The sequence below is a fragment of the Necator americanus genome, chromosome I (genome assembly GCF_031761385.1).
Source record: "Necator americanus strain Aroian chromosome I, whole genome shotgun sequence".
In the NCBI taxonomy this organism is placed as follows: domain Eukaryota; kingdom Metazoa; phylum Nematoda; class Chromadorea; order Rhabditida; family Ancylostomatidae; genus Necator; species Necator americanus.
In genome coordinates, this window is record NC_087371.1 from 23,539,342 (window position 1) to 23,661,237 (window position 121,896).

Genomic DNA, 121,896 nt, shown 5'->3' on the forward strand with positions numbered 1-121,896 from the left:
ATTTCTGTCGATGTTGCACAACACTTGGATCTTTTCCTTCAAATTACATCACCAAACTTTCCTTGCTTGTTGAGCTACTAAATACGCTCACCGGTGACCAAGGACTGATTTTCAGATGTTCATGCTAGTAATAATGGGTCTCACCTATTACGCGCTCGAAAAGCACGGCTACTTTGTGAATGTGGACGCTTTTCGTCCTGTGGTCGCGTGTATTGGGACACTTTATGCCGGCGGAGTGATTTGTGCGGTAATCGTTTTCAGCTGTTCATTCTCTTTCTATTTTAATTTTCTTTCGTATCCATTCTCTTATTTGGCTCAGTTACTTTGGGCTCATGTCAGCCGGTGAAAGCGGCAACGGGTTTTCACCTACGAAGCTCGCTTCTCCAGAGAGGCTTACCTGACGACAGCCTCTTTTTTGTCTCACATAGCTTTTCTTTCTGTTGCAATCGTACATCTGATTCGAACCAAAAATTCCCAAATAGTGTTCCACCGATATTCTACGATGGTCGAAATTTTTCGCTCATACCTTACCCATTTAATTCCAGCGCTAGGTTCATTACTACTGAAACATTTGTTTCCTCTTCAAAGCAGCCGGACTTAACACCCAAAGTGGTGTTAAAAGGCAGCATACCACAAAATTGTTGATGTTGGGATCTCTCCAGGAAAAGATAGGGCTATGGATGTAGATCACGAGTATGAACACGACCACTCTCAATTTCTCTAAATGCGTCGTGAAAAACTGCGTGGCAAAAGGTCGTCGCCTGGAATTTTCCTACGGGGCACCCTATGACGCGTCACCCCTGTGCACGTGCCGCATCCGCGAGCGAGCGAACGATAATCATCTAGGCTTTCTCAGCGTCCTATTCATGATAAACTAATGGATAGGCTGTTGAGCGATTAGACACGCGTACAAAGCGGCATTATAAGATGCCTCGTATTAATAATATTAATAATAAAACTACGTAATAAAACGACACTAACAGTATAGTTGCAACAGCGGCCACGCTAGAACAGCGCGGTTTTTGACCGCTCGCAGGTTGCCGGCGGACGGTCTGCTTGGCAATTTACTAAATTCTGTCAAATGACGTCACCCGGATCGCAATTTTCTGTTTATTTTTGTTTATTTTTTGCTTTTCTTTCTGATTTTTTCGCCTTTCATTGCTTTTTTTTTCGTATTTTTGTTATGCTTGCTGTATTTGCTTTTGCTATAGAAATCTATATTGTATCTGTATTGTTCTTAAATTATTGTATTGCTTTTGTTCACGTTTTCCTTTTGAAATTTGGTCCAAATTATACTTATATCTATGTTAATGTTTTTTTTTTCGTTCCCTACTCTTCCATTCTTACAAAGAAACAGAGAACATTTACGTGAAAATAAATTCAGGAACAAAAACAATACAATAAGTTAAGAACAATACATATACGGTAGAGATCTCCATAACGAAAGCAAATGCTTCATACATAACAAAAGTACGAAAAAGAAACATAAAAGAGGAAAAGTCTGAAAGAAAAGCAAAAATAAAAATAAAAACAAACAAAGCGTTGCGGCCAATTTCGATTCGGGTGACGTCACTTGGCAAAATTTGGCAAATTGTCAAGAAGACCGCTCGCCGGCAGCCTGCGAGCGGTCAAAAACCGCGCTGCTCTAGCGCGACCGCTCGTGCAACTACACCGTGCTTCATATCGTTTTGACCCGACTATACGTTTTGTGGTATGCTATCTTTAAGTTATGCTGCGTGGGGAACAAACTGAAAACGTCTTTTTTTCTGTGGATTAATGGACGTAAGAAACCCAAGAAGTATCTATGGAAACGGATATGAAGTTCAATTTTGAAGAAATACAGATGTCTGTTCAACTTGTTGGTGCCAAAATTTTTTCATTTCATTCATTTGTCGTGACTTTGTACCCCAAGGACTGGAACTTTAATTTTAAAAAGTTGGTTTTCTTTAACTTGCCAGATATTCTAGGGTTTTTGACGATTCAAGATGTTGCCAAGAATGAATCATTACTGTAATTTCCTTCAGTTATTTCAGATTGTTGGAGTTAGTAGGGAAAGAAAAACTCTTGTAAATGCTCATATCACAATTGTCACAGCTCTGATGGTGTTCACTGACATTATTGCGATCTCGGTGGTGTTAATTATGGCAATCGGTAAGTACATAGTTCACTTGGGTATGTTTCTCCAAATACAGAAAAAAAATACAAAGTTTGTTCGAGGTAACCGAAGCAAATTCACACACAGTCTTCCTGGGCATTTCGTCGATGAGCGCAAATTTTACGCCGTGTTGGGACCTTTCTGGATGTATCTAGGAGCAATCACCCTACATATTAATGTAGCCGTCAATATGTGTTTCCTGCAGGTGTTGAACACCTTCATTTCGTTTCTCGATGTAAGTCCCCGTATCTTTTGTTTGTTTGTTTGTTTGTTTGTTTGTTGTACTAGATCATATCTTCAACGGTAATACACTTGTTTCAAGGATAAAATGACTCCAACAGGCTCTTCGCTTGATCTTAAGCGGGCTGAAGCTAGGATAAAGTCAGAGGAAAATGCGAAGAAGTGAGATTACAAATGAACTTCGACTAACATTTATCCGTGCATGTATTTATTTATCTGTAAATAAAATATACTATTGTATGTAGTATGGACAATGTAGAAACGCCTAAAAGTGGTGACAGATTTCCTTCTAAAGTGTTTTATGCGTACATTTAATTACTTACTGATCCATTTAGGGCGGGTGCAGCGCAGGTTTGGCTGCGCGACGATTCGAAACCGCCCTTGTGGCAACTAACCTTTCATCCCTCCGAGTTCTATAAACTCGGGCCGAACTTGCGTACAGTACCGTAAAAACACTGACCCGGCACATCGGCTATCCCTCGGAAGGCAGGACACCCATTTATAACTCTCAATCATTTCCGAACTAAATTTGAGTGCATTGGCGCATTCGAAATGAATTGATACCCCTGACATTTTTTTTGGTTACTATTAATATTTTACTAACTCACCGACTTCAATTCAGCTCGAACTGGTGTAGTCAACTAAGTTCACTTGGTGCACTTCGAGCTTTGTGCTCGGAACTGAGGTCCTTTTAACTCAGCTGTGACACTGCTACAGACGGAGTAGGGAACAAAAAGAAGGAGAAGTAAAAAAAGTCTCAATAGTATCAGCTACTAGGACACTGGTCTAGGAATTTTTTGAATCTTAAGGTAATGCAATAAATTCTAGAGCTCCTTGAGCTTATGACATGTTCTGCATATAAAAAAGGCCTAAACTTATGTAAGGGTAACTTAAGAAGAGATTTGTTGACTACACAACAAAGTGACTTAACTTGAATTAATCGGCGGGCGAGCTTTACGGCCTAACGCAGCTACCCAGCATCTTCGCCGGAGTGTGTCGTCCTCAAACTTATCCGAGTCTATCCGAGAAAGTTCGCATAGAATCTATCCATGCGTCGCTATTCCATAAACGGCAGAACTTTACATCTCGAATGAAATGCTTGTCAACGCCAAGTGCCCTCAGATCTTCCTTTGCCACCTCCGTCCAGAGTTCTCTTTTACGACCAAGCCTTTCACAGTTTGAGTATGAGAGCATCCTCAGGAACATGGACAAGACGATCTCCTCATAATCTGACCAAAGAAGCGGAGACGGTTTTCACCGACTACTTAGGAAGGCCGAACAAGCTGTTGATGTTTCCCACGCGTCATTGTGGTACGGTACACCATATCCGCTTTAGAGTAGCACACTATCGACCATAATTACCCTAAGAGTCGTCTAAACAGCTTTCTCTCCATTCAGTCACGTTTCTCCATCACCGTCGACGGCGCTGTCCAAGACTCCGATCCGTACACCGTAATAGAGCGAACTGGGGTTGGTGAATGAGTTGAATGCCGAATTAGCTTTGGCGCATTCTTGTTGAATATCTCTCTCGTAGCTGCCATCGTTTTCAGCATATAGCCCAAATAACAGAACTCATACACGAGTTCAATAGGTTGAATGTCTACCCTGATTCCTGTTGGGGGTCTCCAGGAGACCCTCATCTGCCTGTATTCATCCGGGCGGAGCCGCACTAGGCTGCAGCTAATTTCGATATAGGTTGGCGACACATTGTAACTTCGCGCTGCTATTGTGCCATCGTTTGCAAATTTGAGATCCACCAAAGGACGCACAGACGGTGCTAAAACGGCATCGGCGGAACACTGCTCAACTGTTCTTCGCACGATATCATCGACTGCAAAGCCGAACAGAAAGCACACAGCCACAGCCACCCACCACAGCCCCTTTTCTCACTCCAGTTTCCACTTCGAAAAGTGTGGTACATCCAGCTGGTATTCAAACAGCAGCTGTTATTCTTCTATTCATGTCGTTAGTTAAGCGTACGAGTTTTCCAGGAACTAAATTGGTCTGAAGTGTGTTGAGAAGACGACCTCGCTAAGGAGAATCGAAAAGGCGTTCGAAGTTCGAAAAAGCTACTTATAGAGTCTTTAAATACCACACCCACATTTCAATCACTCTCGTTACAATAAACACCTGATCAATCGTTGATCGACCAGGCCGAAAGGTGGTTTGTTTGTCGTGGTCTACTCCCAGCTGGACAATTGCGGTAAAGCACCTTATGGTCCCATGAAGCTACTCAAAGTGAGCTACAGTCCAGTGTCTGACACTTTCTCATTTTCTGTGAATCTGACTACCAATGTCAAAGTAAAACGAGACGCTATCCGAAATCATCTTTCAATATATGATTTCGGTGCTCCTCGTCTAATCAAACAAAGAAAAGGTCTACTCAGATCCATCTTTGAGACAACAAAGGAGTGGATTGATCCAAAGTTAGCGGGTGAATGGACCACCGTCAGCAAAAGGATTGACTATGCTCATATTGAGGTCCCTAGGATGATTTTTCCATATACGTCTGACACGCTTAGTATCAGCAAGCCTTGCACATTACGATTCGGACCTGTCGTAGGATTTTACTCCCGCATTCACAGGAGCCGGACCTCTATTTCCTGTTTTTCATCCCCCCCATCATGGACCACGATTCAATTCAAAGAACGTATTTTCTTAATAGAATGCGACCCTCAGAACACAACTACAAGAATGCGCCTAGCGACCAATAGTGCAACGATAGAGTCCGAATGTTACGCTATGTGAAGTCTGTGGGTGAAACTTGAAGGCATTGTGTTCTATCACCTCTACGTAGACAGCTTTACGATAATCGACATGATGGACGACAGATAGGTGCACAAAAAACCAACACAACCCAGATTTTGCGATGGAAACTTTTTTTGCGAATGACGAGTGTGCCGTCACTCATCTTTCATACGTGGCTCCTTTTCTTGGTCTCTTGCAGAGCAATCGCTTGCGATTTAATACGCTCTGTAGTTCCGAGAAAAGCATGAAGGTCAGCGTCTGTGGATACTATTCTCGTGTTGCAAGAAAAAAGTCTGATACAGTCCCCATAGCAAGTCCTGAACGTATCACTTTGGTCTAGAATCAAACGCGTCCTGCGCAACTTTGGATCTGATCGCCTCTCACTTGATTTTGATCGACATCAGGGCACAGTGTTCAGGATATTGAGCAGTATGCGTGCTAGAGCGGTAATAATTTACTTAATAGCAATACTTTTCCTTACACTAAGGAATCCTGCTATGGCGAGCTCAGCTTTCACCACAGGTCGTCGCCAATCTATATGGATTAGGGAGCCGCCTTGAAACATTTTGCCAAGACGGTGGTGAATTGTAGCAGTGGTTTACTCTTAGCTAGGCTTCTTATTGCGAAAAGTCAGGACATAGGAGGTGTCAAAATCCTTCTTAGTTTGGAAGACCTTGCCAGAGGACGTACCTCCGCTGTACACCACAGTTGTACTTGATGTTGCTGTGCTCCGCTCTTGACAACTGAAAAACTACGTTCTGGATTCGTATTGTTGACACTATCGACAACTACACTCACGATAGCCTATAAAGACAGGGAGAGTCATGTCCATGTAGCTTTTTGACATGGAATTAATTACATGCTTCGCATCCTCAGCTAATCCGAAGTCTTGAGTATTTTTTGAAACCAATTCGTAGAAATCGAAAAAATCATATGTGTCTCGAAGCATTGAAACCAACTGTTTTTACTGAGACATTGTAAGATATGTAGAGATAGAGTGGCGTATTATTTCTCTTTTCCCAATTTGGAATATTGCAATACCGCTGGAGATTCATCAGTACATGACGTAAACGTAGAACTGACTGCTTTCTTGATTGATGTAAATGGAGTGGGGGAGATCTGCGAAGAAAGACAGCGTCTGAATTGATGTAGCATGCTAATCCAGTCTAGAAATCACGCGCACCCGCAAGTTTAATTATGCCTTTGATGATTCCAATTTCTAAAGCTGATATGTCTCTTGCTTGAAGTTGGTGATTTCTCCTGTTTTTGCAATGCGTCCATAACTGTTCTACGACTTTTTCGTAAAAACCACGCACTCTCAGCGTAACGGGGGAAGTCTGATAACCTCATACACTCGTTCTAAGTAGAGCATTTGCAGTCGTTCTAAATCGGAATCCGGCGCGGCTTGGAGATGGTACACTAAATCTTGGTCGTTGTAAAAAATGTCCGATGTTGAAAACACTAGTTGTGCTTCGTGAAGTGGTTCGAGACAACCTCTTCCAACACACAACAGTCTTTCGTCAGAAGATGTTCTCCTTCTTTCCGTTGTCTGCTCTTCATGATCTGCTCAATTTCGAAACCCTTCTTCTGGATTGTAATCGTGACGTTCATCCTCGCTGCAGAGGGAGTATCCCACGACATCAATCTCTGGGCGGGCATCTATTTGCCCGTCTGTCACTGCCTTACCGTCGATTCTTAGAAGCTGCAAATCTCTGCAAGAAGTGGATTGTTGATCATTATCGCGATGGAGGTGACATCTCTCTTCCTGAGCTGTAAATCTTTGAGTTCCAATCTCTGCTTTTTGGAACTGAGTCCTTTCCATCAACTCGACCATCATAATTTTCGAGAGGTTCGTCGTATGTCGACACTCAAAAGTCATGAGTTATCTGTGGGTCGCAGGATAGTTGCTGCTTATAGAGAGTTGTCAGCACTAATTCGAGCAATTTTTGCATGTTGTTTCCAATTCTACACTACTAATCATAGGTGTTATCTCGAAAAAATCTGTAAGTCCGCGTTGTCGTCAAAGTCGTCACCAAGGGGAAATCAGGAGGAATTGCTGAAATCCCGGAACGTTTTCTTCTGCTTAGCTAAACTCTGTTAAAGGCATCACTCCACGAATCTGAGGTGGTACGTATTTCAGGTGGAGTATTCGTATACGGAACTGTAGATTATGGAGAGGATGGTGATTTCGTCCATTTCTTCCTAATTACGTAAAAAACGGCCCGGAAGATACGCCTCCGAGCGCTCCGGTGCGCTGTTTTCTGCAATGAGTTCGATTGGAGCACGCCAGCCGTGCATGCGCCGCGTCTTCCGGGCCGTTTTTTACGGCAATTAGGAAGAAATGGACGGAATCACCCCTCGACCCCGTATAGGAACTCTCCACCTAAAACCCGCACCACCCCAGATTCATGGGGTGATGCTTTAATGCAGTTTTTCAAGGTATTGTAATAGGATCTCCCATTGCTTTAAATATACGCCAAAGCCTTCGCCGTCGTATTCGCTGTCAAACCCACGAGTGCTCCCTGTATTGGGGTCCAATTTTTTGCTCCTACTTCCCCTGTAGTGTTTTTCTGCTGCACGGATTTTAAAGTTGAGTTCATAACTTGAATTATATAGCTTTTATTTCCCCCTATACTTCTTCAAACATAATATACGAATAAAATCGTGCTGCCAGCTCTTCTACCTTCACCTAACAGTACTTGTGTTAGAAGTTGAGGACAGAATATTGAAGAGCACTTCTGACAATGATGCTCGCAGAGAACGCCTTTCCTTCCCGACCGCTGCTCCTCCCACGGTTTTTATACAGTACTAACAATAAGATGATGGTGAGATAAGGCTGAGGGGCACGACTTCTCAAACATAGCTCTAAGCTTTAACGAGTTGAAGTAATGATGATTGGACATGCGCTTGAGCCGTATTTTAACAATGAACTTTGCATCGGGGACTGAACACAGCGCTCGATGATGAGCATCTTGTAGAATCTTCAGCGATTGTTGCTCGCCGTTTGTCACAGTGCCATCGAACTTCCAATGTCCTGGTCTGCAGTCTGCGAGAAAGTGCGGACAGATGCCTTTGCCCGAGAATGCGATCTAACTCGATGGTTTTTGGAGAGGGATCTAAATAGTGTTTTTCGATTCTACATACTTGAATTGTTGTGCTCTTCCTTTTGAAAAATCTAAGACATTTCTATACGGAAAGTTGCCCAGAGTCTATTCGTACTCGCATACATGTTGGCGCAGATTTGTGGGTCTAACCTCTCGTTGCAGACCCATGTTCTCATCACGAACTTGTTTGCGGTGCTCTTATTTTTCGTTTCCTATATTCTTCCTTTGCTGTTTATCAGGTTCTTGAACCTCCAGGATCTGCGCGTTTTGGACCTCCACCATGTCTCCTCCTTCACTTTGAACTTCATCGGCCATATTGTCAAAGCAGTCCTCAACGAGCACGTGCTCGACGCTGACTTGCTTATGTATTGCCTCAGGCTACAGCGTTAGATCATTCTCATAGCCCCTTGCAGTCTGCTTGGTGACCTGCAGATACTTGAGCAGGTAGCCAAAGCCCTCTCCAACGGGATTTGCGCTGTGCTGGATGACAGCACCTTTTTGCAATATCTGTGTGACATCCACCACACAAGTGTACAAATTATATAACTCGTACGCTGAGAACGTGTACGCGTATGCCTTATTTCGTTTACTGCAGCTAGGGACACCAGGTAGCAGTCAAACTCGCATATGCGGCTTTATGTAAGCAACTACTGAATAGGTTTTGGTACCAAAATGTTGGATATTCTTGATCTGGTGAAATGCTGAAGTATAGTACAATAAATAAGACACGAATGTGCACAAGGACACCATCGACTTGTCCTGATTTAGTTTCTTTGTGTCTTAGCAAAGGCAACAACGTCAAAAAAACAAACGGTAGCCAATGCTAACATAGAGAAATACAGTCGGGTCAAAACGACACGAAGCACGGTGCACTTGTGTACGCGCTCGAAACGGCGCAGTGAAGGCAGCGGTTGGAACCGAGGTGGGACCATCGCTGAATGCAGCGATGGGTGGTGGCAACAAGGGTTCCAGTGCGCTCTTAACCACCGGCTCCACCGCACCGCCTCGAGAGAAGCCGCGTACGCAATTGCATGTCGTTTTGATCTTACCATACATATCTTTTCTCCCGGTAAAAATACGGGTTCTTCCCAACCACCACCGCTACCCCTACACATTATCGAGTTAATTAACAATTTTGATTTCAAGCAAACTATTCCACTTATTACAGATTGATCGAACAGAATTCGTTGAATTTTGTGGACAGCATAGCAATTGCGTACTTACTATGTAAAGGGTGCGCCAAAATGATAGTGAAATCGTATGCACAGACAATTTGACCTGCTGTTCGGAGCTTCTGCTTTTCTTATTTCTATTGTGTTAATTTACTCATGCTTATCTCATTCAAGCGGTAAAGTAAGCCGTTTTTAGGATGGCCAAGCGCTCTTGCCACCGCTTTTCGATAAATTCGTAGCAGAGGTTTTTCGGCATGCGAGATTCACCAGCGTCTTGGAGTACATCAAAGTATTACCTATAGATCTATTAGACGCTACAAGCCACCTACGAACGGGAGATGATCGACCTGGACGAGGAAGACTTGTATCTGTGACCACTACGAGAAATTTCAGAGAGGTTGAGACAAAAGAATTCGCAGAAACCCGGTGCTCTCGGTCCGCTATCTGGTCCCTACCTGGACCTTTTGAGGGACAGATTGATACCCTGCGCTAGTGTTCATTTTGAAAACCGCCCTTGGACCTACCAGTAGGACGGAGCCACGTTCACAGCGTAAGGATGGTGCAGAACTGATGTAAGGCCAACTTTCCCGATCCATCATCTTTGAAAAAAGCCCGGACAATTCTGCAGTTTTTAATCCGATGGACAACAGCGTCTGGTCGATTTTGGAAGCAAAAGAAGGCTCGAAACCTCTCCGTTCTGTGGATTCTTGGAAGAAAGCCCTTCAAAACGCGTGGGATGAGCTCGACGCGAAACCTTTTGCGTGCCACAGTCGATGCCCCCGAAGCACCTCAAGGCCAGTATCCATGCCAACAGAGGTATTTTTGAAGTTTAATGTTATTTTTCGTTTACAATAGACCGATAAATATAGCTACATCGTTGTTTTCCCAAAATTGTTTCATTTTCGCTCTACGCGATTTGAATACCTTTTCGCTCTAATTATGGCGCACCCTGCAGTTTCTCTACTTTACTACAAGGAAGATTGCTGAGTCTTCGCTCAAGTACTCATAGTTTGATTAGTCGCGTATGGTCTGTACTGTATATAAGTGCATAATAACAAAACTTTTCCCTATTCCTGCGCTCAGTGATTACGTATTCGAATTTTAAAATGAAATTCGAAAAAGTAATCGCTAAGCGAAATCAGCGAAAAATGTTATGTCCAATGTTGACAACACAAAAAAGCATAGTTTTTATTTGGCAATAACGAAGAGACAAGACTTTTGACAGTTCATGGAAGCGACAAGCCGTAGGAGTATCACAGTGATAAGGCAAGATTCAGAACTCGAACATATAAAAAGCTATCTAGCTCCCGCAATATACAAATTAGAAGTGAGGCTCAGAGCAACTCGAACATATCCAAAATACTCAAAACACGAATGAATCCTCAAAATCATGGTGGAACATCAAATCACGACCACAATTTTATGTACAACGTCAGGAAAAAGGGTCTTCAATTGTTCGTTTGTAGGTGTCCGACACATGTTGAACGGAACTTCTCGCAACACATCGTTGGAACGTGTTTCACTTCCGACAGTAGCTTACATGCCTGGAAATAATTGTTGGAATTCTGATGCGATGGAAAATGGATAGAGACGCGGGCTGCATGAAGGCCACAGTCCAACCAAAATCACTTGGGAAAAATGTAGTTGGATAAGGGAGGGAGATGAAAGCACTTAATAGCGTTCTTCTTTCCGGAAGATCCATCTTCCCTTTTCCTCTTAGCAGCTTTAGCCTACATGTCCCAGATCCTCTAAGATTAGTGCTTAGGTTTAGGGCGCCGATTGACGTAGCTACTCACTTTTAGGAATAAAAATAAAAGTAGAAGATTTCGATAAACACTAGTTTTTCATTTTTTTTTCTACTCGATGAAGAATTCCATGGTCCTGGTTCTGAGCTACAAAACATATTTTGCACTCATTTTTTCTGCTGATTTCGCAAATGATACAAACTTTACTGCGCCCAAGAAATCCTAGCAGGAAGGTGGGAGTGCAGGGATCTATTGAGTTTTTTTTTTTTTGAGATTCTATAGCAGCCAATTTTAAAATCACTTTATTAAACGTATTTATCTCATTGTTCAAATGCATTTCAGTAGAGCGAAACATTACATTTCTGATATTCTAATTATCTGGTTTTCCTCTCCGTAGTTAAGAGTAATTATAGGTTTCCTCTTGAAATTCCCATACGATTCCAAACAAGCAAAGAAATTGTAAGCTGGACGTTTTCGATTATGACTAAGACATTAACTTCAGCTGTGTCTTTTAGCTGCCGCCAAGTACAGAAAGCATTTTTTTCCTTTTTCCTGCAACTCGATCCACATCTTCCAAGACGAAGGTGATATTAAAGTTTGTTAAAGGCATCACCCCACGAATCTGGGGTGGTACGGATTTCAGGTAGAGTATTCTTATAAGGGATAGTAGATTATGCAAAGAAGGGTGATTTTGTCCATTTCTTCCTAATTGCCGTAAAAAGCGTCCCGGAAGATACGACTTCGAGCGTTCCGGCGCGCTGTTTTCTACAACGCGTTCGATTGGAGCGCGCCAGCCTTGTGCGGCGCCAAATCTTTCGGGTCGTTTTTTACGGCAATTAAGAAGAAATGGACGGAATCCTCCTCCATAATCTATTATCCCTTATAAGAATACTCCACCTGAAATCCGCACCACCTCACATTCGTAGGGTAATGCCTTTAAAGAAATTTACCGCAATCCTCCAACTTACCTTCCACATCTGTTGACCGAAGACTTGGTTATGTCTGTCAGCCCATTCCTTAACCTTCCCAAGGTAATCAGCGAAATAACTCTCACATACTCGCAGATCCGTGTGACCATCTGAGCACCCTGAAAATTAGGACCTATATTTTTTTTCTGGTTAACTATCAAATAAGACCATCTCAAACCATCTCTCAATATGTTCGCCACAGCAGGTGATACTGTTTTAGACAGTACTAACGGTCTTCCCATCGTTATTGTTACATTTGATAGTGTGGTTGGTGTTGTTTGCATTTCATCAACAGGATTTGAAACAGAGGAAATAGATGGATGAGCAATTCCTGAGGCACCCTGGTTTTGTGAAGGAACGCGAACGGCTTCAGCAGCAGAAGGCACTAAAAATGTTTTATTAGAAAAATTAAAGTGAGTAAAAGTAAAGTCGTCATCGAATCTGTTCAATCGGGCACTTTCTCACTGATAGCCACACGCCCTTCTTTCTCTGTTCTACCGCTCCCAATCGAAGGGACAACACACCCACTCGGTTGAACACGTCCGATGCCAACCAAAGATGTGGTGACTCACATGGTGTCGTCACTGGGAAGTTACTAATTTGTCCACTCTCGGCCGGTAAACCAGAATTTCCCGTTTGTGACGCCAGCAATTCTGGAGAGGGTGAAGTTCCCCGAGCTGCCTCACCATCGACTGTTCCCATCTTTGGAACAGACTCTCCATCGGTGTTCTGAACAATTTAGTATTTATTTTTTCAAGCAGAAACCATAACAATTTCACTTACGCGAGCATCTTCTCCAGCAACGGAATTTGGTACGGTAGTGAGCTGAAACGTTTTGCTATCACAAGAGTTTACGTAAATTTACTTTTTTAGCACTCACGATTTCGTCATCTTGTGAAGCTATAACCTTTGAGATCTCCCCTTCGGCACTTGCTTCGCTTCCGGATCCTGAACGTCAACAATTAACTGTTATTTTCGAGCTCACATTACCACAAAGAAAGAAAAAGAGTTATTTTAACTACCGAGGAAAGTTCTCAGATAAAAGTGGATGAAGGATAGGCACTGATCACTCCTCGTGGAGAAGCACCATCGCGCTCGACTTCATTTCAGAACCGTTTGGTGTTTATGAAAGTGTGTACAGCCTTACAACTGGCAAGACTTGCAGGGACCAGCTGATGAACCAAGTGTTTTTTTTTCTTCCAAAACAAGTCTGGTACTAATGTGTCGACCCGAGAGGAATGAAAGGTTCAGTTGGCATTATCAATTAATCAATGGATCGTCTGGTTACAGTCGAACCTCTTACCGACTGCGCTACACCCTCTTACCGACCGCCCTCACACAACTAGGAAGTGCTAAAATCGTCCGCGAAAATTGCTTTAAACTTGCAGCATAAATTCTGGCTGATTGAATGCATAGCCTTTGCTGAATATGTTCAAACCGGGATTCCCCGGCGCATCCGTGGCGAATTCGATCCACCGAGGCTGTGAGGAGCCTAGGAGCGAGGAGTGCAGCTGAACTGGCGGCTGCGCCTGAGCAGTGCAGTCCCAACCTTCATTGTCGATGCTACTGAAGGTGCTCGGCAACGACATCGCTCTTGAGGCGGCATTTTGGATTGTAAGCTGCTCCATGGGTAGAAAACTTCTACATAGATTACAAGCCATCATTTCGCCTTGCAGTACTATGAAAATGCATTGTATACAGCCAACTAAGTCGGCCCTCTGGGTTGTGGAACAGACAGATTTTACTTTCGGTGCAGTCATCAGGAATAAGCTTGGCTTGAATTCTTTCGTCAGTTTGCAATTTAGCTCAAGCCTACAATGATCGCGAACCTATGCGATATACCAGGATATGTATTATCCAGTAATCAGAGGCATACTGAGGAGTAATACAGACCAACCTTCAGGAAGAGCGTCAACAGCACGTCCCGCAGAAGCGAAAACCGATGTCTCGTTGGCCGGCTCAGTTCCACTCGAATCAACCTCGTTCAGTAGCCTTGAGACAACAGGTCCACGTTCTGAATGGTACAAAATGCACAAACGAATTCAGCGATGAAGTTTTTACCTGGCTCTATGCACGCAGAATAACACACAAACCGTTAATATCCTCTTTAACATCTTCCCCAGTAGATCCTTCTGATTCTTCTTTATTAAGTGCAACATTATGCTGCTCATCCACATTTTTCTGTCTTGATTCCTCCTCTCCAGAACTTTCTGGTCTTTGCGTTAGCTCAAGATTTGGTTGTTGAACAGTTGTTGGTTGGGATTGCTGATTTCCTACAGTAGGGGAGTCCCGGCACTGATCGATTCCACACACAAGAACGGCTTCGGGAGTTTTCTGGAAAGCAATCTCCCGTATTTTCCAGCAATGTTCTGTTCGACAGCCGATCACGGCTAACGTGCGCTCACGTCGTGCTTCCTGATTGTATAATCGCCAAACCATTCGCCAGCCAATGTAGCAATTTGGAGAGTTACGCAACCGCTATCGTCCTAAATTTTGGAGGTTGATCTTGACTATAAAGAACTCAGTAAAGTCATGGTTATTCTGAGTATATTTGAGCAGGTGAGAGTTTTTGGACGGGTTCTTTACCTTTATTTCTGTTCAGCAGAGAGCTCGGAACCTTTACATTAAACTTCTCTCCACAAGACTCAAACTCAAACATAGTTTTTCAGGCTTGTTAGAAAAACACGAAGATTTTGGAAAATTGAAGAATCCACATGAAAATGTTGGAAAATTCTCAAAGTACAGCATAAAAACCACCAAGATCAAGCGGTAGTACCTGCTTTCATGTCATTCCTTTTCGTTAGCAAATCTCTACTCAAATTCATTTTATCGGTATATTCATAAAGTTTTTCTGGATGAGTGCAAAAATAAAATGTGTGAATAAGGGATCTAAATCAAAGAAAAAACCGCAAATTCCCAATTAAAACTCGTTTATTGACAGGTCTCTCAAGGATATAAACTCCAGGATTTCTCGTGTTTATTTATGTCTCCTGAAAGAAACTGAGATCAAGTGCGGCTGTTACTTAGTGCTAAGCAGATAATAACTAAGCGGAAGTAATCTCAATACTGGTGATTTATGAAAATGATTGAAATTTGAAAGGCCATAAAATAATGGATGTCCTTAGACACTTCTGACACTCCATGTACAAAACTATGTGACCACTCAAATACTTTACCTCAGAAGAACACCTCAAACTAATAAAATGAGCTCATGATTTGAGCTTTTGGTATAAGTTGAAGCACTCTCACACTTCTTTCTTGCCAAGTTTTCTTGTACTCTTCAAAAAAAACTCTTTAAATACAGAACAAGCGCTGTTTTCACGTGACACCACTACCATAAGGTCTGCGCGGTTCCGCTCCACTTGTCATTTCATCAAGAATGAGTGCGAGAACAACAATGAACCCACCATGTTCTCGTTGAATATTTCCATAGGAAGAGAAAATTGCACGAACGACCTCTCATTGCTGACCTTCGTGCCCTAAAATGAACGTCACGATCTCAGCACTAAATTACGATGTTTTCAACCTCACAAACCATTTCGTTTAGTCTGGGCGTCACACTGAGATCACGTCTAGGCATACCGTAACCTTGAGTCCGATATCCTCCCAAGGATCTAAGCATGCCATCTTCTAGAAATGCGATCGCCATCGTCAGATTCTGAAGTCGAGATCGATTACTTCTGATTATTTCCACAGAGTAATTGGAAACAATTCTAGAAGTGATTCGAAGGAGGATGCTTATAAGTCCTACTGTAGAAATTTTGCTTTAACTTTAAATATATATTGTGCAATGTTAGTGGTCATAACTGGGTTTTTAACAGGAACAGGTCGCTCCTGTGTATAGGAAGGAAGTTCAGTACAGTTGTGAGACAGGAATTTTTTCAATTGATTTTGGCTGTCCACTGATTTCTACCTCATCGCCTCAATATGATTTGCAATAATTATTCTTTATAAGATCTTCTGGAGTTGACGAAGATGTCTCTTCACATATTCCTTTAACGTGTGATGAATAGTACGATCGTTACTGAATCATACAGTGACATACAGGGTTTCACCGTCGCGGGCGTTTCTTTGATGTCTTTCGACGTCAGCAATGACCTCGAAGAAGCAGAGGATTCTCTCAATTGTCAACACAACCGTATAGCATGGATAGAAATTGCTAATGGTGCATTTTCAGCGGACGGCATTGAACGAGTTTCGCAAGGCTCGGATTAATGGAGCATGCGGTACGCAGCATTCGTTTGCCCTATATTATGTACCTTTGTTCGATGGCGATGTCGCCTCATAGACCAGTTGAGCTAAGCTGATAGAACTCACGAGCATGCCTGGTCCTATTCCAACCGATGACCACCACTTCCCGGCTTCGACACTTTGTCCAATCGAGAACATCACATCATTACCGACCGTCTTCCATCTTACGGTACTCTTCCCTTGTGTGTGCTCACAGACAGATGCGTCGGATCGTTTCACTAGACCTAGAAAACCGTCAAATTTGTTCATATCCAACAAGAATCAACGTCTTCGCGTCGTTCAAAACGCAATGATTCGAAACGAATGAGCAAAGCACTTTTTTCAGCTGCTTTGCAACACTTCACCGAACAGCGAGACAAACATCTCAGAAATGTGTCCGCGGTTTTACTCCACGTTATAAAACTGGATTAAACCCTTTTTCCTGACCGCGGGAAATCAGCAAGACATTCAGAAAAAGTACGTAGAAGCTGAATAAGAGGAAAATAGGACAAAATTGGGGAACTAGAAAAGCTTTACGTGTACAGTGGTATTGAAACACCTGCTCTACTGTTTGGCATATGTTGAGCCGGACTTAGAAGTTGCGCAAATATTCCAATAATTCGAGAGCGGTAGAATCTCGATATTCTCAATGCGTTAAAAAATTTGGACGAAAAAATTACTACTTGAACATTTGAGCATTCAAAAAGAAATGAGCGGATGATCTTTCTCATCAGAAAATGTGTTCAACCTAGGAATAAATAAATAAGTCCACCGTACTGCCAGCTGTCCAACTTTTTTTTTCGTCAGGAAGTTCCGAACAATGACCTTAACCCTCAAGTAGCCTAGCTATTATGTCAGGCCGCGGCAAGAAAATCTCTACAGTTTCTTTTTGCAATCGTCCGCTAAAACTGCATGTCCGGCATTCCTTAGTGAGGACCACGGAGTCACTTAAGAAAATTTTGCGTTAATGAAAGTGCAAACCGCAGCGAATTCCAGAGGTTGTGCCGGAATTTAGAATAATCGTAATTTAAAAAAAAACTCGCCTATTGGAAGATTAGACTATGCTGACTTTTAAAAGCAAATAATCGCCAGCATCAAAACATGTCATCAGCCCAAAAAACAAGAAACAAGAATAGAAGTATAAGAAAAGAGCTAGAGCACAGAGAAATCAAGTGACCAAAATTCGTTGAAGAATGGATAATTCTAAATTCCTGCATAACCTGAACAGAAATTGTCAGTCACCTTTCGAGCATCTAAGAATTCTCTGGATACCGGAATCCCTACGTATTTTATAGACGTGAAAAATCTGAATGATATGTTGTCGGACATTCCTACAACAATGCTACAGTGACCACCTACCTTACGTTAATCTTCAAAGGAGGTTAGGTTAGGTTCTTCGAAAAAAAATTCGCTATCATATGCATGAAAGAAAAGCACGAATCTGCTAAGGCAAAAGAAAAAATCAATAACAAGTCAGTGCGCTCCCAATTCGATTTAACGTCAAATCGTTGGGAAACGGGTAAAGATGCAGTAACGCATGTCGCTTTACATCACTCAAATCTGTTTTAATTTCTGCAAAAAAAAAGAAAAAAATCAGCATGCACGTATGTGACTAAAATTTTCAGCTTTCTGAGAAGAGTTCTGAGATAAAAATGAGATAAAATTGGTTCAACCATAATACTAATTTTAAATCCTTCATCATTTGTGTACGGTGCGATTTCACATCTGACAAAGGTCGTTGAAACAAAATTGCCGAAAATGACTGGTTGCCGAGCAACCATCGTTTCGGTTGCACGTAATCAACACCCAGTTCGATGAAAGTGTAGGTCACATATACGTGGGAAAATCAGAAATGTGAACTCCTGTACTTATTTATTTCATACACTGAATGGTGTGTTCTCCTCAAAAGAAAACAGCTGAACATTAAAAGACACGAGTCTGACTACTCTTATTTCCAAGCATTTTTCAAAAAAATCCATTAAAATATTTCAAGATGACAGGTAATTTTGCATATTTATAGTCTAATATGTATATGAAGCTGAATTGTTTTTTTCAAAAATATCCGGCCTAATTCCGGAAATTTTTTTCAGAATCCAAAAATTCCAAAAAGATTAAGATATCTTTGACTTCCCCTTGTTGCAACTAAATATTATGATTATAATGAGCTGCAAATAGATTACTCTTTTCTATGTTTTCAAATAAACATGTACGTAATTCCAGAACCGAAATAGGGTATCAGAAATATGTATGTCCAAAAAGAAGAAGTTAAATTAACGACAATTGGTAACGATTGTAAATATTAACATCATCTCTAATCTAAATATACATATTGCAAACCGCTCCTCCTTACAGTACTAAAATCCAGCGACTTTCAATGGATTTATTTTTTTACTCGCTTTCAATGAATGTCTCGTTCTCTGACTCGACATCTAGACATTGACTCGAAACATTTCCTACTGAATGCGAACCTTTTCAAGATGTTTCGAGATTATCCGTGATACGCAGTGGGATTCGGCTATTCCTAAATATACAATGACGGCCTGGAACTGCCTGCTCTCTCCACGAACGACTAATAAGTGTTATTCGTGAAGAAGTAAACACAAAAAAATTAAAAGAAACTCTTTTCAGATTGAAAATATTCCGTGCTTTTCGCTGTCTGTATTATTCGTCTCATGAAAGAAATCGCACATTGTAGTATACATGTAGTATACAATCGAACAACATTTAAGTGTATTTTAATAAATAATTCTTTTTTTTAAATTCCAACATTACTACTAAATTTATAGAAAAAAACTTTAGTTGCTTACTTAATCACTTAGAATTCCTAGAGCTTTCTTTCTGAAAGAGAGGGCTTCCTGGAAAGGGAATGTCATCAACAGTAAAACCCTAGTAGGTTTAACTAGAACCTCGATGGGAGCTAAAAAAGCGAAAACGGGGTTTAAGCTCCGAGAGAATAGCGCTGATTTCGGACTGATCTGCAAAAAGTGACTCTTCAACACCTTCTGCAACACAACGAAGATGCAATTTAGCTGTTTTCACTCGAAATGTGCGCAATTATAGAGTGAATTGGAAACTTCTCTGCAGCGTTTCAAATTTAAACATCCGTTCGCATTTTCACTGCCGAACAGTCCCCTCCTTCTTTTTTTTACGTGTTTTAGAGCCCATCGCAACTGCTTAGGAGATTGAAAATGCTGCACGAAAGCAGCAAAGTTATTTTTAACGTGATTGAGAAAAACTTGGCTGCTTTCGTGCGTTAGTTTTTTTCATTCTTCAATCACTTTACTTGATGACGCCGACTGCTGAAATGGGGCACTTCCTCTCACAGAGAAAGTCTCTTTTTTTGGGTAATCATTATACTGCCTTTCTGATAATTGCCCACGTTTTTTTCCAGAAAGGAATTAGAAAACGATCCTACAATTGCAAGGAAATCATAATCCTGTTCTTAACGAGCATGCAAATAAAAAGTGATGAGGTAAAAAAAAGTTGCAAATTTTCTGTATTTTTCCACAACAGCCAACGTTCTTCTCTCAAAAATTCAATTCCATTGAGGAATTGGTGAAAGTCTTGAGTGTCTATGCCGTTGGTCTCGATAGGTGTTAGACATGGGCTTTGCAAAGAGTTTTATCCGAATTCCCAACTTCAAATGCTAAAAATCATTTCTATGACTCTCTGGAATTGCTGGTCATAAACAATTATTCAATTATCATACTCTACTGGTCCTTCTTCTCGGTGAAAGTGCGAATGCAATAAACTTCTTCGATGCGATCGTGCCTCAAATTAGATGATGAGACAACTATTCCAGAATTCCCAACGCCTGTTTCTGGTGTATTTTAGATAACAACTAAATTTAACTAGAATCCAATCGCATGTAGCAAAAATCCTCTAAATCAGCTTATCGAGAACAGAAATTAGTCTCATAGCTAATAGTTAATTGTAGAATCCAAGCAACAAAGAAGAGTAATGGAAGCTCTTCTGGTAACTGGCTACTCGTAGGAGAACATCTTTAAGTAACCAGAAATGTTACGCAAGTCTGAGCTGACAGGGTGAAGATTAGAAAATTGCTCCACGCCGCATTCCGTCATCTCCGTCCGCACTTCGACAAGGAGACGGAGGAAAATCCAACACCGATTATTACTAGTTGTGTTCGGTTGAGCACGATCTTGTTCGGAAAATGTGCGTTCACGTTCCGGAAAAGAGCGAGGAGTGAGAAAACTTGCCTGAGGATCGATCTCTGTTGCTGCATTTTGTCGGAAGATCACATATACGTTTTCGGTGTAGCTCATTCGGTACAGGCAATTCACCATCTGAATCCATCTCCAACACTTCATTTGGGAAGAACAACGTCTGCAAATGGAACTGTCGCTTACAATTCTTTTTCTTTATACTCTACTTGGAAAATGCAAACGAATCATTGCTCAGCATAAATATTTGATGAGAAAATCATTAAAAATTAAAAACCAATCTATATAGATCATAGACATCATAGGTCACATTAATACGCTCGAAATTTCAGATCTACTGGTCTTCGAATCACTACTGAAAAAGTTCACAAAGAAGAATTACGGTTGTAAAAATTCACGTAATGAGCCGCCATCGCTGCAGAAAAAAAACAGCGACACGGTTTTTAAAAACGTTTAGCCCACATTTTCTTTTCCCTTCAATTTTTCACGACCTATGCATTCCTTCAATCCTAGCAGATCCTGTTCCTGAAACTCCCAACTTTGAAGAAAACATCATCATTGTTCTTCACACCTTCATTCTGATTTTTCCCTACTTTTGCTGCAACTGCACAGTGAAGGCAGCGTTGCTTTCCTTATTTTTATAGAAAGCATTTAAAAGTTTGTACCACAAAGAAGCTTCGGACATGAATAATTAGTTTGACGAAATTTGTTGCAACAGCTCTACTGAAATATTTTAAAGAGACATTTTGATGAAAAGTAACTTCCGTTCAGATCTTTCGTGAACATTTAAATCAGTTAGTTGATAATGAATAATGATGCATTCATTCATAAAGTGTATAACGTCCTGGCACAAAGAAGCAAGGAAACCGGTCAGTCAGAAAGTGAGACTAGCGGGATTAATTACATCAACAGCACTAACTGGAACTGCCCTCGAGTAATAATACGAAAGGTTCAAGCAACCAAGTTAATGTTAAGACTTGGTCACACTTCCTCGGCACAATGACCCAATGGAATTTCCACGAACGAATAATGGGATGAATAGTTACTGGTTGAGAAAAAAACATCAATGTGGTGTCGCACTATTTATAGGTGGAGTTATGTGTTGAAGTAATTTCAAGGAAATCAGAGAGGAAAAGTAGCGCAGGTTTAGGATGGGATGAAACTTCAACACCTGCATCAAGGACATCTGCAGTCATGTATTCATAACCTTACACGTAACTAGATTCGAATGATGCTCGGAAAAGGCAATGAAAGGCACTTTTTTCGGAAGGTGAAACAAGACTGGTATGTTTGCCCAACGAACGTTAAGATAGAAATTATATAAGAAGGCAATCTCCGTCGCCTAATTAGGGAGCGCCTTCTGGCTCTGTGAACCACCAAAAACAACGGCGAGAATGTGAATACAAGCACTATGATTAAACTGCAGAATGTACCTTCTTATTAACACCTGCACTTTTAAGTTGTGTCTGGAATTCTTTTAAGGACGCAGAAAGACGACCCTGATGAACTTTTTTGTATATGAAACACCTGGAGCCCATTTCATAAATAAATGCATAAATAAGAACAAATTTTTTTAAGGTGCTGCTTTAAGTCGCAAATACAAACTTTTACACTTCATATATGTTTTAGCTTCATATCTACCTATTCCATTACTCCGCTGACGAATTCAGATAAAAGCTAAGCTAAAAATTATTTCTGTTTATGGTTTATGAAAACTAAGCTACAAAAACCTATTCTTTTTGTACACATTCAAAAAATTCATTATTTCCGCTCTTCACTCAAGCACCTCTTCTTCTGAATTCGTATTCGGTTTCAAAGGTTATCATTTCCCACTCCACCATCTTTTGCATTGTTTCTGCAACAACTGCAAATTGAAGACGGTTTTTTCACAAAAGGAGGCAAAATTTAAACTCGCGACTTCGAATGCATTGTAAGAAAGCATCCTTTGAGTCGTATTTTAATCAGCAGACAATTCTCTATCTGACGCATTTTAGAGAACACTTCGAACTTTTGGTGCATGAAAATTTTCAAGAAAAAATACTTTGGATACTTTTTTAAATAACGAGTTAAAGTGAGAAGTTTTTGGTGTTTCTACGTCATCATTGTTTTATCTTCGACTTTCCTTGAACAACTCAGCGATAGCCCCGAACTGGTAGCTGCATTATGCCACGCTTCTGCCTTTTCCTGACCCCTAGCAACGGCATAAACTGCCCGATCCATCACCGCTCTACGAAACTAGTTACTGTTTGTATAACGACGACAGTATGCCGTGATAACACGTTATAATCAACGAAACGGATCTAAAGAAACGACTGAAATAAGAACAACAAAGGTAACTGCACTTGAAATTGAACACAAAAGGAAGGGGGAGAATCTTCAAAGAGCACAAAACCCACTATGCATTCGGTGAGATCAGCGTCTGTGGGATCGTTTGAGGAGATTGGCCGAGCGAATTCTGCCGTCAAAGTATCATCTTGTAGATCAAATAGAAGAGCTTGAACGTTTGTGATATTATCCAAATGTATATCGCTTCCATTCGTGTGAGCATCCATTAAACCAATCTGTCCGTTTCGAACGAAAGCTCCGATTGAATCTTCCTGAAAAGAAAGATCGGGAATTACCGCTAGTTTGAATATGTCCCTCAAATCTCATTCCAGAGAGTTCCTCTTCATTCGTTGACCTTCTATGACTAGTATTTTTCGCGAGTATTTTCGCGCTTCTCAGGGACACGGAAATTTGCTCCGACTGAAGGTCGAGTGCATAAAATTAGTTTCACGCGTTCGTCTTCTTACCGGTTGATCGTCTCCCATGAAGAAGCCGGCCCAGAAGTTCTTCATTTTGGATCGAGCCACTATCTTAAAGACCATATCCGAGCTGGGATCATCGTATGTCCATGATAACGAGTAATTCTCCGTCTCGAAAGAACACGTATTATCCTAAACGAAAATCGTTTGGTTTTGTTCTAATCATACGGAGTTTAAATCATCGTTCCAGCTGAACCGGATGGATTAGTAGCACGATTCGACAATATTCGGCTCTGCCATTTAGATATAACGACAAAGCGGGTGCGCGGATGGATTATGACCCTATGTCAGCGCATTCTTGCCATAGTTTTTCTTTGGATAGCATCCATAAAAAGGAGTACCTTTGTGTCGGTTGTGGCCAGCGCCTTCCCGTCAACCAGAATTGGCAAAATGGCGAACAGACAGAGCCACATACCCATAGTGATAGATTCCGAGACTGACGAGTGCAACAAGGCCGACGCTGAGGCAGTGCCCGCCCACAAACTGAACCCCGCCCATGGCGACCGGGTTCAGCATGAACACTTCTGTCACGGCGAGAAGCTACTGTAACCCGAAAAATCCACACCAATCAAAATTGCCTTCTTGTTATCAGCGATGATACAGAGATCGACTAGAGTGATACTTCCGGGTGAAGAGACGACGAAGATGAACATTTCAGAAATGGCAGACTTGAAGTCATTTGAGAATAGACAGTAGAAGATGTACTAGTATTCTAAAAATACACCAAAACGTTTCTTCAGATGAACCTCGCCTTGATGAAAGATTGAAAACATAAACAAACGACTTCTTTCATTTCCACCAATTTTTTTAATCAACCGTACTGTACTAGTAGGTACTCTATTTATACATCTTAGAGCGGTCATTTTTCGTCCAATTGTTTTTCCGCCTCTCGTATTTGTCCTATGACGACCGGGACAGATTACTAGAGTTCACACTCATCTGTGGAACTTTATTGGTGATAGTGACACTCGTACACAAATTTCTCACATCGATTTTCTACAAATATTTCAACATGTGTTGGACACAATTCCCGAAATATAAGTTAAATGACGGAAGAAAGCTAAATGACTTGTAGTCCTTATTCTGAATGTTGTGCACATAAAGTATACATATCCCATTAGCATAAGGTCCCAAATATCCGGTCAAATTTACGTGCTACAACTCATTACTTGGAATTCCGCTTCATTACAAAGGACTCTGAATCATTACTGACTCATAGAATAACAGGAGAGCGATTACCTACCACTGTTCTTAATTAATTACTGAACATTAAAACATCGCATTGGTTGGTGCATTTTTTGGGGTCCCACTGAAGCCCCATTGCTGTCTGTTATAAAATTCTCGAATAGGGTTTTCTTTTTCAACAGATAGTTAGACCTCCAAATTCATGTGACCAAAATCCTTCTTTGATTCACGACCTATCTGTCATCCGACGTCAAATCACCGGTTGCTGTTTTTTTGACTGAAATTTACAGGCAATAGCACAAATTTCACTTTTGAGCGTGTCCGTGCATATGGGTAATCGAGCGTAATATTGAAGAATATGTGTGTTCGTTTGAAATACGATCAGACTTTTAAGACTTGCATAAGGACAGCAGAAACAAATTTTGCAACTTATAGCCATGTAATGTAATTTATGCTCACGTAAATGTGAAAATTTGATGTACTTTTTTATTTCTTCAATTTTATTTCTATCTATTTATTTCTTATTTTGATGAGTTTTTATGCAAGCCGTTTAACTGTGAATTCTTTCATGTTGCCATGTGGTTGGTGATCAAAACAACATGAAGCACGGTGCAGTTGCGTAAGTGGCTGCGGTCGCAGCGGCGATACTCTGCGGATCGAGGGAAGACCCTTGCCATGGCACCATTCTTCGCTACAGTTCGCCGAAGGTCCAACCTCGAATCCTGGCGCTTTTTCCTCCGCACCGGGCTTCATATCGTCTCGACCCCCCTATACGTGAGAACGCCATCATTCTTCCTAATTTTTGAAATAATCATAGCTATATTCAACGCGAGCTTATAAAATATAGTACAGTATTATTGAGTTACAGTACAAATTACGGTGCAATACCAGCAGAGCACATGCTAAACCTCCAAAAAAATTTAGTGAACAACACAACTTTCTGCAGAATTATCCGGGTCAGAACTTAACAAACGCTCTTTTCCTACCAAGAATCAAAAAATCTATATTTCACCTTTTTTTTTAGTAAATAAATCTCTGCGGTCGACACTTACACACCTTGTAAAATGGAATCGTTTAAAGAATAGTTGACTCAGAATTACACCACAGCAGCTTCTTCAAAAAAGTTACAATCGCAGATAAGAAATCGCCACTGACCGAGATCCTGCAATCCGTATGTTGCCGTGCTCTGAGAGACAATGAATCGCTAATCATCAAGTTAATTGTTGCTAATGTTTGCACCTGGAACTTCGCTTAAACGATGCGGAAGACATCATCAATCACTTTTATGTTATTATTCCAGCCATCTGAGACTGCTAACTACCAACGATAAGTTCACCTTCAAGCGACCAACTCCACGATAAACTTGTTTTCGCAGTGATCGTCTGTAAGAACGCGTGATATCGGCCTAAACAAAGGCTCCGAGTTTGTTAAACAACGATGCTTGTATAATTTAAGCGCCACCGGAAAAGCTGTTCTTACCTGAATTACGGTAGTTATTCATATTTTCTGAGTAACATGAGAAGTGGTCACAAAAAGATGTTCTTTGCCTGACTTCGGTATAGATAAATAGGGAACCTTGTAATGAAGGTATGGCCTTAATATGCAGCGGAAATATTTAAAAATTAAGGCCATACCTCCAAGACATCATACCACGAATTTGAGGAAGGAAGGGATCTCTTCACGATATGGTAGGGTTAGCGGAGGAGATGATGAGCGTGACGGCGACAATGCTCAATTTCCCCTCATTGTCTTGAGAAACAGCGTGGAAAATGACCTTGGCGATCGGATTCCCCTACGAGGCACCTGGTGGCGTGCCAGGTCTGCGAGAGCACCGATGCGCGCAGCATCTGCTAGTAAGTGCACGATGAAAGGGCTACCGAAGCTATCTCTCCTGTTGCTCCTAGTGACGCGCCACATTTGCAAGCGCAGCGCCTATGCCTGCGTTTGCAGACGTGCTACGCTCCAAGCTGCCTCGTAGGAGAATTTCATCGTCAAGGCCGTTTCTCACGCCTTTTTTCAGGACAAGTAAGGTGGATTGGAGCGTGGTCGCGCTCGTGATCTACATCTCTAGTCCTATATTATCGTGGAAAGATCCAAACACCGTAAATTTCTTGGCATGCTGCCTTCAAATGAAATTTATGGTTCAAAAATTCACTCATTTTAATTTCAATTATCTACTTTACTTACTTTTATCTAAAACAGGCACTTTTCTGACAATTTTGTTCATAATTTGGGATGTTTAATAATAGCTTTCTTTGTCGTAATTGTCCAGAGACTCTTAGCTACGAATGCTGCTTGCTATCAAAATAATTCTGAGTTCAATTGTATGAGTGTGCAGTTCGATGACATGGTTTAACATTTTCATCTTCAATGATTTCTAGGCGTAGCAGAGCTTTCTAACAAAGTCGTTTTCAAATAATAAGTTCTTCTCCGACCTCTAAAACCTCTGCTCTGATTATTGCTTTCGAATAAATGGAAGAATGAACTAATAAACACAACTGTCCAATTTCCTCTAGCAAATTCAAGCCCGGAAGTTCAATCGACATTCCTAATTACATTGTGTCTTAATTTTCTTCCTCTCAACTCCTGAAACTTGTAGTGCATTCGCAAAAGGTTGACAACGTACATAAAACATTGTAATATTGAGTGTAGTGCATTAAGACACCAAAGATATTTGAAAAAAAAACATCTTGTTCTCTTTTGCGGAGTATTTGTTTGAATTTCTAAGAAGCATCGGCTTCTAAAAACACTGGTTGCAACACATTAAATTGTCTCAAAAAATGACAGGTACTCGGCTAATCGAGAGGTGGAAAGTCGATTTAAGCTGAGAATCGGCGAAGACCGCAGTTGACACGACATGAGTTGTTCTGGAGAGGTATTTGATGTATTTACGCCCAAGCATGAAAGAAGGGAAAGAGATGTATGGAATTGGCACTGTGCGATCCTTGGTGTGCGCGAATATCGCCGTACGATACACGGTTCATACTCATTATTTGCCGCAGCACGAAACTTTGCACTCTTTCCAGAAGCTCGAGAACTTTAGGAAATAACATCAATATACAACAAATACGCGTAGTCATTAACGCTTTATTATCATCCTTCTGAAGATATCAATTTTGGACGCTAACACCACAAATCTCAAGGGACCGTTTTTTTCTCGCATAAAGAAATCTACGGACAGAATTCAAAGCAATAGACATTGTCTGACTTCCCGTCACAGTAGTAACAGCTACAGTACAGACATAAAGGAGATTCCTGTCACGGTAACTCAGTGTAAGGTGTAATTAAGCAGAGATACAGAACATATCGTGTTTCGATTTCTTTTTCTTCTTCAAAATTGGTTTCCTCAAGACGAAACGTGTCGGAAGGTGATGGAAACACAGTAGTGTGGTCTGAGTTATTCGCAGATATCACGGGGTGCATGCATACATCTTCTAAGGACACTAGATCCCAATGTTCTGCTTCCGTTGCCAAAGGAAGGGGTCCCACCTAGCAAGAACTGCTGCGTTATATGTTTAACACATATAGTCGCCTCTGAATATGTTTAAAGGCATCACCCCACGAAACTGAGGTGGTACGGATTTCAGGTCGAGTATCCGTATACGGGATCGTAGATCACGGAGATAAGGACGATTTCTTCCCAATTGCCGTAAAAAAAACGGCGCGGAAGATACGGCTTCGAGCGTTCCGGCGCGCTATTTTCTACAAGGAGTTCGACTGGAGCGCGCCAGCCTTGTGCACACCCCGCATTTTCCGGACCGTTTTTTACGGCAATTAAGAAGAAATGGTCCGTACCACCTCAGATTCGTGGGGTGATGCCTTTAATCGGATGACCCCGAGGTGTCGGACGCGACGCACCTCCCTTGTGGGTGAGACAACTTCTGCTTTCGAGAACAGTATTACCCGCGTTCCATCGCGTTATAAGTCGCAGAGTTGGGAGGTCGTTTCACGCCTTTTCTGGATTACTAGGGGGAACTGAGAGTGATTTCCTCATGAACCACAACCCTACTTCCATCTAATCCTGCAGAGATCCCAGCATTGAAAATATCGCGATAAGATGTCTGTAAATCACTTCTCATTTTGACATGAAGAATGATTTGATAATCATTTTTTCGTCCTCACCATAAACTTAACTTTCACTTCACGCACACCTTAGTCTTAAGCGCCGACTACGCTACGCAAATAATACTTCGAGCGGTCATTGCGAAGCTTCCGAATCTTGTGTGGGTTTTTAATAGCAAGCATAAACAGGTAAGGCAGAATAATACAATGTGAAGGAATTCTATCAAATTTTGATGAGTAACCTGGTTTGCAACTCTTTTTGGAGATTGCATATTGGCTCAATTTCTGATCCATATGTTCGTCCATAGAAAAAAAACCATCTTCTAAACATAAATTCACGCGATGAGAATAGTGTGCACTGATCAATTCCTACCCGTGGTTTAGGAACATAATTTAGCAGCAGCATCGCGTGCATGCTGCTCGAAACAGTGTACAGTAGCAACTGTGTTATTAGTATTGCACATTGTTCATTAGCGCAACGGTATTTTGTGAATTTCTTCAACAGAACGGTTTTTTTTGTTGGACGTCAGCCTAAACGATATCATTAAGCGCGATGGTCTCACTTCCTGAGAGAAATTGTTCTCAATAAAATGTAGTCATTCTCGATGATGGGTTCTTCCTACAAGCAGGTGTTGTTCGGAATGCGGTTCCCAAGAATGGCATCAGAAAATAGCAGAAGCGAAGTAACCCTCACAAATAAAGGAACCAAAGGTGTCATGAGCTTCTGCTTATACAGTGAAGTAACTTTTTACATCAACGCAGAATGAAAGCTTGAAGAGTTGGTGTAATTGTGAAATTATAAAGCGAAGCAACTCTTCACCATCTTATGCCCTTTCAGTTCGTTTGCACGGATGTAAAGAGTTACCTTATAAAAGGAGGCCTTCGCTTCTTTCCCTGTTGAGGGTGTTTTTTCGCTGTCATCCTTGAAAACTCGGTGCTAACGTAATTAGGGAAAGGGGCAGTAGGCAGGACCCGATGATGAAGTAACGAGACCTGTTTTGGAGTAATTTCAAATGCGGGGCACGAATAACACCAACGAAAAAAAATTGTAAAAAAATTAAAATTTAAATCTGAAAGCACTTTTCGTAGAACAAATGTTTAGATTAGCCAAGGGAAGCAATTTTCGCTTATATCGACTCCTTCCGAGTGCTCGCTGTGTGAAATAAACCCAGAATTAGTCCCTAACGGCTCGAAAACTAAAAAAATGAGAACTCATAAAAGACCCTTCCAACTAATGTTGCACCACTAGAACCACCTACTACTGAAAAGAAGGTTGTGGTTTTTTTTTTACAGAGTGCGATACTGTGGTCGAGTGCAGTGGCATTCAGTTCTTAATCCCTCTACTTCGATGGTCATCAAAACAGTAAATCGTTGATAAAACTGAGTCATAACTAGTACAGCTTAGTACAAGCAAAATTGCGGAAGACGAACCAAAATGTTTTAAGAGAACTCCTCACAGAACGTCGATCCTCTACTAACACGTCGTTCTACTCCAGATACTCTCTCGCTGTTTTTAACGCTGTCTTTCACACCTTTTTGCGACGATTAGGGGAATATGAGCGGAGTAACCTTCGCATCGACAAGTTCCATGGTTTTGCAAGTTTCATAGTTTTCTCACGGGTTTCTGTACCACGTCAATTTCGTGATACGCTGCCTTTCACATCTCCAGCGTTGCATAATATCTCTAAGACGATAGGTGTAGGTGATATCTAAGGTGAATTAAACGTGATAAATTTCAGTTAATCTACGTGACAGTTGGTCGGAAAGCTTCGAATTACTTTTCTTCGAAATCACAAGAAAAATCCACGAATGATTCTGTTATAGCAATTTACATTTACTCTGAACACGTTTATAAAGCCTGGAATAAAACATAACTCTTTGAAGATTGAAATCTCAAATGTGTGTTCGATCTCCAAGCCTCCATGCTCAGATTTCTTCTCCTACAATAAGCACCAGAAAATCACCTAATCTGTCGCTAAGGTCGAGGTTGACGATGTTGAGTTGGCTTCATGTTTAGGTTGCGGAAGGTTTAGTCTACGACTATGAGCGCAATCACGTTCAATTTCTCCTAGTAATCCAGTAAGGGGCGGGTGTAGTGTAGCGGTTAGAGGTTCCGCTTCCTGCATGAACGATAGGGGGTTCGAACCCGCCCTAGTGCTCATCAAGCCCTTCATTCCTTCGGGGTCGATAAATTGATACCAGACCTGTTTGGGAGGATAAAAACACTGACTTGACACATCGGCTTCCCTTCGCAAGTCATTGTAGAGGCCAGTTACACGTTCGTGTACCTCAAACGATTCTGAATTGAAGTGAACGTGGGGCGCATCCCAGGCGGATTGACTAACGCCAGAAACTTTACCCTTTTATCCTTTAATTCAATAAGGCGCGAAGAAGTAATTCAGTGCGACTCAGTGAGTGATCGTCTCCACGACGATGCAACTGATTTCGATCAGTAGAACAATGGCAATCTGCAACGATTGTGCGGATGTGGCAGCTTTGGTAGTATCAGTTGAATTGCGGACGTGAACGACGACGGAGTTGTCTTCTGTGAAATAAGTTGTATTGTTTGGAAGATCACACGTAGCTGTTTCACACGCCATTCTCTGTATTGCTCGGAAGGATCGAGCGTGAGCACGCTCATAGAAGTGAACCACACATCGTCTCCCATCTATTCGTTGAGGAATTCCAACATCGTCATTGTGGTTACCCACAGCCTTCAATGAGCAGCACAAGATTTGCGTCGACAATCGCAGAACACCAGAAGGTTCCACGACTGGCGAAGGGGAATTCCGAGACTCCGTCTGCTTTTCCGCCGAGTCTTGGCGGGAGAATACAAGGAAGGGCTGAGTATGAACGGTTCGAACGCGAAAAAACCAGTAATATGCTGCAATGAAACTTAATGAGTCGTCTCACCTCCACTGCTGATGACCCCTATTAATTCGACTCTGGTTTTCTTTGCATCTGTAGGAAACCTGTTCTCTATGAAATGAAACAGGCAACGATCATTACGAGTGTGAAAAGTAAATGTAATTAAAATGGAGCTTCCTCTCGCAATTATATAAAACCTGGAGGTGAGAAATAGAACGCACGGTTACAAAGTATTAATGAGTTTACGAGAAGTCTGACTAGTTTGAAGAAATACAAAACATTGCAGTCGGAAAACCGCACGATGCCTGTCCATAAACTTGTTTACTCCGCGAAGAACAACATCAATCTTTGCAATTTATTCATCCTTTCATGGAACCATCTTAGGACAGAGGTGAGCTGAATTTTCACTCATTTTAATTCTGGGACCATTGTGTCCGGGTGGTTTTTTTTGTGTGGACATTTGTCTCTCATCATTCATTTAAACAACCATGCTCCAAATAATATGCTGAATGTTTCTGTTAGACCTCAGTTCAGCTCAGCAGTAATCCTGATTAGGTCTCAAAGATTAGGATTGAATGACTGGATGATTGTTCAATGATTTGATTGAGGAAATCTCGAAACTTGTGCGGTGAAAATACAATACTATACATGAACATTGAAAAACCGATGGTGAGTGGCGGTGCGGCACCGTCGGCCACCGTCTCCGGTTTGTAATTTGTCATAAAATAGAAATTTAAAAACAATTTATATCTCATTACATTCCTCTCTCTGAGATCTATCCAAAACTGTCCCAATGTTCAGAAAGGAGCGAAATGACGCCTCATATGCGCCAAAAAGCAATAATGGGAACCTAACAAAGCCTAAGGTTATAGTTGAAAAAGTGCTCAGAGACTCAAACTTTCACATTTGGTCAGAACATCAAGAAATTATTAAAGTAAAACGCACGAAATTGTTGGTTTGTTATTTCTTAAACACGCTTGTGCGATTTTGTCTTTTGTGTGAAATTGCAGTTCGTCCTCACCTTTGTAGCAAGGAGAGAATTCATCGAAGTAGCCAAAAATTTGCTGCTAAGAGCCCACGTGTGTCTGAATTTTGTGAGATTTTTATTGTGTGAGCACAAACGAACTTCGCTCGAACATTAGAACAACGCAAAGTTTGAAAATTCCACTTTTCGTCCTCTTCTTTTCATATCTTCTCTACTTTGCACCTCCGTTAATCTCCAGAACAGCATTCAAATTGAAAGAACCTAAATAGTACTCTTAAACACATAATATACTTTAGTTTGTGAAGCTTGTTTTTCCCTGAACAGATTTTCTCGCTATCTTATAACACTTTGTCTTCATATAGCAGGGAAAAATATGAAGCTTTCGATCGGATCTTAAGCAAATATTTCAACACTATGCTCCTTAATTCACAAGAAATTGAGCTCACCACAGCACTTTGAGTGGCAACTACAGCATTGGAAAGATAACATTTATGTGGACGTCGCATATTTTTGTTTGGAAGAACTTCTCAATTGATCTCCTGCAAATATTCCATGAGCAAATCAAAGGTTCAGATTAATCGAATTTTAGTGAAGATGAATTGATAAATGTCATTATTTGATCTGGCTGCTCCAGTTCGGCTGCCAGGTAATGTGATGAGATTTAAACTGTCTTGTCTTTTGTGTTGTATATGCAGTTCAAACAACGATCACCACTTCTCTTTTTTTATCATTCATTTTTGTAGTTATTTAAAAATTAACTTTAACTACGAATACATCACGTAAAAAGCGATCTGCTCAGCTGTCTGTCAGTAATAAATCCAACATTTGAGGATGAATATTGATATATTGGTAGCAAAGAGAATTCATGTGATTATACTGATAGCGAAGTGTTCAATTTGTTTTCTATTCTATATACATTTGAATTTCTGGAAACAAAATGTGGATTTGAGATCCCCGTAATATTTTCCTCCTACGCTGCAGCACTGACTGCCGATGTACAACCTTTCGCACCTCAGTCAGGGCTGATACAACAGGCCAGCCCTGACTGAGGTGCGAAAATAGCCGGGCCGAGGAGTCTCATAGAAAAAATCTCGAATAACTTTGAAAATGATATCTTTCTACTCGAAATGCTGTGGCAAACTCAATTTTTTGTGAGTTATGGAGCATAGTATTGAAATATTTGCATAAAATCTAACCGAAAGCTTCAGATTCTTCCCTATTAAGGAAAGTTATGAAAAGAAAGTGTTATAAGAAAGCGAGAAAACCTATTCAGAGTAAAACAAGCCTTAAAAGCTAAAAAGCATTATGTGTTTTAAGAATTCTCCAAGGTTCTTTCAATTTGAACTCTGTTCTGGAGGCTAAAGGAGATGCAAAGTAGAGATAAAATGAGACGAAAAGTGGGATTTTCAATCTTTGCGTTATTCTAGTGTACGAACGCAGTTCGCTTCTGCTCACACAATAAAAATCCCACGAAATTCAGACACACGGGCTCTTAGCAGCAAATTTTTGCCTACTTTGATGAATTCTCTCCTTGCTGCAAAGGTTCAAAGTAAGGACGAACCGCAATTTCGCACAAAGGACAAAATCGCACAAATGTTTTTAAAAAATAACAAACCATGTCGTGTGTTTTACTTTAAGAATTTCTTGATGTTCTGACCAAATATGAAAGTTTGAGTCTCTGAACACTTTTTCAACACTAACCTTCGGCCATGTTAGGTTCCCATTATTGTTTTTTGGCGCATTTTGGCGTTATTTCGCTTCTTTCTAAACGGTGAGACAGTTTTGGATAGATCTCAGAGAGAGGAATATAATGATATATAAATTGTTCTTAAATTTCTATTTTATGACGGTTGTTGAAGTTACGAGCAGTTACGAACGGTGGCCGACAGTGCCGCACCGTCACTCACCGTGGGTTTTCTATGCTCATGCATAGCATTGTAGTTTAGTCAAGATGACTATACACAATTCACAAAATGTAAAAAAGATCCTATTCTTTATAATGCTGGTGACGAAACTGGTGCGCTTTTTCAGCCAGTCTTGGGGATGCACGATTTAGAATTTTCTTGCCACACTGAACTGTGCCTGACGTCGGGATCGCTTCGCTGGCTCAACCAATTTATTCGGTATTTACAGTCAGCCGTCAATATAAGGACATCGATATACGTTGAATAAACATTATGCATTATAAATAACATGATAAAAGTTGTGAAGGCAAATAATGAAAAATAAGTACTTTAAAATGCACATAACTTTATATAAGAGGAATGGCACTAACCAGAGGTGACCTCGTAATGATTACTAAAAGAATCTAGGAGACAAACATCGTTTCTCTGAGAGTCTGAAAATGGTTTTGGCACTTCTCCGTTACGGTAACTTCAATACATTGAAGATCTATGGATACTTTTTAGGACAGCAAATGCGTACTTTGTTGAGAGGCCCAGTGACGGACGCGCATGATGTTAGTAGATGGCACGACACTGTGTAGCTGTACTTTCATTAGAACGGTCAGAGATTAATCCCTGAAAAAGTAAGGTTCATGCATTCAGCGTAAAAAAGTTGAATGAGCATATTTCTCATCCAACGATGACCTTTACTATTAGATCATCAGATCGATCTACTAAAAGGCATCACCCCACGAATCTGAGGTGCTTGCTTAGGCTTAGCTTAGGCTTATTTTGCCTTAGGCGAGCCCGCATCTCTACAGGTTGCGTTTTTTCTGTCCGGTTTGGGTAAAATTTTGAAAATTGGACCCATTTCTTTCAGAAAACCCTCAAATCCCTCCTCCACATCCATCTGGATGCATGGATTTCAGGTGGAGTATTCGTATACGGCAAGGTAGATTATGGAGAGGGGTGTGATTCCGTCCATTTCTTCCTAATTGCCGTAAAAAACGGCCCGGAAGATGCGCGCGTGCACAAGGCTGGCGCGCTCCAATCGACTCCTCGTAGAAAATAGTGCGCCTTAACGCTCGAAGCCGTATCTTCCGGGCCGTTTTCTACGGCAATTAGGAAGAAATGGACGGAATTACCCTCCTCTCCATAATCTACGATCGTATACGAATACTCCACCTGAAGTCCGTACCATCTCAGGTTTTGTGGGGTGATGCCTTTAAACTACGGTTGCGTGCATGAGGTTCTGTTTCCAAATATTTGCTTCTTTTGAATTAAAAAGGCGCAGTTCTTGGAATTTATAAGAAAGCGGCGAAAAAAGACCAAAAATTTGCAAAGTTTGCGAGAATTTATCACATTTCACTGTAGGGATTGCATGTAGGAGGAGATGTAAATGTCCCGATGATTACCAACATGAAACCGGTTATGCATCTCGCTTCGGATGAGGTTACGATATGCATGCCGTATGAGTCATTCATAATGATCACAGATATAATACAAGCCCAAGTGTAATACAAACACGGTACAAAATGACATGCACCTTAGTGACAAGCATCTCAACCAACAGTGACAGGGAGGATTTGATGACTCTCTGAAAGCAGCCCCGTAATAATATCGTAACAGCGTGCGATGGCGTTGCAAGTTTGGGCCTTTTATTTCTTTCTTGAAACCTTTTCTCTCTCAGTCAATAAAACAAAGTACAGTGGGTGTAATGAAGACTTCGAATGCTTGCCACAGAGTAGCGAAAATGTTTAAAACTTAAGTGTTGGGCAATGGCCAACCCTTAAGTTCGAACTAACCAGTTATGCGCAAATTTACCAATTTGCGCACTAACCAATAACGGCGATAGATCTTCTCAACCGTCGTTGAGATAGAAGGAATACGACATCACTTCTTCAACGGTTCCGAACAGTGCAGCAATTTTCAGGAGTACTAGTCGGTAGTCGTTTATGTGCACGATCCAAATCATAAGCGCGGTAGGGAGGAGCCGGACCCTCCTCAGATAAAGGAGGTCTAGCTCATGGAGTGCAGCTCAAGTGATGAGGATCCCTTTGCCAACGGTCCAGAAATGAAGGGATTTCTTCGCCGACAGTCCAAAAGTTGGAAGTGTTGGAGCATCGGCTCCGACTATCGCGTGTATGATCTATATGGTTATTAGCCGGTTCAGCAACTTTTTGCACTACTATTGGTGTGCGAAGAGCACTACTGAACGAGCAATTATAGGGTATAGTTGGGTAACAACGACGTGAAGCTCGGCACAGTTCCGTAAGCGCTTAGAATCAGTCAGAGCCTTTGCTAGCACCACTCATAGCTGCAGTTCACGATGGTCCCGCTTCGATCTCAATCGCTAGCTCTACCGCCCCGCTTCGAGCACGCAAATACGGAGCTAGCGGTTGAGATCGATTGGGGATTAATGCGAAGTGCAGCGATGAACGGTGCCAACAAGGGTCCCACCCTCGATCTTAGCCGCAACGCTCTACCGCATCGCCTCGAGTGCCGGAGATCACGCGACTTCATCTAGCTTCACGCCGTTTTAACTCGACTAGAAAAAACCAAAGAAGTATTATTCAGAAGATTTCGTGCAGATTTCCGCCACATCAAAAGTGCCACTTTAAAGATTCCCCTGCCACTAAAAATTGCATTTATACGCCGGCCAACTCTTTCCACCAGGTTTGGGTGCCGACAAAGTAAACAATTTCAGGAACAGGTATCGTGTACTTTTCCGAAAGTAATGTTTTGCATTTCTTCGTACTGGTCAGTTTTCTTATTAACTCATCAATTCTTCGTCACTACTTTTTCTTTTCTTCCGTTTTTACATACGTATATCGCATTCAGACCAAACATCCAGAAAACGTTAGATGGAAGTGTTGCTCTGAAATTCTGCCCGTGATCGGACCAATTCCTTTCCTGCGTAAGATTTTCTTCCTCGCGAAATTGATGGGACTCACAGACCAAATTTCGAAAAATATTAGTCAGAACTCTTTTCTTCGTTTGCTTCGAGGAAGATACCTCTGTGGACAACAGTGACATCGAAGAGTACGGTTTGTTTGTCGAACATCCCCATGGCTGTAGGATGGAAGTTGAAAACTAGAAAATCCCCAAGGGATGTCTGTCAACTACATTTGTTCTTCTTAGGATGTCCTACTTAGTGGGTAGTAGAGACTTACGGTTTACAAGACCCTTTTTGAATAGACCAACATGGTGGTTCAGGTGAAATGTTTATTACAGAAGGCAGACAGAAAGTGCTAGTAAGACGAGCAACTGAGTGACTGGGTAGGACGTTATCTGCCGCACTCCTGAACGATAAAAGTGATTTATACCAAGAACAACCAAAACAGCGAGGACAATCTAATATCACCCCCCTCCCTCTACGATCACCGAGGTCGATGCTATCTCGTAGTTAGATTAAAATAGCCATAAAGTACAAATGCAGAGATAGAAGATGAACATATGTGTGCCAAATGAAGATTCAGCATGATGAAGAACGAAGAAAGTCGCCGGCACACCTAGCCAACAATCCGATTACGTAAACCATCACATATTCAACACCGACTGCCACTAAACAACTTCTAAGCTTTGATTCAGCTTCGCTTACAGTGAAAGCAAAGGGATGCCCAGTAGATGCACACAACATTGCACCAGCGGATATACGCCAAAGCTACCTCGGTACTGCCGAGCTAAACCTCATTTCTCGTCGTCAGTATCAGCTCAAGTATACCGAGCGAGCGTTCAAAGAATTTGGGATACGGTGGCGTTTATTTTGTGCAGCGTCGTGACAAACAGTGTCCCCTATTATCGATCGCGACATGCCCAGCCATTCCTGATTAGTTTCGTGCGAGTGCGCGTGTCGGGCGGTTGTTGTCCCTAGTGGGATTGCTTTTTCTTTTGTTTTATTCTTTATTGCAAAGAACGCTTCAGAATCTGATGTTTCTGCTGTTTCCATTCTTGAGATATTTGTGCGGGTGTGTGTTGGTCCGGTTCCAAACATATATCTTTCATTTAGGGTAGAGAGCATGAGTGTACCAGAAGGTGAGACTGCCACTGTGCCTCCTCAAGATGTTGAACTTCCCATGGTTGAAGATGGTGATCAAAAGAAAGCCGAAGTGACGGAAGAGAAGAAAGACGTGAAAGATGATGATGTACTGTGTTCTTGCTTGTATTTGGTTGAGTACTTGGTTGCTTATGGATTTATCTTTAGACGGACGAGAAAGAGAAGAAGAAGGATAAGAAGTCACGCCGTGATTCTCGATCTCGCTCCCGAAGCCGTTCTCGTTCGAGTTCGCGCTCAAGGAGCCGCAGTGGAAGCCGATCGAGAAGTAGAAGCAGAGGGTTGGATTTTCTGGTCCTTGAAATATGTATTGTGTTCTGGTCGAAATTTTGCAAAGAGTACAAGTGGTGTTTGGATAAAGTAACCTCCTGCGTTACAGAAGAGAACGTCGGCGCTCGCGTCGGTCGAGGTCTCGTTCTCGCACCTACTCTCCGTTGCCGTCTAGCAGCCGTCGAGTTATCAATGGGAGAATCCATGTTTCCGATCTCACTGCTTCAATTTCGAAGAGGGATCTGGAGAAAGCTTTTGAGTAGGTTATGTCTGCGATCTCCAAAGGAGAGAAGTACTTCGATCTTTCAGGAAATTCGGGAAAGTTGTCGATATCTGGCTTGCTTCATATCATCCTTTCTACGCGTTTATCACTTACAAAAGAGATGAAGACGCGGAGGAGGCAATAAGAAAAATGAATGATTCGTAAGTATCTGATAATTGCTCTACTCTTACGAACTTAAGTGTTTTTCTGTAAATTTCAGCTACATCCGTCGTCAACGCATCCGCGTTGCACACGCTCTGCCTCGTCGTGAGCGCTTTGGATTCCGCACATCGTTCGGCAATGGCTATGGAGGCGGAGGCTACGGAGGATCATACGGGAGGCGGTAAGGTCACGTTTTCATCTTCTAAACTTTTAGCATCTTCTATGGCTCTTCAGCGACGGACAAGCACGCTTTGGTTGAGAGTATGGTGGCATATCGAACCTATTAAAATCAATTTCTTATAAAGATATAGAATATTTAGAGGTAGCGTAAAGAATTAGAATATTGCATTAGAACGAGTGCATGTTATGGCGTCTATACTCCGCCTTATTGTCGTCGGAATCTGTGGCGGAGTATAGGTAGAAGGTGAACGCGCTCATCTCCATTCTGAAACATGGGGCAATACACTTGAACACAGCTTGTGTTTGTTGATTAGATAAATCGGAGATTTTCGATGTTGGTTCCTTCCCAGGAGAAAGTGGAGTACAGGACATAGCTTTCAAGTATCATAGCGAAAAGGCGAAACATCTATGAATTCAGGAATCAGTGGCATCAGTTTGCTCAACGTGGCAACTCTTTGCATCCATACTACTGAGGAAGTGAAACCAAGTATGAAGCAGATTTCATACTTTAGGCTGCCCGCAGAGTTCGCAGCCGCGCGTAAGGATGTTTTGTACATTTTACCTCTATTCTACCTCCAACTCGTACGCGCAGTTTCATTTGGCACTAATGCGGCGTTGATGGGAATGCCTTTAATTCTTGAATTTGTAGTGCATGGTGTCTTCGCTGTCATTTTAAGAACTACGTCCTGAACCTCCTCAGTGGTACTAGGAACGTGAAGTCGAAAATTTCAGCAAACTTAACTCGCTTTTAAGTAGCTAGTTGAACCCTACCATACTTTATAATTTTGTCCTACGCTGTAGGAAGTATCATGGTCGGGCGAAAACGTTTACGAAAACCGGCAGAAAGAATGCGTAGCCACCGGAAGTTCATCTTGATATTATTGCCCCAAAAATTCAGAGTTGACTGCGATCTAGCGAAGTGTGGTATTTGCATGTCGTCTAAAGCGTTTTATTAGGTACCTATGTTCGCATGCACGCTCTGGCATCTTAGATTGTCTGTATTAATATTACTTCATGCTTCCTCCGACGTTAACACAGTATGCAACTGTTTAACACAACCGCAGAGAAGGTCGCTATGTACGTCATCTTCTCGGTCAACAGTGAGGGATGCTTTTCTTTACAGTAGATACATTCCGTAACAGTAATGATGCCATTATCGTTTGGCTAATTTAAATGTGGTGAGGAAGTTTTGTTACTGAATCGTTGCATGTCTGTGGTGCAATGTGCGCTTTGTTACAGTTATAGTACTGCATTCGTCATATCTGAAGCACAGATGTGTGATGTAAGGTTGTGATTACGGCACGTATACGGGTCACAACGACATGAAGCACGGTGCGGTTGCGTAAGCGGTAGCACTCGAAGGCTAGCAGTGACGATAGCGGCTTGAATGGAGATGGAACTGTAGCAGTGAAACGTGGTAATTGGTGTTCTCACTTGATCCTAGTCGCTACGCTTCACAGCTTGATTAGCCGAAGAGCATGCGCCACTGCACCGCTTCATTTTGTTTTGTCTCAACTATAGCTGCACATGCATGTGCAATGAACTTATTAAGCTTCTTGCTACCGTTGTGATATTTTGCATGAGAAAATTTTCAAGGTGAGATTATTTTGAAAGGTTCAAGTAGCAGTGACAATTTTTCATTATGACTTTTATGGAGCAGAGGTTTTCTGGCGTCTCTTATATGGTCGTCGAAAACTTTTGCTGCACCCCCTTCCCTCTATCATCACTTTTTCTTGCAAGCAGTGCAGTAGAAGAATCTTTCCAATTGAAATAGTGGGAAAGCTAAAAAAAAAGCTAAACATTTGGTGTCACAATATACCTGCACTGTGCACTTCGACACCTTTGCCTTACATTTACCTTGCCACTATGACTGGTACCACCACAAACTTTTCAAACAATCTTTTGCTTTTAGTACTCCCTACTAGCTCATACCCTACGTGTGGTAACAAAAAATCTTTAAACTGGCTAATACACCTGAAAAATGACTTTAATTGCTCTTTTGTAACCTTAACAAATACTACTAATGATGGGTTGCTATACATGTGGCATCACTGGCGGTCCGAAAAGGAAGAATGGTTCGCACAAATTTCTAGAGCTCTTTGTTGGTGAATTTTGGGAAAAGAATGGTGTTGCCAGGGTAGTTTTTAATCATTTGTTTTGCGTGTTCAGAATCTGCCTTAATTTGATTGGTTTTTTTTTTCAGCAGCCATTCACATTTTTCTCTTTCACACCTATTTTCTGTGACCGCCATTGATCTTTGTGGAGCACTTTCAAAGTGGTTTTTGTACTGCGATGTGTGCTTTCCATTACGGATGGAAATGGTGCCATTCAATGCTACATCCACTATTTACTAACAGTGTGATATAACTTTTTTTTACCTTCTAAAACTGATCTTTGCGGTCGATTTAGAGTGGCCCAATTTACTTGCGACACAAATATAAATCGAAAGTGTAGATAAGAGATGATTTAAAGAAAGTGAAAAAGAATTTGAGAAGCTGCTTTTCATCGATAATTTAAACTTCTAGAAATGTAATGAAGACTAAAGTCCCACAGTCGTCTAAATGTTGTGCCTCTTTACAAGTCCCCAGAATACGCGCTCTTTATTCCTCAATCATAATATGTTAAAAGTTATCACTGTTTTTTTACAAGGGTAGTTTGGTCGCATGAGTGCAACTTTATTACAGAAGGACAACAACTGCAACTTTATTACAGAAGGATTGTTATTTGTTTGAGTTCAAGCTAAAACTTATGCGCGAGAAGTTCATCTCCCTAAGAATTTCTCATCAGACGGCCGCTGTGTCGAAACCGTTCTTGACACATGACGATTTCCCTTGACCGCCAAGCTGTTAGCAACCTACATTCTCTAGTACAGTCCGGTGTACTTTTTAGCATTGGCATTGGTGATGTTTTGGATGGTGGTGATGTTGTGTGGGATTTCGGACGCTGCGCGTATGGTCGCGTTGCGTCTTAGAAGCCGTATGCACTATGGATTTTGCTGGCAGTAGCAGCAACGGCTTTGGTCGGTGCTCGATAATGGTTGTTGGTTGATGAGTTGACCAACAATATGGATAATGCTGTGGTTTGGTGCAGGAAGTAGATCGAATTTGCTCAAAGGTATGTTAGTGTAAGGGGGCCTAAAGTGGCTGGGTTCTGCCACATAAACACAGAATTTGCGCGTCTTATTGCTACCGTAGAATATGCGGCTACTGTTTTGGCGTGCATGTATTATGAGTAAGTTAATATTTTCAGCCGTAGAAGAAGCATTACAAAAAGTCCAATTCGCACATCATCTAGGTGAGCCAGACATCGTCATTGTTTTTTGTACACTTTACTTTCGTTCTCCATTTGCAGGAGATCTCGATCTCGCAGTCGCTCTCGCTCAAGATCGCGCGACCGCAAGCGCAGTCGTTCGTCGTCGCGTTCTTCATCTCGTTCACGCTAAAGTTTCAACCTTTTGATCTACGATTGGTCTTCCATGAATTTCTGTAGATTATTTCCATTTTTCTTCAAATTCCTTCAACCTCTATTACAGGACATTATTAAACGCTTTTTAATGCACGAAACTTGAAACAAATAGTGGGTTGTTAAGTTTTGTCACGTGTCCAGTTACTCCGTTGACTCTTATTCTTATATCGTTTTAAGTTCTATCTAATGTTCATTTTGTTTTGTTTTGCACTTATTTAGAGCCTCTGTTAGAAGTGATGTGTCCTATTTTTGAATAGTGAATCGAATAAATTGTTGATGCATCAGCAACTGTTAAATGGAACGTGTAACAGCCAGCACTTTTAGAATATGTCAACGAAGATTGGATGGATCCCGTAAAAGGGTTCTTGCACATTTTTGTTGCTGCAGAGATGAAATGCTGCGTACAAATGACTACCATCTACTTGTGGCGCAAAACTTCCTTTCTAACATTTCGCTGGATGGAACTCATAATGATACGAATTTGCAATTTTTCGAGCGGAAGATGGACAATCAGGTGTTCTGGATTCTCTGAGGTCTTGTGTTTGCTTCTGCATTAGTTAATGTGCAGGGATCTCTGGCTTCTTTGAGAAGTGGTTCCTGTGATTCCGGTTGTCTCGATGAAGGTATTACTCCGCTGATAGGAGCGAAAACGGTGCGTTGAGTTCAAGATCGAAGTCTCCTAGGTCATCGAATTAGCATGAAATAGTTCGGGAATTGTAGAATGGATTTTTTTTTCGGAAATAAAAACAAACAAAGAAGGTTGACTAATAGATTTTCTAGCGAGGTGGTTGTCATTGTAGATGTCTGGTTGTTTAAGCAGACATCCGGAAAAATTCAGTCGACGAACGAAAGTCCGATGTGTTCAATGTTGTCGGGATTCTCAGCCTCAAGAAACAAACCTTCAAGAAAGTGCGAGCACTCTTTTTTTAATCTTTTTAACTTTTTTCATTTTATATTTCTATTCTCAGTAAAAGTCGTTAAGATTTTCCATCATCGGGAAATTTGTGAGAATGGTAAGTTCAGACGAAGGTCTTATTGTCGACAAGAGAAGTATAGCCGAAGAAAAGAAGTACGAGTTGGGCTCACTGACTGAAGGAAAAACGAAAACAACATCAGAGTTGTTTGACCGTGAGTAGTAACATTGCTTTCACTTTGCAGCGATAGTAGTACCAATGGCACTTTTCTAATCACCCAAAAGTTAATGTTGTGTGTGTATGTGTGCGTGCGTGCGCGCGTGTGTGTGCGCGCGCACGTGTGTGTGCGTGTGCGCGCGCGTGTGCGTGTGCGAGAGTGTGTGTGTGTGTGCGTGTGTGTGCGCGTGTGTGTGTGCGCGTGTGTGTGTGTGTGTGTGTGTGTGTGTGTGCGTGTGTGTGCGTGTGTGTGTGTGTGTGTGTGTGTGCGTGTGTTTATCGCACTGTATGACCTCAATCATCTAATGCTAGTGCGAATTTCTAATTACAACCTTTTGTTAACAATATTTCTTCACTTCACTTTTGCTGAATCAAACTTCATTCATTAGTTGCAAGTGAAAAGGAACAGAACTACTTCTAAACAACCTCCTCGCTGGGAAACCGTGTTTTTATTGCGGATACTTATGCAGAATGATAACATTATTACTCCCATTCACCACATTTCCCTAAGTTGAGTATTGAATAGGAAAGTAAATGAAATCTTCTGCTCTCACGAGCTTATAAATTTGGAAGCTTAACTCGAAAAATTATTCACTGCAGAAAGTCTCGTTGATGACCGATCAGTTTCGCCTATCTCTGTGACCCAGTTCGCCTTTCTTCGACGCCTGCGGACGTCTTTTGCTAAGGCTGACAGGTAGATTTGTATTTCAGCAATCTAACACTTCTTGTGCCCCGTCATTGCATTGTTCGGATGCGGTTGTGTTTTCATGTGATGATTGTTGTTGGTATTTGTGCTAGTAATGTTATTATCTAAATTGTGTTTGAATTGTGGACCGTCCTATGTTTTCTAGCTATCAATTTGTGATTGCAGATCACGATCCTACTTATGTGCGTCATCGGGGGCTCCACTTATTGTGATTTCACACTTTTCTTTTCAACCAAATGTCCGTGATCGGTCTCGTATTCGTCGTTCACGATCTTCGATCGGAAGGTAGCTGGGGAGATCAACGAAACTTCGATTAGGCTTTGCACGATTGGCCTCGTAGCCTTGTCTCCTCGTTTATTCCACTGAGGCTGTTATAAACATTATTTTATCTCTTTATTCAGCACGGAGCGGATCCAGCAGAGCGCTGTTGCTGGTTCAGTGGAGGAACTTCGTCCTTTTGACTTCAAAGATGTGGAGGCACGACCTTGCTTAATATTATATTATAATATTTATATTAATATTTTCTTTGGTGGAATGAATCGCAGTAAATTTGAATTGTTCAAAGTTCCAGTACGTACAGTTCGAACAACTCGTTTCGAAACTCCGCAGATCAAGTGTAATGTCGCAGAGCGGTGTAGCGTGGAAATCCCCTTGTAAGGAGGAAAGAAGAGTGAGTTCATCGCGTTAAGGTTATTGTTAGTTCAACTGAGATGCTTGTGATCACAAACCAAGCTGCTTGTGCCTACTGACCCTAGCAGTCCATACATATTTCTCTTTTATAGACCAGTGATGCAGTCACTAGTCAGCTTTTAAACAATTCTTCTCTCGCTGGGCATGGCTACACCCGAGAAAACAGTGAACTACGTAAGTGATTGTTACATTTTGAATTTACTCTTTTATTTTTGCAGTCTTCATTTGCTTTCTTCAACCTTCACTAACATTGCCTTTGAGCAAACTGTATAAATTGAAGCCTTGCTTTTTCGTAGTGTAGTCGAGGATCCGCCCTTTATCGACTTATGTCTGACAAGCTAAAATTTGGTGACATACATCAAGATGTATTACCTTGTTTCTCAAGCACGTTTCAAAGGAGTGTGTGTCTCTTTGGCTGTATTTGGAGCTGCATTTCATTCCGCAGTTAGTTCATTCATTGGCACCATGGGCACGTTTGATATTCGACTATTGCAACATTTTGCTAAATTCTATACAATCAGAGTTACTAGTCTCAAAATCCTGCGAATCTGATATTTTCTTAGTGACATACACCAAATTCCTCTACGGATTAGTTGTAAATTCCTTTTGATGAGGACTTTGTCAAAACAACAACGCAAACAACATTCAGTGCAGATCAGTATTCTAAAAGTAGGGGACTGACTTGACTTAATCGGCGGGCTGATGTCATCGCCTGACGCGATTACCCGCATTTTCGAGATGTGTATTCTTTGAACATAGCTCAGCCAAACCTTCTCGATCTTCTGCGAGAGCTTGCACAGAATCAATCCATTCGTCGTATTCCATGTTCTGCGAAACCTTACGTCTCGCCTGAACTGCCTAACCACGCCGGGTGTCCTCAGGTCCCCTTTCACCACTTCGGTCTAATCTCCGATCTGCCGGTCTCCTTAATATATGACCAAAGAAGCGAAGACTATTTACTTTAGCCACTTTCGATGGCGGTTCAAGATGTTGGTATCTTTCACGTGTCATCCGCCGGTATACCACATTAATCTCTGCGTAAAGGTCTTCATTGTGGCATACCCTAGGCCAAGAGTAGCCAAGTAGCCGTCTAAGCAGCTTTCGCTCCGTGCAATCAAGCTGCCCAAGTCTCTGATCCGTACATCATGATGGGGCGAATTGCGGATAGGTAGACTCACAGCTTGACTTCGTTGGTGATGGTGGTCGACCACAGGCATTTCGTTAAGGAGTTGAATGCTGAAACTGCCCTAGCGCATCTTTGCTGAATATTTTTCTCGTAGCTGCCGTTGTTCTTCAGCGTACTGCTCAAGTAACAGAACTCATCGACGAGTTCCATCGGTTGTCCGTAGTCCATAGGCTGCAGCCAGAATCGATACAAAGTTGACAACATGTTGGAGTTTCGTACTGCTTTCCACGAATGCAGCAACATCGTTAGCGTACTCGAGATCAGTAAAGAGGTGTCCTGATGGTGCTAGAATGATGTCGACAAGACACTGATCTACTGTTCTTCGCATAATGCCGTCGAAATTGAACAGGAAGGGTCCTGCCACTGCCCCTTGTCTTATTTCAGTTACCAACTCAAACGGTGTTGTGCATCCGGCTGGTATTCGAACTGCAGCAGTTGTTCGTTGAATCAGATGTCATCAAGCAAGCGAACGAACATTCCTGCACTCTATCGGCGCGAAGCGCGTTGAGAAGACGGTCTCGATGAGCAGAGTCGAAAGCGGCTTCAAAGTCCAGAAACTCTAATTGTATTCTTCGAATACCGCTGTCAGATTTTGATCAGTCTCCTGACGATGAACATCTTGTCAATCGTAGATCGGCCAGGACGAAAGCCAGCTTTCTCGTCGCGCGTTGTTTCTTTGCCATGTTTAATGAGTCGGTCCAGGATAATCTGCTCTAATACCTTGTACATAACACGCAGCAAAGAAATTCCTCGATAATTCCTAGGGTCCGTGACGGATAACCTCTTGTGGAGGGGAATTATGATAGCGTGTCTCCACGAGTCAGGTATGATTTCGTCTATCCATATTGAATGGATGATCTTTGTCATCTCACGAATCCCAGACGGAGGAAGATATTTCAGCATTTTTGCGCTAATTCCGTCGTATCCACCAGATTTTCCATTTTCGTGTTTTGGATACAGACCAGAAGCTCCAACTCGGTCGGTGGTTTCTTCTTCACCGCACATGTCGGCTTAGGGAAACGCGGGAAGGAACGTGCTTGAGTTCAGGAGCTGACGGTGCTTGCCGGTTCAGCAAGGTCTAGAAGTGATCCCTCCAGATTGGAAGGGTTGCTTCACCGTCAGCCATTCCATTGGCAGTGTTAAGGACATGGGAACATCTTTTCATTTTACCGCTATACTGTTTTAGTAGAGCGTAGGCATTCTGCGGGTTCTTGTCCTCCCACGCCTCTCCAAACTCCTTCGCTTTTGACGTGGGCTCGTTATCGCAGTCTTGTTGCAGTTGACGACGCAACTTCTTTCTAAGACGCTTTTCCTGGTTGAAGTCACCAGTGCTACGCGCGAAAAATGCGGAATTGTACGTGGATTTTGTTTCCGCAGATGCAAAGACAAATTTCTTCCGCGGCAATAGAACCGGGAGCGTTTCCCTTGCAGCGTCCTGGATGCACTTTGTAAAGGAATTCAGATCGCTAGGCTTCTTCCTGGTCCGTACTTTAAAATGAGTAGACAGACGTTGGCGGAATTTCGTTCTACATTCTTAATCTTTCAGACCTGCCATGTCAATTTTCGATTGAAGGGGAACTCCTTGGTTTCTCTTGTGGAACCGTATCTTGAAGCTGAGACGAACTGGATGGTGGTCAGAGTCGAAGGCGACGTCCCAAACAGCTCTAGATTTTCGGATATCTGACTGAGGAATGTTTCTCGCCAGAACGTAGTCGAGCTGAAGTTTAAGAGTTCTCATCTTCCGCTTGCGCTGCTCTTCAGACGTTAAAAGGGTTGACTCCTGCCACGTGAGCTGATGGCGTCGATGATTCCTCTTAAATGTGGAAGCGATGATGAGGCCCGTCTGTTCGCACAAGTCGACCACGTCGGACAACGGTCACCGTTGTCCGACGTGCGTTCCGCTGGATAATACCATTTTCCTAGCACATCGGATTGCTGTTCGAGTCCCATCTTCGTGTTTGCGTCGATTCCGACAATGACTACCTGCTGGGTTCGTATTTTAGACATCAACACATTGAGTTCATCATGGAAAGCGTCCTTACTGTTGTCCTCAGCAGTTTCCGTAGTTGCGTGAGCACTTACGATCCAGAGGTTACGTCCTCTGCGATCCTGCAGTCGTAGAAAGGTACATCTAGACGATGTTGAGCAAAATTCCTCCACCAGGTTGTTGTAACCGTTCCTCACAGCTATCGCGCTGCCACCTACTTTGTTCTCATCAGCGTCGCCGCGGTATGTGATGTAATTTTCGATGCTGATGACGGGCCGATGCGTGTTTCTTGCAGTGCAGCAAAAGGCACACAGATATATCGAAGAAATCTGGATAGAGCGGCTTTTTGGAGTTCACTCGCTAGTGTACGGCAGTTCAAACCTACAAAACGAATGGTTGTTGCCAAGGATTCCATGCTCCTTTCAGGCAGTTGACCTTTCAGGTTATGGGCTTTGGCGATGTACTGGACGCCAGCACCTCGCAATGTATGTAAATCTTTCGCCATATAACAGTGCGTACTATATTGCCCGTACGTTCTCAATGCGTACACTCGAACGCTTGATTGCGTTTGGTTGAAGCAGGGCCACCACAGGAAGGTAGCAATCAGACTCGTATACGCGGCCCCAAAGTAGGGGCTAGTATGTACAATTGGCATCAAGGCAGAAATAACGAAACTAAAGAAGCTGCTCCTGCTGGTTGCACAGTTAAATTTGCTTCAAAAAGTTAAGGTGGTTATGTTGAAACTGGTATCGTCATATTTGGTCACAGAATTAGGAATTAGAACTTGTCAGTATCCCGTTTAATGGCAGACAGACCAGTTCAAGTCATGAGCTGCGACAGTACGCTTGATGGTTCAACCGTGGCCAAAACAAACTTTTCATTCATTCCAGGTCGATAAATTGGTGCCAGATTTGTCTGAGTGGATAGATACACTGACGTCATAGCGTCCAGTGTTGTCACGTGTTGGGTACGGGAAGGTCCTTTATCCCGCAGTCATACAAAACTGCAAAAAAAAACACGTCATTTCTGTTTATTCACGGAATAATAACGCACTGGTACGAAAAATGAAACACGTTTGAAAAGTTTGAATTTATCTGCAATCTCCCTGTAATGAAGCATCTTTAATCAAAACTTCTGAATGGATTGTATATGCGATATGAAGTCACACGAAAACGTTGAGAAATCCAGAGGCGATGCAAACGATTCTTTAACGACAAAATGTACTTTGTTTTGTTTGACCTTGTTTCGATATGGCTATATGACTATATGCTCGTTTCAAATGTACACTAACGTTCATTCCGTTATATTCAGATACTGAAAACATTGGAGGTGACAGTGATTCATACCAACTCGAAGGTGAAGATACTCGACGCAGTGATTATGATCCGATGATGTTGGATGAAATTGCCTCAGCGAGTCGAACCATAATTCGTGTCAACGGGTTCATCGTGAGTTTGAGATACGTACGATGTCGTCACAAGAATTTCTTAGAATTATCCAAATACCTTTTCCTTCCAGGGCGTGACCAAACTTTTCGCCTCTCCCCAGGCTTCGAAAGCTTCGCTAAATGATACCTTCGCAGAAAGGTTCCCTAGTATTCACCTCACGTACAGCAAGCTCCGAAGGTTATTATGGCTTTCTTTTGTATTCTGTGATTATGATCGAGCAATTTCATAATTGAAAAATGGACTTAGATTTGTAGGGAAATCCAGAATTTTTAATCGTTTCTGCTTCCTAAAGGTAACCAACCACAACAAACTTTTACCTTCCATAAACAGCAGCTTTTTTCAAAGTTTTATTCTCGAAGTGGAAGAGTGAATACATTTTAGCATAAAACGAGATTTATGGCTTCTTGCGAAGGAGTGTGATGTAGATGAGTACACCCTCGCACATACGTTCGTATATTTCGAAAGGATAGTTTGTAGGGTATGTGGCTTTCTCTCTCAACCTTTGGGTTCATATTTGATGTTGGATGATATCTCAGGGTCTCATTTCGAAGTACAATCGGAAGTTTATAGCTGGGGTAGCTTTTCTGATTGCTGTAAAACTAAACGACTACAAAAAACCGGTCATCGTGAAAGTATTAGAGGTTGCCTTCTGTTGATTGTTGTTTGTGTTACATCTCTATAGCGCTATCAATTTCCTCTTTTCAGCGCGCTGAAGAGCACTTTCGGATATCGAGGCGAGAAATGTTATCTTTTGAACTCCCTGTGTGTTCAGCACTCCAGTTTGATCTCTTCCCTCCAGCTCATCATGTGGAACCTCATCTCAGAAAGATCATGTTCGGCGTGTTTTAGTTCTCTAGTTACAGATCAGAACTTTACAGAAAAGTTCTAGTCATCCAAGTTTCTTTTTCTGTCTTGTTTTGTCTTGTTCTTGTGTATTATTGCTAGCTTCTTTTACTGTGCGATCTTCGTACTTTCCCAATGAGACAATTTAAGAAATGTTGATATCTGAATGCTCTAAATGCAACATCGCCTCCTCAGAAAAAAAAAATTATCTTGCTATTCTTTGTTTATTTATCAACGAACGGGTACTAATTTCGAATTAATAAACATCTGTTATGGATTATACTTCATTCTAGTTACCTGGTATGTTTCCAGGGGTGTGTCTGTTGCCGCCCTCATTACAATGCAATTGATAGTAAAAACAAGTAACTATATACTACATAAATTACAGGAACATGAGTAATTTCGAACAATTCTACAACGATGTAAGTCTATTGATAATCACTTAGATTGGAAATTGGTAACCTTCAATCAAGTTTTATTATCTGGTTCAGTAGGGTACTTACTGTTTATGAACAAGCAGTGTTCCCTCTTTCTAGTATCTACTACTGAATGGAATTTTAAATAAGGCTGCGGTCCTTTCCCGCCTATCCACTGACACGATGTGTTTATTAGCAATAACTTCTTTGTTGACACTGAACCAAATAATCAAACATGGAGAAATATTTTAGCTGTGCAAATAATCGAGTAGTTTTTCAAACTCTTCCCCATAATTTTCCTGTTGATATTTTTTTTCTTGTCTAGATTAAAGCTACTGAAAAGGAAGATGCTGTTCTTACATCACAACAGCAATTGGATCGGCTCCTTCGTCCTGGTTCAACATACTTGAACTTGAATCCATTCGAGGTATAACCAGCTTTAAGCAATTTCGATAATCTATATCTAATTGATGTTATAGGTCCTCCAAATCGATCCAGACACTGATATCGAAGTAGCTAAAAAGAAGTTTAAAAAACTGTCGTTACTCATTCACCCCGACAAAAATCCCGACGACCGCGATAGGGCTGATCAAGCTTTCGACAGTGAGTTCCAACTATGCTTGGAATGACTTAACTCTGTTTTTGCTAATATTCCATTGTGCTATTTTCAGACGACTCTAATCTTACTGTTCATTATTTTAGTTATCAAGAAGGCAATGAAACAAATAGAAAATCCACTTGAACTGAATCGATGTAAAGATTGTTATACCGAGGCTCGCGCGCGACTTTCTATAGTGGTAAGATTGCGATGATTACTCAGCTACCAACAGGTAACCTCTGTGATATCACCAATGTTGTAGATGTCTGAAAAAAGAAGAAAAGTCAAAAAGGAAACCGGTTCCAACGAGATAGAAGAAGATGACCCTGAGGTATACAAAAAACAGCTTTGGATAACAGTAACCAAAGTCTTTGCTGACCGAGAAAAGAAAAGGAAGATGCTGGAGGACCGTGCAAATGAAGAAAAGTAAGTAGTTTACTCTGCGCGCAAGGATAATTGGTCCTTCTTTACTTAACTCACTCATTCATTCCTGACCATTTATCGCACTCATAACTCCTCCCTGTGCGATAGTGTTTCAGTATCGAACACTGTTAGTTGAAAATAAATGTTTATTTAGTTCATTTATATTATAGACGTCGTGCTGCCGAGACCATTCAACAAGCTGCAGAAAAGCGAAAACTTGCAGAAGAATTTGCTAAAAACTACGAGGTAGCGCTTTCACATCACCTTTTTATGCACAATTAATATTTTGCTGCAGGAGTCTCGTGATGAGAGATCGGGCAGTTGGCGTAACTTCCAAGCAAAGAAGGCGAAACGCGCAGAAGATGGAAAAGTAATGCGAGGAGCTGCGTTTCGTCCACCAAAACAAAAACTGCAGAAATGATTCCAGCCGAGCCAGGCTCTGCAACCAAAGGAAAAATAATCTGTTCAATAAAAGTGCTAAAAACGTATTATCGACAGCATTCTTCATCTACTATCGCTTAGATTATTCTTAGGTTCTCAAAAACACTGGCACTATCGACTTAGAGTCCTGCACCCCCGAATACAAGGCGCACATATAGCCGCTGCACATTCTCTTTCTGCTATCATTGACAAACATTCGAGATTTTGTGGAATTAATGTCATACCTTTCGGTCTAATTAACCTGTTGGTACACGTACTGTAAGATAACACTTCGTATTGCAGTAAAAACTAGCATATATGGACGTTTCGTTGCTTTTGCAATCGTTCATATCCATGTTCATTAGTATATGCTTTTTTTCCTTTAGCACTGTCCAATCATACTACGTACTTCAGCACTTTGCGGTGTCCGTCTTACGCTAACTCCATTGAGAAGGACGACCTCAAAGCGGCATTTACCTAGAACAAAGTGTGGTGGGCCTCCAATGAACGACATCAACAACAAGTGCGTCATCAACCTGAACACCTGCCTCTACCTTATTTAGCAAATATTGAACATGAAGAAATATGTAAGGAACCAGCCGAATCAATTTGCTACCACAATAAACAAGAAAAGAACTATTTATTGGAACACGTAGAACCAACCTAATAATTGAAGCGAGAGCAGATGAGGTGTACAGTCAGCGGGACGCCATAAGAGCCGGAGGCTCATTCTTTTCCAGAGGAAAGGGAATAGTAAGGAAACGGAGGATGGACGCAAAATAGCACCTCTAACATAGAAAAAATCACTTGAGATTCTTCAGGATCTTGTGAGCTGCATTAAGCGTCTCGTCAGTTTTCATGAAGCAGAGTCGAATCGTGTTGTCGTTCCCCGTTTTGTTTTCCTCACTGTAAAAAGCTGATACCGGTATTGTAGCTAGTTTCTTCTCCCTGCATAGCCATCTCACGAAACGGAAATCGAGGTTATCGCGACAAGGTTCGGAGTTCTTGAATGGACCTTCGATACTTCCAAAGTAAGCAATCATGAAGTATCCAGCATCAGGGCGAATTGGGTTGAAACCCGCTTCAGAGAGCATGTTGAAAAGTTGGTCACATTTCCTTCGCAGTTCACTGGGAAGACCAGTTAGAAGATATGATTGACCGGGATCACTAGAGAAAAGTTCAAGTTCCTTTTCGAATGCCACCGCAAGAGCTTCCTGAGTTGGAGTACTACAGGTGAACGCACAGTTTTGGTGCACCATCCTGAGAGGAGTAATCAGATGTTTTGGAGCTATGGACCAACCTAACTTCCAGCCAGTAACAGAGAACGCTTTGCCCGCGCTTCCTATAGAAATAGTTCGATCGTACATTCCAGGAAGGGTAGCAAAGCGAATCATTTCCTTGTCCCAAACGTGCCACTCATAAACCTCATCCGCCACAACAATTAAGTCGAACTCGGTTGCTACTGCAGCAATTTCTTCAAGCTCTTCACGAGTGAACAGCTTACCTGTTGGATTGTTCGGATTGTTCAGAACAATCATCTTTGTTTTGGGACTAACTTTCGAACGTAACTGCCGAATATCTAGTTGATAGTCGTTGCTTGATCTAGCGTTTTCCGCTAAAGGCATTACACAGTGAATCGGCACACCTCCAGCCATTGCCACTTGAGGAGCGTACGAGTCAAATGCTGGATCGATTATTAAAACTTCGTCTCCAGGATTAAGAAATCCCATAAAGGCGTAATACAGTGACAAATAAGCACCAACCGTGACAAGAATCTCTTCGTTCGCGTTAATCTGTCGGTTGTACAAAACCCCATACAATTTTGAAAGGATGTTGACGAGTCGAGGATGGCCGAAACTTCGAGTGTACTGGTGCCATGCTGTCTTCTCTGGGTGAGCTGCAATATCTCCTAATATATCAGCGACAAATTTTGGCATCGGCCCGTCGGGAAAACCTTGTCCAAGATTGACAGCTTGGCATTCGGCAGCTAGTGACGTGAACTCCACCCATAGACTGGGCCCTACCTCTTTGACACGATTCGCTGGAACAAATGAAGCCATTCGATGGATTTGACTTGCCTTTCTCCTGACGGAAGCAAATGCGGTCCGCAAAGCAAGCATCCAACTCTGAAGACAAACGGAGAAGCTGCGACTGAGATAGCTATAGTGAGTTCGATAGCTGTTGTATTTCGTATTAGAGCGCGACAGGCAGCCATCACTTGGAAAACCGTAAGATCTAATCATGGCGTGTAGTATCGCAATTCAGGGATGGAGTTGGTTAGAAACAATCGTTCAAATCAAGACCTCATTCAGATAAACTAGTTATGAGCATGATATTCACTGGTTTTCGCGAGGCTGCGTACATCCACACGCCCGCATTCCTAAATGGAATAAATGTAGCTACACTTATTTATGGTACATATTTACAAAACTTCGAGATAGATAAATATTAACACTCGAATCTTCAGTAGAGCCTGTCGTATTCCTCCTGATCCTAGTACTATTGTTTTCCTTTGAATCATGTCACAAAAGTTCCTCGTTATATAAGATTTTGTTTTCGCCTTCAACTCTACGTTGTAATGTAAACTCGAGTTCAACTCTGTGGAAGTTTCAACAATATAATCGATTTGAGCAAGGGATCACAAAATTAACGACACTGGATCTCCCCATGAGGGGATAGTAGTGGTGATAACGTTGAATTCTCCTAATAGTCCAGAAAAAGACTGTGTAGTAGCTACAGCCTTATGTGGTCCTATCTCCCTGACTATGAAACTTATAACGCGGTGGAATGCAGTCGACTTGATAGCTGTGTAACGTCGAAATCCAACTAATATGACAAAAATAAGCAACAGGAACTGCCCCATATGCAAAATCTCAAGCGCGATGCGAATTGCTCTCGTTCTGTTACACGAATAAGTTGCATCATGGGAGAACAGATCGCACAGGCAGCGTCGCACATTCCTTTCTGGACTACTAGGGGAAATTGAATGAGATCACAGTCGTGCTCTTAAACAACATCACCTCCTATCTCTTCGTGGATTCCACCACCGTCAATTTTCTGACAGGCTACCTTTAAAGCGCTATGGTGGGCGTAGCAGTTGAGATCGAGTGGGGACCCATGCTGGCACCTCTCCCCGCTGCGGTTCGCAACGGTCCCACCTCGATTTCATCCATCTCCAGCAGCGCTGCTTCGAGCGCAATCGTTTACGCAGCTGGACCATGCTTTATGTCGTTTTGACCAGACGTTTAACAATACACGGATAATAACAGCGTGGTAATTAAGATACTGTCTCTCGTAGACCACTCAAGAAAACAGCAAGCATGCTTCTCAATAGATGCTGTATATAAGTCCGTATATATACAGTATATATATATATATATATATATATGTATATATATATATATATATATGTATATATATGCAATCAACTCTGATCATCGTAAGGAGTCATTGCCTTGTCTTGTAGATGCCAGCTTTCTGGTTTCTCATGAGGTTATCGTTCATATTCGTTCAAAAAGTAGCAACTGCATAGACAGAGAACGATCTGCCTATGCAGCTGCTGGCTCGCTTGTAGACATTCCTTATTTGTGCATAACTAATAAATAGTCCTCTAGACTCTGGCGTTGATCTGCTTTAAAAGAGCCCAAAACTTCTTACACCCACTATATATTAAAAAAAACTTAATGTTTTCCGATGGAGGAATATAAATAGCCTGTCAAGCAGTAGGTCATACTTCCACTATGTTTTCCCGAGATTGATCTACCAGGTGAGTGCAAAGCACTGAAGGGAACCAAACATGAGCGTGAACCCAGCGGTTTCGATCGAGGTGTGACCCTCCCTAGCTCCACTTACCTATGCTGACCGAGTCTCCAACAACCATTAGTTCAACCGCATTGCTTCAAGCACAGTCGCTTATGCAACTGCACCGAGCTTTAGGCCGTTTTGACCCGAACATATACGATCAAATCTTCAAATGTGCGGGAATGTCGACTCTTCAGCACAAAACCAGGCTATGCGATTTGAAAAAAATCGTTTAGTGGAAGATTGTAATGTGATATGACCGGAATCTACAGCACCACTACATGAAGTCCGGTTAAAGTATCTTCAGTATTTGACAACGTCCTATTTTCTCATTCTATTGCTTTATCTATAGTCCTCCCCAATTCCCAAAACAACACATAGCAATGTGTGCAGCAACTCGTTGAATGCATAACGGCATATAGTATATTTGATATTAGACACTCATTCCTCTCAGCTTCCTTTGTCCGTCACACTTCATCACTCCAGGTAATCGCAAGTTAGGAGGAAAAACCCTTCTCGAATGGTACCCTTGTAATCTAAAGTTTTAAAAAGCCTTCTTTCAGACAATTGCAATTCTTTGGTCACGACAACCAAAAATTGTTCTTCATAAGGTAGTTGGGAGAATTCGTGGCATAGTACACAATACCATTAATACCAGAGGAATCGACAGTTGGCCAAGGGGAATATTGCAACTGCCGAATGCATGTCAAGACAGTCAGGATGGAGTGAATCGATGATCCTCCCGCAGATTCGATTTGTAAAAGGGAAAGCGGTCGTCAAAGTGAGCTCTAAGTTCGGGAGAACGTTAGGATAGGCGTTTGACAATTTAGAAGGTATTGACTTTTCCGCGCATTGCGAAAGGATCGTCTTGCGAACTGCTCCACTACTGAGTAAAGTGCAAACTGAGTAGAATCCATACGTTCGGCTGTGATCCTCGGCACTTTGCAGTTCGTTTCGTTCACCTACTCTGCTCTATCTGTACTAGCGCGCTCCAGTGATATTTCTGTGAGCGGGAACCCCCATTTCTGACTATGTGTTTGAATAAACAACATCTTTTTTTAATTGAAAGAAATCGTGTTGACGTACCAATTTGTTGTAAATAAGTTGCGCATTCATTTCTATTTGACTTAAGATTCCTTGTTGTCGATTGTTTTTCGCGTCTAACGTTGACTATTTGTTTGTTGGAGGTTCCTCGTCTAACGCTACTCTAACCAACGTTAACGCTGTGGCCGCGATGTCGTGTCGAAGTACACGCTCAAGAGCTGCTAAAATCACACTCGATGAGCCCGTTGAACACACTAGGAAAATAACAGACGTTTTCAAGGTAGTTGTTTTTCCTTCTATTTTTAGTAGCAACATTAATTATTTATGTCTTTCTTTAGGTAACTAGGGGACGCGCAAGACTGCAAAAGAAATCTCTATGTAGCGCAGAACCTGTACAGGGTGGAAAATGTTTGTTGACGTCTGAAGAAATTAAACAGGTGTGTGGCGAGTTCTGTAATCATCTTGCGACGTAATCGTCAGATAATCGAAATTCAGCCTTCAAGCGGTGGTGTTTGTTCTACAGCTGTGAACGAAAGTGTATGCTCTCCACCGAAACGTGTGAAGAAGGTTTTTTTCTAATAAACATTAGTGTTCCCACTACTTGTCGGTGTCTACCTCGTTCTATCAGTGAACCATTTTTTGTGACATTTTCCTAGTGTTTAATCCGTTAAAGTGTTCGATGAGGAGAGAAATCTATTCTTCGTACACTGATTTGTTGTGTGTCCTATATCTATCCACTTGACACAATAGTCCTTAACTTAGTGTTGTAAAATTCTCAGAGTGATGATTCCAAGATGGTTCGTAGCGCACGGAAGGTGTTGTTTGGCTCTCAAATAAGTTCTGAAGAATTGGATACCGTGAAAGGCGAGCAAGATGCGGAGTCGAAAAATGGAGTAAGTGATTTTGATCGCCCCAAATCCTCCTTACTTTTCATTATCAGCTTGTTAACTAACCACCTTTGGCATAATTGCAGCAAAGAAATATTCGCGAAATTTTAAGTTTGTTAAGCTGAGACAAGACTGCAGAACTACATTAAAAATATTAGGACAGATGTTCCTTAATCACGAAACCTTTATTTAGGAGGCATTTGCGATTAAACTGGGACCTGGAATGGTTTCTAGTCAAGTCGAAGCAGATGTAGTGCATTCATCTACTACGAAGCTGGAACCAGGTGTTCCTTCGTTAACCTCATTGGCCGAGAACAAGAAAGTTAGCGAGAATTTATCTTGTTATTTCATGATTTCCCTAGTTAATTAGAGACAGAAAGCGCCGTTACTTTTCAAATGACACAGTACTATCAGTATCATCAGCGTTAGTTCGAAAATGTAGCTCGAATTTCGTGGTGTTTTTCTCACTCGAACCAAATCATCTCACTCACTTCGAACGAACTCGAATGCTTAATTTATTCCTGACTAACTCGATTTTCAATATTATTGTTATTAAATTCTTCAACCTTTCAGGACGCATCTCCGATACAAATGAAGTCTGGAAAGGCTCCTGGTGTAGTCGAAGTGGTTGTCGGTACAGTATCTTCACCTTCCACGAAACTGGAACCAGATGTGGTTCTCCCTGCGTTGAATCCACTGCTAACCAAAGCTGACGAATTATGCAAAAAGCTCAGCTCCACAAGTAGGCTGTTAACCATTGTTGACTAGTCCGTTTTTCTTTTTTTAACCAATCTTTGGGACTTTCTTTCAGCTGCGCAGAGTAAGACACGGGCTCGAATACGAAACGTTGCTGAGTTGCAAGCTGTGCTTGCGCAGAAGGAATGCCTCAAGAAGATCCACGAGCAGTCGCAGCGAAATAGATCCAAGCAGGTTCTTAAAGTTTTCTCAATTGATTTACTTTTCAGTGTTATATGTTCATTTCCACTCAGCTGCAGCACTGTAGTATCATTTCAGCAATTTTTTTGAATGGATCTATATGTGACCCAAACATGGTGTAATTAGAACTATATACTTTGTCTGAATGACAATCGTGTTGCACATACACTGTTAGGTCAAGTGCAGATTTTATATTAATTATTTCGGTTTTGAGATGCGCCACCGCGTTTCTCCATCAAATCGGAATCGCTGCGATTTACGTATACTATAACTTGCGGTGTCCAGCTGATGTATAAAGTCAGTGTTTTTATACTACCAAACAAGTCTGCTACCAATTCACCGACCCTGAGGGATGGTGGGAGGTTAAGGCGTTGGTTGGCGTTAAAACGGTTCCGAACTATTCACAGCCAAATCTCTTACCGACTACGCTGCACCCTCACTTTTTTCTTCATTCGGGAAGGCGGGTGTAGCGCGGTCGCTAACAGGTTTGGCTGCAACTGCACGATCGATAGTTGCTTCGAAATCAATGATGCCAACCAAGCTCTTCGATCCTCTAGAGTCGATAGATTGGTGGCATACTTGTTTAGGAGGGTAAAACCACTGATTCGAGTTATCGGCTCGCGCATGTAAGTGATAGGATGCATAACGTGTTCAAAAACCCCAGACTATCCTGAATTTAAGGCAAGCGCGTAGGCGAATTTTTATGAGGATTGATCCACTCCGTGCACTTTATTACTTTACCTTTTAATTCGGTTTTCTTGCTGATCGTACAGTATGTCTAACTGCTTATGTGATTGGTGTCGTTTCGTGTACAGAGCGTTGATTTTCACGCTATTAGGTGGAAGAACATGCTAAGCTTCTGAAATCTCCAACTAAGCCGACAAGTTTGGCCATTATCAAAACGAAAACAGTCAAAGATAAAAGGACTGAGCAGGTATCAGAACTTTTATGTGTTTCTGTGCGGGTGCTTATTAGTATTTTCTTAATGTTTAGTGCCCTCACTCTGTTCCTAAGGATATTCCTGAATTCGTGCTCCCTAGTCACACCAAGACGGAAAAAGACATAGAAGAATTTGAATTGGATGATAAAAGGTGCTCATCTATTGTTCTGGTAGAGAAAAATGATTTTTTCTTTTTTTATGCGTTAATTATTTATTCTTTAGACATGTTTTTGAATATGGTAAGGCTTCGCGTCTAGTGGATGAAGTGAAGAAAAATTCAGCGTTGCCACTCCCTCTTCAGTACGAGCGCCTCTTGGAAACATTTCAATGTTGCGATAGAGTGAGAGGAAAATTTCTTTGTTTTGCGTTAGTATAATAGGATTACTGCCTTATAGGTTGTTTCAATCTACACTTCGCAAGGACGAAGATGTGTTGTTTCTGAAATCCAAAAAAATGTGGAGAAGAACACCCAGATGTTTGTTTTGCTAACGCTTCTGTCTGGGCACTTTGTTGTTGCTTATTAGTTATTATTAATATGGTTTTTGGCAGTTATTTAACGCTTTCAGAAGTTTTACGCGCAAGAATTTGGCTCAAATAATTCATGTCTATCCAACATCTTATGATGTTCGCATCGAAAAACGTTGGAATCCTTTTGGTGGCGAGTCGAAGTGCGGGAAATTTGATCTGATAATGGCTGCTAATCTCAATGATGGTACGCACTTTTCGTCTGCATGATTACATTTTCATGCATTTGTTTTTCTAACTTGTTCCGAACAAGGGGTTATGAGGTTGTTACTATCTTTTATTCATGGTCGGCGTTTCGGCCTTAAATAGCGGGTGATTTCGATTTTTTGAGAATCTGAAAGGATGAAATCGAACGTGATTTATCCGATCTAACTCTTTATCCCCCTAACGAAGAAAATTGTAACTCTACTGTTGGATATTATAGCTACATGCAGAAGCGTAGACCTAACTAGACTACCTAAGGATCGGATAATTTTCCTGCTGCAGCCAGATACCTCTGTTGCGGTGACTAGCACATTCAAGTATCAGCCTTAAATAGGAGGTGTGTTCCGCGCATTCCTCTTTGCGATTCAACTTTGGACTCCCGGATCGATCCTGGATAATCGAGCGATCTTAACTTCAAAATCTTCTTCGTTATAATACCACACCTTACGACCACCTAACGCAGTGGAGCTACGTGATTTCCTTTTGTCGTCCAAGTGTTCTTTAACTCAAATACTTAGTGATCTAGCTGTTTCTCCTGTGTATTCATTACCGCACTGCATACAAAAAATCGGAAAAACAATACAGTCACTTTCTTTGTTGTATGGACGTATTTTGCACTCCGGTATAGTGCAAATACGGTCATATGGGCGATTGCGTATGAGCCTTTGCTTAAGATTGCTAAAAGCTCTCCAATAGCTAAAAATTCTTCAAGGTTACTTTCCTCATAGTTTTCTGAACCACTTCTGTAGCTATCGTATGCTTTCAATACTATACGAAATTCACCTCGACACTTAACACAGTGGACATGTACTCAGGGACATTAACTTTGAAAATAAGCAGCTTTGCAGTCTTCGTTGTTTGTTTTTGCTTTCTGCAATCGAATGTTCGGTTGTGATTTGGACCAGTTCTGCAATGTTTTAAATCCGAAGTTGCAGGAACCTGTATTTTTCTACCTTTTACTTGGGCAACATTTCAGATTTATCGGGGTATTTGCTGCCAGACTCGCCGGTTAAGGCGGACAAACTTCCCTTACCAACAGTCACTCCCAAGAAGCTACTTTCTCCAAGGAAGAAAGTTGTTAATGTAGTGCCCAGGTAAATATGCAAAGCGATATATTCTTATTTTGTACTCTGACACTTATGCTTGTTCATCTTTCTGCAATGTATGTAGGTGATAACTACATTTTAACAAAAATGTATCCTGTTCTCCTTTATTTTGTTATTTGTGAATGTGGTCAGCTTTGCATTTGATCCCCTGATTGTCGCAAAACTAGTGTGAGCATTCAAATACAATAATTTTGTAGAGATCCAGTGCTTGACGGGAAACCTCGCCTCGAAGGATGGCGCATGACATGCCGTTGCCATGTTTTTCGTCACAAACTCGTTGAAATCGCCAAGAAGTTCCATAAAAAGTTTATTGAAAGAATAGGCTGTAAGTTTTCGCTAGTTATTATCGATGTAAATTTCGTTCATGTAAGTTTTCAGTGTCAATGAGTGAGTCTGAGCATTCGAAGTTGCGTCGATTCCATCCAAAGTTTGATCTAGACTCCGAATGCGAAAAAATACCTGAGGTGCACTATGTTTTCCACTTTTAGATTTAAAGGACATCATTGTTTATTATTTATTATGTCGACATTGTTGACAGTATTATGCTTTACCATCATTTTGGTAGCATTGGTAATACTTAGATACAAGAATTCACATGTTTCAGGCGGAGATTCCTGATGTACCTCATGATGATGTGGAGCATCGTCTTGAAATGCGCGATTATTTCGCTTCAGTCGATACCAGCGTTGCTCTCCCGAAGGCCATCAACGTAAATTGCAATATTATATCCTGAGCTGTCGTATAGTTATCTATATAAGTGTTTTAGACTGTAATCGAGGAGTTAAAAAGTCCTGTGAAAAGGATAGTCAACTCAGAAGCATCCGTGCCGCTTTCACCGCGACAATTTGCCGAAAAACAAGCGTCCAAACCTAAAGGAGCGATATCTCTGCTCGAAAGGGTTTGAAATTGCAACGATTTAAAAACTACATTGATTTTGATATCTTTTTTTAGATACGCGCGAAAGAAGCAGCTAAAAAAGCAGCTGAGAGTTTGCGTGACCCAGTTGTTGAGAGGAAACTGGAGATATTAAATCGGATTCTTCACGGCCTCCTGAGATGTATTACAACGTAAGTTGTTTTTTTTTTTCTATACGTTACCCGTTAACAAGAAAAGTTGTATCGTTTTATACCTTGACTGCCCAGGATGTGGTTATTTTAAGAGTCATATCGTAATATTGTTTCTCAGGTATTTTGCATTCAAAAAAGTGCGGTCGATGGAAATGGGTGTGTTGTCCGAGCAAATTACACGAAGTCAATCATCTATGAACCGCTGTGAGTTAAGGAGTCTTATTTTTGTAGGTTTATGAGAAGGAAAGATGTGTTGCGATCAATTTTTGCTATATTTAAGGAGATTTTTCTAGTAATTCGTTCTCATATGCATTACACATCAGTTTGAGAGAACTTTCCCCGTTCAGCATTGATACTGGAACACGTCACTGTCCTCTGCGAAGTTGCGTCCGACTGTGTGGCTCTCACGGATGTCGCAGGCAAAAAATACTTGCAAATCAAGAATAATGATTATTTGACGTTAGAAAAGTTGATACAAGATGAAATTTCTCGTCTCCGAGGTGCTCCCCCGCCGCATGGTTCAGGTATTGCTATAGTGAAAAAGCCTGCTGTCAGAGCTTTATTCTAGGTAGTGTTTTTGAGTATTGCGATTCGCTCGCATATGTACAGAACCTACTGCGCTTAGTCTTTACTTTGCGTTCCATTACTTCCACATATTCTTTACATTTTTAGCTTTCCTTGTACCCTATGCATGATCTACAATTTTTATCGCTATATTTTGTTATTTTGATGTACTTTATCAGCTTTCAGAAGGCCTTTTATTGTTCTTATGAAAACACAACAGTGTCTAAATCTTTTAAAATGCTGTTGTTAGGTTACACTTTTAAGCAGGTATTGTCGTAGACCCTAGCTCTCTTTTCATGCATTTGTTTTGTGTATAAATGTTAGAGAATTTATTATGCTTTTACATGTAATTATGTTCCGTTTCACATATCGATGTAGCCTGTCCAGTCAAGACCAATGATCCACTTCGCGTACCGACGCATAAGGCCATCACAATCCTTAAAAGAAAAATATCCAAGTAGAAAAATGTCATCCGTACAAGTTGTAGTACAGTGCTTATGTACCTCGTAGTTATCCGTATCAACTTCGAGTTCTGGAATTCCAGAGTCAATAGTTTCGACGAGTTTCATCGTACAGCTACTGAAGAAGACAGAATGTGGCCGTCCTAAACATTTGTGTCAATTTAAATGAGTCGGTAGGTGACTGCTATTTGAAATGCTTGGGGGGAAATCCTGTCATCGTTTACGAGGGTGAATTCAAAGTTCACCAAGATTCCACATTGCCATGAAGAGTGCTGCAGTGTGCTTAGAGTTCCCAACTAACGACTGAATTGACTAATTAGTCACATAGTAGGACTTTGTTGTATGTTCTCCGGTCTTTGAAATGTTTGCAACTACGATTGCATTTATTGTTTATTGATTATTTATTTTTTCATTGATTATTTAATGATTTGTCAGCCTTTTCACATCGCAGCGTAATTTTACATAGCCATAGCAACATCATACTGCAGGTACTATACCTCAGTCTCATCAAGTTCCTTTATCGCGGTTACCGTTACTATCCATTTCTGCCCCATAGTGATACGTGCAGAAATCATGAATGCGTCCGAACTCTTAAAAGGCTGGTTTTTACGAGCATTTTATAGTTTTTTTCCTCTTTATTCACCTGAGGACGAAAGCGAAGATTTGCGAATAAGAAACTCGGTGTTATTAAACGTCAGAGCAGAAAAAATCATGGAGTTTTTGTAGCTGGGCCTAAATAGAGGACGCTAAGGAAAGAACGATTGGTTCTTAACCGCCTGATTTGTGATGTAATTGCGTAAGCGGTTGGGTTCGCGATAAGACTCATATCTCAAGGAGAAGATCGCTTTATTATCAACACTTCAAGTGCTCCATGCAAAACTTCAAAAGATAAAGTCTCTGGCGTGTCAATCTGCATGGGATGCGCAAAGCATTCAACTGCAGTTTGAAATAGTTGAAGTTCATTAATATGTGTTGACCTATTGAGTGACTTGCGGAGCCAACAGATGTAGCAACCCAGTGTTTTTATCCTCCTGTCAAGTATGGTACGAATTTATCGACCCGGGCGGACGAGAGGCTTCGTTGAAAACGAATGGATGAAAGGCTCTAGTGCAATTTCGAACCACTGATCGTGTAGTAACAGTCGAAGCTCCTACTGACTGCGCTTACCCGGCCATACAAAACTTTGAGAGCTCTGAAACATGGTTCTCCTCACGTACAACTTTCAACACTCCAAAATACGATTTCATTACAGAGCCCACGTGGTATATTCGGAATCAGTACTAGGCACATGAGGCAGAGCGACGAAAATCAGAATAATCAAAAACAAGGAGAAAAGAGCCAAAAGCATTCCATTGGTTAGCGATCAAAAATAATTCTCTGGTTCCATGCTTCGTGAAAATTAAAAAGCGCGCGTCGTGAGTGAATACGTCATGAAGGGATTTCTTTCGCAAAGCTCTGAACTTGGTGCAACCGCTATAAGGTGGTGATTGCAGCAAGCTCGAAAATCCAGTGCAAACACTATTTCATCATGATTGCACAAAGAGAAAACCTGTTGCAACCGCGACAGTAACTCTTTGCAATCTACATGGACGAGAACGCGGCTTCATGTACATTTTCGCTTAACACTGCGTGTTCTACCCCGTTTTTTGAAAAATGATTAAAAATCACCTCGCAATGGATGTACCCGAACTCTCATCCCTGGTTCTAGAAACGATAGTTGATAAGCCTGAAAAGTCGTTATTGAAGGAAAAAGTATTATACTCGAAGTCTATGTTGTCTGAGACATGTGCAGAGGATGAATCTGTGTCTGTACGTATACGTAGGCATCTTATCCCAATTTCATCTTGGTTATGCGCATGTATGATCGCCGTGGAACATGTTCAACACTGCTGACGCGACGCGCGGCGGAGAAGACGTGCAGCGGTGACGCGACTCACGATGGTGCAGATAGAACTTGTGCTGCGATGATAGGCTCCGCATTGCGCTAATGCATGACTTCGCCACTGATCCGTCGCCACAACCCGAATTAACGTCGGTTCAGTGATGACCATGTGTAAAAGTGGCTCCGCTTTTAAACGCATCAGATTTTAGATAAGAAGAATTATTCCAGAGTGTTACCTTGTCTTTGTCACCACGAAGAGTCCGTGCAGTGATCAGTTCATGTCGTTCACCTCCTGAATTCTGCTAAAATCATTGCATCGCTGGGTACCATATCCAAAAAAGTACCTATGCGAAGGGTCTGGTCGTAGGTGCTGAAGTAGCTTCCGTCCGTGTGAATCACTAACACATTGTTCGTTGTTCTCTTATGGAGTGGATGTAGTGGCAGTCCTCCAACACCAAATTGTTCGCTCAATTGAAGGGCTTCAATGACGAAATTTACCTGAACTGATGAGATCTACTACATTCGAGGCCTCTTAGTCGTCCTTAAAAGTGACAATCCACATATTAACGTATTCATCCTACAGTAACGAAGTTAGCTGTGCTTGAAAAAAAATTCATCTAGCTTCGCTTCTGTGGATATTCTTTGAGGTGCAGAGAGACTTAGAGAATAACATGAAGCACCCACAAATTCAGTGCTTGGTTAGTTCGTTTGGTCTAGGGGTGAATTCGAGTTACTTATTATTTATTTGCTATTATTATTATTTGCTGAATTCACTTCACAAGCAGTATACCTCTGCAGCAGTCCTATGAAGAAGAGGATTTTTCTGAGCATCAATGCATTAGTTCTGTGAAATGTTCAGTGAATCATTTGCGATGAAACGAAGCATACAGCAAAGTATGGTTTGGAGAAGTTGTTTGTAGGATGCGCATCAAATATTTCCAAGGATAAATAAAATTCAATAGTTTTTGGAAGGAAAAATACGATGGGAATAAAATCACCATAGTCTTTCAAAAGCTGTGCTGTCCAGTATTATTTGGTTGATATCTCGACACAAACACTGTAGTGGCACCTCATTGTGAGATCTAGCTATTCGTCGGATAAACGACTCATTGCTTCTTGTTCCTAGTGCTAGGATCAGTAGATATTTCATTCCGTCGGACCCGAAAGAATTAGCAGGGACTAATTATTCATGAATAATTAGACTTTACAACTTTCACATACTTTTATTTTGAGCAGTTTCTCTTGGGCCGAATTTCGCAGATCGCTCACGTCTCCCACTGCGAGCGAAACCTGAAAAATGTCATCTCTCGGATCGTCAATGCCGCATGTGAATACGTCATCCTCCAAAACAAATATCTACAGGTTTTTTCTACCAAATCAAATGTCGACTATGGGAATCTTGAGCTGTTTCCCAGCTGGCGTGGTGAACCGGCTTTTACAATGGATACCACATCACATTACTATACGATTTGTAATATATTGTTGCGAAAGAAGCAATGATTACATCAAATCTGGGTAAACGTGCACTATACCAAAACTATTACACTCGTATTAGCCCGCATGAAATACTCGTAGATTTAAATAGAAATATTATATAGTGATGGATCGATAATCGAAATAAATACCACTAACCATAAGGTTCATCAACAGTATAACAGTGATGATCTCAAAGACGAGTACAAGTATGCTGGGTATCCATTGACGGGTTCCTGAATGAAATGAATCTAGGAGCGTCACCAATTGAACAGCTTTTATTCCCTTCATCCATTACTTAAAACATCTCTTCTACTGAAAATAATTAGAACAGGTGCAAAGATAACCCAAAAGTCTTTGGCACCGAAGCTTTCAAAGCAGAAAGTTCGCAGTTGTTGAAATCCTTGACTTCGTAGGATACTACTGTTATGTTTCTTCGTTAATTCCATGAGAAAAACAATACACGAAAAAGTGTGACATTATGTTATTCATTATGCGATCACATATTTATTTATAAATTAGTAACATTAGTAGTTAAGATTTATAAATTTGAATAAATATGTTTATTGCTAGTAAACAGCGCATTTTATGGGTAGAAGTGGAGTTGCTCCTTCCTAGGGAGGATACAGGTGAAAATCTTACAAATGTAACGTTTTGCACTGAAATCCTATAGTCTAGGATTAATTCCTTGTTAAATTTTCCACAGAAATAAGCCCAGCTCAGGGTAAAGCTTTCAGAATCTTAGAGAATTTGGAATCCGTGAAGTCCTAAACTTTAGTAAGTATAGGTCGGATGTGGTCGCACTTAGCACTATCAAATACAGTAACTCTTACACAAATCGTGTAGACCCGGTTTAGAGTTTGTCAGACTTTCTGTAGACATTTCCCTATTGACTATTCACGAATGATAATCCTTAAGATACTTTAGGACCTTTAAGGATTCCTCTGTGCCATAACATCCATCTGCCAATGACAGAAACGCTAATTGATCCCGACAGTGCGGCAGGAAATGAGGCGCATGCGGTGGCCGAGCGCCAAGCAATTGCGGCTTCCTATTTTGCACCTAATAAGGAAAGGACATGACTGTAATTAGCAACGCATACGTTATTCGTTGATAATGACCTGAGGAGTGACGGAGAGCGCACAATCAATTAATCCTCTTAAATAATAAATTGATTTTAGTTTACGAGAAAATGCAATTGCAATTTATGAAATGCCGGAAAAAAGTGACTACGAACAGACAGCAAAAAAGTTGGATTTCAAAATAAGCAAAAATTCAGCAGAAAAAATTATTGATTTTAGAGTTTCAAAATTCATGTTTCAAAAGGAAAAGATTCGATTGAACAAGAAATTAGTATTCCAAAGTGTATTCTATTCTACTTCTATTGCATTCTATCTATATTCTATTTTTATTCTATTCATATCCAAAAATTATCATTCCAAATTCCATTGCATTTGCATACTATTTGCATTTTATACGTGGCAGTTATCAATTACTAAAGAAAATGATTTTTTCGGGCATTCATCGACAGAAATGCTGCAGCATTGGTTTACTGTTAGGTAAACTTCATATCAAAGTTCTTTTCCTTCTATTCTGCTTCTTTTTTCCTCCCCTGATCTATGTTGTATTTTGAAAATGCTGCTTAAGTGGATTTTTTCAGTAATTTTTCAAAGAATGCAAGGTTTTCTTTCTTTTTTTTAATGCCAATATAACAGAATAATAATGTGAACCAGGGATGTAAAGTGAAAGAAAAATTCCTTTAGGTCTTAGAGGTATAGGGGCAGCTCGTTCTTAATTTATTTAAAAGAAGACAAAAAACTTATTAAAAAAAAGTTGATCAGAGAAGAAATTAAGTTTCCAGATAGTACCAATCTCAGGTACTATTGTAGGAAAGATCAAAAGGTATACATCGCAAGAATTAATAGGCTGCAAAAAATATGGTTCCTGTTTTCTTTTCCTGCATGAGGATCATAAGGGCTGTTCTGCTTTTCTATTGATCATCCGTACAGGGAAATTTGTAGTCTGATTCGCATTGAGTGTCTCAGTTCTTCTGTTTCTAACTAATGTTATTAATTAAACAGTTAAACAGCTGTTCACTTGTTTATTACTAGGTTTACACTTTGCCGTGAGTAAAATTAAAATCCACATATGGTGCATATTTTATACATTTACAGTTGTGATCTATTCAATTTCTGCTCATATTACGTTTTAGTCCCCGATACAGTACTTCGTACTTTTTTTGAGCTTCTTCTTTCCTCTGTCACGTCCACTCACATTCAATATTTTTTTAAAATGTAAAACAGGTGACCAGCTGCAGAAGTGATTATCGCTCTAACGTTCATTCTCATTCTAGAATTAACATTCAAACGTTCTTTTATTCTTAGATCACTGTCCACTTAAGCTTCGTGTGATTGTTGATTCGCGTCCGTCAACAAAACATGCATCATGCACCACGCATGTCTTGAAATAATGGATTCCGATGAAGATAAATAAGAATCAGATTCCGTCTACTGAGCAAAAAAGCGTGATGGTCTGTTTGGATTTCTGTCGAAATGAAGTGAATTCTCTTATAAATGAGGTTATCCGATAAAGAAACGAGTCATCTCGAATCGTAGGAACTTTATTGTCCCTCTTAGCTCAACTTTCGGATCAACTTAGTTTTAGAAGTTAGAAAAAAATGGTTGAATGGTAAATTTTGAAGGCATTATATTTCCCATCATATCATACAAAAGAAAAGAAAATATTGTAGATCTTGGACAACATGATGGTTCGGAATGAGCAGCCGAAATTTTAAAGAAATGATCATAAATTACACATAGATGACAAGACCATGGTGTACGCCATCGGAGTCGAATATGCTGAACCAGATGGGGGCGGTGGGTCCTTGTGACAACGAAAAAAGGAGGAAAGGCGCGTTGCGACTCACGCGCAGCGGTCCTCCCGTTGAACACATTTGACGCCGCCTACATATATTTCCCAGCCAGCACAAGTCTTACTTTAGAGATATCGAGTTTTTTCATTTGGACTTTTCGAATGTTGTGTGCTCGGAATCGAAAATACCACATCACAACAGGTTCCCTTGAATGATTAGGGATATCGCTGCCATTGCATTCCGCATGCCTAGACAGTATTAAGTAGTTAGAATTTGTTGGTATTAAGGTATCGCACAAGATTCCTTCCACCTCTTTCCCCGACATTTTTGTTGTATCTGTGCCATTTTCAAGGCGGATATGACGAAGAGAACGAACCCAGAATGTCGTTAGCATCGACCTCTCCTATCATCATCGTAGAAGTCTTAGTTATCGCTTGAAGAATAACGAACAATTTTTGAATCACCGTTGCGTTTTCGATCTGAAAATATTCCTTTTGATCTTAGAATTCTCTCAAAATCCTCAGCCACAAAACGCTTACTTTGTCAAAACTTTCCCACGGTTCCGTGCCCGAATCCCTCATGATGAGATGGAAGGCGAACGAGAACGCAATCAATGTGGGAATCCAGATGGTGGCGATCTACAATACTCGTGTTTTTTGGGATCCATCTAGAGTGAATATCCCGATAGCATTTGTTTGATGAACTGCCCACCAGAGGAGCAGTTTTATAGTCTCCGTGATGGGTGGAAGTTATGTAAGTTAATAAATTGACCTACATAAATCTAGCTAAGTTTTTTTCCTTTTAGAAGACAGCTGATTGACAAAGTCAACAAAACATAAACTGTAGTTTTTGGTGCATGTTCTTCTGGAATAAGGAACTTTATTGTGACAGAAAACAAAAATGTTAATGTTTCTCATCATGAGGCTTTCGTTGTCTGCATATCTTACATAACTACCAAAGTTCTGGGTTGATGTAAAAGAAGTTTTTTTTTGCACCATTAGCCTTGTCATGTCTGGAAAATTGTCTGGAACATATTTTTTTGGTTATATATGTTATGTTATGTTCCTCTAAAATTCTCATTTTTCTAGCATTAATTTTTTTTTTCGGATGAAATCAATCAGATTTTTTGGTAGTTTTGGTATACTGATTCGATTCATTACAGAAAATATAAATACACCTAAACTGCTCTGTTCAAAATCATAGCCTCATTATCATTGAATGCAGTGAGTTACAAACGAGTTCGAGTGCAATATTGTAAGTGGGATATTTAAATAAGGAGACCTCCCACACTTTTTTCCTTTAGCATGTTAGAGCTGTACTATGACCCATTTTAGTAATCTACATTAATTAATCAAGGGGCACTAGACATCATCAAATGATCCACACAAGACCTAATAGGATTTGACGTAACTGAAATTTAATTCAAAGGAAATTTATGTTCACAAAGGAAATAATTTCCAAGTTGATACCTTATTGCTACCATGTTGCAGCGTCTATTGACTCATTTACCTCATGCACTTTGAGGAAATGGCGCTATAGTTCTAAAAACGAGACTGGGCCCTATTTCAAGAGGTACGGTTTGTTCAGCCAAACAGAGCGGGGAACAGTCCTACCGTAAACTTTTTTTGGATTGAGTCATTGTGACCTATATAATATTTCACCTTTTACTGCACACATTTTTTCTTTTTCTGGAGATTTCTGGTTTTGTACGCTCTAAAACTGACGAGGAAATGGTAAATAGTTCTAGTTTCACGCGTTTCGTTTGTGAGAGGAGGTTTCGACGAAAAGAACGCTGGGGGAAGAAAGTAGTGAAGATCTACTTAAACTCACATGTCCAAATGAGCGCAGAATTCGTACCATCATAAAGATGTAGATACCATAAGGAGACTTTCGAAGTATATAAAGAAAATTCACCCAAGCCGAAATAATTGCTAGAATTGGCAGGAACCAAAGGACTATTTTCTGGAAAGAAGGAGGCTTTATGAGGTTTGAATCAAAGAGAAAAGTCGAAAAAGACCAAACCTTTTGCTCCTCATGATAATTGTCGTAGCTGAAAATTGTTGGAAGCCAAACGTAGAGAAATGTGGCAGCATAAGTAATAATGTTGAAGGAGTAAGCGATCACGAACCAGAAAGAGATCGAATGCGAGATACGCGCCTTGATGGCGCCTTTCAGCAGCTGAACAACACTTTCCGCCGATAATTGGCTGCTTCGGGTTGCTCTTTACAACAACGTCAGCTTACCATAAAAAACAAAAACAACATAATAAACGCGGTAACTGCAATGTCTTTAGCAGGCGTACTAGAGAATATGTGCGACGACAACAGCAGTAGGAAAACAGCAAACGCTAGAAAAAATACGGTAGTTATTGGATACGAATAGGAGAAAAATATTAGAAAGATGTTACCTAAAACGTGCAAAGTATAGAAGAAGGCACAATCGAGCAGACGTTCGTTCACAAAATTTAACACCATCGGATGACGTATCACGCCCCATTTGTTCTCCTTTTTCTGGAACACGGGGAAATTCGCATAAAATTTCAACATGACACCTTGAAATGCAACTTTGAACTCTCTTAACCTGCTCTGTATATTTGTACAATTACTGTCGTTTAAAATTAAATTTTAAGGAATTTTCATTTTCTTTCAATTCGTACATTAAGCCGTTACTATAAAATATTTTAAAAACCCTTCCCGTTCGATTCTTTGTACACTAGTAATGCTATGAAAATAATTCTATTTATTTGTTTACTCATAAATTCACTTCATTTAAAGTGCTTCAAAGCAGGAACCAGGTTAACTAACGAGGGAAATTAGATAGCGAAAAAATTATCGACAAAATAGTACTAAATTAAATAAATTAAAAATTAAATAAAATTCTTAAATTTAAATATTCCAGGAGCTAAGTGGCCAGAAAGTACGGATGTGAATAATTAGATCAATCAGGGAAAATGAAGACATCGAAACAAATGAATTCCTATATTTTATTCTCGAATGAAACTTCGAAAACTTAGAACATTATAAAGTAAACATTAGAAATAACAATATGAGACATACCCTGTTTAGTTTATCACACTATTCTAAACAATGGATAGCTTATCGCGAAAAAAAAGAGCGTTGAGCTTTGGCGATAAAGAAAAATCTATATACATGGAAAAGAGAGCAAAAATGTAAGGAAAAATGTGGCCGAAATCCCTTTTCATGGAAGGAAGCTAACAAAATACTTTTTAGAAATTTCACATTATAACAGGGGATGAAATTCAGCTATGAGATAATCATAGACCCTCTGAAAATTTGTAGTCTAAAATTCTAGCCGCCACTTCAAAGAGAAGATTTCAACAGCGAAAATCCTCAGGGAGACGAAAAAAATGATAGAAAATCTTCCCTCGATGAGGAATGTTTGCTGTCCGTGGAGGCAAAACTAATCCGGATGAGGTCGTTGGCATCTGTTGTTGCACTAACATGAGAAGTAATTACAAAGAGCGAGCTGCACGCTATTTTTACGATTCTAGCGCAGAAATTACAGTGTTGAAAACTTTATCCTGACATATCCCCTAATGTCTTGGTATTTCCTATTTTTTGGAGTAATTTGCTGGTTTTACTTCATCCCGAAGTTGAGGTATATTTCTCGTAAACAGAGAAACGACTCTGACTTCCCATGAGCGCTTTGTAAAGCGATGGCACGAAATTTAGGATTTCATTATGTATACATGTTTCAAATACTTGTATATGTGCAGATAAACCGTGTATCCACTATTTAGATATATTTGTGCTTATATCCCGGATGGTTTCGCTATGACTGGTCTATGAACAAAATTCGGGAAATCTGCGAACTACGGTCTTGAACCTATTTATTACAACCCGTGTGGTATGAAACTAATCTTAAGCTCAGTTGTTTTGTTTTTAGCCGAAATTTTCTTATATTATTATTATTATACCACTCATATTGATCTTATGACACTTTTTCTCAATTTCTATGCACATTTCGTTACAGTACCCACACTTCGTGATTATGCTATATGTTCGAGCGCTAAAAATCACTGCTATGGATGTAAAAGAGAGAAGATTTGAGAAAATTCTGAGTCACAGCATCGCATTACCAATGTGATACATAAAATTTTATTCATAGTCGCCTACTTCTGCAATAATCTCATTAAAACATTGATTCTATTTGTCATGCATAGTTGACTTGGGATGAAAAAAGCAATTTTAGCAAAAAGCGGGAGATTTGGTGCCCACATATTCATAGTATGTTGGTAGAGGATTGCGCAATAATTAATGATCAAATTGTAGATCCATAGATCAAATTGTGGACAATAACACAAGAATCTCATCTCTCTCCGAGTCAAATCAACGGGAGGCAAAGAGTGTGATATTAAAGGAAAATCGCTGATATCTAAGAAAACTTTCAGTGTAGATGAATTGCTCGCTGGTACATTTATTCTGTTTTTTCTTTTGGAATTGAGGAAAACAGGGAGAAGAAAAGAAAAAGAAAACGATTGGTATTATCATATCTGGGCTTCTTCTTGCTTTTCTTCGTGCTTTTTTTCATACTTGAAAATTATAGTTCAGAGAAAACGAAAAAAGTGTTCCGAATAAGCACATTTAACGCTAGACGGGAGAAATGTGAACGCATCGTCCCGCACGTATAAGAAGTGTAAGTGGAATCGTTCGGGACAAGTAAACTATGAGAAGAAGGAGTTAAATGCAAATTTGTGGGCAGAAGGGAGGGAGTTTCAAAGGAATTCAAATGTCAACAAAATAAAGAAAATAATACTTATATACATATTATAGAATGTAAAATATGTACAAATATTATGTCCAGTGATATTACATATCTAGTATTCAACAACTTTATACAAGAATAAGCAAATATTTTTGTATTTGCTCAACCCACCATTTCACGCAAAACTCTCCAGTCGATTATTTCTTGACCAGAGCTTCTGAAACCGTTAATTAGAGGTTACCGTAACGTACTTAGAGACACTGCTAGATCACAAAACATCAAATAACTCACAATAATGGTCCATTTACTCCGTCTTCAAAAGGCTTAACCGGTCTAAAATTATCAGCTTCCAGAAATTAAAGAAAAAGAAATTTCCAGAGAAATGCTACAGCGTCAACAAAAATCCAATTGAATTAAATCTCACTTGGTAGAATAGTCAAAGAGGAAAACGATTTTTTCCTCCGCATCATAATGTTTGACGCGACTTCTTGAATTGAAAAACTCAATTGTATTCCTATAAAAGTACAAAAAAGAGATCTATTCGATATACTGTAATTGTGTCCATTTTTACATTTGTAACTGTTCGAATTTCGGGGATTTTATCGAGCCGAAAATCCCCCCAAAATTCCATGTGATTCAGCAGCAATTCTCGTTGCCGCCGAGCTCATCCTATGGTAAACCGCGCCTGACGAGATGACGAGTCATGGCCTCAGTGGATTGTTTGATGTGACATTGTCATACATATCTCCCGAGCCGATGAGAAGCGTTGCCCGATTTTTCTTTTCAGGGTTAAGTGCGCTTGCTCGTTGTGTTCACAAAGAATTTCTAATACCGCGGGGCGCTCTAAGCCCGTTTTCACTGGCTTTTCAATAGGCAAAATGCACAAAAGACATCTCGTTACGGTGTATTTGAACGTTAAACCACTTTATGAATGTACAAATTCCCACGGTTTGATGTCCTCGTACATCTTCGTTGGGAAGTCGTCACGTTGTCTTCCACGTTGGTCTGGAATGGAAAGTGGGTAGAGTGGGATTAGGACGGATTATGTGCATATATTTGTGATACATTTCCATGGAATAGAAAAGTAGTTATCTCTAAGTTGTAAAGCAAATATGGAAGAAACGAGTAGCAGTTCAGTTCGACGACAAAATACTATCTGCTAGTTTTGCAAATTTTGCACTGCAAATCTTTATTTCAGTGTTATATCTCTTTTCTGTAGCTAGGTTTCTAGGATATAAGCTTTCAATTATGAACATGAAAGGTCACCAACTAAAATCAGAGATCTAACAATGGAAGTGACTACAGACAACTAAAGGAATGTACCTTGAGCTACAGACGAAACATGGGAGAGTGTACTACGTAGATCGAGGAGTCGAGTAGGTCGAGATGCCGTGAGTGTAAAGCCGCGAGCGACAGATGCGCCTCCGCTAAATTACTCATAAATAAATGAACGGCAGATAATTGGAAAAGACAGACAAACGAATTCGATGGATAATTGCTGGCGAGCTAAGTTGGTTCCCGGAAATTAGCTTCGATTCCGCCACACATTCCGCATTCAATAACATCACATCCCTCCGAACGTCGATTCCCGTGGACGGTCGCACGGAGGACAGCACAGTCCCTCGTCGGCGAGGACTCGACTAATTTGTCATCGATTTCGAACTCAAATAATGTCCTCATTGCCATTGATCCGGGGCCCCGATTTGGAGTGTGTGTGTTTGCCGACTATTGGAGCGCTATTGACACACGGCTGTCACGTCCCCCGTGCGACGAGCCTCCGAGCGCGGGGAATGCGAGGTGGTGCTGATGGATACGGTAGGGGCGGCCGCGGGCAGCAGAAACGAAGCAGCGGACAAGCAATGAGCGTCTTGCCATGCATAATAATCGTCGGCCATGTAATACCGCTATTGGATTCCGCCGCAAACGATCGCCGAACGGTCAGGCGCGGTCAACGAAATGATGGGAATCGATGGAACTTGAATATATGGACTGTGGTGGGCTCAGAATAGGAGCGCTATCGTAGAAAAGGTTGAAACACAAGAGAATAGTAGATTTAATGCAACTGGTAATTACACAATTCACATAGGAGACTTTCGGAGACAATTTCGAGCAGAAAGGCTAAAATCCCAGGATGGACCCCGTTTGTAGAAATTTTCCTTTCGCTTTCACAGAGTTCATAGAGCGTCGAACTGGTTATTAATGGCTTGGTATCGGCTGAACATAACCGATATGTGCTTGCATTCTTTCCCGAAAAGTTTTTTTTTTTGGAACTACTTAGATAAATAATGTTCGAGCCCTTTAATAGATGCATATCAAATGAAAGAGGGGCTAGAGCAACTAGGAGCGAAAAGAACAGTACAATAGCATTATCAGAAACAGATGAAAGGTATTTTTCTGAAAAAAATATACAACAATTTAGAATGAAACCGCAACTGAAATTGAAAGGTGGAAATGAAAGACGGTGTTTAACATGAACTCTATCGTACTTTTCAGCTGTATTGCCCTGAATAGGGTAAACGACAAAACTGTAACCACTTAAGCAATTAAAGGAAAGTACAATGTGCAGTAATCATGAAAGTAAGAGCAAACATTGTATTTATATTGGGCACTGCGTTCTGCTTGCCGCTCCCTCTTATTCTAGCCATAAAATTAAATCCGCGAAACCTCGATGACAAATCCACTCATCATCAATCATCACCGAGTGCACATCTAAATATTTTGCCGGGTGATGGAGATCCCGCTGACGAAAAATCTATGCATCATGACGGTTCAACTGCAAAAAAAAAAAGATGATAGAAAATATTACAAAAGGGTCAGGGTCCATGTCTGTGTATTGCGATGATTCACGGCGATTATCGAGTGAGATACAAATCATTACTGTGAAATAAAACTACATCTCAATTATCAAAGTAGAAAGAAAAAGAATGTGTCGTACATGAGAAGAGGAAATAATTGTCTGGAGGATTTCTTTTAGGTTGTTGGGTGAGAATTAAAATTTAGAATCCTTTGTGGGAGTCGATTGATTCAAACAGCGTTGCACTGAATATATAAAATTGTCAGACAGCAGAAAACAAATTATTTGCAGTTTTAAGAATAATTTAAAAAATAATACGAAGTGTGTGCCGATATCTTAAGAAAATGTTTCACTCAATAGCCAAAATAGGAGAATACAAATAAAAAGGGAGGAGTTAAACATAAGAGAAATTTTGAATGAGCAAATCTCGTGTTAACGCCCTGGACAGGACTTTACCACAAAAATGCAAATTAAATGCGCATATGACTCAGAAATGTTGATTTACATGCGATGGGTGAACATGCACGGTGGGTAAATAGAATAGTTTGTTGATACGAAAAGAGACGAAACTCTCTTTTCCACAATTAGAGCACTTAGAAGGTCCGGTTCGGCGAGGAAAATGCGGTCGCCGAGTACTGTAGAGGATGTGCTTTGAGGATGAATCGATGCTGCTGCATCTGGCTGCCGGGCATTCCCGAACAAGTATCAGGTGACAGCTTCGATTCATGGCTAAGTGTGGATCAAGTTAACAGCAGAGTCAGGATCTTTATCGTTATTTCTACTTTTATTACTAGAACAATTGTCCACGCGGGATGAATTTAGATGAAATTGAGAGGCTTAATCATGAGACAGGTGCTATAGGTACACTGCGAAGAAATTGAAAAAGAAATTTTTCCCAGTTTCCTCTAAATAACATGGGCAACAATAATTTGTTAAGCATTCTCAGCAATTTGCGAGCATGAATACGTTAATTCAAAGAATCTGGGTGTCAGCATCTTGTGGTTTGAGTTTTTCTCTACTGCTGATGTCTTACTGCTCATCAACCGAAGATTCTTTGCTCCACAAAAATGTCAAGGAAAAGGAGAGGAAACAATGAAAATATATCTCAAAACGGATCTAAAATTGAATTCAATGAATTTCGCAATATTTCTCTGCAAGAAGCAGAACAGGGAACGTTTTTCGTGGCCAGGTGAGATTCAAAAACCTTAGCAAAAACCGAATGATTGGACAGTAACAGCTGGCCGTCCTTGAGCGAGGAGCAGCCGTGGATCTCGCTCTCACCTATAGGGAAGTGCCGCCTTCCGCTTTCAAGCGTTGAAAGAAGAGTTGTGAGGTGGGCACTGCAGTGGTGGGTGCGGAGCTGTGACACGCATGGTTGCACACTGCTCTCTTCTAAATTAATATAGGGCTTCCCCACTACACTGCTGCCGATCGCCTCGTCAAAGATAATACCCGGATCGACGCGCGCGCCAGTACGTGCTCTATGAGGCAGATACATTCGAGAGCTTATTAAAGCCTGCGCTAAGAGTCCTCTTTCAGAGCTATCAGGTTGCGTCCGAAATTTTCTTCCCTCGAAAAGTTGCTTTAAAATGAGTCCTGAAGAGTAGTGATAGAGGTCGAGGCCTGTGTTCAGCAGTTGGCGTTGAGATCCGGTCGACCTCGAAAGCAATCGGAAACGAGGCTTTGTTCACGAGCAGCGGTGAAATAACGGGCGCACGCTATTCACAATGCCACCACCATGTTGTTCCAGTGCGGATTATCTGTCGATCGTTTTCGTCGATAGTGTATGCGGTAAATTGCTCCACGTTTCGCTTGATATGAGCAGGGACGACTTTTTTCTATAAAGCGATCCAAAATTATACCGATTTATTGAAATTGATCCCTAAAAGAAAACAGCGAAAGCCGCAATTTCGAAATTTTATCGAATCGCCGATATTTATGGAGGGAAAACACATCTGGAAGTATTGCGAAAGAAATTTACTGCACATTCTGCAGTAAATTTCTTTCACATTGTCCCAGATGCCCTGAGGTTATCGAATATTTCAAAAAAAAGAGATTCTAAGCTTTTGAACTTACCGAGTTCATGTAACATTTACATCTGAAAAACAAAGGAAAATGCCACCCGTCGGCGATTGTTCTCAGTTGAAAAAAGACGTATTGAACTTAAAGGATCTGAGCAAGGCAGGATTCGTGGGCAAAGAGGTTTTGTTCAAACTTTAAGTATTTATGTAACATGTCTGGTTCAAGGATATTGCGGTATTTTCTACCGAAAAAAAACAAAGAAAATAAAAGGAAGTGGTAATTTCTATAAAGAGAGATAACATGACTCCAATGTGTTCAATACGATTCGAAGACAAATAACTTTCTCCTCTGCGCCAAGAGAAACGAACTGTCAAATTTCAAGAGAAAATGCGAAATAGTAGAGAATAATTGATGGAATCTTTGCTGCGTTGCCACACGGCATTTAAAAGACTTACGAGCGTAGAAAATGTTGCTTAGAGAAAGCATGCTTCTTGTTTTTCCCAGAACTCTCGAGAAGGTTCTCCAGCAAAAAAGGTACTTTCACGGTAGTAATGTATCGATAAATCACGAATATTTGCTGGAGAACATTCCAGAAAGGAGACTGGTAGAAACAAAACAATGTTCCTTGAGGCCGTAGCACAAAAATATTTCAAAACGTGAGGACTGTGCATAAAACTACGGCAAATTGTATTTGTAAGACAGCTCGATTGGTGCTAAGTTAATTTTGATGTAATCAAGCGTGCAAAGATGTTGTTTTCAGAAAATCAACGTAGTTAGGGGTCAAGTGGCTTTTTCGGCGATTATTTCATATCAGATCATGGGATACGTGCTGATCTGCAGAAGGTCATTGGTTTCAGTTTAAAAAATAACGATTGAAAGATTATCCGAGCAAAGGCAGATTTGCCGATTCTTACAAAGAGATTTAAAATGAGTACAGAAAGTATATTGTAGTGCAAAACCCCAGGCAAGCCCCATCTACTGCTCTAGAAGGTAAACTATAACGAAACACATCGGGATTATGTAGTTATCTACGACGAAAGAATAGGAATTCCACGAATTGCCTTTCCGACCGCCAATCAAACGCTTCCGTTGCCAATTTGCCCTTGCGAGACGACCAGCAAACGAGGCTGCGCTATGGAATGGGATAAGCAGCGGTCGTGATGGCCGGGCGGTGAGAAAGAACGAGTAAAAGCGGTCAGCCGAGAGCCGCTTTGAACACGCAGGTATTATTCATGCAGAGACGAGGACAGTCATAATGGAATCCGCAGAGATGAGCACGGAGATACGGGCTTGACGTCCTCGGAAACCACAACGATTTACAGCCGAAGTGAAACCGGACCTGCTCTCAACTCACTGGAATACTAATTTTCAGCGGGAGCACCGCCCCGTAGTCCGCCGAAAATAATCATATACAATAGGTGTCGATATCGTTCGCAGCGCATTGCAGCCGTTGGTGGCGGAGGCGCGCGAAATCGGTAGAGCAGTTGTTTCGATAGTTCTCGGCCTTTGTTTTGGACAGAACAAAGGGTCGCTAAGGATGTCGATAAGGTTAAATGGGAAGCAGGTAGAAGTTCTACAAAACAAGCCCAACTCGCACAGCATGGGTGAAATTGATTGCGACGCACGCGCAATGAGAGGTGTTTGTGATGAGTGGTGGTGGTACGGTAACGGAAAATGAAGGAAATCACCTCAGAAAAAGAAGCTTCAGTGAGGAGTACACTCTCGAAAAAAATTATGGAGATGCTCACTAGAAGTCGTCTCTGCTGTAACATTACATGAACTGACAGCTGTAAAACACATTCGGCTACAAAAACATTCGTAGTCCTTATCTCTACTTTGCTTTTTCTGACCTGGATATTCTACTCTGCTTTAGCAAATTTTCTACTTATGCTTCATTTTCTGGATCTTTCTTCTACATCGTGCTTAGATCTAGAGGATCTGATTTCTCAGTTTAGACCTTGTTCTAGATCCTCGTCACGCTTCAACTGTCCTTACGCCTAAATCAGCTCCCAGAACAAATTAAAGCAACATGAAAACAAGCCGTAAGATGAATTCAAGAACTGTCTGAAGGCTTATTTCTAATGTCCAAAGTGGAAATCCTAAAACTGCTCATCGAATTTACCGATAAAACATCCATTAAGCGAATGTTCACAAAATAGTGCATGCACTTTACAATTGAAACATTGGATGAGAACATTTGTGGATATCATGTTCATTTCTAAAGTGCACATCGACGAAATCAAATTGATTTAATTCGATTTATTCCGCAGCATTACGTTGGACGCTTTGATGCCGTTGAAAATCAGGGAAACAACAAAGCGAAAAGAAATGAGCAGCGAAACGAAGCGTCATGAAATATCACTGCTCAGCCGAAGATGAAAGGTGGGCGGAGAACAACAAAATAAATAAATAATGCAAAACAGTGTGATATGGGCGCTAGCATGGAGCTACTAAGATGTTGCTCGAACTCAGTCTAGGTCCAAGCTACAAGGTTTCGTTATTATTATTATTATTATTATTATTATTATTATTATTATTATTGCTTATTCGTTTATTTGTGATCTATTTTTTGTTTATTTTTATTATCACTTGTTTTTTATTTGTAAAGATCGTTAGTGATCGAATTTGTGAAAAAAAATAAAGGGTGACCTTATGGGATGGCCTATGGGCTCGATGATGGCGTCCAAATATGAAATTGATCTCGGAACGAATCAGGTCATTTCCAGAGTCAAGTTGTATTTCTGGACAAAATAGTCGAAAAGTGCTTCTGAGCTTAAATTTAAAATTCATTTCTGTCTATAACTATCAATATTCTTTAGGAAAAGTACAAAACAAATCAAGGATTATCCGAGCATATGTCGAAACTGTTGGAGAAAAAAAATGAATTGATGAGATGATACGCATCCACACATTTCGTGTGCAGTTTAAAAAAATGGTGGAGCAGCTGCGATGAGACGCTCTCCAGCATTTGCTGAGTGCTTACGGTCTTTGAATGTTGCGACGCTGGATTGCCATTTCTCCAGCAAAAAAAGGGCATTAGTTTCAAAACAACCGTGGAATAATCCTTCAATGATGAAAGCAGAAAGATTCAAATCAGCTATCCTTCTAGATCTGTAGGTGTAATGTGGTGATAAAATGGTTCAATTGCAGAACCCTTGCGGATGTGAATAGAAAACACCTATGAAATGCCCAGCGGATAAGGGAAGATCACTTCAAATTTCTTCGAATTACGTATTTCAGCATAACTATGTATTTAATAAAACAAAATGATAATCTTGAAGATCAAGAACTCTTTGTGACCTCTTCACGTTCTAAAAAATAGATGTCATCGTGGTGAAACAAAGTGTTGCTCACCCCAATTTGAAAAAAAATCGCTATTTTACATTTCTCTTATTAGCATAAAGACAAGCTAAACCTTTCCTAAAATATATTCTCCTCCATTTCCTACGTTTTGTCTGCCTTCCTCGCTTTGCTTAACTCTACTTTTCGATTTTTTCGTTTTCTTCCGTTTGCTCTTTTCCAAAAATTCGCTCATCTCTGATAGAAAATACTCCACCAGTGCTGTTCTGACTTCAAAAAAAAAAACAACTCGAAACTTGATAGTTATAGGAAAACATACCATATTTTGCCGATGACAAATTGTTGGTTTTCCACGTAGAAATGGATCTCAACGGTGAAATGATAGAAAGAAACATGGAATTTACAAGATGTTTTTTTTTTATGGAGCTCGAGTGCATAACAAATTGGCAACTTCTGATGATCCTCACAATGTTCATTCCGCATAGAAGAAGTCTCTGTTCTATGGACAACCTGCGATTAGGTGTGGTCAAGCAGCTTCAACAAGGTGTACAGCAATGGTGTGAAAAAATCAAAGGAAATGAAATGGAGTGGATTAGAAGAACAATCCAGACTAGCAAATCTTAGTTCACTTCATAGATATGCATGAGCTTCTTCATTCTTCTGTATCATTAAAGGCACCTTAACAGTGTATATTTTATAGTGACATTTTTTCACAGAACTTGTACCGTGCCATCTGCATTTAGACTCTCGTTAATGTATCTCGTTCAATTAGCATCAATTTTAGGTTCTAAATCTGAGGATGGTTTTTGTTTCTTAGCGATGGTGACATGTTGCAATGTATTTTCCAGCTACATTTCGATTATCTAATATTTTTTCAGACTGGATTTATTTGGATGGTACCTCCAAAACGAAGTTCTGCTTAAGGTTCACCCTGGTACCATTATTGAAATCCTGTGACATTTGAACCTGATAACGACTACAACTATCCCGTACCTTACATTACAGTACGGTCATGAAGACCTCATAATGGATAAAAAAGGATAAAGAACAAAGTCACTGGCATATCAATCTACTTGGGATGCACCAACGCGACGCGTTTTACTGGAACTCGTAATCGTTGAGGTTTTGGAACGCCTGTTAGCCTATGCACGGACTTGCAAGGACAAGCCGATCATCAAGTCAGTGTTTTTATCCTCTCAGACAAGTCTGGTACCAATTTATCGACTCCGAAGGGTTTGACCGACACTAGGGCGGTTTCGAGCGTGTGGCTACAATGCACCTCTAACCGACAGCGCCACACCCGCCAAATAATGGATAACGTAAAGATAATTGAATTTAGAAATGGCAGTTAGGATGCCAAACAATAAAATACTCTCTTATTGAACGATTTTTTCAGCAATGAAATGTGAATAAAAGGACACACACACAGTATAGAGCATACATATTATGACCAATATTATTGACGAGATGGCAAGATTATTGGCAAGATCTTGTTTGGCTCTATTATTGAGGAAAACTGTTCACTAGATTAGGATGTCAACGAGAACAAAATTAATAACAAAGGACAGAGATTGCTGCAGTCGAATGGAGCAGTTCGAGCAAATTCAGCTGATCAAACAAGCAGAGAGCAAAATGCGCAATTACATGGCGTGCTACATAAGCATTACAACATTTCTACCAAGTGGTTCGTCATAATGGATTATTCACGGATTTAAAATAATAGTTAAATTGTCGTCCATGTCCTTGTCGAAAGATTTGAACACGGTAACAGTACTGTAAGAAATCATGGGATTGATTTTAAGCTCACAGTAAGGCTTGCAACCCATTTCTTACCGCTTAACCTTAAAATTTTATCATGTCATGTAGTTAAATCGAGTAATTAAATTCTTCGGTTATCAACAGAAGGATTGTTTCAACAATGAAATGTGGATAAAAGGAGACACACACTGCAGAGAATATCATGCAACCAATATTTTCGCACTTTTAAAGCTGCTTAAGGAAAAGAATGCATTGAACTGGACAATAAGATCCAAGTATCAACCAATTTCTGAAGGAACCTCTGCTTTTACCATGCATCAAAAAATCTCTGCGCAGTGGGTTCGAACGCCTTCCACATTTAGAAAATATAAAACAACTTAAATTGTGAGGACATGCATTCACTGACAAAGCGTTCTGCGCATGTTTTGTTATATTTTTCAGGAGAATGCTATCGCACTGTTTCGGCTCACGTTGGATCTGATTTGCTTCCTCTGAGAACTACGATTAAATGGACTTCTTATTGTCGCTGAGAGAAGCATAACATGAGCGTTTTCCACATTAATTCAACTACATTTACCAGAAAATAGATCTATGAGCTCCTTTTACTTCAAAAATACTTATTTTCATACTTTACGCACTTCTTACCTTACTTAAAAAAATTATCTTGCTGAGGCTATTGCTCAAAAGCATTACAGTGAGGAGAATTCTCAGTGTATATGGTTGTAGAAGACAAATCAGAACCTCCGACGGGAGAAAATGAAGATGATGATGATGAGGGGGTGCTAGGATGGCTGGCGCGTGCCGTAAGCTGCCCACAGGTCAAAACAATATGTTCAACCGCTCGCATGATGAATGACGCAAAGCTGTGGCGAACAACAGTTGGCGATGAATCACAGAGTTCCCATACTACTGTGGCAGCTCCTCCCTCCACTTCGTCCGTGGACCAAGATATTTCGAAGTGCAAACAAAATAAGCACGCGTTGAGGGTTTCATGGGAAGATGGAACGGCATAAGAACCTTCAATTTTTCTCTCATATTGAAACACCACTCCTTTCAAGTCAAAAAACCTCAAATTCAAGTTATTCTGCTTTTTTCGTGCATTAGACTGCTTCGACTCTACCTTCGATCATCCCGAAAAATCGGATATGAAAGCTGGAATCACATCTCTGGTCAATTTATTGTCGAAAAGAGGACAACCTCGGAAGCTCTCAGGTTAAGCCATGTACCAAGAGCTTCTGGTTTCTTTTCAATAAATTATGGAGAAGAGAAAGAAGAAAATTGAGAGGAAGAACAAAATCCCTTCTTCTTTCAATTTATTTTCGAGACAGCTAAGGACACTAACGAGTTTTAGACCGCCGTAATACTGTAGTAATTTTCTTCGTACACATATCAGTATTTTTCTTTTAGCTCAAAAAATGCACGAAAACGTGTGGACGCATTTCACTTACCCGGTGGTAAAATACAATTTTCTGCATCTATATGAATGTTACATAGCAAAATCGCAAAATACTTTAGAATCAAAATATGCCCTTCAAGGCTGGCTCTTTTCTCATTTTTCCACACGTTCCATCCCGAGTGCGGTGTGGCAAGTTCGATGAGAGGTTCGGCTGTGACTACACGATAGATGGTTTGAAAGTGCCAACCAATCCTTCATTCTTCTAGGGCCTAGATTTGTACTAGACTTATCTGGCAGCTAAAAGCACTAATTTGACTCATCGCCCTGCCGCTGGAAGTCATTGTAAGGCTGCACACGCGCTCATCATCATAAAACGATTCTGAATTGAAGTCGAACCCCCTAACGTAGCATCACCATAGAGATTGATGGGCGCCGATGGACTTGTCCTTTTTATCCCCACCAAAAAATACCAAAAATTTTCACCTGCTTTTACCGAAAGAAGTTATTTATTGATGGTTACGATAAAACCCTGAATTAAGTGCATGTAGCTGTCGTAGTTCCTTGTCCAGCACAACAAATTTTCATTTATCTTCTTCCAAATCTCAGGAACGGCTTATGCTCCAGTATATACTTCATGGCATTTTTATTGTTGTTGTGGGCTTGATCACGATTGCAATAAGGTACACATCATTGACTTTACGCAGGTATTTAAATTAGATTACCTAACCTTAATATAATAAATAGGCGAGCTCTTGGTGAGGAATACTCAAAGCTTCTGAGAAAAATGCAGATGATGAAGAAAAACGAATTTATCGAGTGTGTTCCGAATCCACTTTTTTTCTACCTGTTATCCATTCCGGTTTTTTCTTGAAATTTACCTTTGTGAACTACTAACAATGTAAAATTTATATGTTCTAAGATTTTGACCTTGCTGTCCTAGATAAATTATTGTTCCAAGCTTGAGAGGAGATTTCTTGGAACTGCCTCTGGTTTTTTTGATTCTGAAAACTAACTCTTATTACAACTTCAGAACTGCTCTTCAAGAGATCTCTGTTCTCCTTCGTAACGCTTGTGAGAAGTTGCGCGCAAGATTTCTTAGTTAAACGGTGCAAGATTGGGCAGTCTATCGCTTCAATCCACATACACCTAACAGTTCATTCATCTCTTCCTCCAGTTGTAGGAACCGAGAGTAAAAGAACTAATCAAAGGAGAACTTTCAAGATCTTGTGGGACACTATTTGATTGAACATGATAAGCTCAAAAATAGGGATTTGGAGAATCTAAAAGTAGACTTGGAGAACTGCATTTAAGAACGTTTAAAACATTTTTCAAGAGGTATATTTTAATCTTTTGTTTCTAGTTCTCAGCTTTTTCTTTAAGTCGAACTTCTCTTCATGACAAGATTTTGACGGAATTGATTCAGAAGAAAAAGAAACGATCTTCTGCTTCTTCAAAAACCATCTTGGCAGCGCAGTAATCCGGTTGCTTTGTGCTGATCAATAAAATAGTTTCTAAGATGTCCTACAACAAGAGGTGTAACAATCTGAACAAAAGAAGAACACCGTTGGGATGTGCACCGTGAAAATTTCGATCCAGATTCGTGTGAAAAAGTAGTCTGTATCAATTGTGTATGCTCTTCTACTGTTTTTGTGAAGAAACAACTTTATTGAAGAAACATCTTTTTATGTATATAATTGAGTCCCAGCAGCTTCCATATTTGCACGGTTTTCTCAAGGTGTCAATATCTCAGCCACCATTGGTATTACACCGAGAGGAACTAATGTCAAAATCACATTCAGAAAAAGGAAACCGGGAAAAGCGTTCTCTAAAATTAGTAGGAAGGTATGAGTTTCAGGAGAATACCACATCGTTAATCATTTGTTGATCCTTTAGTATAAAAAAACAATAAAATTTGATGGACGGTCCTGCTTTGTATCAATGAATGAATTATCAATGAAGCCTTCTTTAATTGTCCGAACCAACCATTTTTACATGCATTTTATAATATTTAATTTTATTTTATTTATTTTATAATATTGTGTATACCAGTGTTTAATTTTTGTTCTATCATCAGGCTGTGGAGGCAAAAGTAGAAAATAAAGCAAGTCAAGTTTAGGGCAGTACATATGCTGAAAATGTAGAGGTACAATGAACAATAAAAATGAGAACACTCACACGTGATGGCTTGAGGATTTTTGTTAAAGAAGAAAACTTCAACTATTATAATTCAGAATAGACCAACTCAAATGTTTTGTCATACAAAAAGCACCGTATCCCTCGAACATTGATTCATGTAGAAAATTCGCAAAAACTATGGAATAATGCGTTGTTTTAATGTTAACAAAGCCAACACTCTTGCAGCGTCGAATGTATTGAAGTAGCTGAGAAATCACCGACGACGAAGGACGGATTTCAACTAGCATCTGGAAATTACATGAGGATTACACGTTTATGAATATCTTCTAATTAAACAACAAATTAAAGGAACAGATATTTCTTAATTAAAGTATCATGCGGCGGAATAAGTTGTGAGCCCTATATCGCTTCGTTGCTCTGCTGAGCGAGAACTGTAGAACTGCTACCGAATTCCATCATGTTTACGTTTATCACAAAAGAAACAATGATTAATAAAAATGAAAATAATACATTGCCCATGTTCGACTGTCTTTGAATCTCGGCATGTTGAAACGAAGTTTTTAATTGATTTCCTTGAGCTGTAGCCAAGATTGGGTATTGATCGCCTTTATTAAACAACGGCTAACGTTTCGGCGTTATCGCTTTCGTCAGAGCCTGGAAAGTTCAAAGCCATTAGTGATTTATCCCCCCAAGCACCTCATCACCCTACCGAAAGCATCCAAATGGTAGGCAAACTCAAACAGCAACACATTGGCTAGTACTTACCTCATTAGCTAGACTTGTTAACGCAGCAGACCACCACATACCATAACTACGAGTCACAAGGGTTTTTATACAGGGATCTCACGGCCCGCCCGTAGATCAAAACCCGCATAGGTATGGGCATAACTTGATATAGAGATAACTCGTTTGTGATAGCAATGCACTCATCCCTCTTCTTCATTTTTGGACTTTTGGCGGTTATCTAAAGGCCTCTAGTGTTCTGCGTGCTGTGATCTCGAACTCGTAGGATAATATGAGAACTTCTACCTCCACTTCGCCGAGCAACCTGTACGTGATACGATACACATTCTCCTGATATCATGCAATCACCCTTTCTGCCATACGGGCAAACCACGGAGCTGGGAGTTCTGCAGAGACGATCGTACGCACGATTACGCACCAGCTGACCCTTGAGGTTTGCTTGAGGTGTTTCCACAACCCTCACGTCATTCTGTAGACCCGCTTTTCGTAGACAACCCCGTACCGCTCTGCTCATATCATGAGATATGTAAGGTAAACAGAAAGGGATCTTTTCTGGGCTATCCACTACGTTGGATCTTTGAGAGAGATGTCGTGCTTGTCGTGTAGTACCATCTCCAGCCGGGTACCCATTGGATATTGCTACTTTATGGGCCAGATTTTCAGACCATGTTTTTTCCTGGCTACTCGATGAGACACTTGCCGCCGTTCTGTACATGTTACCTATAACAGATTTTTTCATTTTGCTGGGATGCGCTGAAAGGTAGTGGATTAAGATGTTTTTGCTACTGGGTTTCCGGTACCACTTAGTCTTACATATCCCATTCTGCAAGTAAATGTGCACATTCAAGAAAGCCAACCAGTTGTCTATCGGTCTCTCCCTTGTGAACTTAATGTGCGGACACTGCTGATTGAGAAGATTGAAGCACGTGTCTAGTTCTGCTTGTGTTGAGCAGACGACGCAGCAGTCATCTATGTAACGATAATACAGCAGTGGTTTTCGGTCTATTATAGGCTTTTCTATCTTGGCCATGAAAACAGTGGCGAGAGTGGGTGCCAGCCTTCGTCCCATAGCTAGGCCTCTAAGTTGTCGGTAGTACTGTCCCGACCATCGGAAAATAGAGCAATTCAGGTATTCTTTTATCAATGTCATGATCTGCCTAATGCTTAATCCATACATGTTCAATGAAGCCTGGCGCTGCGTAAGCAGTTCGTGAACAGCCTGCGTCGCTACATCGTTTGAAACGTTCGTATAGAGTGATGTAACGTCAAAGGTTTCTACTACACATTCACGCTCAAACGAGGTACTGCGGAGATCTTTTAAGAATTTGCTAGAACTGCTGAGGTGGGCAGGGATATATTTAAGCAGCCGATTTAGGATTATGTTGAGCAGCCAGGAAATTCTGTCCGTAGGGCCCCCGATACCACTAATGATAGGCCTCACTTTAAAGTCACGTGGATCGTTCGAAGTGAGGCCATTTTCAGAGAGCTCGTGAGTTTTGATTAGCGTGTATAGGACTGGACATGCGGGTAAGTCGTTCTTTTTTTATAAAGTTTTTTGGGAGTCCTGCTGTTCCAGCTGTTTCTACCCAAACCCTGTTTAGGCGGCGATATTGCTTTCTGAACTCACTGGCGGAGGATGGGCATATAGACTGTCATCCTGATGTTGTCTCGTTATCGCCTTGTCTAGTTCACGTGATAGAACAACAAATCTGCCTCCTTTGTCACTAACGGAGACCTTGATCTCTCCAGCTGTAATAAGATTGCGAATCTCACGTAGGCCTCAGCGTTGCGCGACCGAGAGATTGAAATTTACGTGTTTTTTTTTCGGGAAAAACGTGTTTTGCTCCAAAACGGAGTACACTGATGTTGCGAACACTCGAAACTTGTTGTCTAGCGTGAGGTTGGGTCCGGTGGTTTATAGATCATACGCGGGAAAGGTATGGAGGGTAAGGATCCTCGCTCAGCTATTCTGTTCTCTCGCCTTCGCTATATGGGAAAGACAGTATAAGGGAACAAGCTGCCTCTGTAAAGGAAAACGATCCGAGTGACTCTGAAGGCCCTTCCATGCCGGCTCCCAAGGAGGACCTTACAGTTTCAGATTTTTTTCTTTGGCGATGCGTGAAGGACAATGTGTACGCCCCTCACTTCCCCATACTGCCTCAACTTCAGGATACTTTATTATTGCTTCATACTACAGTATTATATTTACTGACTCACAACTGCGCTAGCGAACACTCAGAGGAACATGGTGAGTCATCCAGGCTACCAAAACGGAAAAGGACTAGGATGACGATCTGTGCTTATAACGCCAGTACGCTTTCATGGGATGCGGCCATTGAAGATCTGATGATGCAAGCCAGGAAGTTTAAGTACGACTTCATCGGACTGACCAAGACGTGACGACACCACTAACTGGACGCCGTGTTTGAAACTGGAGAAGAACTGTTCTAAGAAACATGCGACAGTAGAGGGGTTGGTGGAGTTGGCGTCCTCGTCAACACGAGTATGGCAAAGAACGCCGACTCTTTCGAGCAACTTACGACCCGAATCGGACGTCTGCGGATGAGAAGATGTGGTCCAACGCCAGCTTTGACAGTTTTCGTCGCTTACGCTCCAACATCAAGCTACGAAGAAGAAGTTGTCGGAGCTGTCTATATGGACCTAGAAAAGTTCTACAGGGAAGACCACACCTTCTAGAAGGTGATTTTAATGCCAAGATTGGCCCCCAAAAGGACGCCTGAGGAACTTCACATCGGGAGGCTCTCTAAATTTATCATGACGACTAAGACCATCCATGGAAACTCGCAGTTCCAGAAGCCCTCCTTTCTACGCTAGACGTGGGAGTCACCTGGTGGAGGATACCATACTGAAATTCACTACATCATCGTCAATAAAAGCTTTTGCCTCACAGATGTTGCTGTTGTGCCAAAGTTTTATACGGGATCGGACCATCGACAATCGCCTGCTCCAGAGAAGACTGTCGTTTATACGGAGAGAAGAGAAAGCCGCGAAGTTCAAAAAGCGAAGTCCCAGAACTATCACTAACTGGGATCTTTTTGCCACGCTAGCCGGCTTTTGTGATGATTAAGCAATGGACAGCATCGACGAGGAATATGATCGGCACATTGAACATCTTCAGGACTGCACAAGGAAGGCTCAGAGTTTTAAAACCACCAAGATAGTCTCTCTCCGAAAACTCTAGAGACAGCGTGGAGCCGTACGAGCAGCAGGCAACCAGGAATTCACGTCCGAGTTGCAGAGAGGCGATAAAGGAAGACTTCGAAGGGAGAAGAGCAGAAGTGTCGGCTGAAGCTGCAGAGGAAAGAGGATTCGCTACGCCCATCAAGAACTGTCTATCGAAAGAGGAGGATGATTGCTCTCCGGAATCCAAATGGAATAGCCATGGCATCGAAAAGGGGAATGAAGAAGATCATCTACGACTTCTACTCTAATCTCTTCGAGAACCATGTCCACTTGCCTCCTCACCATCTGAGGAAAGACGGACATGTTATTCCAGAGGTTCTCCCGTCCGAAATACGTCATGCTAGCATGTCGGTAAGAAATCGTACGGCACCCAGTCCCAACAGGATAAGATCTGAACATCTGAAGGATATTCCGCCAGTTCTCATAAACACCCTGGCGAGACTCTTCTCTCGTTATCTGTCGGAATGCAAGGTCCCCGAACAGTGGAAGACCAGCGAGACCGTGTTGCTGTATAAGAAGGGAGACCCACATGACATCGGCAACTATCGTCCATTCTACTTACTGTCCGTCATGTCCGTCATCTACAAGCTCTTTACAAGAGTGAGCACGATTGACCACATTCACACTGTTTCGAAACTCACCGAGGTATCGCGAGAGTACAAAATGCCGCTGTCTTACCTTTGTCGACTTAAAGAAGACCTTTGATTCAATTGAGACAGAAGCGGTCATGGAGGCCTTCGAAAACCAAGGCGTCCCTACTCAGTACATAAAGGTACCTCGAGAGTTGTACAGCAACTTTTCGCCATTCTACAAGAATATCATCATTGACGTGAAGAGATGGGTCTGACAGGGTGATACAATCTCACCCAAAATATTCACAGCCGCCCTCGAGAACGCAATGTGGAAGTTGGAATGGGACGTTATGGGAGTGAAGGTCGATGGTCGAGAGCTACACCATTTGCGCCTTACTGATGACAGAGTACTGATAACACCTATCAACAGCCATGCGGAACGAATGCTGACCTAATTCGACGAAACATGCGGATGCATCGGTCTTCAGCTGGATCTGCAAAAGACGATGTTCATGCGTAACGGATGGGTCTCAGATGCCCCATTCACGCTCAACAGAACAAACATATCCGAATGCACCAGCTACGTTTATCTGGGTCGGGAATTGAACATGAAGAACGACCTGACCTCTGAGCTGGGCAGAAGGAAACGAGCGGTTTGGGGAGCATATAAGCGCATCGAGGATGTAGTGAAGAAGACCAGGAACAGCCGGGCGCGCACTCATCTTTTCAACACCACAGTACTTCCTGCTTTGACCTATTTTTTTCGTAAGCAGGAAGAAAAGGCGATAAGTGCCACTGAACTCTTAATCGAAAGAGTGATGCTACGAGTATCCCGCTTCACGCACGTGAGGGACGTGATTCGAAGTTATTTCCTACGTCAGTGATCGAGGATCAGAGACGACGCTGCATTTGCCAAGTACTGCAAAATGAAGTAGGCCGGACACGTGATGCGCTTTAAAGACAACCGTTGGACCAGAGCTGTGAGCGACTGGGTTCCACGCGATATTAAGCGCACTACAGGAAGACAGCCGAGTCGATAGTCTTCTTCGCAAAGTCCTTCAAAGAAAAATACGATGCTCTTCGTATCCCACACGAAAGGAAAAACCATTGGGCGACTCTGGCACGCGATCGGAACAAATGGAAGGATTACTGGAGCCCGCCCACGAGTTCGAAGAACAACGGGAGTGATCAAGGTGATGGGTTTTCTCCTGATTTCCATAACAGTTGTCACAGAATGATGTTTTAACGTAAAATAAAAAAAAAACGAAAACGAGGTAAACAACATTATCCTACTGATAAAGATAACGTTCAACTTCAGATCATGCAAACTGTTGGCTACTATTTAAGCAGCCGTTTTCATGGGTGTTTTCACTTTCTGAAGAAGGTATGTTACCAAACTGAGGCAAACGAGCCAGGAGACAGACATGCGGAGTCATAGAGGTAAATGCAAGTCGAGCAGTGATCACCACTAAGAAAAGGTTGCAACACCATGTACCTTTCGCGGCATGCACACGAAGCTATTGCGCATCGACATGACGCAGCGGGACCCGTTGCAACCAATTTTATAGCTATCTGGCACCGGCGCACCAATCCGATGCCGTTGGAGGCGTCGCACCATCCTTTACCGCTCCACGACGCCGCCGTACCAATCCGACACCGTGGGATACGTTGCGCCTAATTTTGTAACTTTCTTTCATCGGCGCTTACCTACTGATGCGTTGCTTTTTTATTGGAAGAGTGGGCAGTGCAAAAAGTCACCCGTATCGCAGTCGACTTGTTCGATTAGGCACCAATAGTAGTTCATTTGCCCGAAGAAAATGCGGAGGGTTGCCCACTGGCTTCTTTTCTCGCTAGAGATTCGAACAGCATCACATCTTCTGCAGTTCGTCTGATATCACGTGGTATCCAGTAGCTCAGGTAATTTCACTTTTCCTGGCCTAAGTGGCGCTTACGTAAAGCAGGAAACTAGTAGCATCGCTCTTTTAGTTGAGCATTCTATGACGCTGATCTTATTTTCTTCCTCATTGCGAAATACGCAAGTTTCCAAAGAGTAGGTCAAAGAACGATGATGTTGAATAGATGAACAAGGAGCAGGATGTTCTTAGTCTTTTTCACTACATCCTACGGTCTTATATGCTCTTAGTCCCGCATGTTTCCTCGTGCCCAGCTAGGAGATTGGGTTGTTCGTCATGTTCATTTCCGGACTATATACATACCCAAAGCTCTCGAATGTGTTCATTTCGTTCAGCGTAGATGAGGCACCCGATGCCCATTCGTTTCTTATAAAGTAAATGTTTCTTCTGCGATTTAACTGAGGACGGATGCTTCCATATGCTCTTTTTTCGAATTGGCTAACATTTGTTCGTCTTGGCTGGTGCTGGATGCTATCAGAACGATATCATCAGCAAAGCGCAGATGATGTAGCTACTGGCCTTCAACTTTCACTCCTATGCCGTCCCATTCCAGCTTCCTATTGCGCATTCGAGAATAGCCGTAAATATTTCTGTTGAAATTATTTCACCTTGCGAGGTCTCTCTTCACGCCGTGATGTTCTTGCCGAACGGCGAAATTCCGGACGTGAACTTACTGTACAGCTCTCAAAGGACCTTAATGTTTTCAAAGTGGATATTTTGATTGCCGAAGATCGTCTCTGCTACTACAAAGATCACTACAAGCCAGGCGTTTGCTAGACGTTCAGACTGATGCTTGGAATAACAGAGGTCAAGCAAAAAAGGAAGACAAATGGAGAGAAGAATGGATTTTGTTTGTAACTTCGAAGACTCCACTTAAAACATAGAACATCGAAGGCGAGAGATTGAAAGAAGGTGACAATGCAATTTTAAAAAAAATCAGAGCGTTGAATTTAAGCTCGGAAGGTTTGCATCGCAATTATGGTGGGTCGTTGCTGGTATATATCTACCAATGTTTCATCATGTATCGAGTAGGGACGCCTTGGATGTCCAATGCTTCCATGATCTCTCTCCTCTCAGCTAAATCTAAGGCTTTCTTCCATTCAATGAAAGTGAGATGAAAGAGGGAGGGAAAGAAGAAAGAAGAACCAGGGAAAAAATTGATTTAGGTCGGTTAATATATAGTGCAGTAAAATTCTCGTACGTGTTTATGTTCACGAAAGTATAACCACACAAGTAAAAACAGTTGGAGCCACAAAAACTTCATAAGATATTTCAATGAACACTTACACATGGAGCCGCGTATGCAAGTCTGATTGCAAACTGCTCGTGGTTGGCCTGCTGCAACTAAACGCAATCCGAAGTTCGAGTGTACGCATTGGGAACGATATATATAACCTGCACTGTTATATGGCAAAAGATTCCCATACATTGCAAAAAGGTGCTGTCTTCCAGCAGTTCGCCAAAGCTCACAAGCTGAAAGGTCAATTGCCTGAAGGGAGCATGGAATCTATGGCTACAACCAATCGTTTCGTTACGCTGAAGAGAAACACACATGAGAGATCGGCCCGTCATCAGCATCGAAAATTACACCACATACTGCGGCGATACTGATGAGAAGAAAGTAGGTGGCTGCGCGATAGCTGTGAAGAACGATTACAACTACCTCTTGGAAAAACTTGGCTCAACCTCTAGATGCGCCTTTCTACGACTGTGGTATCGCAGATGACGTAAACTATGGATCGTGAGTGCCCAAGCAACTACGGAAACCGCTGAGGACAACAGTAAGGACGCCTTTTACGAAATATGAAATATGAAATCAATGCGATGATGTCTAAAATACCCAGCCATCAGGTGGTCATTGTCGGAATCGATGCAAATGCGAAGATGCGACTCAAACAATGTGCTAAGAAAATGGTATTATACAGCGGAACGCACATGCGACAACGGTGACTGTCTAGCTGGTTTATGTGAACAGACGGGCCTCATCATTGCCTCCATGTTTAAGAGGAATCATCGACGCCATCAGCTCACGCGGCAAGATTCAACCCTATAAACGCCTGAAGAGCAGCGTATGCCACAGGTGAGGACCTTCAAACTTCAGCTCGACTACGCTCTGACGAAGAACATCCCTCTGTCGGATATCCGAAAATCCAGAGCTGTTTTTTGGACGTTGCTTTCGACTCCGACTACCGTCCTCCTTCTTCTCAGCGTTAAGATACGCTTCCACAAAAAGAACTGAGAAGTAACTCTTCAACCAGAAATCGACATGGCAGGTCTGAAAGACGTAGAATGTAGAACCAATTTCCACCATAATGTGTCTATTCATTTTAATTTTAATTTTATTTAATGTGTTGGAGTGCGGACCAGGAAGAAGCTTTGCGATGTGGATTCCTTTACATAGTGCATTCAAGACGCTGCAAAGGGAAATCTCCCGGTTCAAATACCGCGGAAGAGGTTTGCCCCTAATCTGTGAAAACAAGATCCACGTACAATTCTGTATGTGTCGCTCACAGCACTGGCGGAAAAAACAGCACAACGGAAAAACTATGCTTTATTAGAGCAGTATGGCGGCGAGATGATGTTCTCGTGTCCTCAACACTGCCAATGAGTAGCTGTCGGTGGAGCAACCCTTCCAATTTGGAGGGAACACTTCAAGACCTTGCTGAACCGTCTAGCACCTTCAGCTCCTGAGCTCGAGCACGTTCGTAGACCGACATATGCGGTTAACGAGAAGCCACTGACGGTGTCGGAGGTTCTATTCTGTATTCAAAAAATGAAGAATGGAAAATCTGGTGGAGACAAGGGGATTAACGCAGAAATGCTAAAATATCTTCCTCCGTCTTGGATTCGTGAGATGACAAAGTTCATCCGTTCAATATGGATAGACGAAAGGATAGCTGATTCGTGGAGACACGCTATCATAATTCCCCTCCACAAGAAGTGCCTACAGATTACATCTACGCCCTCATAAATCTGCCACAGACCCTAGAAACTATCAACGATCTCCTTGCTGCGTATTATGTACGACGTTTTGGAGCGGATTATCCTGGATCGACTCATTAAGCATCACGATGAAACAACACGCGACGAGCAAGCTGGCTTTCGTCCTGGCCGATCTACGATTGACCAGGTGTTCATCGTCAGGAGAGCGATCGAAATCTGGCAGCGGTATTCGAAGCCAATGCAACTAGCGTTTCTGGACTTTGAAGCCGCATTCGACTCTGCTCACTGAGGCCGTCTTCTCAACGCCCTTCGCGCCGATGGAGTACCAGGAAAGTTCGTTCGCTTGCTTGATGACAGGAATCAACGAACAACTGCTGCAGTTCGAACACCAGCCGGATATACAACACCATTCGAGGTGGTAACTGGAGTAAGACAAGGGGCAGTGACAGGATTTTTCCGGTTCAACTTTGCTATTGACGACATCATTCGAAGAACAGTTGATCAGTGTCCTGCCAACATCGTCTTACTGTCATCAGGGTGCCCTTTGACTGTTCTCGAGTGCGCCGACGACGTTGTCATATTCGCAGAAACCACTACGAAACTTCAACATGTTGTCAGCCTTGTACACAAGTTGGCTGCAGCTTACGGATTACATCTACGCCCTCATAAATGCAAGCAGATGTAGATCTCTTCGAGACCTCGAACGGGAATCAGGGTGGACGTACAACCGAAAGAACTCGTCAATGAGTTCTGTTACCTAGGCTGTACGCTGAAGAACAATGGCAGATACGAGAGAGATGTTCAGCAAAGATGCGCTAAGGCCACTTCTGCATTTAACTCCTTAACGAAATGCCTGTGGTCGACTCCCATCACCAACGAAGTCAAGTTGCGAGTCTACTAGTTTGCACTAGTTCCTGTTTTACCGCAGGTTTATTCAAAAATCACATTGTAAATGAACGAGCAAACAATGTAGAGACCTTTATGTAACTTATCCAAATAGGTGAAACCAACAAAGTAGTAGTATTAGTGGTTCTGCATTAGTTCTTCAAAATTATTATGTTAAATAAACAATGAGATGTGTAAAATAAACGTAAACAAACGTATCTTCAAAATGCCTCAAGAAGAGAAATAGGGAGCAAAGAATGCATTTAAAAAAGCAGTAAACAAACTGTTGCTTCTGAGGAACATCAACTCAAATATTTTCCTATCAGAGTAGCATTATATCTCATTAAAGCTGACTCGTGTAGAAAGGAGAATTCACAGACACCATGATAAGCAGCATTGATTTCATATGAGGCAAGCCAGTAACCATGAAGTGAAATTTCTTGAAGGAGCATTACCATTTTCGACTTTTTATGGATTTCAACCATAATCTAAATGTTGCTTAAGGAACAAAAAAGACCGTTTTGCCTGAAAGACACAAAATGAGGTATTTAGATAAGAATATATAGTCGAGTCAAGGCAACATGAAGCACGGACAGTTGCGCGAGCGGCTGCGCTCGAAGCGGTGCGGTGGAGACAGCGGTTGGAATCGAGGTGGGATCATGGCGAACTGCAGAGATAAGTGGCAGTAGAGAGGACCCTTACATGATCTCAACCGTTACGCTCCACCGCGCCGCTTCGAGCGCAACCGCCCACGCAACTATCCGTGCTTCATGTTGTTTTGACCCAACTGTAACCCTGTTTCACTTTTATTAACGAAAGTGTGTTAGTTGTTCCTGTAAAAACACTATAACCCTTCATTAGTGAAGATCTAGATTCTTTTAATACCGCACCTGCGCTGGGTGGTGGTTCTGAAGGAAATCTGACAGCACATCGTATTCGGCCCCTTAAAAAATTCCTATAGTTTCTAAAAATTTCCGAAAAAAATATTTCCTAACATTATGTATAAGCGTTACAAGCTGAAAAAAGGCAAGCATGTAGAGGGCGAAAATCAGCAGCCACAGCACTCTTGGTGACTTATGCGACACGAGTAATGATCCAAGGACAAGAGAAAGAAATAAATAGAAATGGTTAGTCCCGGTGCTCCATTACAAAAAATAAGCCTGAGACCATAAAGGATGAAGGATAAAGTTTCTGGCGTTAATCAATCTGCTTGGGATGTGCCCTCTCGTTCACTTCAATTCAGAATCGTTTGGGGTTTACGAACATGTAACTGGCCTATACAATGACTTGCAGTGGCTAACCAGTGTGTCAAGTTAGTCTTTTTGTCCTCCCAGACAAGTCTGGTACCAATTTATCGACCACGGAGGGATGAAAGGCTTGGTGAGGACCAGGGCGGATTCGAATCTCCGATCGATCGTGCAGAAAGCGGAATCTCTAACCGCTACACCACACCCGCCCTAACCTTAATCTATAACCAGAAAATAAGGAACATTTTAATCGACTCAGAAAGCAAATACAAAATATAGATCGAGAAAACGCCACAAATTGCTTACTGGGAGTAACGTCACACGAATCAAACTGAGTTGGTGCACTTGATTTTACTGATCAAATACGCAACGGCGGCTAGCATTTGTCGTTTAATTTTTTTTACTTGGTGTCGCACAATAAAACACTGAAAACGTGTGTGAGCCTTTCTCTTCTTTTCTTTTCAGATTTCTGTGTCTTCACTTTTCGCCACGGAGAAGAAGGAGAAAACGAGTAAAAAGGTAGCCACACCGCATTGCGTTTATTCTGCTTAATGGACTCATTCATCGAGGTCATAACTGTGGAATTCACAGATGAGCGGGAGAAAGACTAACATAAAGGTCATTCCACATATTGATCCATAAATTATTCGGTCGTCCCATAAATACTGCTTTGTATCCTTTATCTTTCGATATTCTGATAAATTAACTTTATGATGCCATCCTCCAACATTAACGGCCACTGTCATCAACGTTTTAACATTTGGTATGTTTTAATATGTTGTATGTATGTATATGTATGTATGTATATGTTGTAATATATTTAATATGTATATAATATATGTAATATATGTTTATAATATATGTAATATATTTGTAATATATGTAATATATATTTAATATGTTGTATGTAATAATGTAATAATGTATGTATGTAATAAAAGCCCAAATCGTTGTGCCTACCTCAGTGGCCGCGTTGCCGTGATGTTAGCGGATATCCGCGTGGTGCAATCGCTCCGCTGATACTAATTAGGATGCGACCCGCATATGGCTCCGTAGATCAAACCCGCAAAGGTCTTGATACAAAGCCAGCTCGTTGGTCACGGCTAAACACTTTTCCTTTCTATTCATTGATTTATTTCTACGTCCTTTTGCATTTATCCAAAACGCTTATAAAGTTCTTCGAGCTATAATTACAGTGGTCCAATGGTGAATGGAAGACACGATGGTTCTGAAAACCTAGCAACAAAAGCATTTTAGTTCATTGTCTTTCTGCTCACCTTTGGAAAACTAAGAAATCTGTGGTTAAAAACATGTTTAGGACAAGGGTGACATCAGATGTCCAGGAGCGGATCGATGCGATCAACCTAGCGCAACGCATCGCGAATTCTAACGATTACACTGGTAATGTAGCACGTAGGCCAGATCTTGGTGCGGAGTGATATGCCACAGTGGATGAGTCGAATAAGATCAATTTCTGCCTGCCCTTCATAACCGACGACTTGAGTAAAGCTATACAGGCTAGTCTGGTGGAATGCGGTCTCGGACCAAGTGAGAATTGTGGAATTACCTCCAACAAATCTCAAAAAGCAACTAGTTCAAAATAGAATGTACGATCGCTTCTGTCTTACTCCAGACTGTGTAATATGCCCATTCGGAAAGGAAGGAGACTGCATGGTTTCTGGTGTAGTCTTTCTAATTTCGTGCAAAACATGTGGGCAAAACAGACGAATTGATGCGACCCCTTTGTGTTCGCATCAAAGAACATCTAAGGGGATGAAACAATCGAATGCAGCAACTCCCTTCGGAGTTCACCGCAGACAATATCATGAAAACATTTCTTTCTGCATAGCTGTCCTATCGTACGAACCCGAAATTATAGCTCACAGAACTTTAGAATTTTTTTTTGGATAAATGGGTCCAAAAATAAGATGAGATAAGGTCCAAAAATGAATAGGAAGGAAGTGTGCTTAGCCGTGACCAACGAGCTGGTTCTGTATCAAGACCTTTGCGGGTTTCGTAGAGCAGTCGACCCTCATATGGAATTTTATGGCGTGTACCATAATTTCAAAATTTTCTATTTTCAGTACTCATCAGCATCGAGTACCTTTTTTTCAAGTTGACGAGTGAGATGAGTGGGTGGGTGTAGTAGAGTTGTAAGAGAGATCCTACTGCATCGTACTCCATCTCCGCGGTCCATCGTTCAATAACGATGAAAATTCAAAAAGTTTTTCTCAATATGGAGGACAATGAACTGCTACAAAACTTGTCTACGAGCATAGCAACTGTAGACAATGAAACTGCTCAACTGACTCAAAATTGAATTCGACCGCATATCCACAGTTTCTGATGAACGCGAACAACTATATCTTTTTGCTGCTACTAAAAGTTATTCGCAGAATGAACATGCGACCTTTGGGAAATTGAAATGTGTGCAAATAGCTTTCGTCTGTGACAATCAAACATTAATATATGTGAATAAAAAGAAACGAAGAAGTAAAAACAACCATGAATAAGCAGGAACTGGTAGTGATAACTTGCTGTTGAGTACGGTACAATAGGATTTTTAGTGCGGCATGGTTTGAAACTGTACCAAACAGGTTAATGAATTTCGGGCTTTTTAACCTGACTAGTGAGGTGAGTGGGTGGGTTCAGTGGAGTGGTGAGAGATTCCGCTACATAGTCACTGCATCCATCTCATCCCAGTTTTGATACTGACAAAGACCAGAAAGGTTTCCTTACTACGAAGAACTATGAATTGCTACAAAACATGTCTCGGAGAACAATAGGCCACACACAACTTAAATCGACTCTGTATTGAAGTTGAACACGTAAGCGTATCGCACAGATATTGATGAACCGGACAACTCTTTCTTTTTATTACCGCAAAAAAGCCATTTGTAGAAGAAACAAAGAACTTCTGGGAAATTGACAAGTGTGCAAATAAATTTCATCTCTGAGAGTCAAAGATTAATATATGTGAATACAACGAAACGAAGAAGTAAAAACAACCATGACAGAACATAAAATGGTTGTGATGATTATCTGTGGTGTATGGTACAATGGCACTTTTGGTGTGAGATTAATTGAAGTGTCTGCTGTTGGTTCGTGGCTGATAAGCGCTGAGGTCCCGAAAGAATTGCGACTGATCGTTAGTTCGTAACCACTCAATTCAATCAAGCCGCCAAGCAAACTTTTGTATCGAGGAATTGTTACTAGACTCTTCATTGCGAATACTGATGAAGAGTACTGACCTGATACATCGGCTAGTCCCAGTAATTCTTTTATAGGCTAGACAACCGTTCATAAACCTCGAAACGATTCTGAACTGATGTGAGCGTGCTGGCGCATACGAAACACATACAACGCACACATGATTAACGCTAGGCCCTTTGTCTTCAATATTTGTTGGATGGGACAACAGACATCTATGACGCCGTAGTTTAATGACCTGATTTAAAAGTTCTGTGGTACAAGATGATAGTGTAATCCTGATTAATTAAAATAGAAGTGACATTCTAGGGTTTCTCTGACTCAATAACTTTGTCGAACTTCATGCGCTGCCCTTAAAGGCGTAAAAAACGGCCCGGAATATACAACTTCGAGCGTTCCGGCGTGCTATTTACCACAACGAGTTCGGTTGGAGCGCGCCAGCCCTGAGTACGCGCCGCATTTTCCGTCTTTACGGCAATTAGGAAGAAATAGATGGAATCACCCTCCTCTCCATAAATCCTCACCTCTGGATTTTCACATTTTTTTCACTTTCCGAGATAGCTATAACTTGCTTTATTTTAAGGAAGAACACGAGAACAGTGAGAAAAAAGACGAAAAAAAAAAGAATCTGAATAATTGCACGGAGCCACCAACGAATTTTCTCCGATGACGAAATTAAAACCATGTCGTAGTCTGATGCAGCTGTGTTTGTTATAGCGACACAAATTGATCATGAGAAAGATATGATTACTTTCTGCTACTATAAAAGGATGAACAAAGAATCCATAGGCACATAGCAATCATTGCAGAAATGAAATTTCTGCTATTTCTTTTGCTTGGTCTTTTCGCCGGTAAGATAAGTTTCAAATCACTTATTCATCCCCCATATTTCTTAATTTGAATTGTTGAAGGAGCGTCCGGGCAAGGATATGACCGTTCGAGGGATATATGCAATATGAAGGAAGATAGTGGACCATGTAATGCTCTCCAAAAAAGGTATGGTGAATAATGTGCAGTTTTCTTCTGAGTGAAGAAAGAAAGAGCACTAACATTCTATATCTGGTGATCTTTATGAGCAACTACCTGTGAACGCAAAAATTTTAGTTACCACGGGAGAAAAATGGAAACGATAATAAGTTTCAAATTGTTCTCCATTAAAACTGTCACTACATGTTTCAGATGGAGATGGGACTTCGAGGAAGGGCAGTGCGTAGAATTCAAATACGGCGGTTGCGAAGGTAACGACAATAACTTTGAATCACAAGAAGCGTGCTTGAAGGAATGTGGAGGAAGAAATGGAAATGGAAAAAAGAGAGTAAAAAAAGTAAGGAAAATTAGAAAGCCTAAAAGAAAAGAGAAAAAAGAGTAGAACACATTGCGTAAGTTAAGGAACGGAGAACAATAAAAATTGTTACTTTTCAATACTTGCTTCTGTTCTTTCATACACACGACTGCCGACTGTAATGTAAATGAATAACTCCACATGAGCGAAGAAAAACTACAACTACAGTTACAACTGTTTGAGAAAATGGCAGATTACCACCTTCTAGTGTTCCCCTCTATTTTTTCCTATTTTTTCCAAATCAAAAAATTTGCAGTATCTGAAGAAAGTGGTTCCCATGGCTTCAAGACCTCCTTATCAGAACAGGTCTTGGGATTTTCTTATTCTTTGGACCCATTCTTGTACTTATTTCACAACTACTTCAGTTTAACGGCGATCCCGCGGCCGACTTATAATCCAAGAATTTATAATCAGAAGGTATAAAAAACTTTGTCGTTGCTAATATCTGGTGTCTCGTTTTGTTTTCTTGTCTCAATAGCGATCATAAAAAGAATAATATAACACATAAAAATAGTAATAGTTGTAACAATAGCATTGGGAACAACTTGCTGGCATGAACTCGAAAGAAAAAACTTTTCGGAAAAATCTCTCTGCGATCTGTATTCGGGTCAAAGCGACTTAAAACACGGTGAGATCCTCCCTAGCTTCAATCACCGTTGCGCTCCAAGTGAAGCTAGCAGTGGTCCGATCCTCACCGCTCACTTCACCACGCCGTTTTGAGCTCATATCCTTACGCAACTGCACCAAAGTTCCAATCGTTTTGACTCCACTATACAAGCGGTCGATTTCCCGATATACAAAGTCTGCAGGTGTGGATAGGGCATATGGATACGTCCGATAAGCCTTGGCGGGAAGTCAGGTGTCTACTTTTGAATGCCTTCTCCAGATTCCTGTTTTCTTCTCACCAGCGTGGAAAGGTTTCGAATAGTTGAAGTTGCGAATATTTCTCTCCAAATCATTGCTTTACCATTCTTCTTAGACACTTTGTTCCAATTTGTACTATCAATTACACCGATTTTCAGTTTCAATGAGCAAATCTGAGAGCTTTCGTCATATTTCTGTAGACACTCTCCCATCACTCCCTATAAGACATACTTCAACCGTATTGTTCGCTTCTGTTTTCACTCCTTTAAAATTCAAATTAAGAGATCTGTGACATGAATAAATGATTTAAAATTTGTCTTCCCGGTGATAAGACAGAGAAAACAGAATGGCGCGAATTTTATGGCAGTAATGATTGTTACGTGCCTATAGATCTTCCGTTGAAGCTTTTCAAGTAGCAGCTTTTTCTAGTATCCACATCTTTCTCACAATCAGTTTGTGTCGCTATAACAAACAGAGCTGTATCAGACTAGCAGATCGTTCTAGTTTCGCAATCAGAGGAAAGTCGTTGGTGGTTCCGTGCAATTGTTCAAAGTCCTCGTTTTTTGTCGCCTTTTTTTGGTATCTTCGTGCTTTCTGTGAAAATAAAGCAGATAATAACGGAAAATGATTTAGAAATGAGTATGTTACTAGCCTTGAGGACATCAAGCAGTGAAGTTGGTGAAATAATGCTGTGAGAAACTTGTTCAGTGCTGTGAGAAACTTGTTCGAGAAACGCACTGGAATGCGGTTGGCTTCTTTGAAGGCCCATATCTATTTGCGGAATCACGTATGAAAGACTAAGCGGTACCAAAAAAAAACATCTCGATACACTATACTCCTTCAGCACATCTTAAGAAAATGCCAAATTTCATTATAGGGAACAAGGATGCGACAGCAGTAGCTCCTGCATCGAGTAGCCAGAAAAACATGGTCGTTGAACTTCGTCCACAAAGCAGCAATATCAACACAACTTTTCAAAAAACTCTAGCTCTCCTCTAGGAAATGTGGGCTCACAGAAAAGATTCCTTTCGGCCTACCTGACCTCTCTGTCAGTATGAGCAGAGCGATACAGGGTTGTTTACGTGGAGAGGGTCTACAGAATACTTTTCACCCCTCTTCGAGTACACTATAGAATATGTCGTGAGAACTCCAGAACTGAGACAAAAATTACGATACTGCCCTTCGAGTTCGACATCATAGCACGCATTATACCATCAAGAATACTAAATCCATTTTGGATAACTACCAAACGTCTAAAAATGAACAGAAAGGATGAGTGTATTGCGATCAGAAACGACGTATCCCCATATCAAGACACTACTGGGCTAGCCGCTAGATCCTTTATAAAGTTGTTTTCGACTCATATTTTTGTTGAAAGGTGTTTTGTCACGTAACAAGTTCTAGCAGATAAGATAAGCACGAGCCGATGTGTTGTTTTTTTTATGCTATCGTTCTAATACTATGTGCAGGACTAGGCGCTTGAGAGAACAAGTCACTGATGGCTTTGATTCTAAGCCGTTTCAGTGCACGACACAAAATTCGAAAATAGATTTAGCAGCCTTACCACCTTGATCAATTCCAAAAAAATATTTAAAATGCTCCATTCGGTCACCTTGACATTTTGAAGACTTGAAAGAACTAGTAATAATAAAAAAAAACATATATAAATAAACAATATAAAAAGCACACAATCCTGTATGTAGGGTGGGAAATTCTCTAACAGAGGGTGTATAACATTTTGTTTATATGTTCATTTTTCACTTTGATGGAAAAAACGCTTGCGATCCATGCCTAATTCCAATATGATAGTTCGCCTCAAAGCTAAATAAATAGCGGAGCATCCGCAGCTGAGAAAGTGTGTAGAACCTCATTTTCGCATCCTTTACATATCGGTGTACTGACAGACCTTCAATGTCCATTTTTAGAATTTCTATTTCAGTGATATTTTGAAGTTTCATAAGGTCATCCATTGTGTAAATGTCGTTTTCTTCGTTAGTTTTGTTGCTTATCCTGGCTTTTTTCGATACACCTCGGAACTTTTTAAGTGTGTCTTTTGTTGTTTGCCTCTGCTCATCCTGAAATGCAATTAGGTCGCGAAGTTGCAAAGCATTGTCTGGACTGCCCTTTAAAAACACTCACCATATCAAATGCGAAAATATAACAGCACCTATTACTTATCTCTTGCAGTTGCACTTCAAACGAAACCTCGTTGTTGAGCCCAAGCGAAAAAACAGTGCTCCCACGAGGAATCCTGCCGAAATGTTTACTTTTTAAGGTTAATACCGCTGATTTCCCAGCCTTTACATATACACGCATACAGAGCAGTAAACATGTTATGCAATACATTACCATTCTGCATGTCCGGCTAAATCCGAACACCAGGCTTCCTGCAGTGCTTCCTTCACTGGAGTGTGAGTTATCTCTTAGTTTTTTTTTCCATAGTTAGCAGAGAATGATGTGTTAGCATGAAATAACGTAAACCTTATCATGGTGCTGATAAGGATAAGGTTCCACCTCGACGCCACTACTTAGGCGCTCATTTGCATGTGTTGTTCCAATTTTTGAAGGATCTGAGAAACCTGATGAACTAAACATGCGGGAAATGGGAATGGGGTGAGAGAGGTAATTGTAATTGTAAACTTGTATAAAATTGGATTAGGATTTTTTCACCAGCGCTTTATTCATTTATTAGAAATTTTACCACGTTTACTAATTCAACCACTATATGAGGGATTTCGCGGTTTTCTTTCTAAATGTATCAGCTCTACATTAGGGAATTATTGGAACTTGATTCCACATCTATATTCTTTCGATACCACCACAATTTGAAAACATTATTCGAAGTATGAGTTTTTTTCCCCCATCATTCTGCACTAAATGTTCTTTTGCGAACATTTAGTGCAGAATGATGAACTATCGTGAACATCATTATCGTACCGATAAAGACAATGTTCTACGTCAGACCATGTGAACTGCTAAATACTGTTCAGCTGTGCACGCTTGTTTCAGTTTTCCGAAGAAACGATGTTACCAACCTGAGACATACGCGTAGGAAATGAATACGGAAATAGATAGGAATATATAAGGTGAAACAAAACAAAAAAAAGGTTGTTGGTAGTGTGGAAAGGATGAGTGGACAAAAAGCAATCGAAACAAACGAACGAAAAGCTGGTGTTCGAACTGCAGCAGTTGTTCGTTGATTCATGTCATCAAGCAAGCGAACGAACTTTCCTGGTACTCCATCGGCGCGAAGCGCGTTGAGAAGACGGCCTCAGTGAGCAGAGTCGAACGCGGCTTCAAAGTCCAGAAACGCTAGTTGCATTGGCTTCGAATACCGCTGCCAGATTTCGATCGCTCTCCTGACGATGAACACCTGGTCAATCGTAGATCGGCCAGGACGAAAGCCAGCTTGCTCGTCGCGCGTTGTTTCTTCGCGATGTTTAATGAGTCAATCCAGGATAATGCGCTTCAATACCTTGCATATAACAGCAAAGAGATTCCTCGATAATTCCTGGGGTCCGTGACGGATAACTTCTTGTGGAGGGGAATTATGATAGCGTGTCTCCACGAATCAGGTATCCTTTCTTCTATCCATATTGAACGGATGAACTTTGTCATCTCACGAATCCAAGACGGAGGAAGATATTTTAGCATTTCTGCGCTAATCCCGTCGTCTCCACCAGATTTTCCATTCTTCATTTTTTGAATACAGACGAGCACCTCCGACTCGGTCGGTGGCTCCTCGTTAACCGCACATTTCGGTCTATGAACGTGTTCGAGTTCAGGAGCTGAAGGAGCTAGACGGTTCAGCAAGGTCTTGAAGTGTTCCTTCCAAATTGGAAGGGTTGCTTCACCGACAGCTACCCCATTGGCAGTGTTGAGGACAGGGGGGACATCTTTCCATTTTGCGGCTATACTGTTTTAGTAGAGCATAGGCTTTCCGCGGGTTCCTGTCCTCCCACGCCTTCTCAAACTCCATCGCTCTTGACGTCCACTCGTTATCGCGTTGCTGTTGACGACGCAACTTCTTTCTAAGACGCTTTTCCTGGTTGAAGTCACCAGTGCTACGCGCAAAACATACGGAATTGTACCTGGATTTTGTTTCCGCAGATGCAAACTTCTTCTGCGGCAATAGAACCGGGAGCGTTTCCCTTGCAGCGTCCTGGATGCACTTTGTGAAGGAATCCGCATCGCTGAGCTTCTTCCTGGTCCGTTCGTTCCTGGTTCGTTCTGCATTCATCGCCTTTCAAACCTGCCATGTCGATTTTCGGTTGAAGAGGAGCTTCTCGGTTTCTCTTGTGGAACCGTATCTTGAAGCTTAGAAAAACTGGACGGTGGTCAGAGTCGAACGTGACGTCCCAAACAGCTCTAGATTTTGGGATATCTGACTGAGGAATGTTCCTCGCCAGAACGTAGTCGAGCTGAAGCTTAAGAGTCCCCATCTTCCGCTTGCGCTGCTCTTCAAAGGGGTTGACCCCTGCCACGTGAGCTCATGGCGTCGACGATTCCTCTTAAACGTGGAAGCGATGATGAGGCCCGTCTGTTCGCACAAGTCACACACAAGTCGACCAGACGGTCACCGTTGTCGAACGTGCGTTCCGCTGGATAATACCATTTTCCTAGCACATCGGATTGCTGTTCGAGTCCCATCTTCGCGTTTGCGTCGATTCCGGCAATGACTATCTGCTGGGTTGGTATTTTAGATTATTATTGGATTATTATTTATTTTATCAACACATTGAGTTCATCATAGAAGGCGTCCTTACTGTTGTCCTCAGCAGTTTCCGTAGTTGCGTGAGCACTTACGATCCAGAGGTTACGTCCTCTGCGATCCTGCAGTCGTAGAAAGTTGCATCTAGACGATGTTGAGCAAAATTCCTCCACCATGTTGTTGTAGTCGTTCCTCACAACTATCGTGCAGCCACCTACTTTGTAATTTTCTATGCTGATCTCTCCTGCGTGTTTCCTGCAGTGCAGCAAAAGGCACACAGATATACCGAAGAAATCTGGATAGAGCGGCTTGTTGGAGTTCACTCGATAGTGTTCGGCAGTTCAGCGTGACGAAACAAATGGTTGTTGCCAAAGATTCCATGCTCCCTTCAGGCAGTTGACCTTTCAGCTTTCAGGCTTTGGTGGTGTGCTGGACGACAGCACCTTTTTGCAATGTATGGGAAGCTTTCGCCATATAACAGTGCAGGTTATATAGCTCGTACGTTCCCAATGCTTACACTCGAACGCCTGTTTGCGTTTAGTCAAAGCAGGGCCACCACGTGCAGGTAGCAATCAGACTCGTATACGCGGCTCCAGTATTGGCTAAGGCGACATAAACGGAAAAGAGCATTTCGTGAGCGAGCGTCAGAACTTAGCCATTCATGAAACAAAAATAGCAGCCTTCAAGAACAAAGGAAAAGCAACTAGAGCATCGAGAAAGAGGATAGATAGAGTCATTTACGACTTTTAATCCGACATTTTCGAAAGCAACCTACGCTTGCCTATTCATCATCTGGTGGAAACTAGACATATCATCTCGGAGGTGTTTCCTCCCGAACCCCGACATGTTACCATGTCGGTGTAGAATCGTAAGTTCATTAAGTCCCAACAGGATCAAATTTGAACTATTGGAGAATTTCGTGGGATAATTTCATTATGCTTTTATTATTTCGCTGAACAGAACGTGGGAATGTGTACTTGAAGAAGAACACTTGCAGCATAATGCAGAGGCACCTCTGTTTTCCCCTCAATTATTTACCAGTGTGTTACATGTTTTTGCGTTATGTTAGTATTATTTTCATAAGAGGAAGGCAAATAGTATACCGGAACGGGTCGCAGATCCATTTACCGCCGTCGTCAACGTTCCCGACACGAACCATCACCGGACAGTGTACCTGAACAGTTTCGGTCAACATCAACATTTTAGATGCACTGGTTACTTTTTTACATGTTTCTTCATTTCGTGAATGGTAGCAAAGTGTTGAGTAAAAAAGCTGCACTTCAAGTAAGCGTGCCAGACCGTGCGTGGTCAACTCTAAGCCTTATCTAAGACAATGCTTACTACGTTTGATTGAACAGTTGAAATTGTAGTTGTTGGATAAAATTCCCACTTTACTGATCTACATCTGCAAAAAAAACTGGCTATTGAAAGTGCGAAGATGACAAGACGAAAAATCCAGCAGAACGTAAAGTTAAGTAAAAGTAAAAAGTAAGTAAAAAAAGTAAGTAAAAAAAGTAAGTAAAAAAAAGTAAAAGTGTTTTCATAGTTCCCTTCGAGTGGGGCAAAGTCGTACCTAAAGAGGAGGATACATGATGTGTTCGATTTGCAGCGTGACAACAAGCGGAGGTTGGCATTCGATGTGGCGTGGACCCACAAAGCATCATGAGAAACTCTATTTTAGCATAACGAAAAGCGTCCTTACCCTTTACGCGCTACTAAGTGATACAGTCAAACTATGAAAACGGCTTAGTGTTCAGATCGAACAAAACTTGAAGCTGAAAAAAAAGGAAAAACTGCAAAAAGTAGTGCTGGGTCCGCCCTTATTCTTCCACGTTCGAGTTTTTGTTAAAGAGCAATGGAGTAAGAGTAGATCAAAAACTCACTTCTGGGATCAAAATTTTGTAAAGAAGCTCGTGTTTCTTAGTTTCATTACTTCTGACAACACGATGAAGCGAAGATCGGCGTTCTTCCACCTCAAAATTCAGAGTTGTACTCTTTCTTATCTCAATAAAGCAAGTTGGAAAAGATGCAATCGTCTATGAAAGAAACAAACTTGTTCTCTATACAGCAGCATCATTTTAACAAATGAAGAATTATAGTGTGTAGCAGTTTGTGAAGGACCGACAATTATTCTAGTACTGATGTCTGAATGAAGGTTAGATTTAGTTTATTAAGCATCCACATGCTACTACAAGGTGGTTCCGATCTAGAGTTGCTGATTTTGATTCTATGAAGTTCAATATGGTTGACTATAAAGCATACATCATATTTCGTGGATTATATCGAGATGAAAAACCAACCAGATTCTATTCGCCACAGGAGAATGTACATCAAGGCTATGCTAATAGCGCATGTCACTCCATTCAGCAACACGAACTTCAAAAGTGTGCCCATCTACAGATCCTAAAGTCATTTCTGTAATTTTTTGTGAAGGAAATACTTCTATCCCATCACAAAATCGACCATTGGTTAGTAATTGATCATAAACGTAATTGACTATGCACATAGACACCGGAATGTAAATTAATATGACTGTGGAGAAGTGTTAATTGTGACTTTTACTCCCGCAGAACCTCTACAGAAGTAGACATCCGCGTTTGGCAGAATATCAGCGGCCTTTTTCTACAGCAGCCGAACCAGACGCACATAGAATGCGTTGCTTAAAGGCAGCGAAATTGACGATGTTGAGATCTCTTAATTAACAGATAAAAATGGGAGTTTTGATTACGAGTATGAAGTAGGACCATTCTCATTCTCTCCCACATTAACGTGTAAAAAGGAGTTGGAAACATTCCTCGAGTTCGAATTTTCCTGAAACGCACTTCATAACGCCCCATTCCTGCACACGCGCCGGCTCCCTCTATATCCCAATCATTCGTTCACCTTGAATAGATTGCTGAAAAAAGCTCAATCTTTGCTCGTTCGCCCGCAATTTGTCCATGAGGTGGCGCGCTATCAGATCCTGCACAGGAAAATTTGAACTCAAGGAAATCTCGAGCGCCATATGCCGTTTTTCAGGATGATTAGCGGAGTTGAGCCTCACGCTCATGCTCGTTATCCACACAAATAACCCTATTTTTTCTTGAGAGTTCCAATTATCGTCAACTCCGTAGTGTGCTCCTCTCAAAGCAGAGAAGTACAGTCGGGTCAAGACGACATGAAGGTTGGGCGCTCGGAGCGGCCCGATGGAGCTGGCGGTTGGGATCGGAGTGTGACCACAGCGAACTACAGCATAAGTGATGGCAGCATGGGCCCCTCCCAATCCCAACCGCTACGCCCCATTGCACCGCTTCGAGCGCAGCCCTATAAGGCGTTTGAAGAGAAGGTGACTTTATTGAGAGTCTGAAGCCAACAAAGCACCGAAAAGAAGTGTGCGAATGTAAAAATATCTTTAAAAGAATGCGTTTTGAGTTATTTTAACTTCCATATTTGTAGTTATTTTATTGCTGTGGAATTCGTTTCTTTTTTTCTAAGAATTAGCTCCCACCTTAACTCCGCTGATCACAGAATGGAAGAAATGGATATTAGTAGAGATGTACCTTTATGACTGGAATCATCTTTTTCCTTCCATCAAAAGCTGAAATTTGTACAGGAATCGAAACTGGGAAAATAGGTTAGAAAAATACATTGACGCTGTGACAGCGCCATTGAAGGCACCATTTCACGAATCTGGGGTGATACGGATATGATATGCCTATACGGGACCGTAGATTGTGGGGAAGGGTGTGATTCCGTCCATTTCTCCTTGTGTGGAAACGGACAACCCCGGAACGCTGTTTCTTACGACGTCCTCAATTGCAGCGAGCCACGCTTGCGCCGCCCCGCATGCGATTCGTCTGTGGGTTTTCGACAAATCGCAGGAAGTGCGGGGTTGAGCGGGGGGCAAACTTTGCGCATTGCAGCAGAAACCGTAATAAGAAACAGCATTCCAGGGTTGTTCGTTTCAGCTAATACAGAAACGGACGGAATCATCCTCCTTCCCACAAACTACGATCCTGTAGGTATAACCCACCTGAAACTCGTACCGCGCCAGATTCGTGGGATGATGCCTTTAGATCGGTTATCTTTTCAACCCCACTAGACTGGCGGAGACATTTCGCCAATGTTTCAGTTTCGCATACCTCTTTTGAAAACGTATAGGTGGAAGAAGAGATAAATGTAGTAGTGGCTTTAAGAAGGGATTTATTGAGGTGTTACTTTTGTGAAAGTGGGCTTGAAGGCAGGACACCAAGAGATTTTCGATGTTGGTTTTTCTACGTTGGTAGACACCGGCAGGGTATAGTTCTTACGTCCGAGAAGAACTAGATGCTCAGTCCTTCCGTAATAGCCTGTGTGTTTTCATCTCGCTAACTACGTAACTTATTATGCGATTGAACCAGTGCTGCGATCCAACTATATAGTAACGGGGTTATTCTGTCAAATGTATTTGTGTGGGTAGCGAAATTCCAGAAAGCAGAGAGACGGACCCGCCTTCTGGCGTTATATAGGTGTACTGGTGCCGCAAAGTGACAAAATAGGTGTTGGAGGGGTACCGTATCGTCAAGTTAGTGCGTCGACGTCTCAAAACGCTGAGATTGATTTCACAGCACGGGATTTGTGATGACGCAAAAAATTGGAATCAACGGCTCTTGTACATGAGAACCTCGCAGTAATTCCAAACGGCTTTTTGTAAAGTAAATGAGACATTGTGAGCCGTTTTATGGCCGTGACGACTGCATGTACTCTAATGTACTCATCTGCGTGTCTACTTCCCTGTAGTTACAATCGCCATGTTTTTTCGATCCTTTCTTCAAAGACCGGATACATGCGTACAAAGAGCTGCTTAAATATTAGCTAGCCATTTATGTGAATTGACGTAGCACCTTTATCTTTACCAGAATGATGATTGTGTTCGTGTCATTTCACGTTTGCATTCTATGTTAATTGCTGAGTAGAGCGGCGAAAATTGTGTTCACTACTTTAAAATATGTTGTCAAATTGCTGCGATATCGAGGGAATATAAGCGTAAAATCAAGGTTGAAGGTTCTCTAAATGTAGAATATTCAAAGAACTGGAGCAAAATGACTACAAGAAAACATAGGAAAATTTTTAATGAGTGTGTTAGTTTCTAAAAAAAGGAGAAATAAGCCTCCTAGTAAAAGCAGTTTGAATTCTATGACAGAAATTTGCCGGAATTGTTTCTGCTTTAAATTTCTATTGGTAATTGATGGCGAGCTAAAAGAACACTACAAGAAGAATGATGTCCGGCGTTAGGCAGACATTCTGACCTAGAAATCAAATAAGCTGTAGAAACTATCCCACAGGCACAATCGTAGACGTGCTGCGGATTGCGCTCGTTCTCCCATCCGTTACAAATCGCTTCGATGGGTAGGCGAAAACGCGCGGTGTTATCTCACGCGCATTCTCTTGATTTGTAGGGAGATAGAGAGTGATCCGCTCCTACTCACAAACTACATTCGTACCACTATATCATCCAGAAATGGCATCATCGAATGTTTGGTGGAACCCGGAGTTTGAAAAAGTGAACGTTAAACTTCCACAACTTCTCACGCAGTTGTAACGGGTCGAGAAGTACATGAGCCGGATTGGTGAAGAGAAAACTGCGATCGTTATGACCTTGCGAGCACCACTGAATCTCTACACAACTACAGATAGTTGTAAAAAGTCACATCGTAGCAACCTGGCCGAAAATAACAAAGTTCGATCAGATAAGTAGCGGACGCTTTTTTTTAGAAGTCAAGATCTCTTATATTCTCGACAAATTACCTTCTTTTCAGATCTCAAAAAAAAGTGAAACTTGGATGGGCGAACTATTGCTAAATTCTGTTCAAAACTAGCGAAATATAGTGCGACACTTTCAATTCGAACTTAGAGCTTTCAGGAATATGTTCTGCATTTCCCATTTATTTGGCATTCAATATTTTACAATATGTTCTCAATCATATCAATCTATTTTTGAGGACACCTTTCTGGGTACTCTCTTTCAATTTTCTTCAGTTGTTTCTGGAATTTTTCTCACCATTGTAACTTTTCCTTGCGCATCGGTTAGGTCAAGGTCAAATGTCACTTATAAATGTATGTGCATGTAAATGGACACTGTCGAAATAAACGTTCCAATCTCGGATATACATAAGAAAGTTCCATTTAATTTCGAAAACATAAAGAAACGTTCACGAAGCGACTGAATGGAAACCACATCTGAGTGCGGATTCGAACCTTCGATCGATAGTGCAGATCGAGGAACCTACTACCGACTGGGCTACACCTGCGATCCATTTACTTTAGTAAAATAATCCCCAGACAACTCGAAGATGTTGTATTTCCCACTTCACTTGCTAAGCATTTAGGGACAAGCTTCATCTTGTTCATGACTTACTTCTTTTAATCTACAGGCTAATATTATCGTCTGGCCAGTTCCACGCAACTTCGCCCAGGCGTACCCTCCTTGAGCATGACTTTGCCTAAGCTTCTCCATAATTACACAATGAAAATTCGCATAGAATCCATTCGTCACTGTTCCATGGTCTGCGAGACGGGCATCCTGTGTGAATTGTTGTAAACACTGAGTGAGTGCTTCAGTTCAGCAATGTTCGGCTGTTAAGCATAAGGGAAAGGAGAGTTGTTACCAGAGACTTCACGCTACCTCTACCGCTCCAAATAGGCATTTTCTACCTATTTGGATTCGTTATCCCTGCACTTGGGTAGCTTCGGCCGTGTTTTGTCAGCAGCACCTTTTCGTGTTATCGAGTTAACTTCCGCTATATAATTGTGCAACTTACATAGCTCATACCTCTACAGAGCATACACTCGAATGCTTTATTGCATCTAGCACAAGCACGGCCCTACAACCAGGTAGCAGTCAAAGTCGCAAGCACCGCCCTAGTATCTCGCATATTTAATATAAATGTTAGCTAGACGGAATTTTCAGACAGAAAGTTAAGGTGATCCTCAAACTGTGAAAAAAAATGTGCCGGAAAGCAACTTTTATCTATGGAATGGGCCTGCAATTTCACAGGTATTAAAGCTGTTTTTGTGCAAGAATTATTGCAAAGAGGGAAAAACGAAGAGACGAGTTTGATTGCTACCTGCTCGTAGTGGCCCTGCTTTAATTAAACCCAATCAAGCATCCGAGTGTACGCATTGGGAGTTCACGAGCTACAGAACCTGCACAGTTATATGGCGCAAGTCTCCCATACATTGGAAAAAGGTGAAAAATAGTGTTGCGGGTGCGGGTGTGGTGTAGCGCTTAGAGGTTCCGCTTCCTGCGCGATCGATCGGAGGTTCGAATCCGCTACAGTGCTCACCAAGCCTTTCATCTCTCCGGGATCGATAAAATGGTAGCAGACTTGCCTGGTAGGATAAAAACACTGACTTGACACATCGGCTAGCCGTCGCAAGTCATTGTATAGGCCAGTTACACGTTCGTGATCCTCAAACAATTCCGAATTGAAGTGAACGCGGGAGCGCATCTCAAGCGGATTGATTAATGCCAGAAAGTTTATCTTTCATCCTTTACTGTGGTGATGCTGATGAAAAGAAGGTAAGAGGCTGTGTGATAGCTATGAATAACGACTACAAGGACTTTGTGGAAGAATTTAGCTCAACGTCGTAAAGGTACGCCTTTGTACGGCTGCGAAATCGCAGAGGATGCAAACTCAGGATCGTAAGTGCCAACGCACTAACGGAGACTGCTGAAGAGAACAACAAGGGCGCTTTCTATGATAAAGTCAACGCGTTGAGGTCTGCGATGCTCACCTAGCAGGTGACCATTCTCGGAATCGACGCGAAAGCGGAGATGGGACTGGAACAACAATCCGAGTGCTAGGTAAATGGTAACAGGCTAAAACACGATAAAACACGTGCAACATAAGTCGTATAACGGTCACCGCCTAATTGACTTATGTGAACGGACCGGTCTCATTTTCGCATCCACATTCAAGAGGAATCATTGTCGCCATCAGTTCACGTGGCAAGGGTCAACCCTTTTGACACCTGAAGAACAGCCCATGTGGAAGATGAGAAAAACTACAGCTAAGCGTTCTGATGAGGAAGATTCCTCATCCTGATGTTCGGAGATCTGGAGCTACATGGAATGTTGCTTTCAACTCTGACCACCGTCCAGGTCTTCTCAGCTTTAGAATACTGTCCAGAAAAGAAACTGAAGAGTTCCTTCTCAATCGAAGGTTGACATGGCAGACATGAAAGACGAAGGGTGCAGAAACAAATTTGGCCAGCGAATATCTGTTCATGCTAATCAGGAAGAAGCTCTGCGATACAAACTCCTTGACAAAATGTATCCAGGATGCGGCAAAAGAAACGCTCCCGTTTCTAGAGTTAGGGAAGAAGCTTTCTTTTGCATCTGCGAAGACAAGATCCAAATACAACTCTGTATTTCGCCCGCTGTACTAGTGAACCTGCACCTGCAGTTCAACCTGCAGAATTGTCTAAGAAAGAAGCTGGATTGTCAGCTGCAACAAGATCCGGAAACGAATCGATATCAAGAGCAAATGAGTTCAAAAATTCATGAGAGGACAAGAGCCCGAAGAAAGCCTCTTTACTAAGACAGCGAGGCGGCAATACAAAAAATATGCTGTCCATTCCTCATCACTACTAGTAAAGTCGTTGTCGGTGAGACAACCATACCAATTTGGGGGGATTCAATACTTTGCTGGACCGGCTAGCCCCATCAGCTCTCGAGGCCAAGCACGTCCAGCGACCGACATACGTGGTAAACAAGGAGTCGTCAACAGTGATATTCGCAGAAAGAAGCACGAAATTTCAACATGTTGTCGATCTTGTATGAAAGCTTGCTTCAGCCTATAGATTACGCCTGTCCTCTCACAAGTGCGACCAAACGTGGATTTCCTCGAGACCTTCAATCGGATTCAGGATAGACAGGCGACCGATCAGACTCGAAATGAGTTTTACTGACTGGACTGTATGCTGAAGAATAACGGTGGCTGCGAGAACGATATCCAGTGTAGATGCGCTAACTCCTGTTTTGCATTCAACTCCTTGAAGAAGTGTTTGTGGTCGACTTCCATAACTCGCAAAGTCGAGCCGCGAGTCTACCTATCCGATATTCTCCTTATCATGATGTACAAGTCGAGACTTGGCGGCTACCACCATCTACAGTGATTACGAAAATCGACTGTTTGGAAAGGATGCCGCTAAGAAGGCTGCTTGGCTACTTTTGGCCTAGAGCATGTAACAATGAAGATATTTGTGCGAAAGTCTATGTGGTGTAGCGCCGGATGCAACATGGAAAGCCCCATATATCTGACACCGCCGTTTAAAGTGGCTACAGAAAATCGCCTTCACTTCCTCGTAATCATATTACAAGCAGACCAGCAGACGGCCTTGTTCAACGTGCTCTGGGAATTCTCCCGGATCCAAGCCGAAAGAAGCCTCCTGGCCGAATCGGAAGTTCTGAGCTGAGGTGGTAAAGGAGCATCTGAGGACGCTTGACGTGGAAAGGCAGTTCAGGCAAAACTTAAGGTGGTTTATGTTATAGAATAGCGACGAAGGGATTAATTCTGTGCAAGCCCTTGCTGAAGGCAGAGCTATGCTCAAGCACGACATACTTCGGCGAAAATGGGGGCCTTCGTGTCGGGTACCAACTCGCCGATTAAGTCAAAGTAACTAAGTCATAGTTCAAATAAACACTTTAATAGGGTTCAGAAGTCAAAAATAGCACACCTCGAAACAGATGGTATCGCGCATATTTATCCCAGAGTAGATAGGGTCACGATGTAGTTCACTAGCATAGCCGGAATTACATTCACTTAACCCAATTGTTCTGGAAACAATATGGGAAACAATCTTATCGGTGAAGCTTTCCCATGAGACATCAAACAGGAGACGCATATGGGAAGCCGTACGCACCTTTCTGCCAGGGAGCACGAAAGACAACGTCAACAGCCCACTCACATGTAGATGAGGCGTGTAGGCCTGTGATCTCATAAGTGACCATTGGTTGTTTCGTAGAAACACCCGTTCGACAATGACTTTTCCCACACCGTTTTTCTGGACAATGACAACTGAGCGTGATCGACCTCATACTCGAGACCTAGTAACCCTATCTATTGTTACTTATTCATACAAGAAATCCCAACATCGATACCTTCGTGGTACACCGCCTTCAAAGAGTTACGGATTCCTAGGTAACCTAACATGTCATACTACGTACCCACCAACCTTCTCCATACGTTCCTTCAGTTGTACAAGCCGCCTATAAAAGGGTGAATAGATGTAAGAAAACTAATCAAAAAGAGCGCTGAGGATCTCAGGTGTGCTAATTAATCAGAGATAATCAACTCAAAAATAGTGATCTGAAACTAATTTAGAAGTATTTCTGGCAATTTTGTGATTAGCTCTTATGTTGTATAAAGCCTCCTAAAAAGGAATATTATGTAGTCTCCAATGAGTGTTTACTGTGCTCGACATTGTACAGCTGGTGAATAGCAGTATTTTAATGTTGATTTATCCTATTCTTTTATATCGTTTTTTTCTTTGACTCAAGTTTCTGTTCAAAACAAAATCTTGACAACAAAGACGAAATATCATCTACTTCTTTAAAAATAATTTTGGCTTGCTGTAATCTGATTGATTCGTGCTGTTCAGAAAAAGAGTAGTTAAGATGTCTTGAAACAAGAGATGTAACACCCTTTGACAAGACATGAACACCTCTAAAATCTGCAGCACATTGTGAAAGTTCCGATACTTATTGGTTGAGAAAATGAGCTGTAACCGAGTATGCATCTATTTCCTCCATCACTGAGAAGATAGAAACAACGGAAACAGATCCATGTGCGCTTTGTTTTTTTTTTTGAGCGGTGCTACGAAAGCATCACTAGGTAGATTGAGTTCCCACGACACGCAGTGACGCTTCACTGCAGGAAATAGATGTCGGATAAACATTTTCAATGCTAGGGTTCAAATGTGCTTTCACTGTGTGATGCGTTAATATGCAAACAAATGTTTAGTTGATCTCAGCAAACTATTTACGTTTTCCGCCAGAACTTGTTTGTCACACCTTTGCACACCTTACAGATTTTGCTGAAGAGGCTCTAAATATTCCTAATTTCTCCGTGAATAATGCCTGTAGGATATTGATTTTGAATTTTGAAAATTTAGGGTCCGCTTTTGATAACCTTGATCGGCTTGACTCCCCTTGTTCCTGTGATTCAGCAGGCGCGAGTCATTCTTAGTGATTCTTCTATCCATCCCTACTGCGAGCGAGAGTCGCCACTTCGCGAGTGACAAGGAAAGCACCAAGTTTTCCCTCGAAGGAAGAAGTCTTAATGCAGGCTTGGCTGTCTTCCTGTGATACGTTTAATATCGCGTGGTACCTAGTCGCTCACCTCTCTGGTCCAACGGTTGTCGTTGAAATGCATTACATTTTTGACCCACCTTATTTTACCTCTTTTTGCAAATGTGACTGCGTCTCTAATCTTCCATCGCTGAAGACACAACTTCGAATCCTCTTGTTCACTTGAGCAATGCAAGGCACTCCAAACAATGCTCTTTCGTTTGAGCGTTCGATAATGCTGTCCACATTTTCTTCCCGCTTGCAAAGTTCCGAGGCTTCTGAGACATAAATTACTCACGACACTGGTTGTTGCTAGTCTTCTTCACTACATTCTCGATACACTTATACGTTTCCTCCTGCCCAACTCGGGAGCCAGATCAATCTTCACGTTCATATTCCGTCCCAGATAAACATAGGCAGCGCTTTCAAAAATGTTTATTGAACATAGATGGGCATTCGAGGCATAATTACGCTCTTACGCTCATTT

At 41.3% G+C, this 121,896-nt stretch overlaps 19 protein-coding genes across 27 annotated transcripts in view; 12 read left to right on the forward strand and 7 right to left on the reverse strand.

Moving 5' to 3' along the window:
• Positions 1–2,561, forward strand: part of RB195_006624 (uncharacterized protein) — a gene marked incomplete at both ends in the record, with an annotated part of 4,339 nt that extends 1,778 nt beyond the window's left edge. Inside the window, 4 exons of the mRNA XM_064179813.1 lie at positions 116–247; positions 2,034–2,151; positions 2,218–2,390; positions 2,478–2,561. Of these exons, the coding sequence (XP_064036741.1) occupies positions 116–247; positions 2,034–2,151; positions 2,218–2,390; positions 2,478–2,561 (507 nt within the window). The remainder of the gene's footprint in view (positions 1–115; positions 248–2,033; positions 2,152–2,217; positions 2,391–2,477) is intronic.
• An 8,306-nt stretch (positions 2,562–10,867) lies between these two features.
• RB195_006625 (uncharacterized protein) lies at positions 10,868–23,766 on the reverse strand (the record flags this gene model as incomplete). Of its 2 annotated transcripts, none has more annotated exons than XM_064179814.1 (16): positions 10,868–10,963; positions 12,133–12,251; positions 12,311–12,517; positions 12,705–12,861; positions 12,916–12,957; positions 13,013–13,080; positions 14,030–14,146; positions 14,226–14,466; positions 14,538–14,618; positions 15,540–15,611; positions 15,668–15,790; positions 16,450–16,607; positions 20,580–20,706; positions 22,940–23,140; positions 23,336–23,479; positions 23,689–23,766. In XM_064179814.1, the coding sequence occupies 16 exons, from the start codon at positions 23,764–23,766 to the stop codon at positions 10,868–10,870; spliced, it is 2,031 nt and encodes a 676-aa protein (XP_064036742.1). The 2 variants fall into 2 exon arrangements, with proteins under 2 accessions (XP_064036742.1, XP_064036743.1); XM_064179815.1 differs by having other exon boundaries at positions 23,689–23,760.
• Positions 23,767–36,659: 12,893 nt separating this feature from the next.
• RB195_006626 (uncharacterized protein) lies at positions 36,660–42,700 on the forward strand (the record flags this gene model as incomplete). 2 transcript variants are annotated; one of them, XM_064179817.1, is made up of 9 exons in its annotated part: positions 36,660–36,783; positions 37,922–38,084; positions 38,340–38,475; positions 38,535–38,665; positions 38,764–38,913; positions 38,964–39,077; positions 39,137–39,259; positions 42,508–42,552; positions 42,610–42,700. In XM_064179817.1, 9 exons carry the CDS (start codon positions 36,660–36,662, stop codon positions 42,698–42,700), a joined length of 1,077 nt encoding a protein of 358 aa, XP_064036744.1. The 2 variants fall into 2 exon arrangements, with proteins under 2 accessions (XP_064036744.1, XP_064036745.1); XM_064179816.1 differs by lacking the exons at positions 36,660–36,783; positions 37,922–38,084; positions 42,508–42,552; positions 42,610–42,700 and adding an exon at positions 42,148–42,229 and having other exon boundaries at positions 38,350–38,475.
• Positions 42,701–42,999: 299 nt separating this feature from the next.
• RB195_006627 (uncharacterized protein) lies at positions 43,000–50,719 on the forward strand (the record flags this gene model as incomplete). Of its 2 annotated transcripts, XM_064179818.1 has the most annotated exons (15): positions 43,000–43,025; positions 43,111–43,237; positions 43,292–43,375; positions 43,541–43,632; positions 43,706–43,851; positions 44,454–44,547; positions 44,725–44,844; positions 44,961–45,036; positions 45,131–45,229; positions 45,342–45,423; positions 49,734–49,870; positions 49,941–50,047; positions 50,252–50,348; positions 50,407–50,511; positions 50,576–50,719. In XM_064179818.1, the coding sequence occupies 15 exons, from the start codon at positions 43,000–43,002 to the stop codon at positions 50,717–50,719; spliced, it is 1,536 nt and encodes a 511-aa protein (XP_064036746.1). The 2 variants fall into 2 exon arrangements, with proteins under 2 accessions (XP_064036746.1, XP_064036747.1); XM_064179819.1 differs by lacking the exon at positions 43,000–43,025 and having other exon boundaries at positions 43,118–43,237.
• Positions 47,021–47,440, reverse strand: RB195_006628 (uncharacterized protein; the record flags this gene model as incomplete). Its single annotated transcript, XM_064179820.1, has 1 exon — positions 47,021–47,440. One exon carries the CDS (start codon positions 47,438–47,440, stop codon positions 47,021–47,023), a length of 420 nt encoding a protein of 139 aa, XP_064036748.1.
• Positions 47,514–48,442, reverse strand: RB195_006629 (uncharacterized protein; the record flags this gene model as incomplete). Its single annotated transcript, XM_064179821.1, has 3 exons — positions 47,514–47,923; positions 47,984–48,190; positions 48,316–48,442. The coding sequence occupies 3 exons, from the start codon at positions 48,440–48,442 to the stop codon at positions 47,514–47,516; spliced, it is 744 nt and encodes a 247-aa protein (XP_064036749.1).
• Positions 50,720–51,105: 386 nt separating the features above from the next.
• RB195_006630 (uncharacterized protein) lies at positions 51,106–52,571 on the forward strand (the record flags this gene model as incomplete). The annotated part of the gene is made up of 7 exons (XM_013441903.2): positions 51,106–51,135; positions 51,455–51,556; positions 51,609–51,732; positions 51,832–51,926; positions 51,990–52,153; positions 52,321–52,396; positions 52,446–52,571. 7 exons carry the CDS (start codon positions 51,106–51,108, stop codon positions 52,569–52,571), a joined length of 717 nt encoding a protein of 238 aa, XP_013297357.1.
• An 802-nt stretch (positions 52,572–53,373) lies between these two features.
• RB195_006631 (uncharacterized protein) lies at positions 53,374–54,690 on the reverse strand (the record flags this gene model as incomplete). The annotated part of the gene is made up of 1 exon (XM_013441902.2): positions 53,374–54,690. One exon carries the CDS (start codon positions 54,688–54,690, stop codon positions 53,374–53,376), a length of 1,317 nt encoding a protein of 438 aa, XP_013297356.2.
• A 2,915-nt stretch (positions 54,691–57,605) lies between these two features.
• RB195_006632 (uncharacterized protein) lies at positions 57,606–63,648 on the forward strand (the record flags this gene model as incomplete). The annotated part of the gene is made up of 20 exons (XM_064179824.1): positions 57,606–57,695; positions 57,754–57,852; positions 57,911–57,982; positions 58,195–58,308; positions 58,496–58,624; positions 58,876–59,044; positions 59,114–59,232; positions 60,077–60,172; positions 60,232–60,329; positions 60,401–60,518; positions 60,574–60,653; positions 60,745–60,890; positions 61,884–62,001; positions 62,211–62,338; positions 62,392–62,477; positions 62,618–62,722; positions 62,780–62,911; positions 62,965–63,080; positions 63,199–63,284; positions 63,428–63,648. The coding sequence occupies 20 exons, from the start codon at positions 57,606–57,608 to the stop codon at positions 63,646–63,648; spliced, it is 2,322 nt and encodes a 773-aa protein (XP_064036750.1).
• A 358-nt stretch (positions 63,649–64,006) lies between these two features.
• Positions 64,007–79,943, reverse strand: RB195_006633 (uncharacterized protein; the record flags this gene model as incomplete). 2 transcript variants are annotated; one of them, XM_064179826.1, is made up of 20 exons in its annotated part: positions 64,007–64,081; positions 64,148–64,248; positions 65,774–65,831; positions 66,224–66,279; positions 66,332–66,485; positions 67,209–67,277; positions 67,620–67,696; positions 70,709–70,811; positions 70,872–70,970; positions 72,163–72,294; positions 72,355–72,382; positions 72,461–72,510; positions 72,576–72,679; positions 72,740–72,842; positions 75,229–75,274; positions 75,349–75,390; positions 75,482–75,571; positions 76,005–76,062; positions 76,381–76,484; positions 76,604–76,743. In XM_064179826.1, 20 exons carry the CDS (start codon positions 76,741–76,743, stop codon positions 64,007–64,009), a joined length of 1,689 nt encoding a protein of 562 aa, XP_064036752.1. The 2 variants fall into 2 exon arrangements, with proteins under 2 accessions (XP_064036752.1, XP_064036751.1); XM_064179825.1 differs by lacking the exons at positions 76,381–76,484; positions 76,604–76,743 and adding an exon at positions 79,928–79,943 and having other exon boundaries at positions 72,355–72,510.
• Positions 79,944–85,647: 5,704 nt separating this feature from the next.
• RB195_006634 (uncharacterized protein) lies at positions 85,648–85,944 on the forward strand (the record flags this gene model as incomplete). Its single annotated transcript, XM_064179827.1, has 1 exon — positions 85,648–85,944. The coding sequence occupies one exon, from the start codon at positions 85,648–85,650 to the stop codon at positions 85,942–85,944; it is 297 nt and encodes a 98-aa protein (XP_064036753.1).
• Positions 85,945–86,414: 470 nt separating this feature from the next.
• RB195_006635 (uncharacterized protein) lies at positions 86,415–87,804 on the forward strand (the record flags this gene model as incomplete). Of its 2 annotated transcripts, XM_064179829.1 has the most annotated exons (4): positions 86,415–86,516; positions 86,934–87,007; positions 87,072–87,143; positions 87,708–87,804. In XM_064179829.1, the coding sequence occupies 4 exons, from the start codon at positions 86,415–86,417 to the stop codon at positions 87,802–87,804; spliced, it is 345 nt and encodes a 114-aa protein (XP_064036754.1). The 2 variants fall into 2 exon arrangements, with proteins under 2 accessions (XP_064036754.1, XP_064036755.1); XM_064179828.1 differs by lacking the exon at positions 86,415–86,516 and having other exon boundaries at positions 86,943–87,007.
• Positions 87,805–89,427: 1,623 nt separating this feature from the next.
• RB195_006636 (uncharacterized protein) lies at positions 89,428–90,357 on the reverse strand (the record flags this gene model as incomplete). Its single annotated transcript, XM_064179830.1, has 1 exon — positions 89,428–90,357. The coding sequence occupies one exon, from the start codon at positions 90,355–90,357 to the stop codon at positions 89,428–89,430; it is 930 nt and encodes a 309-aa protein (XP_064036756.1).
• Positions 90,358–91,493: 1,136 nt separating this feature from the next.
• RB195_006637 (uncharacterized protein) lies at positions 91,494–91,904 on the forward strand (the record flags this gene model as incomplete). The annotated part of the gene is made up of 2 exons (XM_064179831.1): positions 91,494–91,603; positions 91,673–91,904. The coding sequence occupies 2 exons, from the start codon at positions 91,494–91,496 to the stop codon at positions 91,902–91,904; spliced, it is 342 nt and encodes a 113-aa protein (XP_064036757.1).
• Positions 91,905–92,576: 672 nt separating this feature from the next.
• Positions 92,577–93,116, forward strand: RB195_006638 (uncharacterized protein; the record flags this gene model as incomplete). The annotated part of the gene is made up of 1 exon (XM_064179832.1): positions 92,577–93,116. The coding sequence occupies one exon, from the start codon at positions 92,577–92,579 to the stop codon at positions 93,114–93,116; it is 540 nt and encodes a 179-aa protein (XP_064036758.1).
• A 193-nt stretch (positions 93,117–93,309) lies between these two features.
• Positions 93,310–100,613, forward strand: RB195_006639 (uncharacterized protein; the record flags this gene model as incomplete). The annotated part of the gene is made up of 5 exons (XM_064179833.1): positions 93,310–93,390; positions 93,472–93,636; positions 94,302–94,367; positions 100,437–100,490; positions 100,563–100,613. 5 exons carry the CDS (start codon positions 93,310–93,312, stop codon positions 100,611–100,613), a joined length of 417 nt encoding a protein of 138 aa, XP_064036759.1.
• A 3,379-nt stretch (positions 100,614–103,992) lies between these two features.
• Positions 103,993–106,386, forward strand: RB195_006640 (uncharacterized protein; the record flags this gene model as incomplete). Of its 2 annotated transcripts, none has more annotated exons than XM_064179835.1 (4): positions 103,993–104,032; positions 104,093–104,177; positions 104,361–104,419; positions 106,265–106,386. In XM_064179835.1, 4 exons carry the CDS (start codon positions 103,993–103,995, stop codon positions 106,384–106,386), a joined length of 306 nt encoding a protein of 101 aa, XP_064036760.1. The 2 variants fall into 2 exon arrangements, with proteins under 2 accessions (XP_064036760.1, XP_064036761.1); XM_064179834.1 differs by lacking the exon at positions 106,265–106,386 and adding an exon at positions 106,096–106,188 and having other exon boundaries at positions 104,361–104,505.
• A 2,272-nt stretch (positions 106,387–108,658) lies between these two features.
• RB195_006641 (uncharacterized protein) lies at positions 108,659–110,037 on the reverse strand (the record flags this gene model as incomplete). Of its 2 annotated transcripts, XM_064179837.1 has the most annotated exons (5): positions 108,659–108,816; positions 109,011–109,184; positions 109,252–109,432; positions 109,479–109,864; positions 109,968–110,037. In XM_064179837.1, 5 exons carry the CDS (start codon positions 110,035–110,037, stop codon positions 108,659–108,661), a joined length of 969 nt encoding a protein of 322 aa, XP_064036762.1. The 2 variants fall into 2 exon arrangements, with proteins under 2 accessions (XP_064036762.1, XP_064036763.1); XM_064179836.1 differs by lacking the exons at positions 108,659–108,816; positions 109,011–109,184; positions 109,968–110,037 and having other exon boundaries at positions 109,238–109,627.
• Positions 110,038–118,287: 8,250 nt separating this feature from the next.
• Positions 118,288–118,659, forward strand: RB195_006642 (uncharacterized protein; the record flags this gene model as incomplete). 2 transcript variants are annotated; one of them, XM_064179839.1, is made up of 1 exon in its annotated part: positions 118,288–118,659. In XM_064179839.1, the coding sequence occupies one exon, from the start codon at positions 118,288–118,290 to the stop codon at positions 118,657–118,659; it is 372 nt and encodes a 123-aa protein (XP_064036764.1). The 2 variants fall into 2 exon arrangements, with proteins under 2 accessions (XP_064036764.1, XP_064036765.1); XM_064179840.1 differs by having other exon boundaries at positions 118,297–118,659.
• Positions 118,660–121,896: the final 3,237 nt, after the last annotated feature.